The following is a 121896-nucleotide window of genomic DNA, read 5'->3' as shown; positions in this document are numbered from 1 at the left end:
ACAGCATTACTCAACCCTAACATCAGGGGTGCATCTTGGGGCCTGAGGCACCTGAAGTCCATTTACCTGACGGTGAGCTTTTATAAGCTCTTCGGGACAGGTTCTCCCTGTGGTCTCTCTGGGTGTTGGCTCCTTTGCAGAGGAACCAAAGTCCTGCGGTAGTGAAAAGCAGAAACAGCCGTGATGGTGGTTCCTGGCGTTGTTACTGCTGGCTCCAGCTGAGCTGGGAGACATTGCAGAGTTGGGAAAACCAGCAATCATCCGCCACCCTCCTTCTTTTGTTAGTGAGTGTTGCAAACAGCCTGGGGGGTGCTGGGGCAGCTTGGAGGTGTTAACTCCTCGTGTGGGGTGAAGTGGGGACACTGCTTTCCCAAATCCCACCCTAGGTACATCCCCGCTGCTTCACTCTCTTCTCCCCGGGGCTGTAGCCAGACCCATTCCCACCCTGCATTTCCAAGGCACTGATTGCAATGGAAACGATGCTGAGTTCTCTGGTTGCTGGGAGAAGCTGGTCTGAAGGGCACTGGGTCTCCACAGGGTGATGGTGAATAAATACCTTTCCCGTTAGACGGCTCAGCTTCCCTATCGGAAAGTTTGAACAGTGATCTGCCAGGTGCCTCCAGATCTGCTTCGAGATAGGAGCTGGGTGTTGTTATATAGTTACGCTGCATGAAGGTGCCAGTATCCACAGCTAATTACTGCAGGGCAAAGCTAATTAATGCAGAGCAGAGAGAACAAGCCATCCTGGGCTGAGGAGCCCCTGGAAAGGGATAATGAACCCCACACTCAGAGAGTTCGAAGGAACCTGCCTGCGCCTGGGCGTTTCAGACCAGGTACAGACTGTCATGAGGGACAGGACACGGCAGGTAAATTCTGGGGAGAATGGTTGGGTTTTCTTTTTCAATCACTGACTGTGCTCGAACATGAAGGTGCAAACTGCACGACTTGCAAGGCCCTTGCTGCACAGAAAGCTCAAGGGAGACAAGCCGATGTCCCCGCCGTACAGTTAAGAGAAGCACCAAGAAAGGAGAAACACTGCAAATAAGAGAGAACAGTGACTTTATCTCACACTAGGGAAATACTGCGTGTAAACTGGAGTGCAGCCCCACACCTCTCTCTCTGCTTGGGCACTAATCCTGCGCGCTCTTGGAAAGACAGTGTTCAAGTCAGAGGCAAACCCAGGCACATCTCTCTGGAAGCGCCTCCTTCTCCCTGCTGCCGTTTGGGAGCCCCCAGACAACAACTCCTGTTTCAGGCACTCCTGCTGAGGGCCTGGAGGGAGGCTGGTGGCATCCAAAACCTTCGGGTACCTTCGTCTTGCCTCAAAACCCAAAAAGCTGCCTGGTAGTCGCACGTCCCATGGACAAGGGTTACAGAGCCCAGGCGGGAGGCACCAGCACTGGGGTTACCCCAAATCAGGACCCCTTTGCCCGGCTGCACCTCGGGGACTCCAGCCACGCTCAAGCTTTCCTTCTGCAGAGGTGTTTGCTCCCACTTTCCCACCACGGGTTCTCTCCTCAAGACCCTTCAGGGCTGGGCTCCGACCTCCGAGGAGCTCCGGCCGCCGCTCCCCGCATGGCCGGGGGGATGCTTCCCTCTGCCGGCACCGGAGCAGCTCTGCAGCGGGGAGAGCCGACGGGACACGGGCCAGCGGGAGAGGAGGTCCCCCGAGCTCCAGCACGTCAGGCCCTGCAAGTTTTAGATTCCCCCATTTCCACCAGCGAAACAAACAAACAAAAATCGTGGGAATTTCTTCTAAAGGCCACCGAGGTCTGAGTGAACCTCATTTGCCTCCTCCTTGGGGGGCCGTATGTGGGCACTGGTTGTTTTGGTCTCCCAGCAGATGCCTTATTGGCTTGTAAATCTTCGGTGATCACTTCTTCCAGCTACGGGAGATCACTGGATATCCCCAAACCGCCCTGAAGGTCTCTGGAGCAAGTCGCCTTTGGTGGACCAGCTCAGCCGTGCAGGGACCAGCTTGGGACTTGTGCAGCTCCTGGCTCCCACAGCAGAAGCTGGTTGCAGCTGAATTTGGTGCACCCATCACTCTCCAGCAGCTGGATCCCAGTATCTCCCAGCAGGGCCGGCTGCTGAGGACCTACAGCTGCCAGGAGATCCGGGGGGATCTTGTCCCTGTTTTGAGGGCAGGAAAGGACGGCGTGGTGAGGAGGTCGTTGTGGCACAGACAGCCCTAACGACCTGTTTATACAGGATTTGCTCTCAGGAGGCACTGGGCTAGGAACGAAGTAGTTAAAGCAGAGCAAAACGCAAGCAGATAATGTTGTGTTGTATAACAGATAGATAATACGTTATTCCGAGCATCTGTGCTCCAGCTTGTGCGAAAAGCTCCAGACCTGAATTTCAACCCGTGTCAGCGTTTACAGTCCAGCCTCCCAGTTGCCGTCACTTGCACAGTAAATTACCGGCTCCGCGTTAATCTGCCCAAACATAGAAAATCTCGATCAGTTTAAATGCATCTACCAGACATCAAATACCAGACGCAGCTTTAAAATCAATTCGGTGAAATCAGAGCAGGGTTTTGTAGTTTAAAACGAACATAAAGCTCAGCTCCCGAGGGAGGGCAGCCCACGGGAGGGGAGATAAAGCCACCCTGGGGCGGGAGGGGGTGGGGGGGAAGTATTGTTTTCTACAAAGAACAGGAAACGAGCCTCAAAGAGTACATGAAAGAGACCTTAAAACAAATGCAGATCAGCAAGGGAGGACCTCTCCGCTCATCTCCCAGCTGCTCTGCCCAGGGCAGCCTGCTGAAGCTGCTGCTGCAGCCGGCAGGGCGGGGGGGGGGGGGTCCCCTGGGGTGCCTCTTCCCTCCCGGGGAGGGCTCGGTGAAGCCGAAAAGGGCCAGACGAGCCTGGGTTCACCCTGCAAAGGAGGGACGCGGTGGTGGTTGGACTCGGTGGTCTTACAGTTGGACCCGATGGTGTTTGGGGAAAAACTTCTTTGCTCTGCGGGTGGCAGAGCACTGGAACAGGCTGCCCAGGGACCTCGTGGAGTCTCCTACTCTGGAGATATTCTGAACCCGCTTGTTCAACCAGCTCTGGGTGAACCTGCTTCAGCAGGGAGGGTTGGACTAGATGATCTCCAGAGGTCCCCTCCAGCCCCTACCGGTCCGTGATTCTGTGGTATGTTAAAGGTCTTTTCCAATCTAAACGATTCTACGTCCAGCTTGCTGCTTCACCAGTGGGGATGTGAATAACCCAGACAGGGCAGCAGGAGGATCCTCTGGGCCCTGCAGCCAGGCCCGTCACAGCGTGGGCTGCTCCCCCTGCTCCTTTAGTGCCCCCACCACACATCTTGTCCTCCCCAGCATCTGCCCACCTCCGTGCAGCCTCAGTGCTGGGTGTTTCAGGGTGAGATACTTAGGGGCGCACGGAGGAGAGGGGTGACTGGTGCGGTGGCCCGCGGGCTGCTCACTCCAGGGCAGAGCACCAGGAGCTCTCTGGGATGCAGCCGGGCTGGAGAAACTGAGCCACGGTCAGCGAGAGAGCTGGGGAGATGGCAGAGATGCAAAAAAAATGCACCAATGTTAAATGCAGTTTCTCTTCACGGCGGTGTCCCTTATCTGCTCTTGAAAAGAACCCCAGGTTTGGCCCCTTTGGAGCTTAAACCCCTCTGCTGAACATCGTCACTTCATTTTACTACTCCTAATAAAATAAGGTTCATGTTAGAGCCAACTGGCAAAAATTAACTGCAGTGTACCAGAAAGCCATTTCCTCCCATACAAGGCAAGCCAGTGGCCTGCTGCCAGCGGGGACAATGAGGGACTATGAGGCTGGTCCTGCGTGCCCTCGTGTTCCTGTTTACTTGGAGGCTTGGTCGTTGATCAGAGAGATTTCTCTGGATATTTTTTAAGGTAATTTTTAATGAAGTCATCGCCAGCAATGCCCACATCCTCCAGGAATCCTCCTACGCAGGGTCCCTGGGAATGGTGGCACCGTGTCGCAGTGGGGGACCTTCTCGAGCCCTATGCAGCGAGTCCTGCCAGCTCTGCTGCAGCCTTTAAGCATAGCTGGGCCCGACAGCACCGCCCGGGCCAGGCCATGAACCTCACGGGCTGTGGCCACCCTGCTAACCCTCGCCTCGCCCGGCTCCTGATGGCAGGAGTCCCGGCTCACGGCCAGGATTCCTGACCAGGGTGAGCCGTGGGCCTCTGTGGGCTGCCCGTTGGATGAGAGAAGGGAAAAATACCATCGTCACCCTCACAGTAACGAGGGAGTTCCCGCTGTTATCTCGTCCTTCCTTTAGCAGAAAGCCTGACCAACACCCTGGCTTTATCGGCCTCCCCAGCTGCGGCACAGCCGGCGGGCGTAGCCACAGCAGCAGCCGAAAGAGGAGGGCTGGGATGGCGTGGGGATGGGAACGTGGTGCTGGGGATGGGAAAGCAGTGCGTGGGGATGGAAACGTGGTGCTGGGGGTGGGAATGTGGTGCTGGGGATGGGAAAGCAGTGCTTGGGGATGGAAACGTGGTGCTGGGGATGGGAACGTGGTGCTGGGGATGGGAAAGCAGTGCGTGGGGATGGAAACGTGGTGCTGGGGATGGGAACGTGGTGCTGGGGATGGGAAAGCAGTGCGTGGGGATGGAAACGTGGTGCTGGGGATGGGAACGTGGTGCTGGGGATGGGAAAGCAGTGCGTGGGGATGGAAACGTGGTGCTGGGGGTGGGAATGTGGTGCTGGGGATGGGAAAGCAGTGCCTGGGGGTGGGAATGTGGTGCTGGGGATGGAAACGTGGTGCTCGGGGTGGGAATGTGGTCCCTGGGGGTGGCAACGTGGTGCTGGGGATAGAAATGTGGTGCCTGGGGTTGGGAACATGGCGCTTAAGGATGGGAACATGGCACTGGAGAAGGGACTGTGATGCCTGGGGATGGGACTGTGGCACTGGAGGTGGGAACGTGGCGGCTGGGGATGGGAACGTGGCGCTGGGGCCGGGCCCGTGGCACCGGGGCCACCCCCGGAGCGCGGCCTCGCCGGGACTCAGCGCTGCCGCGGGACGGGGCGGGGCGGGGCCGGCAGGGGGCGCTGCCGTGCGGGGGCGCGGCGCGGCGCGGCGCGGCGCTGCGCGCGGCCGGCAGGGGTCGCGGCGCGCGCCGCCTTTGTTGCCGTTGGCGCCTTCCTCTGCCGAGGCGGCGGCGGCGGCGGCGCGCGCGCGGGAGGCGGCGGGAGCGGGGCGGGGCGGCGGGAGCGGCGCGGCGCGGGGAGCTCGGGGCGGCGCGGCGGGCTCGGCTCGGGGCGGCGGGAGGATGGAGATGAAGAAGCGGTTGACGCTGGAGCTGCGCAACAAGAAGCCGGGCGAGGTACCGCGGCCGTAGAGAGCGGGGCGGGGGGACCGGGCCGGCACGTGCTGCGGGAGCGACGGGGGGGGGGAGGGCGGGCAGGCGGCTCGCGGGGTTCCCGCACGGCGGGGAGGGCGGAGGGGGAGTTGGGGGGGCGGTTGCGGGAGTGCGGAGCGCGGCGGCTCGGAGTCCTGTCGTGTCCGGCCCCCCCCCCCCCCCCGGCATGGCGGCGCGCACGTGCGCGGCGGGGCCCGGCCCGGGGCGGTGGCGGCGCGTCCCGACCCGTCCCGTCCCGCAGCGGGGGGCGTTGGGCGTAGCGGGGGGCGGGGGGGGGGAAGGGTGGCGGCCGGGCCTTCCCGGGGCCGAGCTGGTTTCTGCCGCGCGGGAGCCGCCCGAGCAAGGCCGGTGCGGCCCCGCGCAGCCATGGCGGCTCGGCCATGTTAGCGGCCGCCCGGGCCTGCCCCGGCCCGCCTCGCCGGGGCCTGGGCTCCCCGCGGGGCCTGCTCGGGCAGGGGGCGACGGGCCGTGCCGGGGGCTCCCCCTACCCCGCCCTGGGGCTCCGGGGGACCGCGCTGTCAGAGCTCGGCGGCCTCCTCGGCGCCGGGCGAGCACTGGGTGTCCCGGTGGGCAGCGGCGGTGCCAGGCCCGAGCGGGGCCTCCCCCTTCCCCCGGCGGCCCCCGTGGGGAGCTGGGTGCCGGGGTACGGGCACCGAAGAGCGGAGCTGCCGTTCCCCTTCGCCCGGGGAAGGCGTTGAGGCGGCAGCCGAGCCGGTCCCGCCGCCCGGGCCCCGCCGCTGCCGCCTGGCCTCAACTTGTCGCCTCCCGGCCAGGAGGTCCCGCCCGGCGGGGGAAGCGGAGCCGCCCGCTCCCCTCAGCGGGCAGCCGTGGGGCCAGGCCCGGGGCTTCACACCGTCTCGAAGCGTTTTTTGCTTCAGGCCTGCGCTCCCGGAGCCGGCTGGGCTTCGGAAAGGCGGCGGCCCCTTATCTGCGCCAGGCGCTGCCGCCTTGCAGTGAGATAGCTGGTGGCTGTCACCCGGCCTGGGGACACTTCGCCGTGCCCTGGCAGCGTGCGGCCGTGGGCAGCTTAAAATCGAGCGTGAGGAAGACGGCTTGTAAGTGGAGCTTTTGGTGGAGATTAAAGGCTCTTTGTGGATGGCAAAGGGATTTGCAGGACGAGAACGGTTTGAGGAGTGGAAGCGTCCCTCTGAGGCTGCACGCTGTGGGTCTCCTCTGGATTGACACCAGGAATTTGAGCGACTGACCCGCTGCAGAGGCGGGCAGGGTCAGGGCCTGCGTGCCCTGGGACCAGAGCCGGTGTGAGCCAGCGTTGCTGCTGGAAGAAGGCGTCCTGGCTGCTTCGTCCTGCTGCAGTGCTTGTTCTGTGACCCAGGGCAGGGCTGGCTCCGGGTTAAAGCTGGTCTCAACCAGGCTGGTTCATAACCTGGTGACGGTCAGGCTCACCTCTGTGCTCGCACCAGCAAAGCGACAGTGGCGGAGGGCTGGCTTTGGCCACCTTTACACCCACCCTCGGGTCAGTTGAAGGCTTGTCTGGGGTGTTGGGAGCAAAACGAGCTCAGCTACGAAACTCGTTGGCTGAACCTCTTTGCTGCTCAACTCAGAGCCCTGACCAGCGGTGCCTCCTCTGGAGTTTTAAGCGTTAATTCATTCAGAGCTTGTGCTGCGAACAGGGCACGGCAGCCTGCTGCCAGTAAGGCCAAGTGATTTTAAAATGACTCGCTGATAGTTGGTTGCTCTGAGCAAGAGAGGTAAAATGGGAGTGCTGCAAAGGAGGAATTTGGAGAGCATCACGAGCCTTCTGGCCAACGCTGATTTTCTGCGTCTTGCTGTGAAGAATATGTGGGGTAAAAGCAAGTTTTAGAAGTGTCCTGTGAGAGCTGGGCCTTGAGCCCTCACCTGCGCTTTGGGGGAGAGGGGGTGCCAGGTATGTTTACTCTCCAGGCGTTTAGTGCGGAGCAGTTCTGTGCTGGTGCTTCGTGGTCCTCACGCCAGAGAAGGGTTGATTTTTGCACTGAATTACTGGGTAGCGATGGCTTCTGTGTGTGTGGTCTGTGCTGGGCAACATACTAGATGCCGTCAGGGGTCCTGCGCTACGAGCCTGAGGTTGAGCTCATCTGCTTAGAGACCCACCTAGGCAGACATGTCACTTCTGCGTGGAGACTGTCACAGGGAAGCGAGTCCTCTGGAGGGAGGTTTTCCAGCACCCCAGTGGCGTGGGGGAGAAAGTTGAAGGAGACAAAGCCAGATGACCTTGTTTGGCCTCTTGTCAGTGAAGCCTGAAACTCTGAAAGCTTTTTGATGCCTTGTGCGTGAAATGTTTTGCTACGACCTCATGGTCCAGTCCCTTAAATACTTCTTCGTGGTGAAGCTGGGCCTTGGTTGGAGCCACAGGGTGTGGGGTGGTGCAGCGGTCGCACGTTGCATGGCCTGTGCTTAACGGATGGAGTCCTGACCATCGTGAGGGATTCTCACCTTGTGCCCTCGCCGCAGTTATTTGCCTTTGAGATCTTGAGTGTCCCTTAATGCGAGTAAGGAGGACCTTCAGACACACTTGCTGCTTTGAAGTGTCGATCACTGCCTGATGTCAGCTTGACAGAGTCGAGATGAGACCTAGCCCCAGGTATGATGACAGCTGCTGGGTGTCTCTGTTGGCAGGTGAAGGAGCTGGTTCTTGATAACTGCCGTTCGGACGATGGGAAGATCGTTGGTCTCTCCTCAGATTTTGAGAACCTGGAGTTCCTCAGCATGATCAACATCAACTTGCTGTCTGTCTCCAATCTCCCCAAACTCAACAAACTCCGGAAGGTGAGTCAGACCTGTAGTCCCATCTCCAGCAGTCCTTGCTCTGAGACTTCTGTTGTCCCTGGGGTCAGTTATTTTTCCTGTATTGGCCAGAAAAAGGCCGTTTGGTTTGGCTTTTTCCTCTGTAGCCTACAGTCTGAGCCAGTGAGAGAGGTTGTTTTTTAGCATGCCCCAAAATGCTTCTGAGCTTATTATACGTCTCGCATCCTTTCTCTCTTGCTTTTGCTGTGGTGCTACTGTCAGAAGCACAGTTTACCATCATGAATATTTTGGGGTTTAGAGCGTGTACCCCTGTGTCCCGCAGCAGGGAGGTGCGTTACCGCAGGAGAGGCGTTTCAGGTGAAAACTTGAACTGCTGCTCTGTAGCGTGGTCTTAACAAGCAAGGCCTGGAACTTGGGTGCTCCTTGCACTCCAATTGCCAGGGCGATTTTATTCCCCATGTTGGAAGCTGAGACACTTTGTGACCATGTGACGTTCCCTCCTGGCAGCTGGAGCTGAGTGATAACAGGATTTCTGGTGGCCTTGAAGTTCTAGCAGAGAGAACTCCTAACCTGACACACTTGAATCTAAGTGGCAACAAGATCAAAGACATCAATACCCTGGAGCCCTTGGTGAGTGGAAGGCTGTGCTGGAGTCTTAAGGGGTGACGTTTCCTTTGGGGAGCCCGTCTGTGCAGCAGAAGTCCAATGTCTTGGTAACTGTTCCAACAGCACTTCGTGGTTCTGATGGGAACAGATGAGTGGGTCCAGTTTGAGGCTGGGCTAATAGTTAATGGCTCCTCTGTCTGGAAAACCAGCAGCCAGTTGCTAAAAGAAGCGTGAGATTGGGCTGGATGAGTAAAACTGTGGATGCAGTGCTCAGTGTCCATCTGAGAAAGGACCGTTAATGGGTCGGATGCAGTCTGAGGTAGGTGGCACCTGGCGTGTCATGGAGATGAGTTCCTGGGCTGGGACCCCCTCGCCCTGGGTGCTGTCCCAGCGTGTGTTGCAGGGGGTTCCTGTTGCATCTGAGCTGTCCCAGAGAAGGCTCTGGCCTTGTGATCTGGACTCTGTAGCTGAAAGGTCTGATCTAGGGCTCATTAGCTGTTGCTTTTGGTCCCTCCATCCCCTCCAGAAAGAGCCTGAAACTGTTTTACTCCTCCTTTGCTTGGCCCGGTGCATGGTGCGATGGCCTGAGCGGGAGAGCTGCTGTGGCTGTGCCGGAAGGCACACGGGTGCAGTCTGCAGGTCTCCCCGGGTTGTGTTTCTGGGTGTTTTGCCTGATGTTTTGGGCAGGATGAGTCTGGCTCGGTGATTCCCCCTGCTGGGGGAGCTGGCCTTTCTGTGCTTGTTGCCCACCCTGTTCAGAAGGGAGTGAGATTTGCAAATGGTTTCACAGGGATCTGGCTCCGAGGAGAGGAAAGTAGGACAGAGGAGCTGAAAAGAAATAGTCTTTTCCTGCAGTTAGCAAGAGCAACACCTCCTCTCCATCTGAGGAGCACATGGTGCAAATAATGCATGCAAAGACACTTCTGTGCTAGATCTGGGTAGCAAACCAGCTGTCCTCTGGTGGCTGCCTGATCTTCAGACAGTGTCAGCTTGTGTATTGATCTAACAAATTGATCTTTGCAGAAAAAGTTGCCAAACCTCCACAGTCTGGACCTCTTCAACTGTGAGGTGACGATGCTCATCAACTACCGGGAGAGTGTGTTCACCCTTCTGCCCCAGCTCACCTACCTGGACGGATTTGATGCCGATGACCAGGAAGCCCCTGACTCAGACCCTGAAGCAGATGGGGATGGGCTGGAAGATGAGTATGAGAATGGGGAAGGTGAGGATTTTCTCCTCTTGGTTTTCTTGCCGGGGAACAAGCCCTTTTCCCCTTGTGCATAGTCAGGTTGCTAAATAAACGTTGATTATAACTTGCCACTGAAGTAGGGGCTGGCTGGGTAACGCCGCTCCCCCCTTTGGCAGGCTGGGTGAGCAGGCAGACGGGCAGCGAGGTGCCGGCGCTGTGCGCTTCCCGCCCGTTGCTCCCGCAGCACTGGGGCTGGAGGGACGAGTATCTTGCCTGGGATAGCGAGTATTTGGGAACCGTAACACTTACCTCCCTCTGCTTTCAATAGAAGGTGAGGAAGAGGATGATGACGACGAGGAAGATGATTTGGATGAAGAAGTCATTGATGACGAAGAAGATGAAGATGATGATCTGGAAGGTGAAGAGGAGGAGGACGGAGTAGACGATGAGGTGAGGCTTTCTGTCATTGCTCTAAACGTGCAGCACCACGGTGCTGTTTGGTGGCGCGTCTGTCGGCGCGTCTGTCCCTTCATCTGGTGACCCCCGTGACCAGACGTCACCGATGCCCCCGTGGGCGGATCTGAGGAGCGCTGCCGTGCTCTCTGCCTTCTCCCTTACACCTTTTGACTCGTGGTCTGCAGAGTTGGCCAGTTCAGACCTGCTTTATTGCTCACCCTGGTGCTTCCCGTGGCTTCAAGTGATGAAGCCGTACGGCCCCTGTGTGGGGCTGCGAGAAGCTGTTGAGGAACCGGCAGCTTCTGCCTGCTGGGCTTGTGCCTGCCGCCCTGGGGCCGGGGTAGGGCGGGAGCAGGAAGATGTTGCTGTGGAGTTACACCTCGCTCGTGGGGTTGTGGTTCTGGCTACAACGCGTCTTGTTTTGACTCCAGGAGGAAGACGAGGAGGAAGATGGTGAGGATGATGAAGAAGATGAGGCTGATGAGGGTGAGTCGGATCCTAACAAACCAAGTGCTTGCAAAAACTGTCTCAAGAGTCTCACGCGTTTGCTGGTTTTGTGGAGCTTCCCAAGCTCCGGTGCAGCGCTGCTGCTGCTGCTGTCGGCAGCTCTTCCCGGCCAGCAAGTGCGGCGTTTCTGCCTGCGGGCGCTGCTGGAGCTGTTGTTTCTGCCGGGGCTGACTGTTGAACAGTGGTTATAGCCAAAGGGCCGCACCGTCATGACAGGGAAACGGGTGTCAGTACCTCCTGATACCAACCCCGCTGGGTAAGTGCCAAATATTCAAGAGGCAAATGGCCTAGAGAGCCAATTTTAAGGAGCTTGAACTGATAGTCCGTGCAGGAGCAGGGCTTCTGTCACCGAAACGTGGTCGCAGCATGCATGAGGGAGTGGTTTTGGAGACATGTTCCTGTCCTCTTAGCTGTGGAGAGGAGGGTACACGTGAGCTTCTTGACTTGAGTCCAGACTGTTCTGGTTACAACCAACTGTAAACACCTGGATTAATGTTGACAGAATATAGTGGCTCCTGTGACTTCAGATGAGCTTGGTCAGAGGTGACTGAATTCTGCAGACGCTGCGTTTTTGGGGGTGCTCAGCCAAAAAAGCCCATTTTCAAGCAGCTGTTGAAATGTGGGATAACTTGGAGGGCACAGAAAATAGTTAATGCCTTGTGCTAGTCCAGGCTTTTCTGGGTGCCAGGAGAAGCTGGGCAGGGTGGTTCTCCGCTCTGTAATGGTGCCAGTCTAGTCTGTGCTTGTTCACCAGCAGGCTGTGGCTGACGCGGCTTGAAGCCACAGTTCAAATGCTGTTCCGCAAGACTGAGCCCAGCTTCACGCTTCACCTCTTTTTGCAGACCTTCCGCGAGGGGAAAAGAGAAAACGAAATCTAGAGGATGAAGGAGAGGAAGATCCAGAAGACGAAGAGGACGATGAGGATGACTGATCCGAGCGAGCCAATCAGTTTTACAGACTATGACTGTGCTTGTCTTAACCTCCCCGTTGTGTCTATGTGAGACTGTAAATCCCTGTCTCCCACTCCTCCCCCCTTTGTATGGCTGCAGCGTCCACAATATATTTTTTTAAGATGTAGAATACTGTAGGCATTCAGGGGAATCTTCCATACAAGGCTCACTCTCTCACAAGTATCTCATGACCAAAGGCTTTCTCCGTTTCTGTGGTTTGTGCAGCAGTTTGCAAAAAAAAAAAAAAAAAAAAAACAAACCCCAAAAAACACACAAAAAAAAAAAAAAAAGAAAAGAAAAAAATTCCTCCTAGGGTATCTTTCGTGTCTGAAATCAGCCTTGCCACACTGGACCCAGAGCTCCAGCTCGCCACCCTGCCTGCCAGCCGAGGAGGCGTGTTTGCTCTCCGCCCGCCCTCAGACCAACTTTCTGAAGACGCTTGAGCCACCTTGAGCAGTGGGTGCGAATCTGGTTCGTCTAAAATGGACTCCAAGCGAATGATCGCTGAGGTCTCTCTGATCAGAAATAATGGTGATGTGATCTCTGGAGATGCTTGAAGATACTTTAGTGCTGGGGATGCGGGGTGCCTGGGGTCTTGGGGGGGGGGGTGTGGGGTGGGGTGGGCTGCTTGCAAGACCTGGTACCTCTGGCGATGCACCTTGCAGTAGCCCTGCACTTGCTTTCCTATTTTATTTTCTTTTTTTATAAACTGGAATATTTTTCCTGGTGGCCACCTAATAGCTTTCACTTGGATGTCCGAGTAAGTCTAAGTTTTGCGGCCGTGAGCGCCTTTGCGGCGATGAGGCTTCTCGTCGCCCCGTAGCAGCCTCTGCCTTTCGGAAGAGATAGGAAATAGCAGGTGTGGGGATACTGCACTTCTGTCAAACTCCATTTCGCACTGTACAGAACACGTTCAACCAGTATCACTGTGATGCACCTAACTCGGCGTTCCCCGGGAGACCGTGTTAGCCTATATATTCTCAGGGTCCTTCTGCTAGCCAGTACCAGCTCTGGACAGTTGCCTCAGCGCTAGCCTGGTGTATGCATCCTCCTCCTCTTTCCTTTTCAGCGTGAAGAGAAGTGCATTGATCAGAAATCCAGCTCTCCCACTCGTGTTTATGCTCTGCGGGAGCACAGCCGGTGCCGCAGAGCCCCTGTCCCCCCCACCCTGCGGTGGCTGGAAGGAGGAAGGGGGGGGTTCAGCCAGGTGTAGCTCTCTGCTGGAGGGTCTCTGGCCCCCCCTTGCCCACCTTTCCTCTGCCTGGAGGTGTTCAGCCAGCACACCCGTTAGCTTCTGGGGGGAACTGGCCCCCTGGCATCCAAGGGATGGCAACTGCTCGGGGCTGGGTGCCGGAGAGCTGCGCTGGGGTGGGAGTAACTGCTGTTCCTCCTGCTGTTGAGGCTCTCCACGGGTGCAGACGCACTGGCACTTTGTGGCATTCCCGGTGGTTGCTCTGGGCAATCTGTCGGCACCCGGCGCTCGGAGGCGGCAGCAGCGGTTCCTTCGGAGGAGCGGGGTGTGTTGCAGCACATCCGAGTAGCTGTTGCTTTGTTCTGTTCTTGCTGTTGTCTCTTGCATTGTACAGTAGCTGTAACCATTCGGAGAAGAACTAGTCCTGTAAAATGCAAACTGAGTAACTTATAAATGTTAAAGGAATTTTTAAGAGAAATTTCAGAGCAGCAGTTACTTCTAATTTTTCCCTGCATTTTTAGCAGATTGTATGGATTTTATATTAGCCTAGTAACTGTCAGGTTTTGATTGGTCAGACTAGTCCCAGAAATAAGGATCTCCAGCCCTTTTGTATCTTTTGTTACAAAATTTGGATAAAACTTTTAATAAAGACTTCAGTTTTTAAAAATCCATTGCAATGAACATTGTCTTCGCTGCCTCTGCTCTAGGAGCGTCCCAGCTGCAGCCAGCCTGCAGGAACACTGGGTGGAAGTTCTGGGGCAGATTTTCTTGAATCTCTTCTGGCAGCGGTGACCATCCGGTGTCCCAGCATGGCCTGGTTTTGCTCCGAGCCCCAGCTGGGTGGATGCTCTGTAAGTGCTGGTGGGGCTGGTTTGGGCATGTCCGGGCTGCTTGTGGGGTGGGGATGGGGGCAGGGACTGAGTGGGGGCTCTGGGGGCTCTGGGATGGTGCAGACCATCCTGAGCCCTGGCACGAATATGTCTGCAGGACCTGCGTGGGGTAGTGCAGCCCTCGCTGTGCCGCTCTCTCTGCCTTCGGAGGTGGCTGTAGCTGGGCTCACAGAGCCAGGGAGAGGTTGGGGAAGGGTCCCGCTGCTCGGTTTTAGGGTGGGCACCTGCAGCGCCCTGGAGGAGGAAGCTGGGTGTTTGCGGTGTGAACGCAAGGCAGGGAGGAGGAACCCCACTGCAGGCTGGGCTGGGGGGGGTCAGGGCAGCTGCCTGTGCCTGCTGGGGCTGGAGGGGTCCAAGCTGCACCCGATGCCGCAGTGCTCCCCCCCTCGCTGGGGGCCAGAGGGGTCCCCTGGCCTTGCTGGGGCTGCGTGGTCCTGCTCTGGCTCTGTAATGAGTTGCTGCTCCATCAGGTCTCGGCAGCCAGGGGCTTCAGCTCAGGCTGTGCCCCTGCTCAGGGCCTGGGGGGAGGGGGGGGTGTGTGTGTGTCTGTGCTGGACCAGGGGTGGAGGGGCAGCCCCAGGCCCTGCGTGGCCCAGAGCTGGGAGGCAGAGCAGCGCCGCAGCCTCTCCCAGCCCTGCTCCTCGCCGCCAGCTCAGCGGGCTGCCGTGCCCCGGTGCTGCCCATGCAGCCCCCCCTGCCCGCCCTGACCTCTCCCTTGGGTGAGGGGCTCCCCCCCTTGCACATACAGCCTCGCTGACCCCTCCCCACCCAGCTGGGGGGCTGCGGGGGCTGTGTGGAGGCAGCCGGCACTGGAGCTGCAGCTCGGTGTGTCCAGCCCCATCTGTCTGTCCAGCTGGCTCCCGGCTCCCTCTGGTTTCTCTGTCCTCGTCATCCTCATCATCCTCACCCAGGGCAGATGCTGCTTCTGGCCAGTGACTCTCCTGGGACACAGTCTCCAGTGCTGAACTGGGGGAAGGCGCCGTGGCGAGGCCGCCCAGCACAGGGGTGCAGGCAGGAGTGACCCAGGGTGGTCCGCGATGCTGCTCGCCCACGGGCAGGGATTGAGCAGGAGGAAGGCACGTCCACCCCAGCCAGGCTGCCTTGGGACCCCTCTGGAGCCCCTGTCATGGGGCAGAGCTGCAGACACTGGGGCTTGCCTCTGTGCCCCCCTCTGCTTGCGGTACTCACAGCAGGGCTGGGCAGGGGAGGTGGGAGGGTGAAACCCCTGACCCCCACCCCAGGACCTGTGTTCTGGGGTGAACGTGCCTGGGAAATGGGCAGCTCCAGGGGGGAGAGCCAGGGCTGAGCTGGGGTGGTGGTGGGGGAACCGACACCAATTCCCCTGGGGTTTGTGTCCCCTCCCGGGGCTGGCGGCAGCACCCAATCCTGGGGTGCAGAGCAGTGGGGTGCTGGTGCTCCCAGCCCTCGCTCCGGCAGCGGCTGGCGCCCGGCCAGAGGCAGCGTGGGCACCGGCATGCGGCGGCACGCCTTCGCTCAAACCAGTTTGGAGCAAACTTTTCACCTCACTGGGATGGGGCTGGCCCCTGTGGAGGCAAAGTGGGACACGGGGAGCCCCGGGGTGAGAAGATGCAGCCGCCCAGCTCCCATTGGGGGTGCGGGGGTGTGTGTGTGCAGCCCCCAGGGCTGGGGACAGGGCACAGAGGAGCTGTTGGGGTGGAGCAGGGGCCCTGTTCCCATCGGTGCTGTGTGGCCTCCTGGCACCTCTGCCTGTGGTGGGGTTGGGACAGGCACTGAGGCTGGCTGGGTGCTGAGGTCCTGCCCTCGTTTGGGTGCCCAGTCTGGGTACTGGGGTGCAGCTGGCAGAGGCTCCAACACTGCTTCTCAGGAGTCCGTCATGGTTTGGGATGTGTTGACACACAGTCTGCATTTTCCCCCCCCTCCCCCATCTGCCCCCTCCTTTGGGTCGGGGGCATCCTTAGGGGTGGCACTGCTCCCCCATCACCCCTCCCCAGCACCACTGGGACTGACAGAGGCTCTCCTGGCCACCGCTCCTGTACAATTCCCATTTATTATTTCAAGATCTCATTCCAAAGAAGTCCACTATCTCCTGAGCAACCTACCGGGCTCCCCCCAGAGCCCCTGGAGCTGAAGCAACAAAAACTTTAGGGGAGGGAGACGTAGGGTTCCGGGTACTTAGGGTTTCCAAAAACAAAACGGAGGACACAAATTTGAGAGAGAGAAAAAAAAAAACACCTGTCCCTCAGCTACCCCGTGCCGGGGCTGGAGGACGCTCCCGGTACCCAGGAAGGGGTCCCTCTCCCAGTGCAGTGGCACGGGGCTGTGCGGTGCCCCCCTGCCCAGCTGGGGGGGGTGGGAAGGGATGGGGAGGCGCAGGAGCAGTCCCGTGGGAGCCAGGGCCATCAGAGCTGGGAGTACAGGGAGTTCTCCATCTCCGGCGTCAGCTTGGCATGGAAGGAGGTGAGGCCCACGCCGAAATCTGGAGGGAGAGGGAAGAAGGCTGTCAGCACTGCGGCCCAGCCCTTCGCACCCTGGCTCCCGCAGGAGCCGGCTCAGGGGTTAGTGCCTGGCAGCGGCGGGGGGTGTGTGTGTGTGGGGGGGGTGTGTGTGTGTGTGTGTGTGTATGGACACCACCCCCCGGGCATTGCTGGAGGCTGGGGAGCCAGGAGCTGGACCCCCATGCCCACCCCAGCAGCCCATCACCCCCCAGCCAGGCCAGGGGGAGCCGGGTACACATTCATGCGGGACAGGTTGAGCCCACTCCCCATCAGTCGGGGTCCCTCCTGCTGTCCGCCCCCCTCACGTCCGTACCCATCTCTGTGTCCAGGCGCCCGGGCGGCGGGGGGTTCTTGCGGTGGTCCTCGATGTGGAGGGTCATCTCCTCCCGCGAGGCGGTGGAGTAGGGGCACTGCATGCAGGTGTAGCGGCCCCGCGTGTGCTCCCACACGATGCGGCTGTTGGAGGAGTGCCCTGCAAGGACGGGCGAGGAGGGAAGCAGAATGCTCACCCACCGGCCCCCCGCTCCCCCCCGCCACGGCTGGGGTGTGGGGGCTGTGCCCAGGAGCACCCCCCCGCCGGTGGGAGCCATGCGAAGCGGCAGCGCAGGGTACAGGGCAGGCAGCCCTGGGTGCTGGGTGCTGCGGGGCTCAGATCGGTGGGTGCTATTGGGGGGGGGGCAGGAGCCCCCCCCCCCCTCTCCAAGCCCCACATGCACAGAGGTCCCCCTCCCAAGGGAGGAACCCCAAATCTAGGAGCAGGGAGCGAGGCTGTGCCCCCCAGCCCCGACCTCCCTTTGCCTGGCACCTCTCCGCACCCCACGGAGCAAAGCGCAGCGGCTGGGGTGACCTGGGCGGGGTGACAACTCAAGCCCCAGCAGCTGCTGCAGCTCCTTCTCCTGCTGCTTCTGCCCTCGGGTGCTGGAGAAACCAGGCTGGGCTGTTCCCGGGGCTGGAGGGGGGGGGACACGCAGCCAGCGACCCCCCCCACCCCGCCTCCCAGCCTACCTGGGCAGCATCGCCTCTCCGCATGGCTCCCAAAACCGAGGGAGCCTGCCCTCCCCCTTTGCTCTCCGGGGAGCAGCACGGTGCCCCGTGGAGCCTCTCCCATCCCCTGTGGGCCCTCCCCACCACCCACCACCCCCTCCCCAGTGACAGAAAGCAGCCCCCAACCAGTAGGTGCCAAACTAACCTGGAGTCACTCCTGAGCCAAAGCATGGGAGGAGTGGGCTGACACTCACACCTGCGGAGGGAATCGAGGGGCAAGACAAGCATTAGGTCTTCCCCTCCCTGGGGGGGGGACATGTGGGAGGGCAGGCCTGGCCTGGCCCCCCGCCTCGCACCCCCAGCACGCCGGGGAGCAGCAGGGCTGGGAAAATTTGGAGGCTTGTTTTTCGGTGGTTGCTGGTGCGTTCTCCAATTGAGCATCCCTGCAGGTGGGATGGAGGGGGGGGGGGAGGCGCAGAGGTGGGATAGGGCTGGGGGCGGGGGCGGGGGGGGGGGGGCGGGGGCCAGGGTGGCCCCGCATGGGGCCGGGAGGAGGGAAATCCTCGGCTGGCCGACGGTGGGTCCTCCTCCGGGAGCTGCTGGTCAAGGTGGGAGCAGAAGAAGCTTTGCCCGAACGGCCCCGCACGCTCACCTTGGCTTTTCTTCCAGACGGCGTTGGAGACGGGGGGGCCGTGGCCCGGCACGTAGGGCCGGAGGCGATGCTGCGCCGGGGGCTGGGGCAAGCTGTAGGGCGAAGGGTGCACGTAGGACAGGAATGGCCCCGGCACCGAGGAAGGGGGTGGCCCCGAGAACCGAGTCAAGGACGACGGGCCGAAAAGACTGGGCTCCAGCAGCGGGAAGGGGTGGGGGGCCGGCGAGACCAACGGCAGCGCCTCCATCGAGCCGGGCAGCTCGGGGAGGCTGGTGGGGAGCGTGGCGGGGGCCACCGGGGCAGTGTCCGCGCCGGGGAGGATGGCTTCTTTCTCCGGGGGCCGGATAACGCTCGGGAGCTTGGGGAGCCCCTCGGGTGGCTTGGCCGGGGGTTCCTTCTCCAGGGCCGAGGTAGCAGGCAGGATGGGCTTGTCAGCTTTGGGGGGTGGCGCGGGGCTGCTGGCGCTGTCGGAGCAGACGTGTAGGTGCTTGAAGAGGGAGCGGTGCGTCCGGAAGCGCAGCATGCAGTTCTCACACCTGCGGGACCGGGGAGGCACCATCAGCGGGGTTGCTCCCCTCTGCATCGCCACCCGCCACCCCAACCCCGGGGTTTGCCGCTGAGATGCGGAGAGGAGGCGGGGGGGGTGGTGGTGGTGGTGGTTTGCAAAGGTGGGAGCCCGAGTGCTCGGGGCCGTTTGGGAGCTGCTGGGTGCCCCCAGATAGGACAGGCCGTGGGGAGGTGTCTGCAGGGTGGTGGCAAGGTGGCACGGGATGGGGACGGGGACCAGTGGGACTCACTTGAAGTAGCGGTTTGGCTTGTAGTGCACCTTCATGTGGGCCATGAGGTCCTGCATGCTGGGGAACGTCTCTGTGCAGCCCAGCGTGGGGCAATGGAAGGTTTTGCCTGAGCAAAGAAATAGGGCAGAGATTCAGCGACAGCCCAGCTTGCACTGCAACCCCCGGGGCTTGGGGCAGCCCCACCGGTGGGTCTCCAGCACTTCCCATGGTCTTCCCACCCCCATCCAGTGCTGTGCGGCATCTCCCGGAGGTACAGGCACCACCACCAGCGCTGCCTCAGCTTCAAGCTCTGCTTTGCCACCTCCCAGCCAGAAAAAGGGCACCCTAGAGCCATGCAGGGTGTCCTGGGCCTTACCCTCAAGGGACTGCGTGGGTCTGTAGTGGACCTTCAGGTGGTCCATCAGCTCCTGCATGCTGGGGAAGGCCAGTTTGCAGCCGTAGCTCGAGCACTGGTAGTGCTTCCCTGGAACGAGATGGATCCATTGGCCTCGTCCCTGCCCCAGCCGTTGCTGTCACCTCCCTGGGGCAGGGCTGGGGCTCGGCTCACCTGGGACAGGTCTGCGCTTCAGCGGCCGCAGGTCTTGGCCTGGGGTCCCTCCGCTCCCCGCCACTGGCATCGGGCCGCCGGGCAGAGCCGCTTCGCTGCAACCTGCCGGGGGCAGAGACAAGCCTCAGCCCCTGCCTAAACCACCTCCCTCTTTGCCCTCCTTTACAAACAGGGGCTGGGGGAATTGTGGGGGCGTCCCTGGCTTGGAAAGGCCTGGAGAGGCAGGAGCCCTCCAGGGTGGTTAGAGTCAGGAGGGTCTTTGCTCCAGAAAAAGCTGCTGGTGTGAAGGCAAAGCCTGCCGGTGTCTTGAACATGCCACAGGCACACCCTTGCACACCCTCAGGGTGCTCCCCGCCACCCCTCTGGGGTGGGATTTGGCCAAAGGGACCTCCCAGCAACAGGAGTAACAGCTTCTCCCCCACCCCATCCTGCCCTGACTCCCCCCACCAACCCTCCCGTGGCACAAGGGACTCACCTGCCCCCTCTCCGGCGTATTTACCCCCCAGGGAGAAGGTGGGCACAGCCTCGTCCTTCTCCGTCTTCATGGCCTGGCCGGCGGTGGGCACGGGGCGAGGCACACGCCGCCGCCGGCGTCTTCTCCCGGCGATGCTACACCGAGCGCGAGGGCGAGAGGTTAAATGCCGGCATGGAGCGATGGCGACTGCCTCCTCCTGGGTGCCCCGTGGCTGTGGGACTGACACCACCCCCACCCCCGCCTGGGGACCTCCAGGGACAATCTGGCCGGAGATCCCAGCTTCCCAGGGACTTTGCAGCATCTCTGTGGGGCAGACGGGCTGCAAAGGCAGCACTTCACCCCGGGGGGGCTTTCTGTGTGCCCCCGCCATGGGGAGCAGCCACTGGGCTCTGAAGCCAGAGCTGTCACCATCCCTTCTCGCTTCCCTTCCCCGCTAGGAGTGGTCCATAAAGCCCCCAAAAGGTGTCGCCCCCTCCAGCTGCCATCAGGCACAGCCTGCCCCACGCTTCACCAGACTCCTGCTTTGTGGGAAGGTCCAGCCCACAGCACCTATAGTCAAAAATCCCCCCCAAAACCACAGGACTCCCCACCCCACCAGGCGATGCAGCCCTGGCACCGCTGAAGCAGCGATCGCAGGAGCTGCTCCAGCCTCTCTTGCTCCTGGCTGGGCTGGTGGCGGGGGTCTGGCTGGATGCTCCCCCCACCTGCAGCTTCCAAGGGTTTTCCAGCCAAGAGGAGCAGCAGGTCCCAACGCTGATGGGCACATGGGGACGGTTCTTTCACACAAGCTACATCAGATGGTCCCCAAATTTAATCAGCTTGGCCTCACGGAGCCTCGGCATCAGACAGGCAAAAGCCAAATGCTAACTCCCAGCAAAAATCATCCGAAAAGTCCCTCACTTTGGAAGACTTCTCAATAGTCTTTGTCAAAATTAAAAAGAAAATAGTAACAATAATAATTATAACAACAATAATAAAAAATAATCAGCGCTGGGGCTGCAGGGTGGCTGCAACGTGCCCATCTGCAGCCGGTTGGAGGGTTCACGTTTCCCCAGGAGCTCAGTGACTCCCAAAGCAAATGTCCCTGGGGAACCTCCCTGGGGTGCTGGGTGCAAGGAGCTGCACCCATGTCCATCCCAGCCCTCCTGGCCTTCCTGGACCTGCCCGTTGGCATCAGCTCAAGAAGCATTTTCCCAGCTTCTCGCTCCAGCCCGGCTCCCGGCCGGTGGCGCACAGCAGGGCTTAGCCTGGCAAAGTCGGGCTCAGCGGCTGCTCCTGCAGCAACCAGCGGTGCTGGGATGGCCACCCTTGGGGCAATAAATCGGGGGAGGGGGGGAGGAATCCATGTGGGATTATTTCTCCTGCTGCCCCCAGGGTTGTGGCTTTGTTTGGGGGTTCCATTGCTTTTTGTGGGGGTGGTGTTTTCCCAGCTAGCCAGGATGCAACCTGCACCGAGGGCAGGACTGGCTGGAGGGTGGGTCAGCCCTGGAGCGGGGGGCTTTGGGGCAGGGCCAGGGGCAGATTGTGTCCCTGGAGGGGTTGGTTTGCTCGCTCTGCACGAAGAGGCACAGCCACGTCGAAAGTTCATGGCAGCTTTGACGGAGCTTTGTTTTATCAGGACGGGGAAATGCAGGTTTTGTTGGAAAAAAAGGTCTCGGGAATCTTCTCTTGAGGGAGAAAGCATGAAAAGGGTCAAGGCAGGACTACGTCTTCCTGCTCAGCCCCTTGTGCAAGCGTCTGGGCGGCACCACCACGTTTCGGTGGCCTGAAGCAGAGGAGCTTTGGTGCTGCCGGAGCGTTGCCTGGTGGCACGAGTCCTCGAGACCGTAGTGAACCTCCCCTAGGTCCCCACTTCCCTGCTGGAAACCCCTCAACGCCACTGCCCATCCCCAGGGCCTGCTGGCAGTCCCCTGGGGACCGATGGCCTCCAGATGAGGCCGCAAGGGAGGAGGACGCCCGCACTCACTGCACCAAGAGCTCAGCTGGAGCACAGGCCATTTTTTTCAAGAAATCACAAAATTCTGCCTCGGCAGCATCGCAGCCGGGCTGTCAGCTCCCAGCACTCCAGGGTCGAACCCAGCAGCACCTTCGGATGTTACAGCTCATGCTGAAACCTCCCTCCTCTCCCTCTCGGATGCACTGCCTGCTGCTGCTCTCTGTTCCCCAGTTGCAGTCGGTACCCCAGTGACGCGTTTTAAGCTGATTTTTTTCTCTGGAAAAGCAGGGAAAATGCCTCTTGAGCAGATGTTAACGGACAGGTCCGGCGAGGGCAGGCGGGAGGGATGCAGGCACACCTCGTTGCAGCCAGCACGCCTGCACCCGGTTTGCAGCCCCACCAACGTCCCACCTGCTCAACACAGGTGCATTTTTGGCAGCGGACACGACAGCAGCACCGCAGCTCGGCCGAGGCCCCGGTTTTTGGGGAGCCGGTGGCACCTGTGTCATTTTGCTGTCACACAGAATGGCATCCAGCGTTTTTTGTTCCCCAGGACCCTCCGTTCTGCAACCCTGAGCACGATGCTCCGGCCCAGGGGCTGCTGACCTGCCCCCATCCCCACCCCCAGTGACCCGACGTGGTCACCGGAGATGTGACTGCCCCAGCGCCGGTGCAAACCCTGCCCAGGAAACCCCGACCTCGGAGCTACCGTAAATTCAGTGTCGCTTTTCGCAGGGTTTTCCTGCCGCAGGTTCTGTCTCCCTGAAAACCTGCTGGCACCAAACTCCCTCGCTCCAGCCTCTGCGGTGAATGGGGACTCCGGAAAAATCCTTTCAGGGGGCTGTCAGCACCGGGGGTGAGCAGGAGGGTTTGCAGCTAACTGGTCACCCAGAGCAGCCTCTGTGCTGATTCAGTTAATAATTAATACAGCTCATCTCCCTCAAACGAACCAGGGGATTTATACTTATCGCCAAGCACAGCCGACTTTAACAAACCCACCCCGGGAGGATAAATGGGACAAATAATCCTATTTGAGCACCTCTGCGTGGTCTACGGCCAGAGGTTGCAGAGGCTTCCCAAAACGCAGCTCCTCGGCGTAGGAGATGAGAGACAAAGGCTCCGAACAAGGGGCTCATGTGATCGCTCAGCCGGCGAGCGCCGAGCGGCGCGGAGGGAGGAAGCACAGGCTGTGACAGCAGCACGGCTCCTGCCAGCGCGGCGAGCCCCCCGCCCACCCCGGCATGCGCTCCGGCCACCGGCCACGGGGTTAAAATCCACGTCGTAAATTAAAATGCACGTGGCAAATTCTCCCTCAGGCATCACAGGGAGCCCTGCAAGAGCTGGGGAGGGAGGAAGATGCTCTTGGCACCTCTGCCACCCCGGGCTTCGCGATGACCACCGCAACTTGGGTGCCCTAATCCCAACTTGGGCTGGAGCAAAGCTGCTGCTTTGATGTTTTTCCCCACCGCTTTGCTCCGAGGGCAGGCTCCTTGGTTTCCAACTCAGATCTTGCCCGGAGAGCCCTGCGGAGCCCACCTTGCACCCCACCGGTAGCAGCTGCTGCTGGTGGCAGCGTGGGCATCCACGGGGGTGAGCGCTGAGCCTCGCACACAGCCCCTGTGCCACGTCCCCGCGGCGGACGCGGGGGCAGCTCGGCCAAGGCCCTTGAGTGGTTCCATCCCCCCAACTTGCTCCAAGCCATCGGCGACCCGGGTGGCGCGTGAACAGGGAAAAGCCGAGCTGCCATTTCCCCATGTCCTGGTGCCCAACTTTACCTGCTTGCCCGTGGCCAGCTGATCCACCGGGCTACATCAGCTCTGCAGCTGGAAAAAAAAACCCCTCTTTCCTTTCGGGAGCCATCTGGGGAGGAAGGATCTTCCTCCCTGAGCCCGGACAAAGCTGTCCCCTGAGCGAGCAGCCCTGGGCCCCGTCAAGTTCACACTGTGGCCAAGGTGCAGGAGCCCCCTGGCTCCAGCAGCCGCATCCCCAGCCCCTGACAGCAACAAAGCGGCTCCCACGTGTGCGGGAAGATGGAGAGACCGCGGGGAGACCCCGGTGGGCACAGCCCCGGGATGCTCGGGGTGCCAGAGGTGCTCCCGCGGGCCATGCATGCCTGCAAAGACTGGGGGCTACCGGCTCCCGTGGCTAGCTGTCCACTACTGCTACTAGCCCCACAGGTAGTAACCCCCATGGCTAGCAGCCCCCCCATGGGCAGCCCCTCCATGGCTAGAGGTTTCTGTAGCTAGTAGCCCCCATGGGTAATACACCCATGGCTACTAGCTCCTGTAGGGAGTAACACAGCCACGGCTAGCACCCCCCCCGGCGAGTCGCCCCACGGGTAGTGTCCCCCGTAACCTGGAGCCCCCCGTGGGCAGCAGCCCCACGGCTGGTGCCCCCCCCCCCCCCCCGCCCCCCCTCCCGGGGGGGAGCCCGGAGCTTTGCCCGGAGCCCCGTCCCCCCGCAGCCCCCGCTGCACGTCCCCGCTCCCTGCAAAACCCCGGTCCCCGCTCCGGTACCGCCGCTGCCCCGTCGCCCCCGGCGGGGCCGGCGTCTCCCTCCGGTGCCGGTGCCCAACCCCCCCCCCCCCCCCCCCGCCCCTTCTCGGTTCCCCCCCGGCCCCGGTCCCCCCCCCCGGTGCCCCGGTGCTGCCCTCCCCGGTGCCTGCCGGTCCCGGCCCCGCACGTACCGGGGCTGCGGCGGGGCCGGCGCCGCCCGGAGCGCGCATCAGCGGCGGCGCGGCCGCGGGGCCATTTTCTGCGCGGAGCTGTCGCGAGAGCGGGGGGAGGAGGAGGAGGAGGAGGAGGAGGAGGGGGAGGGGGAGGAGGAGGAGGGGGAGGGGGAGGAGGGGGACGGGGAGGGGGGGTGGTAGGAGCGGTGCGGAAGGGGGAGCGGGGGCCGCGGGGGGGGGGGGCGGCCCGGTCCTGTCCCGCCCCGGCCCGGTGCCCCGGGGTTGTTTTTCCCGGGTGTTTTCGGAGCTTCGCCCCCCGGCCCCGCTGCCGGCAGCGGGAGCGCTTCGCACCCCAGCGCCTGCGGGCGGCTGGAGCATCCCGGGGGCCCTTGGAACATCCTGGGGGGTCTTCAGAAGATCCTGGGGATCCTTGGAGCGTCACGGGGTCCTCGGAGCGTCTCAGGGTCCTCGGAGCATCCTGGGGATCCTTGGAGCATCCCGGGGGCCTTGGAGTGTCCCGGGGTCCTCGGAGCATCCTGGGGGCTCTTGGAGCATCCTGGGGTCCTCGGAGCATCCTGGGGACCCTTGGAGTGTCCTGGGGTCCTCAGAGCATCCCAGGAGTGTTAGAGCATCCCAGGAGCCTTGGAGCATCCCGAGGTCCTTGGAGCACCCTAAGCCTCTTGGGAAGCCCTGGACCCCTTAGAGGATCCCAGGGCACCCCAAGCCTTTTGGAGCTCCGCAAACCCCTCAGAGCACCCTGGAGCCTCTGGGCACCCCAAGTTCCGTGGAGCACTCTGGGAACACCCCAAGCCCATCAGATTACACAGGGCCCCTAAGAGCAGCCCAAGTCCCTTGGAGCCTCCCAGGACCCTCGGAGCAACCAGAGACCCCCAGAGACCCCCAAGCCCCTCAGAGCCCCTGGAGCCCCTCTGAGCACCCAGAGCCCTCCAGAGCACCCCAGTGAGTGCCCGAGCTGGCCCAGCTCCCACCTGCTGGCAGGGCTGAGTGGGAACATCCCACTTGCACAGCACCCACTACTGGGGTGCTGCCCCCCCCCCGTCTCCCCCCCAGCTTGCAGCCCCAGAGAAGGGCTGGAAGGCGCAGAAAACAGTTTCCTAAATCCCCAGAGTTTCCAAAGCTATTTTTTTTTTCATTAAAATAAAAACAAAGGCTCTGCCTGATTCCCCCCAACTCTGCAGTGCAAGGACCCCTAAAAACCTGTGATTGACAAGAAAAATCACCCCGAGGACCACACGGGTTGTAAAAACCCATAACGGGGAAGCCCAACCACCGCTGGCAGCGTGGGGCTGCGCAGGACGTTGCATCCCAGCGGCCTCCTGCCCTGTGCCCTCCCCACCCTGGAGGAAACAGGGTCCCCATAGCCCCTCTCTACCCCCCGTCTCTGGGGCAGGGGGGTCTGCCTGCTGGGGTGGTGGTGGGGGCAGCCCCGGTGGGGGCTGCAGGAGGGAGGAAGAGGAGGGCTGGGACGTGAGGCTGAGGCAGGGTGACGCGGGAGCGGGCTGTCGTCACTTCCTCCGGCCGCCCAGCGCAGGGCCTGGCGGGGGGAGCGGGGGGCAGGCAGAGAAAAGCCCCGACATGTCGGCGCCGTTCATCCCTCTCCCTGCTGCAAACCTCCTGGAACAACGCCGGGTCGGACTCAGCCCCCACCCAAGACCCCCCGTGCCAGGCCCAGATGTCCCCCTGTCCTTGGGGGGGGGGGGGGGTCAGGGCAGAGAGGGTCCCCCGAATCCCGGCGCTGGTGCAGCTGAGGTTGGCGGTTTCCACTCCATGCCTCGACCCTGGCCCCCTGTGGATGAGACATACACCCCCCCTGCAAACCAGGGGGGACCCCAGCAGCCTTCTGACCCCCCTCAGAAAACGCTGCTGCAGCTCGGTTGGGCTTCGGCTGGGTTCCTCACGGCTCTTCCGATGAGAAATCCGGGAACGCCGATGGTGCCCTGGTCCTGCTTTGCCTCAATGCTGCCCCGGCAGCTCCTGGTCGGCCGTGCCCAGCGGTCCAGAGTTGCGCCGGGCTGTGGAGATGCCTGTGCTGGGTTCCTGGGGGCGTTGGTTTCTTTATTCAGCATCTTCTGGGGGGTTCAATGTGGGGGGGATGGGGCTGCCTCCGACGTGTGTCTACCCACGTCCCCGTGTGGGGACGTGTGGGTGCAAGGTTATCATGGGGCCAGCGGGAGCCCCAGGCTGGCACCAGGGTGAAATACAAATTCTGGGCTCAATTTTTAAATCAGAGTCAGATTTGCTGAGTCTGATTATTTACCATAGTTATTAAAAATAATCCTATTTATACCCCAGAATCGCTGGAGCGGTTCCACTCCCAGGGTACGAACCAGCAGCAAAGAGCCAGTCCTTGCTGCAGGGAGGCCACAATCTAAAGCAGCTGCAGGATTCAGTGGTTGGCACCGGCACAGCCCAGGAGCCAGCACAGGCCAGGGGGGCTCGGGAGGAAGCGCTCGCTCGATGCCAGCGTCGGTGGAGAACCACTGCGGAGCTGCCACCGGCCCCTTCGGCACAGCCTGGGCGGAGGTGGGCTGGGAGGATGGCGACCCCCTCCTTGCCTCCAGCCACGCGGCCGCTGCGCCTGGCTCAGATCTTCTGCACGTAGTTCCCAGGGAAAAGCCCTTCCTTGCCATGCAGCCGGCCTTTCCACCAGCCGGAGATATCTGGGAAGGTGTGGGGGGAAAAGAGCCAGGTCAGGCTTGGTGCTGCCACCGGGGCACAGTAGGGAGAAGATGGACAGGACAGGAGCCTGGCGGTACCTTCCAGCAGGATGTCAATGATGTCTCCCACGTTGAAGCTGAGCTCGTCCACGTCCTGCCCTATGTACTGGTAGAGCGCCTGGCAGCGTGGCACGGCCACCTTGGGCTGTGGCTTGGGGCGCCGGGCTGGGGGTGGCCGCTGGCTCAGGCTTCGTCGGCGCTGCATGCTGTGGGGAAGGGGAGCAATGATGTTCACCCCGGGGAGGGCAGGAGGGTGTGGGATGCGCTGCACGCTTCTTCCCGTCCTTCTCTCCCCCACCAGCGGGATGATATGTGCCTGCAGCTCAGGTGGGTTCTCCCAGTGCAGGAGCTGGGAGAACTGGGGTGTGTGAGAGCCTGGAAGATGCTGTCCTGCCAGCAAAACCAGATTGCCTGGATGTGGTTGGGCTGCTGCTCGGTCAGGCAGCCAAGCTGCTCAGAGGGGAAAGAGCAGCTGTGGGAGGGGAGGATGGGGCAGGGAGGGGGACACGGGCACGGGTCAGGACCTACCCGGCCACCCCCTGGTCAGGCACGTTGAGGAAATCCATGTTCTGCTCGGACGGGGGCCGCGTCTTCGGCTGGCGGCCGGTGTTTCGGGGGGGAAGCGCTGCAGCCGGTGGCCCCCGCACCTGCTTCTGGGGCTCCATGTAGGTGTCCCGCTGAGCCCGGCCGTCACCGCGTGGGAACTGGGGTGCCCCATTCCTGCAGGCGCCTGGAAAACACCACCCCGGGATGGTGCGTCACAGGGGGCCCACGCTCAGCCTGCACACACCCCTCCAGGAGTGCAGGGCTGGCTGGATCCAGGTTGGGGTCCCCCCCTTCCTGGCACCCCCCCTGCCCTTGGCACTGCCCTACTCACCTCTGGGTACCGGTGGGGCGTCTCGGGAGGGCACCGGACATCTGCTGCCACCTCTGCTCTGCGTCACCCCCTTCCTCGTGGGCTCTGGGGGGGGACATGAGCCCCCCGTTAGGTGACAGTCCTCAGAGCTGCTGGGGAGGGGGCTGCCCCCACGGTTTGTACCCTGCTGCCCTTATCCCTGAAACGCCCCGTGCTGCCCCATCACCCGAGCAGAAGCGGGTCCCTCCTAGGTGAAACACAAACCCCGCAGGGCCGGGGCACACGCCGGCTCACCCCTGTGTCTCCTGTGACACCAGCGGTCCTGTGCCACACCCCCTCCCCATCCCCTGTCCCCCCCTGCCCGGGGCACCCTGGCACTCACTGGCGTTCCTGGGGAGCCCATCCCCAATGCTGACCATAAGGGTTTTGCCTCCGGATTTGAGGGTGGCCATGTCGCCCTGTCCTCTGACGAAGGTGACGTTGCGGGTGCCGCCACCGCCCCAGCCCTCCTTCTTCACCCGAAACTGTAGTCTAGTGGAGAGAGAGGCCATGAGGCCACAGTGACAGGACCCTGTCCTGCTTTGTCACCTCTCCCAGACCTTCATCCTTACGTGTCCTTGAAGGAGAGGCACAGCTTGGTGCGGGTGAGCTCCTCGTAGCGTTTGCACAACAGGCTGATCAGCTCCGTCTTGAAGATGGACTCCAAGAAATTGTCGGCATCGTTCTCATGCAGGATAAAGAAATCATCCTGCCTGGTGCTGGGGGAGCAACCCCGGTGCCAGGGTGTCAGCTGGGGACACGGCTGGTGCCGGTCAGTGCTGGGGGTGAGCTGGGAGCCCCGCTGGGCCTGGGTCCACCCCAAGCAAACCTCCCCAGCCTCTAAAGCCCCATCCGCAAAGCACTCTGCGGGGAGCCTCCTCCCCACGGCCCCATGCCCTGCTGCCTCCGTGGGCGAGGGGCTGGGGCCTGGCTGGGGGGCACCGGAGCACGGAGAGGCTGGTGGAGCTGGTGGGTGAAGCCTGACCGCCCCGTGCGGTGCCCATCCCAAGGGACACACCTCAGCGAGACGCCGCTCACCGCCTGGAGCTCCACCTTCTTCTTGAGCACCTCCTTGATCTGCCCCTTCTCAGGACCTTTCTTCACCTTCTCCCGCCCGATCAGGTAGAAGTATTTGGGGGTGAGGATGAAGTCCCGCTTGATGGGCTGGGAAAGGGCACAAGCAGGGTGGGAGGGGGTGTTTGCAGGGGGGCCCAAGCCTCTCACACACACCCCACCCAAGGGCAGCCACCATGAGCCACAGCTTGGCCTGTCCCAAGGTCCACCTACCTTGAACCTCCGGTCGTACTTAGTGATGGAGTCGGCGAAGTCTATCCGCTCCCGCTTGGCCAGGAACTGGCGCAGCTCCGGCCGCTCCTCCATGCCCAGGTAATCACCCACGAAATTCCTGTTGATGCTGTTCCTCCTCCGCTCTTTGAAGTTGTAGAGGATGTTGGAGGCTGCGAGGGACCCCGAAGCGATGCCGGTTGGGGAGGGCTCTCTGCTGGCGGCTCAGCCATCGGCCCCTGCCCAGTTGCCCGGCCAGTGCCTGCCCTCCCAAACCGGCTGTGGGAGCTGTGGGAGCTGTGGGAGCTGTCACACAGATTGTGGCAGCAAGAAGTGGGGCTTGTTTCATGCCACGCGGGGAATCCAAGGTGCTGCAGCTTGGTGGGCTTCAAGACCCATTAATTGCCTTCAAAAAAAACCTTGTGCTGTGAGAGGGTGGGAGGGACTCAGCTGCTTTCTGGGTTTCCTCCCCTTGATTTTTCACTGCACGCTTGGGAGGCTAAAAAAACACTTCTAATGGGGTCAGGCGGTGACCACTGGCCTTTCCCACCCCTCTGCAAATGCTGACTCCCAGCTTCTCCTCTCCATCCTTTGCAGGCCGTGAAATGCAGAACGAGAAGCTCGAGGATCTGGTTTCTGTCCTACGACCCCTCCCAGGCCTGGAAACAGGAGCAAGAAATCCGTGCCCTCCTTTAAGATGTAGGAAAAAACCCCGGGCATCTCACGGTCCGGTCCCTTGTCACGGCCCTCATTAGTGCCACAATTAGGAGCCAGGCTGCTGCTCTGGCGGCTGGACTGTCCCCACAAAGGGCCCCCTAAAAGGGGTGCTGCTGTCCCCGTCCTTGCCCGGCCTTACCCTCCTCTCGCATCTGCTCATACTTTCGGATGGCAACGTGCCGGCGCCAGGCCTTCTGGATCACCCGGGCGAAGCCGTCAAATTTCCTTTCCCGCATCTCTTCAAGGAGGAAGAGCTGGGAGGGACACGGGGTGCTGAGCACGGCCGGCCAGGGACCACCAAGCCCCAGCTGCACGGCTTCTCCTGCACACCAGCCCCCCAAACCCTCCCCAGCGTTGCCCAAAGCGCTGCTCAGCTGCCTGCAGCGGCCCCCAGGGATGCAAGGCTGCGGGGCGAAGGACAGAGCAGGGCCACCTACCGACTCGGGGTTCTTGACAAACACCTTGCTCCGACCCATCTGGTACTGGTCTGGGTCCATGTTGACGGAGCGCAGCAAGTGCTGCACCCCTTGCCGCTCGTCGCCGCGCCAGGACGGCCACGTCTCGGGGGTGAGGATGGCGTAGCTGTGGGGAGAGGGGATGTGAGTCACGGCTGGGCTGCGGGGACCCGCCATCCCCCGTCCCAGCGGTCGCTCACCGTTGCAGGAATTTGTGGAAGAGGCGGCGGTAGGCGAAACCTGCCCGGCGCACCCGGATGTTCTCCTTCAGCCCCAGGTACTCGACTTGGTGCTTCACCCTGTGGAACCGGGAGGGACACGCTCGGTGTGGGATGGCAGGTCGGTGGGAGACCTGGTTGGGCCCTTCAGCCGCTGCTTTGCACGGGGATGCCCACGGCTGTGCGTGTGTGAGAGCTTCTTGGGGCTCAGATGGAGCCTCTGGCTGATGCATGTGTCCCTGCACACTCCTCAGCACTCGCCTCGTGCCCCCCCAGGTCTGTGGGCAGCACAGAAGAACCAGCCCATGGGTGCAGTTTTTGGAGGAAAGTCTGTCCTGGCCACATCTCCACGGCCAGGTCCCTTTCCCTGGACTCTGCGAGCTCCCTGATACATCGCGAGATGCCTGTGTTACCTGCTCTCCTCCCAATCCCGAGGTTTCTTGGTCTCGTTGGGCTTGATGCAGCGGATGTAGTGTGGCGTGCACTTCATTAGCGTGTTCACCAGGTCGTTAGCCTGTTTCTGTTGCAAGGATCAACCTCTGTAGCATTAAAGGTGTTGATGGGAGCCCATCACCCTGCCACTGCTCCGGAGGCAGCTACTGTCCTGCAGCCTCTGGGATGTACCTTGATTTTGGAGCCTGCGGTAGTCGGTCGTCCCTTTTTGTCAGAATCAAGCTTTTCTGGGAAAAGCATCCGGATGAAACCGCTGAAAGGCAGGTGACGGTCCCCAGGTGAGAGCTGCCGGGCTCCCCAAGCTCAGCCCGTGCTGAGCTGGAACCAGCTCCAGCTCTGCTTTCTGCTGCTGGGAAATCCTGCGCTGCCTCTGAGCCCATTCCCCCCTCACCACCCCCAGGCCAAGCAGGATCGGTGGGGGTGGGTGAGCACCCCTCTGCCCAGCCCTGCAGCCCCTGGGGGATGCCGGCGGTGCCCGTGGGGCGATGCAGGATGCTGCGCACCCCAAGCTGTGGCTCTAGCAGAGGCAGGCCCAGCAAAGCTTTACGGTGTGGGTGTTGAGGCTGCTGCCCTTTTGCCCCAGCCCTTTTGGGGTGGCCCCCGGGACCGCAGCGCTGCCAGGACTCACTATTCGCTGCTCTGCATGAGCTCGATCAAGTCGGTGAAGAGCACGTCCCGGTTGCGCTCGCAAAAGCCGTTCACGTCGTAGGAGACCTGGGGGACGGGAGGGGAGCTCAGCCCCGGGCGGCTGCGGCTGGGCCCGCGGGGTGCGGGGTGCGGGGTGCCCTACCTTGCCTGCGTAGTGGTGGATGACGAAGCCTGAGCTCCAGCTGTTGAAGTGCTCGTGGGTGCCCACGGCCGCCTGCAGCTTCTGCAGCAGGGTCTGGTCCGCCCCCTCGCCGGTGGCGTGCATGGTGGCACAGACGTCGTCCAGGACGCTCATGATCCCGGGGGGGTTCTGGGTGAGGGAGAGGGAAGCCATGGGTGTCCAGAGGCTCCAGGCAGGGTCCAATCCTGCACCTGGCTGTGCTCAAGTGCCCCGCGCTGGTCAAAGCTGCTTCATGTTGAACCGCAGCTTAGGTTAAGGATGCAGAGCTGCTGCTCTCCCAGAGATGCTCCCTGGCAGGACCGGCTTCTGCCACCCGTCCTCGGCAGCACCCAGCCCATCCGGCACCCCCTTCCCCAGGCACCTCAGCTTCCCGAAAGAGCCTCCCTTGGAGGAAGGGACCCCACTCACCAGCTTGTTCTCTATCAGGTCGCACACCACCTTGTTGTTGAAGTACTGGATCTGGGTCCACTTGATCCCCTCCTGCACGTATTCCTCCTGGGGAAGCGCAGGGAGAGCTGCGTGGGCCCCTGACCCGTGGGATACGCTTCAGCGCCCCTGCTCCAGCCCTGGTGTTGGGACTGGGTGGCGGCAGGGGTGCAGGAATCAGGGTGCTGGGGCAGCCCCCCCGGACCTGCTCTGCCTTCAGGGTCAGCTCTATGAAGATCTGCTGCAGCTTCTCATTCACAAAGTTAATGCAGAATTGCTCAAAGCCGTTTTTCTGCAAAAGATGGAAGAGAAGATGGGGCTGAGTCGGCTTCTACTCCTCTCACCGCATTGTGGGGACCCCAAACAGCAGTGCCTGTGGGTGCTGCTCCAGGGGCCCCTTTTGGGGGCGTCAACTGCTAACAGCCCCCTGCTCCAGCCACTCTCCTTGCTGTGGGAGCAGGGAAGGACATTCCCCAGCCGGACTCCTACAGCAAAGCAGCACATACCTGGAATATTTCGAAGCCGTAGATGTCCAGCACCCCAATGCTGTACTCCTCGTACGGCTTCTGCATAGCCCGGTTGATAGACTGCAGGGAGAGACGGGATGAGCCACCTTCATCGGGGGCGTAGGGCGGCGGGGCCGGCTGCAGGCCAGAGCGGAGGCTGAGCTTGGCCCAGCCCGCTGGGGCCACACACCTCCACGAGAAAGTCGAAGACGCGGGCGTAGAGCCCCTTGGCCAGGGCGTCCCGGGTGTAGGCCGCCTGCTCCACGTTGAGGGTGACGGTGATGGACTCGGAGCGGCCGCCCCACTTGCTGTCCATTTTCCTGCTGGTGACCTTCTCGTTGAGGCGGTCCTGGTCGATCCCCAGCAGGTAGGCAGGGAAGGCCAGGGCTGGGCAGAGTTGGGGGGGGTGTCGTCAGGGCTGCCTGCTCCCCGTAGGCCCCCGGCACGCTGCCTGCAGCCGCTGCTGGAACCCCCAGCCTCGTCCAAGTGCAAAGGACAGCCGCGGTGCAGCGGCCGGGGGAGGTGGGACATGGTCCTCCCTCTGCTAAATCACAGTAAGCCACTCCTGGCATCCATCCTCTTGCTAATTAAGCTCTGGCTGTGCCATTTGCTCGCTGCCTCAGTTTCCCCATGTCTAATGTGGGGAAGATGCAGACACTGCCTCTCTCCTCTGCCAGGGGATTTGTGCTATGCAGAGTTTGCAATTCCTTGCCAGGGGTCTCTGTGAGCGCCCTCACTTGCCCCCGTGGAGCAGGGGGATTTGGCTACTCACAGTCAGCGTTTTCCACCCGAGCGTAGTTGCCTTCCTCCCGAAAGCTGATGTTTCCCAGGTGGAGGATCCCCGCCACGATCTGCAGCACCAGCTGCTGGTCCTCGCCCCGGATGCCGATGACCTGCATGGCGTTCTGGGGGCACGGGGAGCCCGTCAGCCCCTGCCTGGCGGCAGCCGGCTTTGGGGACTCCCCCTCCCGGGGACTCACCATGGTCTCATGGAAGTCGCTGCGGTCGTCCGTGCCCTCCACCTGGTACGTGTCCGACTGGTTCAGGTAGTAGTAATAATCCGGGCTCATGATGCCCAGGTTCTGCCGCTGCTCTTGGGACGCCCCTTCGATGAGCTGGGGGAGAAACGGGAGCTGCAGTTACCCGTCCCCTGGCCCCCAAGGCAGCCCGGCCGGCTCCGTGCCCCCCGTACCTGATAGTAGATGTGGAAATTCCTCTCGCACTCGTTCTGGCTCACCACTCGTGACTTCTCCAGCAGAAAGTTGGAGATCTTCCCCCCGTCAGGTTCACCGCCCCGGCTGAACTGGATCTCGAAGTACTTCCCCTGCCCCAGCACAGCTCCCGCTCAGAGCCGTGCCCTGCCAGCGGGACTCCTCAATCCCCCTGGCTTCTCTCCCTCTTCTCCCACCACGCCAGGAGCATCGCTGGGACAGATCCCAGCCAAGGTGCCAACCCTCTGCACCGGCCTTGATGACTTACAAAGCGGCTGGAGTTGTTGTTCCGGACGGTTTTGGCATTTCCGAAGGCTTCCAGCAGCGGGTTGGACTGCAGGATGATGTCCTTCACGTGCTGGGGGCAGAGGAGGGAGAGGGCTGAGCAGGGGGGCTGCACGCCTGCGCCCCACTGCAGCAGCCCTGCCTTGGGGCTGGGGACAGACCTGGGGCTTTGTGTCCCCAACCCTGGAGCCAGGGCTGCTCCATGTGCCACCATCAGATGGGGGGAGTGGGGGGCCGGGGTGGTGGGGAGCAGCTGGGAGGTGACATGATGCATGGCGGTGTGGGAAGGGGGGGGTCAGTCATACCTGCACTTTCTCGCCACCCCCGGAGACTTTGGAGATGTAGCCCATGATGTATTTCGCTGCCACCGTTTTCCCGGCCCCGCTTTCTCCGCTGCGCAAATGTCAAAGCAGAGGAGACGTGAGACAGCCCCACCAGAGTCACCCATCCTGGGGTGTTTCGGGGCGGGATGCTGGAGCAGGGCTGGGGGATGGATGATGGTGGGTGATGGGGTCTGTGGTGTCCCTCCTGCCATGTACTCTGAGCACGTGGCAGCGCTAACACCGGGGACAGGGCTGTCGGGGGGCTCGGAGATATAAGTGGGGCCGAAGCAAGGCTGGGTGAGGAGCGACTCCAGGAGATGTTGGATTTCTTGTAGCTGGGTTTTGGAGCGGAGAAGGGAGACTTGGGAGCCTCGAAGGGAAGTCTCTGGCCTTGCCCCACATCGTGACCATTTCCCTTGCAACACTCAGCCGGAAAGGTGCATTGCACAAGGCTCGGTGCCTGCCTGGGACAACCCGGTCGCAGCCCTCCTGGTGCTCGTGGCCCAGAATGCCAGGGTCCCTCCGGGCACCCCCACACGCTTGGGTCCCCCAGGACCCACCACTGGGCTTCATCTGCCTCTTGCTGCTGCTCGGCTGCTGCCAGGGTGCCCCCAGGGTGTGGGGAGAAGGGGTGATGGGGGCAGCCGGCCCTGGAGCGGTGGCATGGGGTCCCTGGCTGCACCCCACAGACCCCCTACCTGATGATGACGCACTGGTTCTCCCCGTCGATCAGCATGTTGCGGTACATGTTGTCGGTCAGGGCGTAGATATGGGGGGGATTTTCATACTGAGCCTAAACGGGGAGACAAGGACAGCAGCGCTGAGCACGGAGCAGCCGTCAGCTCCCCGCGCTGAGCCCTCTCCCCACATCCCCTTAACTCTGCCCGTGCACTGCACAAGGCAGTAACACGCACAGGGATGGGGAATTAGGCTCTTGCCACCAACATGAGCTGATCAGCAGCATGTCAGATGGTTTTTCGACTCTTCCCTCCTCCTTGGGAAGCTCGTGGCAGCAGAGCCAGTCACTCGGGCTGGATTTTGCCACGTTTGGGTTGCTTTGGTGTGTATCCATGAGCTGAATTTCCCAGGAACGTGCATTTGCTCCCGAGTCTCATTACTGTCTCTCCATCAATGTGTTTGGGAGCGCTGACCCGTGCAGCACCCAAAGGGCTGGGGAGGACGGGGATGCTCATGGGACACCCCCGCCGTGTTTTGCACCAAATTAAACCCGCTGAACCCTTGGCCGACCCCGCCAGCTGGCGCGCAGCAGCCTCACCGCCCCCTGGTACAGCTCGATCTCCCGGTCGCTGAAGTACGGCATCTGCTTGAAGGGGTTGACGGAGATGAGCACCGGCCCGATGTAGGTCTGAGTGGCACGTTAAGGTCTGTAAGTCCTGTCCCACGTCCCCCCTTCCTGCCCGGGGGGCAGCATCAGTGAGAGCAATGGCAGGAGGGTGGCTGTGGGGGGTGTCCCTGCCTCATCCTGGAAGCTACACCAGGGATATCATGAGGGATTTCAGCTCGGGTGCTGCCTTGGTGCTCTCCTGGCCACAGAGCCCCAGTGTGATGGGTGCAGGGTGCAGCAGGAGCATCCCCTCAGCTCCCTGGCTTCTGGCTGAGGATCAGCTCCAAAAGCAGCATTTCCAGCACCCCGCAGCCTCCTGGAAATCACCCTTTGCTCAGCTGCTCATGCTCCATCTGCGACTTTTGCAGCAGGAGACCGTCTCCATTTTACAACCAGGGAAACTGAGGCACAGAGAGGAGAGAAACTTCCAGCTCCTCCCTTTCTCCAGCCACCCTGCCTCCCTCGGCCCCTGCCTGCAGCATCCCCCAGTCACCCAGCTGTGGGCAGTGGAATGGGAAAGCAGGGAATTGCGCCTGAAAATGATGCAGCAGCAGGAGGGGGATGAGCCTCCAGCTCCCCAGTGCTGGGGAGATCAAGGCTGGGGATGGAGCAGTGCCAGCGGGGTTACCCTGAGCCCTCGATGTCCCATTTTTGGCCCACCTGACAGCGGGGTGGGGCAAAAGCAGCCGAAGGTCAGGAAGACAGGGGCTTTTCTGGGAAATGCAGAAGCTCGGGGCGTTGAGTCACGGCTAGACGGGGGCCCTGCGCGCAGCAGCACCAAAAAAAAAAGGAAGAAAGAGGCTGCACGGGGGTTTTTTTTTCCTCCCCCCCCCCCAAAAAACGCCAATCCAACCCCAAACCCAACCCCTACAGGCATTTAAAGCCCCAGGGCTGCCAAAAGAGCGGGGAGGATGGCTGCGTCACCGCCAGCCCGGGGCAGAGCATCGCCTTGTAAGGACAGAGCCACCTCTTCAGGGAAACCGCAGCCGCTCGCAGTTGCATGAGCAAGTGGCTCAGCCCCGCTGCCAGCCGAGCCCCCGCCGGGCCCTGCTCTGCACAATTTTGTCTTCTTCCCCACCAGAGCCGGCCACCCACCGGGGCTGGGGTGCTGGTGAAGCGTGTGTGATGGTGCTGGGGCGCTGAGCAGGTGTGGGGTGAGCAAGGCGAGGGCTCAGCACCTCGAGTCACGGGTGTGAGGGCAGCTCCCCAGGCGCACCACGGAGCCCGAGAGCCTCCGAGCCTCCTGCATGGTGCTCAGCAGGGTCAACGCTGCAATGGGAGCGACTGCAAAAGCCTCCGGGCTGGGGGACGGCCCAGCGGGGGCAACACTGGGCAGGGTGGGAGCTTTGCACCTTGCGCTGGCTTGGTGGTGTCCCAACGCTGGTGGAGAGTGAGGGGTGGCACCTCCTCCCTGTGTCTGCAGGGATGCTCCTGCTCCATCCAGCGTTTGCTTGGGTTTGCTGTGGGTGCAGAGCAGCCAGGGCACACTGTGGGCACCGGGGGAGTTGGGTGACAGCAACAAGGGCCGATGGCCACCACTGGCCTCTTGGCACAGGCTGGTGGGTGGCCAGTGTGCAGGAACAGTGGGAGACAGCAGATGAGGGGCTTCGCTCAGTGCTCTTTGTGGCTGCAAAGGAAGGACCAAATCCCAGAGCAGAAGATGGGGGTCATGGTTGCAGTGTCTCTGCCAAGCGCAACTCAGCTTGGGAATGGTGGCATTCTCCCAGCCGATCCCAATCTTGTCCCACCACCGTGTGGGGACAGGACGCTCTTCAAGCCTTGGCACAGCCCGGGTTTAGCCCATGCCTTGGCAAAGCCTTGCAGCACAGCCTTGTCCCTCCCTGACCCTGTCCCGCTCCCCTGGGAAGGATACGAAGATGTAATCGTCCATGAAACGCTTCTTGAGGTTCTCCACAATGGCCTCCTCGGAGATCTTGGAGAGCAGGACCATGTCGTCCACGCCGCTCTGCTTGACATTGTGGCTCTGCCAGTGGAAGCGCTCCTTGCTGCCCTGCGGGGAGAGGGCCACAGCGACTGCCCCGGGGCCACCACCGATGGGAGCGGGGCTCTGGGCCTGGATCTGGCCCCGGCTCCCCCTGAGCTGCTGGTAGCTGTGACTGGCCTCTGCCCCAGCTGTGGCTCCAAAACAGGCACCTTCAGGTCGTGCAAAGGGGGGTTTTGGCCACGCTGGGAACTTGCAAAGCTCAAAATCCCAGCGCTGCTGCACCTGGGCTGCCCCATCCCTCTGGCTGGATCCTGCCTCACCGCAGGGCTGGCACCCCAGAGAGGAGCAGAAGGGGCACCAACGGCCTGCGGGCATGTTTGTAACATCACCACGAAGGACTAAGGAAGCAATTGCTCCACTGGCTCTGCTTATGAGTCAAAGGGGCAGCAAAAATAACCCAGGGGAAGAGCAAAAATTGTGGCTGGTGGGGGCATCCCCGGCACTGCACATCCTCTGCGCCCCCGCATCCTCTTTGCACCGGGGCAGCGGTGTGACTGTGCCCCCATCACCCTTTCCTCCCTGCCCAGGGAGATGCCAACACCTGCTTTCCAGCCGCCCCCCTAACTCCTTTGGGTCTGTCCTCTGGGGGCTGTGGGGCAGCAGGAAAACTGGGGGCTGTGATTTAAGCCCTTGCGGGGGCTAAACACAGCCCTGGGCTGGGAGGGGAGGGGAAGGTTTCACTGTGCAAATAGAAAACCACCCACAGGCCCCTCGTTCTCGCTGCTGCAGAGGAAATCTGCTGAACACGGCTGCGGTGCCCGTGTGGCCCCCGGTGTGCTGCCCGGGAGGGGACACCCCATCTGGACCTGCCTGCAGCTCCTCTGTGCCCGTCCCGCAGCCCCCGCCGTTCCGCTTTCACCCCAGCACTCCCAGCACCGATTTCACTTCTCCTCCCTCCATCGCCCCCAGCCTCTTTCTATTTCCCTTTTCTTCTCTTCCCCTTTTGCTTCATTTTCCTGCTGGTCTTCAAGATTTCAGGCCTTTGCACCTTCCCGTCGGCCCCTGATTTTCGCCAGCTGCCCGCAGCCCCCCTGCACCCACCCTCGGGTGCTCGGCACAACCCGGCACCACCGCGATGGAGGACAGAGGGACCATCATGGAGCGCAGAGGAGCTCGGCAGCATCGTGCTGCTCCCCTCAGCCGCCTCCCTCCCCGCTGGGCTTTGCAACCCAAAATACCACGCCTGCCCCTGCAAACCCCAGGTGCAACTCAAGCCCCCGTAGTGGAGGGGCTTTTGGCTCTGTTGTCACACCACCTTCCCTTGGGGTGCATGAGCCTGGGTCAGCTAAGGGGGTCCAGGGGAAATTGGGGATGTTCATGCAGCCTGAAGCTGTGTGGGGAGCTTCTCTTTTTCCTCCTCTTTGTTGCTTATGGGTCTTTTTCTTGCCTTCCCCTCCTCTTCCTCCTCTCCATCCTAATAAGCCCCTAGAAATGCGACTCGGAAAAACACAAGCAGGCTCAGTCATCCATTGCAGGTCACCGTGCTGCCACCCAGGGAGCTGTCGGTGACCCCAGGAGCTGCCCAGCTTCACTCCAACCTCGCCAAAACCTTGTGCTCCTGGTGGAGAGGAGCAGGTTGCGAGCAGCCTGCGGGGAGCCCCACAGCTCGGAACCGCCGTCCCCTGTCTCCATCGCCCTGAGCCCTCCGGCGCAGGCACCCTGGGCTCGCACGGCTGGTTATGGCACCAAATTAAGGCAAATATGAGCATTTCCTGTATTGCAAGCTCGGCGCTTTTGGTCTGACACATGGAGTTTCTCCTTCAGTCAAACAACTGCTCAGAGGCGAGCGCGTGCCTTCACGGCACCTCCTCTTCCCCCGGGCACAGGTTAGGCGCTTTCCTGGCTCGGCCAGGGCACCTGACGCAGCACAGCTGCAGGGAAAACACCAGCTCACTTTAAATGAAGGTTTTGTCCCAGATCACTGCGAGGCCGTGGGTGATTCTGCCCCGTTTCTGGGAGCACCAAGTCTGCCTGGCTTTCCTCAGCACGTCCCGAGAGGCGGCACAGGGGGTTCACGGGGCCAGGGCCCACTAAGCTGGGTAAAAGTGTTGTGGAGAGGATGGAGAGGAAAGATGCTGCCGCAAAACTGCCCAAGCTCAGCGCCCAGAGAGCCCTCGTGGGTCAGGAGCTGCAGGCAGCATCCCTGCGGGGAGCGGGGGCACAAACTGAATTTGCTTTCAGAGGTTTGGGGCAGCGGTTCCTCAGTCCCCTCCTCTGTCCCAGGCCAAAGCGAGGGATGAGCCAGGGAGCAGCGGCTCAACAGCTGCCGCCACGAGGGTCCTCACAGAAGGGGAGTGGCGGGCAGCCTGGGCCAAACGCCCCTGTGAGGCCACTTCATCCTCAACCTGAGCGGGGAGCAGCTTTCGGCTTTGCACAAGGGACTTTGCTCTGACGGTGGGCCCCATGCACGATGGATGCATGTGTGGGGAGCCCCAACAGGACCCCCCAGGAGCGCCCCAGCCGAGGGCTGCGCGATGGGGACTGTCACCCTCGCAGCCACCGCCTGTGTTCGGGGCTGCGGATGCACCCGGTGCTCGTGATAGGATCGCTGAGGCAGGGAGGGGAGCGGCCCTGCGGCAGCAATTGCAAAACATCATCTGTTTTTCTTCAAAGCTCAAGTCTGAGCCACCGAAAAACAACCCTGCAAGCCCCAAGAGGGGAGCAGACACAGCCCAAGGTGGCACCTTTTGTCTCGAGATATAGCCCAGATGCAGCCAACACCTTAAAACCACAGGAAGCCTTAAGGAGAGCGGTGTGGGGTGTCACATCGCTGTCACAACCCTGCCGGGTCCCAGGCACAGTCAGGTTTTGGGGTCGGGGCGTTTCCCCCAGTATTTTGGGGCTGGCAGGGTCGGGTCATGGCTGTGCAACCCCACCGTCCTTCACAAAGCCACAAAACGTCTTCAGGCTTTGGGTGGTGGTGGGGACAGTGTTTGCAGCTTGTGGGGTGACAGCATCTGAGAGGCCTCTCAGAGGTGGCAACCGCAACTGTGGGTGGGAGAAAGCTCTCTTTCAGCCTGGCCACTGTCCCCTTCCTGACTGGGTGGAAATGTCTGGGGATAGCATCACTCCGAGACACGGAGGGAGCAGAGCCATGGGCTGAAGGATGTGGTTGCAGCCACATTGTGCAGACCTAAGGGTCTGACTGAGCATCTCCCTAATTTTGAGAGCTTTCGTCTTCCTCTTCTGCCTCCAGATCAAATTCCAGCTCTGGCCACTGCCCTTTCAGCAGCCCCGTGTCCTGTTCCCTCTACGTGACAGGGTTCAAGGTCCCACCCTGGGCACCGACTCAAGCTCAAGCTTCCTGGGTTGAGCTGGCCTGGGGGGTCCAGCTGCCCCCGGCAGCCCCTGCCACCCCACTGAACTCTGCCCACACCACGCTCTGCCCACAACCTGCCGGCACCGCGAGCGCTGAAACCAGAAGCGCTGGTGGGAAGTTGGGCCAAGAGGAACCCAAGGGTTCTCCTGTGGGTACCACACCGGCAGCAGCAAAATCAAAGCCACTTTTTGTCAGCCCAGCCTCACTGCCTGATGCCCTCCATCCTGCTCGGGTCAGCGCTCTCAGGAGCACTGACCTTGCGCCCAGCACCCAGCTCCCATCCCTGGCTGCTCCCCACCACTGTGCCTTGCACCGCTGCTTCACCCAGCCCCAGCTCTGCTCCCGTGCCCAAACCTGGGCAGCACCATCCCCTCTCCAGTGGGGACAGTGGGCAGGCTCCTGGCACCTCCCAGAAAGCAGCAAGGGACCACGATGGGTGCAAGAGCGGACAGGGCTGAGAGAGCCCTGAGGAGGTAGGAAGAGAGGGTGATGTCCCCAGGGTGCCCGAAGGAGATGGGGTGGGGGGAGCCCAGCGAGGGCCCCGCTTGCACTCACCATGGTGTCCCTGCGTCTTGCCCCTGGGGACGGGGCACTCGGGGCTCCTGTCACCGAGGGCCCAGGGCCATCCCGAAGCACTTTGCTTTTGTGTTCCTGCTGCAACTAGAAATTGCAACTTGATTTTTTTTTTTTTCTCATTTTCCTCCTCCCACTTCCTCATTTCTTACCGGTTTGCAGGGGGTGGGGAGGACGAGGGTGGATCTTTGCTGCCGGGGGTGTGGGGGTGGCTTGGGGTGGCCCTGCCCAGGGTGACCCCATCTCTGCTGCGAGAAGGATGCTGCTGGTGCTGGGGACCTGGGGAAGCAGGTGGATGCTGGGTAGAGTCTGGCAGGGATGCTCAGAACCGCCACAAAACCTTCCCCCCCCCCCCGAGGTGACAGTTTGATGTGCCCCCCTCCAGGGTAACCAGCTGGTGCTGGAGGATGCTCTGCTTTAAGGTGGTTTTAGGAGCAAGATGCTTTTGGTTGCTGTGGGTTCTTCTTCAGGTCTGTTGAAGAAAAAAAGGCCACACTCGAGGAAACATGTTGGCCAAAACCAGGGTGAAACCATTGTCACTGGAGCCGTGCAGGGGACAGCCACTGTGGTGTCCCCACTGTGACTGCAGAGCCGGTACTCCCGCAAACCCTGTGCACACACGGACCCGGCGTTGTGCCACAACCCTGGTGTGCGAGCGCATCTCTGCAAGCCCCGGCTCATTGCGACAGCACCGCGACCCGACCCCGGCGTTGAAGGGAGCCCGTCACGCCGAGCGGTTCCTGCCCTACCTGAGACGCTGCCGGCGTGGGGCCAGCTCCTTGGCGGGGGACAGGTACGCCGCGGACAGGGAGCCAAGGCCTCGGTGCAGCCGGCCTGCACGTGTTTCCCATCCATCCATCCATCGATCTCCGTCCGTCGGTCAATCGCCCTTGAAGCATGGTGGAGCTTCAAGCGCTGCTTGGGCTCTTCCTCCCCATCCTGCTCTGCCCTGCTGCCCCCCAGGGGTTCGCAGGGCGTCTCCCTGCCCTTTCCTGGGTGCAGGCAGCACGGCAGCGCAGGGAGGCTGTGAAGACCATCCTTGGCGAACACACAGCCCGTGCTGGGCACGCCTCTCACCTCAGCAGAAGATGAGGATCAAAGCTTTCCTGAGATGTCTCCTCCTCAAATAAACCTGTTCTAACCTTGGCCTCGTGACACTTTCTGGGCAGCACTGGGGCGAATTGCTGGAACAAGAGGTGGCAGCACTTTGTCGAGGCCCAGACACAAGACCAGGTCAGGGTCCTTCGCTTCCAAAACCGCCTCTCTCTCCTGAACACCAGCGCAGTCACTCGCAGCCAGGTTAGAATCGCAGAGTCATAGACTCTTGGAATGGTTTGGGTGGGAAGGGACCATTCAAGACCACCCAGTCCAACCCCCCTGCAGCGAGCAGGGACATCTTCAGCTGGATCAGGTTGCTCAGAGCCCCGTCCAGCCTGACCTTGAATGTTCCCAGGGATGGGGCATCGACCACCTCTCTGGGCAGCCTGTGCCAGGGTTTCAACACCCTCATCGTAACAAATTTCTTCCTTATATCCAGTCTGAATCTCCCCTCTTTTAGTTTAAAACTGTTACCCCTTGTCCTCTGGCTACAGGCCCTGCTGGAGAGTCTGTCCTCTGGTTCTCCAGAGCCACGAGACATGGCACAAACCTGCGTGTCAATCCCCACAGGAACCAGCCCAAGGGATGCAGGGAAGCGTCAGTGGTGTTTCAGACACATAGTTCTTCAAATAAACCCTCCCTAAAATCCCAAACCAGCATTACCAGTACGGGGCCTGTGTGCCCCTGGGGTGCACACTCAGCCCACAAGGGATCTGCCAAGGGGAAGCCTGTTCCTATGTGCCATGCAGCAGCTCTGGGTGAATGTCCACCTCTCTGACCTCCTCTGGTCACTCGGGCTGCAGGGAAAACCCTCCCCTGCTGCCCACAGCCCTCCTTCAGCACGAGCACAAGGAGCATCGTGGTGTGGGGCTGCCCAGAGCTCGGGCTTGCTGCTCGAGAAACAAGACTGGGACCAGAAGCTGCGCCCGGGATCGTAGCTACTCCTTTATTATAAATCATGCCGTTACGTCGCTCCTCCTCAGAGTTAGTATGTTAAACATTTTTCATTATATATATATCTATATAAAAATGTGAAAACACCCCCTCCCCTCACCAAAATGTCAGAACGGAGCATGGCACCAGGAAGGAAGACAAATGAAGGCCCGCTCGACAGCCAGACGGGATTTGCTGAGCACCAGAGAAGCTGCGATCGGCTGATGAGCGGGTAAAAATACAGATGGTAGAGTAACACGTGAGGGCTGGCGGGGCAGAGAGGTTTGCTCTGGGGGAAGAGGGCTGTCCGCCTCCCTGCACCGCACGGGTGACCCCCAAGGGGAACAGAACACGGCTTTGGTCACGATTTCTTATCTCTGTGATGCAGAAAGGCCTGAAAACAATAATAATCACAATAATGATAACAAAAAGCACGTTTTGTAGATTTGAAAGTCAGGCCTCCTCCACAGGCTGTGGTGGCCCATGGAGAAGACACGTGTTGGGCCAGATTTGGCCAGGAGGTGACCTGGAGGCATTTCAAGCCTGTTCTTTTCTCATCACTGGAGGTCTCCTGGGGGCAGAGGAGCGGGTGGCACTGGGACCAGCACACTGAGGCCACAGCGGCACACGGCAAGGCTGCCTTTGGAGGCAAAGCACCTTTTGGAGGCAAAGCACCTTCTGGAGGCAAAGCACCTTTGGAAGTAAAGCACCTTTGGAGGCCAAGCAGCCATGGAGGCCGCGGCGTTCGCTGGGGAAGGCCCTGCTAGGACCAGGCAGTTGGTCCCGAGTCACAGCTCAGCAATGGGGACAATGAGACCGAGACAGTGCTCGTCCTGCGTCCTCCTTCGCTTTGCTTCCTGCAGCCCAACGTGTCCTTGATGCCCGTTAAGTGACTGCAACCCCGAGCACACCTCGGCCCTCACCTCAGCTCGTGCTTTGAGGTGTTTCTGGAATAAAAAAACCTGTCATACCAGTGACTTTAAGGGAAAACAGGGGGACACCCCAATTAAAGTAGGTTGTTAAGAGAGTTTGAACAACCCCCTCTCCCAGTTAAACCAGTGTGACTGCTCTGCTCACTGAGTGACCTGCTCTCTGTCCCCTGCTGCATGTCCCAAGGTGACAGGATGCAAACCAAGAAAACAACAATCCTGCTCCAACCCCACTCCCCACAGCAGCTCATCTTCATCCATCGCCCAGAAGCCACAAGCCACGCTTGTCACCCGCGGCACCTGAAACCTCCTCCCTGTCTCCCCTGGGATCCCCGAGGGAAAGGCAGCCGCCCCCGTGCACTCAGCCTCCCCGGGGAGGCCCCACTGCGGACCACGATGCCCCGCGATGCCCCGGGGACACGGGCACAGGACGAGGCCGGGAGCGGGACGAGCGGTGCCGCTTCGGTGGCTGTCGGCGCCTGCAGGACCTGGGTCCGCTACTAATAAATAACAACGTCAGAATTTCAAGTAATGTCCCTGCTGCCACGCTCTGCCCAGCTTCTCCCTCTCCCACCGCTCATCGACTGGCTCCTGTCACACTGGGCCGTGGTGGTGTCTGCAGTGGCTGGCAGTGGTTTAACTGGGAACCTGCCGTTGTGAAGCTCGGGGGCAAAGGGTGCATGTCTTTGGGGGACGGGTTTGGGTGACGCCGGCTCCCACTGGAAGCACGACCAGTGTCTGTGTTGGACCCAGGGGAGATTCCCGGGGCGGAGAGGAAGGGCACGGCTCGGCGGCCCTCCGGCGTAGCTTCTGCCTTCCAGTTTTCCCACGGGGGTCACGCTGTGTCCCTAGTGCCCCTGGCATGTTTTACAGCACATCTGTCGGAAGTAGGTCCGGCTGCAGAACTTGAACTTCAGGACGAGCGGGCAGTAGGCCACCTTGTTGACATCCTTGCACTCTGGATGGGCGAGAGAGGGAAGCGGGGTTACAGCTGCCCTGGGGGTGAGCAGCCCCCGGGACACACACACACACACACACACACACACATTTCTAACCAGCGCTATGCAAGCTCCTTTTGCACCCCTGTCCTGGGTTACAGTGTAAAATGTGCCAAAAGAAAAAAATATATTCTATTACCATCTTCAGGAGCTGTTGAGACCAGGTGGGGCGGTGCTCCCTGCCTCCCCCCCCCTCTGGACTATCTCCTGTTACTGGGCACAACAATGCCTTATCGCCTGACCCATCGATAACTCGCTCCTGGGCTATCTCCTGTTCATGGCCCATCAAGGAACTGCCTCACGACTCCCCATCCCAGTGTGAGATGCTCCGCCCGGGGAGGGGGGGGGGGGGGAAGGAGCCAAGCAGTCCATGCCAAATAAAAACGGAGATTTTGAACACCCTAGCAGCCTTTCTTCCACTGGATTCCCAGAGGAGCTTTTCCCCCCACTGGAGTTCCAGAGGACAAGAGCTACCTGCCGACCACTGGACCTTCGGAGGAAGACCAGACTCTTTTACCTGATTGCTGCTTCCACAGAACTACACCCATCACTTCAGGAGGACTGCAGCCAGCATCTTATCGGACTGCTACTGCCACCCTAACAGGGTGTCAGGTTGTATTCCTGACTCTGTCAGTGTAAACCAGTGGGTTGTTTGTTTTTCCCTGCCTTGTGTTATATATATATATATATATATTAGTAAAGAACTGTTATTCCTATTCCCCATATCTTTGCCTGAAGGCCCGTTAATTTCAGAATTATAATAGTTTGGAGGGAAGGGGGTTGCACTCTCCATTTCAAGGGAGGCTCCTGCCTTCCTCCACAGACACCTGTCTTTTCAAACCAAGACAGATTTTGGCGCCCAACGTGGGGCACGAGGGCATCGAGAGATAAAGGAATAACGGTTTTTGTGCATTGGATATAGATTCCTTGTTAAGTGGCATCATGTGGGCTAGTTTATCCCGGTTCGTGTGGCATGTGGTGGTGGCTGTATTTCTCCCATTTGCAGGCCCTTATCTAAACATGGGTCCTATAACTAAGGCTACCGTGACTGTTATCCAGTTTGTTTTATGGATTAATAAGGTGAGGAATTCATGGCTTATTAACTTCCTCTGGAAGGCGGGCACATGGATTCGGAGCTATCAAACACTAAATGTATGCTTTTGGGGTTACTTTAATAATGGTACCTACTGTGAGGAAATGACACCGGGAGAAACTTTCTCCCAACCCCTAACCCAGCTCTTTGGGTCTACTCCACCAGTTTTCGAAGGATTCAGAGCTTTCCTAAGTGCTAATGATATCATACAGTGGCTGGTGTTGCTGATAATCCTGTTTTATTCAGTATTCAGAGATCAGGGGAGATTGGCTTGGATAACTACCCTGACTAGGAATGCTGCTCCAGAATCTGACCCTGCCTCACAGCTCACATCAGAAATGAACCACTCGGATTGGGTGAAGGAGATACGTGAGATGGGCCAGATGCTGAAGGAGTGCATTCTCTCAGCTGCTGGGAATCCCTCCTCCTGCCTTGAAGAGGGAGAGTCTAATGGTGCAGCAGTAGAACCCACAGACGTTACAACCGTCCAGGTTCCAGCTGAAACGCAAGGGCAGTCAGAGCCAGCAGCAGTCGCCCCTGTGGAAACGAGGAAATCTAAGATGAAATCAGACCACTCAGTTAAGAAAGGAGGGCCCTCAGAACGTGCAGGCGAGCCAGTGGTTGAGATAATCACAGAGTCCCTGACGTACGACAGTCTCCGTAATCTGCACAAAGACATCGTACGGCGGGGGCGTGAGGCTTTTACAACCTGGTTACTTCGGGTCTGGGATCTTATGGGTACGGGTGTGCAACTGGATGGCAGTGAGGCAAGGAATTTGGGACCCTTGACTCAGGACTCAGGTGTCAATCTGGTATTTGTAAGGGAGCCAGGGACCCTTTCCCTCTGGGAGCGGCTTTTAATGAGTGTGAGAGAGAGGTTTGTCCACAGAGAGAGAATGCAGGAGCACCATCATAGAATGCGCTGGAAGACCCTTGAGGAAGGGATCCAGCAGCTGAGAGAAGTGGCAGTATTGGAGGTACTCTTTGGGAGGGATGGACAGCATGGTAATGACCCTGACAAAGTCAGGTGCACAGGGCAAATGTTGTGGAATCTGGCAAATCTAGGGCCATCCGAATACTCCACCTTCATTGCAATGATTAATGCAGATAACGACCGAGAGACAGTGGGTTCTGTCACGAGCAAGCTTAGAAATTTTGAAAGCATGATCAATGGCCCAATGCAGGCTAACGTTTCTGCTGTGATTAAGAGCCTACAAGAGGAGATGAGGGAAATAAAGCAGGAGGTGAGGAGGAGCAGTTCCCATTTGGCACCGGTACAAGTCACAGGCCCCAAAGTCGGAGCCCAACGTCCCCCAGCTAGAGGGAGAGGGTACACCCCACGAGCTGAGCTATGGTACTTCCTGCGCGACCATGGGGAAGACATGGGAAGGTGGGATGGGAAACCCACTTCTGTCCTGGCAGCACGGGTGCGTCAACTCAAGGAGGGAAACACTAACCGGGGGAGTAACACTAAAGTGAAGGTAGCCTCAACCTCCCAGGACCGAGCTGCCAGATATTACAGAAGGGAGGATGATCTGACAGATCCCCTTGAAGGAACCTCTAGTATGTATGTCCAGGAAGGGAATGGTAGCCAATGCTCTGTGGGGCTGGCTGGAAAGGTGGAATAAGGCCAACTGGCAGCGTAGGGGAAAACCAATTTGGGCTGCTGATGAGTGGAAAGATATTGCCACTCGGGTAAAGAAGCTACCTGTGAGGGTCCGTCATGTAGATGCTCATGTCCCCAGGAGTCGGGCTAATGAAGAACATCGTAACAATGAACAGGTAGATCAGGCTGCAAAAATAGAGGTGTCCCAGATAGACTTAGATTGGCAACATAAAGGAGAGTTGTTCTTAGCTCGATGGGCCCATGATGCCTCAGGCCATCAAGGCAGAGAGGCCACTTATAAATGGGCACGGGACCGAGGGGTGGATCTAACCATGAACAATATCTCCCAGGTTATCCAAGACTGTGAGACCTGCGTTGCGATCAAGCAGGCCAAGCGGGTAAAGCCTCTGTGGTACGGTGGACGATGGTCAAAGTACAGGTATGGGGAAGCCTGGCAAATTGACTACATCACTCTTCCCCAAACCCGTCAAGGCAAGCGCTACGTGCTGACCATGGTGGAAGCAACCACTGGGTGGCTGGAGACCTACCCTGTGCCTCATGCTACTGCCCGGAACACCATCTTGGGCCTGGAAAAGCAAGTTCTTTGGAGACATGGCACCCCTGAGAGAATCGAGTCAGACAACGGGACACATTTCAAGAACAGCCTCATAAGCACTTGGGCCAGAGAACATGGAATCGAATGGATATATCATATCCCTTATCATGCACCAGCTGCCGGGAAAGTTGAACGGTGCAATGGGCTACTTAAGACTACCCTAAAAGCACTTGGAGGGGGGACTTTCAAAAATTGGGAACTGAACTTAGCAAAGGCCACCTGGATGGTCAATACCCGAGGGTCCATCAATCGAGCTGGTCCCGCCCAGTCTGGACCCTTGCACACAGTGGACGGAGATAAAGTCCCTGTGGTACACACGAGAGGTATGTTAGGAAAGACTGTTTGGATTAATCCCACATCAGGCAAAGGCACACCCCTCCGTGGGGTTGTTTTTGCTCAAGGACCTGGTTACACTTGGTGGGTAATGCAGAAAAACGGGGAAACCCGTTGTGTACCACAAGGAGACCTAATTTTAAGTGAGAACTCTGTGTAAGGTTTCATTGTGTATATATGTATATATGTATCTGTAAGGGGGCATTGGGTTGGGTATGGTGCAGATGGTAATAGAATAAGGGGTGGATTATGTCCTGGGTTACAGTGTAAAATGTGCCAAAAGAAAAAAATATATTCTATTACCATCTTCAGGAGCTGTTGAGACCAGGTGGGGCGGTGCTCCCTGCCTCCCCCCCCTCTGGACTATCTCCTGTTACTGGGCACAACAATGCCTTATCGCCTGACCCATCGGTAACTCGCTCCTGGGCTATCTCCTGTTAATGGCCCATCAAGGAACTGCCTCACGACTCCCCATCCCAGTGTGAGATGCTCCGCCCGGGGAGGGGGGGGGGGGGGAAGGAGCCAAGCAGTCCATGCCAAATAAAAACGGAGATTTTGAACACCCTAGCAGCCTTTCTTCCACTGGATTCCCAGAGGAGCTTTTCCCCCCACTGGAGTTCCAGAGGACAAGAGCTACCTGCCGACCACTGGACCTTCGGAGGAAGACCAGACTCTTTTACCTGATTGCTGCTTCCACAGAACTACACCCATCACTTCAGGAGGACTGCAGCCAGCATCTTATCGGACTGCTACTGCCACCCTAACAGGGTGTCAGGTTGTATTCCTGACTCTGTCAGTGTAAACCAGTGGGTTGTTTGTTTTTCCCTGCCTTGTGTTATATATATATATATATATTAGTAAAGAACTGTTATTCCTATTCCCCATATCTTTGCCTGAAGGCCCGTTAATTTCAGAATTATAATAGTTTGGAGGGAAGGGGGTTGCACTCTCCATTTCAAGGGAGGCTCCTGCCTTCCTCCACAGACACCTGTCTTTTCAAACCAAGACAACCCCAGTGCCCAGCTCCTGGGGGCTTTTTGCCAGGAAGCAGCAAGATGCAGCCGTGCTGAAGAAGCTACCGAGAACCTCACTACTGAAAGTCGCTCTTTGCCAAGGTGCAGTTACTTCATTTATCAGGGTCATGGCATGCCAGTTCGACCTGGGACCAGAGGGGACAGCATCAGGTCTCCTCATGAGAGCCTTCCTCCACAGCACAGCACCTAGAGCCCAGCTCGGGCTGTGCTGGCTCCTGTGTCCCCGTACCACGCAGTCCCCGAGGCTGGCAGTGCTCCGCGTTTCCCTCCCCAATCCCCCCGTCTCACCTTCAGGGTTGTCCGTAGGTCCCGATTCGCACTTGGTCTCGCACTGCTGCATGCCGGGCGGCTGCAGGGTCTCCACGCAGTCGCTGGACGGCTGCCCGGTGTGAGCCAGGCACTGGACGGATCTTCTTTGCTGGCCAAGGCCGCACTGCGCGGAGCACTGCCGGGAAACAGCAGAGCACCGAGCTGCGGCGGCCGCCACGGCTTTAGTAACGCAAGGGGAGAGGGCACGGCCGGGTCCCAGGAGGCGCGAAGGGTGCTGGATGCAGTCAACCCTTCCCTCACCAGAAGCTGCAGGGACCTCACCGGCACGGCTAAGCGCTGTGGCCTCCCCTTCCCGAAAAGCTTGGTTTGAATCTCCCGGACTCAGAGAGGGTCTCTCCATCCAGCCCTAAATCACTGGCCTTTCCCAGGCCTCCTGCACCCTGATGTCACCTTGCAGCTCGAGGGTGTTAGGGGAAGGGAGGACTGTCAGCGTCACCCCGCTGCAGGCACTGGGCTGGGCTGTGGCACGTGGACCAGCAGCAGCCCTGCTTGCAGCCGACCCAGCCCACCTCTGCAGCCCGTCACTCCCACCGCCCTGCTGCCCCCCAGATACCCGTGGGGGGCCCTCCAACGACTTCTGTGGGGCCCTGCTAGGCCTGAGAGATTCCCTGGGTCAGCTGCGTGCTTGGGCCACCATCAGAATGGCCTCCTGAGCCAAGTTGGGGCAAAGAACACTGCCACGGAGTCCTGCTGCCCCCCAGATAGCTGTGGTGGCCACATCAGGTTCTGCTGGTAGGAACTAGGAACGTGCACTAGGATTGGAGGGGCTGGGGAGGCAGAGTCTTCTCCTTCAATAACCTCGTGGGAAGGATTGTCCCTACCTCTCCCCACTCGCCTGTCACCCAGCGCGGCGGTGGGCAACGCCGCAGGTTGCACCTCATGCTGGTCGGGGGCTTGGAGCCTTCGTAGCACTGGGAGGTGGGCAGAGTCGTGCTGTGGTCGCCGCTTTTGCAGAGGACAATGCGGTGGCGGAACCCTGGCCCACAGCTCGGGGTGCACTGCAAGGAGAGGACACACATGGTCAGGAGGTATGGCACAGAGCAGGGAGAAGGCAGCACGGGCTCTCCCCACCAGTGCTCCCCCTTTGCCTGTCTCCTGAGCTACAAGACCATTTCCCACGTTGTGCTCTCCATGGCCAGCAGCCCTCACCGATGCTCTGGCCTAGTGATTGACACTGTCCTCCCAAGGACCGGTGCCATCAGAGAGGTGAGGGCCAATGTCAAGCACTTACCTCAGACCAGTCCAGGGCAACCCACTCTGGAGGGCACGTCTGGTTATTGCAAGGCTCAAGCATCTTTGGCCGTGGATGGGTGCAAGAAGCATCATCCAAGGTCTTCTCCTCGGTGGCAGAGATCTTGCGCTTGCAGAAGACGCTGCGTGTGCGGACGCCTTCGTTGCAACTTCGGCTGCATTCAGACCAGTTCCCAATCACCCAGCTGGAGACAGGTGAAACAGCAAAGCTTGCGAGGGGCACAGTGGTCCATGCTCATCCCCGTACTCCTGTACACAGCCCTATTCCTACTCTGGCCCAGCCTCCCAGGCAGCTCTGGTTGAACCAAAGAGCTCCTCCACATCTCCCCTTCCCCCTCGAGAGAAGGGCAAGGACCAGCCAGGGAGGGGCTGCGATGACTTCTGAGGGACTGTGCGAGTATCTGCTCTGCACCAAAGGGCCAGATGGGGAGGGCTCCTTTCTGCAAGGAGCACAGCAGCACAGGGAGGAGGTCAGGCTGCAGAGACCATCCTTGGCCGACACACCACGTGGTCAGCACGCCTCTCACCGAGCAAGGCACGGTGTAGCCTCGTGCACAGAGCTAGAGAAGAAAAAAGGAGAAAGGAGAAAACTGTCCCCCATCCCCAGGAGAGCTGCTCCAGCGCAAGCAGAATCACCCCTGGGTACTGTGGCAGCGGACTCTGACTTGGGAATGGCAGAGAAGGGGGAATTTCACCCTCTTCCACACTGGCTTTTCCACCCATGCTCCCTCGATCTGCTCCAAGCTATGGTACTCACGCCGGGGGGCACGGTTCGATATTGCACGGCCTCTGCCGCTCTGGCATTTTGGTTTCAGGGCTACAGAAATGGTTGAGGACAGTTGAGCCATCGGAAAGTTTCTTGCATACCACAGATTGGATCTGGCTGCCTGCCAAAAAAAAAAAGAGAGGCAAGGGGGAAAGAGAGGAGGACCCTGAGGCTGGGACTGAGCCAGGCTGCAGGTACGAGCCCCACAGCTCTGCTCCCGCATGGGCAATGTGACCAGGCAGCCACTTGTCACTGCACCTCGTCAAGCCTGAACCTACTCCTCTATTCATAACCAAGGTCTCCTTTGCCTCTAACATCTCCAGAACAAATGGATGGGGTGAATGCTCACAAGCCAGGGCAGGACCTGGCAGAGTCTGGAGGCTCAAAGCGTTCCTGAGATGTCTCCTCCTTAAATAAACCTGTTGTAACCCTGGCCTTGTGACACTTTCTGGGCAGCACTGGAGGAAATCGCTGGAACAAGAGGTGGCGGCACTTTGTCGAGGCCCAGCACACAAGGGCCCTTAGCTTTAAACAGGGAACATCCTTAAGCCTTGCTTTAGAAACTGCCTCTCTCCTTCTGAATACCAGCTCAGTCACTCGCAGCCAGGTTCTCCCAAGCCACGAGACGTGGCGCAAACTCTTGTGTTGATCTCCACAGGAACCAGCCCAAGGGATTCAGGGAAGCATCAGCAGTGTTTCAGTTCCCAGCCATGTAGATCTGAAGGCCAGAGGGGCTGTTGTGATCACCTAACCTGCCCTGCATCGCACAAGTAAATGAATTTCAAGCGTATCATGCCACCTCCCGTCACCTCTCCCACCCACACCTGAGGTCCGGCCAAAGAGCAGCATCGAGGTTGGTTGCCCTGACACTGCTCACAAGATCATGCTGACTGACACCACATGCAGCTGAGTGCAGGGTGGGAAGATGCAGAAACCTGAGAGCTCCTTTAGAGCAAAGCAGATGCCAACATCCGTCTCCTGCCTCATGTGGCCCAGACACAGTGTGGGGCAGCCACAGGAGTGCAGACATGTCCCCCCCCTCCAGCTGACACAGGGTCAAACCTCACCCCCTGCACACAGCACGGAGCATTTCGTCCATGGGGTATAGTGCCAGGAATACTGGTTCGAGGCATCCCTGCCGATGGGTGCGTTGAACTTGTACCGGATCCCCTGCAGCTCTGTCCGCACAAGGACCTGGGAAGAAAGGCACCACCGAGGCATCAGTGCCACCGAAGTCCAGCACAGTCATAACCATCCAGATGGCATCCCACGACCTCAGTGCGCTCTCTAAAATCCAGGGCAGCTGGAATCTCCCCTTCTTCCCTTTCTAGTCCCTTCCAGCATTGACATGGCAGCCACCAGTGAAGACAGTGCTGCAGCCATGAAGGTGACACGATCAGAGAACAAGCTCCCATGCACTTTGGAACCAAGATCGAATGGTTCCAAAGCCTGGCAGATTAGGAAAGGGGACGTGAGCATTTAGCCCAATTTACCTCTGATCTCTGCGCCCCTTTACCCCAGTCAGAGGCGGATTAGCTCCAATTCCCATGCAGTCACAGCGAGGTCTCTTTAGCCCAGACAGGCCCATACCAGGTGGGGTATGAGGGAACCATGTTACCAACCATGACAAAGAGGGTGATGTTGGTGGGTCCCAAAGCCTCCAGGGACTCGGGCTCCTCTGGGGATCTCCTGTAGTGAAACGTGGTGCCTGCGATGTCAAAGCGCCGTGGGGGGTCGATGGAGAGCTTCCCGTTGATGTAATACTCGCCGCTCTGCCCTCTCAGCGCTGCGAGGACAGGGAAGAAGGGTTAGCAGGAAGGCTGAACCCGTCTGTATGCCGGTTCCACCAGGCACTTCTCGTCTGCCAGGCTCAGAGCACTGCTACAACGGAGGGTAAATGTCACCAGCCTCATTTCACAAGGAGGGAATAGATGGGGCAAACAAAGTAGGTGCCTGGCTCAGGGTCACACAGAAAGTCACTAGCAGAGGTGGGACTAATGTACCCATCGTCTTGTCTCAGCCTGCCCACCACCTCACCATGGGATGATGCTGCGGGGAGCTCAGCCAGCCGCCCGGGGTGCTGGTGGGGACAGCTGGCAGTGTGAAGAAGCTGTGGCCACGAAGCCAGGCTCAAATCCAGCTGTGCAAACTGGGGCTCGGCTGCTGGGGCTACTGGAAGAGGCTGGTCCCCAGGAGCCTGGCTGTGGTTGCCCAAGCGAGTCGCTAGAGGGGGATCAGCTCGCTCACTCCTTCCCACTCGCATTCCCACGCTCTCCCCCCTTGCTCTCTGCCACCAGCACCGCGCTGGCACCCAGCTCTGCCGCACCACTGCCCTCGCTGCTGGCAACGACCCCATCGCCATGATGCTCTGGTGGTGGGCACCAAGCTTTGTACTGATGAGGATGGAGGATGCTCCCTCTGCTCCCGCTGGGGTGCAGGGACAGATCCTGGAGCGGTGGCAGCAGTCGACAGTGATACGAGCCTGGGCTGTGCCTCCAGTGCACAGAAATCCAGTCTGGCTGGACACGAGGAGTCCCCAGTACACAGGGGCTGGTCAGGGAAGGATGTCGGCATCTCCAAACCCGGCAAAGGGAGCTGGCCTGGAGGGATGCTGCCAGGAGAGCCCTGCTGCGACCTCCCAACAGTGCCGGCATCCAGACAGGCTCCTGCTCCTGGAAAGCCGCTGTGGAGGCACCTGGCAGCGAGCCAGCAGTGAGTACCCCTGCCCACCCCTCCGTGGTCACTGTCCATCATTTGGAGGACAGAAAGAGAAGACAAGGGGAAAGAAAAAAGCCTGTTGTAAAAACGAGCCAGAGTCTGGCTGGAAAATTAAGCCCAAGGAAAATGTGAGTAGGTCTATTTTTAATCCCCAGCCCAACATGCTGGCGGAGGGGGGAATGCCAAGGAGCCACAGGCAGCGCCAGGAATGGCAGGGTGTGGGGTTTGCTCAGGGTTACGCTGCTGAACAGTGAGCGCAGGACGGAGGCAGAGCTGCAGCCAGACAGGGGCTGCGCGGGCCACACTGATAGGGCCCACGCTGGCTGGGGACACGCTGCCCTGCCAGCAGGCCCTGCTGCCTTCCTCTGTCCCTGACCCCAAAGCTGGGATCCCCAACCCCATCCTCTGCTGGAGTGGGAGGTTCTCTTTGAGGGGCCTTTTTCACACCCTGTTAACCGTAGGGAAATGGCAGACCACGGGGTGTCTGGCTGGGATTTCAGCATCCCCCAGCCCCGTCTCACCTAGGTAGTTGATGGACAGGTTCAGCTCCCGGATGTCGATGTGGACGGAGCCCTTGGGAATCTGGATCACCTCCTCGTAACCTGTGAGACAACCCAGGACCGGTGAGCGGTGATGCTCAGCCTCCGAGCCTGGAGCCAACCCTGCCCTGGGCTGGATGGGAGTGTGTGCCACCCTGTTACCCCCGGATTAAACACTGACCGAGATGCTGGCAGTGCAGGGGTGTTTGTTCAGCCACCCACTGCCGTTAAACAGAAGCAGCACCACGGCCCACCAGGACAGGGCCTTGCTTGCTTTGCAGTGCGGGCTCTCATGCTGGAACCAGCTGTGCTGGGGAGGTGCTGTGGAGCTGGGATCTCCACGGGCATCTCCACGGCCTGGCCTGAGGGCAGCACGAGCTGGGGAGGAGGGAATGAGCTTGGCATTCTGTGTCAGGGACTTGGGTGCTGGGGCACAGCTCGACGGTGGCTGGAGCACAGCTTGGTCAGTGAACAGGAGTGATTTGCTCCCTGCTTGCAGCCTGGTCCTCCCCTTTGGGGTGTTTCTCTGGGATATGTCCCTGCCTGGCCTGCGTGGCCCCAGCAGCAGGTGAAATCAAGGAGGGACTTGAGGGTGGGTGACGCCAGCCGCGCTGGCCAGGCCGCTTGCTCCCTACCTCCCTCCGGCAGGGACTGGTTGAAGACGCCCTCAACGGTCTCACAGGAGCTGCCGTCTCCCCCACACACGCGACACTTATCCTCCTTTGAGTCAGAGCCCAGGACACGGTCGCAGCCCACATGCTGGAGGAAGGAGCAGCAGGGAATTAGCCGTCCTGGTGGGGCCTTGTCCTCCCCACACCTGACCTGCAGCATCCCAGGGACCCCATCCCTGGGCTCCACCTTACTCCCCTCCATGGCACCATACAGCAGGCAGTGCTCAGCACCACCACCTCTGCCCAGCCCCATCTTCCTTCCACCCCTCTCCAAGGACAGCCCTGGGGGGTCTCTCTCCAAGGCTGGGCAGGGGGGGCAGGCAGAAACCCTGTGACTGTGGGATAAGGCAGAGGTTGGGGTGCCTGCACTGAGCCTTGGAGCTGCAGCAGCCCAAGGAGAGCCGTGTCCCTGCAGCACCAGCATCGCAGTAGTGAGCCCATGTGAAGCCTCCAGCTCCGCCCCACTGCTACAGTACCTGGGCTAGCACGTGGGTCACCAGCACGGCTGTGGCTACCTATGGTGCAATCCTCCTTTCGTTCCACAGTATATTCAGCCCCACAGAGACACAAAGATCCCAGAAACACAGGAAGGGAGACAGACAGAGACAGAGAGGGAGCCTGTCTGCCTGCCTGCTGGGGGACATTTACCACTCCCACAGCGCTTTCTTATAATTAAGCTTTTATAGCCCTCCAGATCCCATTTCAAGGGAAATATCAAGTGCCTGGGGCTACGTGGGCTGTAAATGCGAGACGCAGCGCTAACGCAGGCCAACGTGGCACCCGCTGCACGGAGAGTGGACGGGCACAAGCCCAGAGGTGGATGTGCTCCTGCTCCCGCAGGTGAACCGGGTGCCCGGGCAGAGGGATGCCCACGTCTGTGCAGGCAGGTGGAGGGCAGCGCTCGCCTGCCCGGGGGTCTGCCCTTGCCTCCCCATCCCCAGCCTGCCACAGGCCCCGGCAGCACCTTGCACTCCCCGTTGACGCAGATGTCATTGGAGTCCTGCCGGCAGGGTGTCCCGTCCACCACAGCTGCAGCTCGTTCCGTGTAGAAGTTGAAACCCTCGGCCAGGCAGTTGAGGGAACAGGCTTTCACACCCCCTGGGAAAGAAGCAGAGGTTCAAATGATGCCAGCGAGGAGAGAGAGGAAAGATGTGGAGAGACAGACCTGGATAACGGCTGCCTTACCCTTGGCCTCCCCACGCCTCCCTGCCTGGCCCACTGCACAGCTGCAGGTGCCCAGGAGGATGTCCTTGCCAAGCGGAGGGACCCACAGAGGGACCCAAGCACCCTCCTTATTGATCAGCACCGAGTCAAGACCCTTGAACCGGACACTCACACATGGTGAGACACTGTCGCTTCTGCACAGCCTGGGAAACAGAGGCTGTATGTGACAGGGAAGGAAAAAACCCAACTTGTTCTTATCTGGTGTTGGTCACTCCTCCACTTTACAAGGGCTGTCAACAGCCTTGTGCCCATTTTAGAGACAGGAAAACAGAGGCAGCTGTTCTTAAGTGACTGGTCCAAGGTTTTTGAGCTATTAGACCAGAGAAACCAAGTTTTTCAGCTCCTAGATCAGTTATTAGGCCACAGCAACCATTTCTTTCTTTTCAAGGCTGGTGGATACTGAGTCCTTCACAGCAAAGATGATGAGAGCAGCATGAGGATGAAGCGGAAGGATGCTCAAGTTATAGCTAAAATATCTGCTTCCCAACACCCCTTGCCAAAGCACTGACTAAGGATCAGAGGCTGGATATCTGGATATTGGCTTACGGTGCCTGGGAGCAGGACGTGGGACCAGTTATGGAAGGAGACACCCGAGGAGAGCAGTTTCCTGCCTCCTGACATTGGATTTTATCAAATGCTGGTGCAGATCGTGGCATTTGCTGCCTTTACTGAGCATCTCAAGGAGACCCAACAGCCTGCATGACCCTGGCAGAGAGATGCATGCCTGAGCTGTGGCAGTTCACTCCTGCAAGCACTGGCAACCATGGTGAGCCCTGGGTCAGAGCTGGGAAGCCCCTAGGTCAGGAGCAACCGAAACCTGCAAAACTTGCAACTCAACACAGCACATCAAATGGGCAGATGGAGGGGAGGGGTGGCCCAGCTGTGCCTGGGGGCACCCGGACGCAGTTGGGGGGAAGAAAGAGCAAAGCTGGGAGAGGGAAGAACAAGAGGAAACACTAGAGAGGAATTCAGCAGCTTGGAGGCATGCTGTCGAGCAGGATGCCTGGGCAAGCCCCTAGAGAACTCGCTCCATCAACCCTCCTTCTGGAGAGCCAACCCCCTCCACAGCATCCCAAGCTCTCCCTCGCCTGGAGAGGGAGCTCCAGGGCCACCTGGAGAGGGGGACAGCACAGACACGACCCCCAAAACTCCCTGCCATCTAACCAGGGCATGCTTGGACCCCAGATCTGTCCAGCCAGATCTCAGGTGCAAAATATCACCAGCAAGGTAAGAAAACAGAAGTCATCAGGGACCTGTGCTGGCTGCGGGATCTCCCAGCTTGGAGAGCCCATGCCACCGAGTCCCACTGGCAACCGCCCACCCCGCGCACGCAACTGTCCCACCAGCCCGGGAGAAAGGCTTGTGCTGGCCCTTCCTGAGATGTGTCTGTGGTTTAGCCAGTGCTTGCTGGCTCGGGAGCATCTCTCCTGCCAGTGGCCTCACTCCTGGCAGCGCAGTGCTGCGCTCCGATGGCTGCATGGGACCCTTTGTCCCGTGCATCTCTCTAAGGCCGCATTCTCTCCTGCCATCACTGGGGTGCAGGTCAGACTATGCAATGAAGCGGAGCTGAGAAAGCCACAAACTTGGGCTTTTGTTTCAGGGCTCCTTTTAATCTTTAATATAGCTATTAGAATAGAATAGAGTATTTTCAGTTGGCTACGAGGTGCCTCAGAGGATGTTTTGTTCCTCGTGCCTGCTCTGTCCCATAGGGGAATTAAAGCATATTACAATTTATGATGAGCAATCTCCTGTTTTCTGCAAGCCCCTGTTCCTCCCCATCCCTCTCCCAGCCCTGTGAGCCGCTCCACTCTCCCTTGGCTCTTGCATCCGCCAAGAGCAAAATGAATAACTAAGCGAATAAAGCAAAATAAACAAACAATTAAAGCCGCATTCCACAAGGTATCTGCTGACTGTTGAGCTCCGAAAGGCTGAGCTCAGCGCTTCTTGCTGGGGCTGTGTCTTGCAATCCTGGGGTCTGGGCTCCAGGACCGTTATAAATCACCGCCAGGAAAACACGCTGTACTGGCCCCACGCAAAACCTGACCTCTACTTGCCAGTGACCCGGCGGCTGGCGTCAGGCTTTCAGCGGGTGGCTCCTTCACTTCCCAAACTCCCTGTGGGATCAGTATCCTTCCCTATCCAAGCCAGTGGGGTACTCCTTGTCTTCAGGGTGGGGGTGCTCTGTGTCCAGGACATTTCCTTGAACTGACATGGGGCCAGTGTCTAACGGGCAAAGGCACGAGCACCCTTGCACCACTGCACCTTTTGGCAATGGGGTGGCTCAAGGGTGCAGCGTCGAAGGCAGCAGCTGAGCTGAGCAGGGGAAGAGGCTCAGCAGAGGGCCAGGGTGGTGAATGACTCCCAAAGCAGCGGCACGTGCCCAAAAGCAACCTGAAGAGCAGATCCGCTACCAGCTGGAGGGCAGAATGCCCAGGGATGAGGCTGCCAACAAGGATGGATCCCGGGGGTACTGCTTGTGCCAGTGGGGAGAGACACCCACCACCCCAGAGCTCTCTGGGCACCACTGGAAGAGCCCAGGAGGGAGTGATGGAGATGATGGCCAGCCCTCATTGCCTCCCTGAGAGCAAATCACCCGCAGCAAGGGGAAGGCAAGAGGGGGCTTCCCCAGGGGTCTAACTTACAACATGGAGAGGGTGGAGGTGCAAGGGACGCTCCCTGCCTCCCCCCATAGATGTACCTCTGACACCCAAACAACACCAAGTATCACAAAATCCTGCAGGGAAGTGAAGATGCAAACACTCGTGCTGCTGAAGTCAGTCAAAGAATCAAAGAGGGGTTTGGGTTGGAAGGGACTTTCAAAGACCATCTAGTCCAACCCCCCTTGCCATGGGCAGGGACATTTCCACTAGGTCAGGTTGCTCAGAGCCCCATCCAACCTGGCCTTGAACACTTCCCAGGATGAGGCATCCACACCTTCTCTGGGCAACCTGTTCCAGTGTCTCACCACCTTCATCATACACGTTTCTTCCTTATGTCCACCCTAAACCCATCCTCTTTCCATTTAAGACTGTTGCTCCTTGTCCTGTCACTACAGGCCTTGGTAAAAAGTCTCTCCATCTTTTTTATAAGCCCCTTTATGTATTGAATGGCTGCAATCAGGTCTCCCCAGTCCTGACAAAGCACCCAGACTTGGGCAAATGTTCAACTGGCCAACTGTCCCCTGGACTCACACCACTGGACCATGCCTGGGGAAGAGAGAGGTCTGAGTGAGGGCAGATCCAGCCTGTGGGGCTCTCTTCCACCTTGGCATCCATTGGGGTCTTTGTGTGACTTACTGCTTTTCAATTTTATTACATTTTTATTGATCCATCCCCTGCAGCCTCAGCACATCTGCTCCAGCTGCAGGAGCCCCGCTGGGAGGTGTGCTTATTTACACAGCTGCAAAGGATTTCCCCAGTCAAGTTCATTAACTACATGAAGGAGACGCGCTGTTCTTTCTCATTATTAAGAGATTTCTGCCACAGAGGCCTCCTCCCGCCCCCTCTCCTTGCTAGACACTTCTGCAGGACGCAGGAGGACCAACCCTGGGAAGAGGGGAGCGCTGCTCTTTGGAGGATCCAGTGACTTGCATCCCTTCTGCCTGTGCAGGAGCTGGAAGCTTTACCTGCCAGCGCAGGGAGGGCTGCCCTGTTTTCTACCCGTTGGGTACCAGACACTAACAACTCCCTTCCCTTGTCTGTCTTCCTCTTTGCTCCCTCATCATTTAAGGAAACAGACTTAAGGGAAAAAGCTGAACAGCTCTGATGCTGCTGAAATTGTTTCTGGCAGAGCAATGAAGGTCAAGAGCAATTGCACAGGGGTAAGCGACCCAGGATGGGGGGCACGGCAGGACGGTGGTGGGGCAGCACCGGGGGCAGCTGTCTGGCGGGATGCATGTCGATCCGCAGTTTGTGATGGGAGGCAGCACGCTCCAGGAACAGAGAGCGGGCAGCCCGAGGGACCTGGGCTAGTGGAGATGGTGACTAACTGCCCACCAGACGACTTGGGCCACAAGACCTGTCCCTGAAGAGGGTGAGGAAGAGCAAAGCCCTGCGCGGCCTTGCTCCAGTGTTGCCTGAGCCAAGGGATGCTCAGCCCAGCCCAGCCCCAGCACTCACCTCCACGGTACGTCTTCCAGGTGTAGTACTTCCCTCGGAAGGGGACGTTATCGAATTCGGCACACTGCAGCTCTCGGAAGTCCTGGGAGCCCGGCGGGCAGTCCTGCAGCCACACAGCCAGCGATCAGCACGTTGGCGGGAGCAGCCTGCCTTATCTGCTAGGAGGGCAGGAGCTGCTACAAGGCTCCCAGCTGCGACTAACGCCAGCCCTTCGAGGTGATGGACGCCAGCCCTGACAACTAGACACTGCTAGATAGGGCAGGAGCACCCTTCCTGCAAAGCTAGACACTGTTTGAAGATGAACAGCACGAGCCTTTGGGCCCCAGCTGGTCTGTCTGCAGATGCAACGCTTGCTCTTGCGAGCAGTCCTTTAAAAGCTGGGTGCAAAGCCCGGGCGAAGCAATGGGGAGCCACTTGTGTGCCTCACTGCCAGCCTGTGGATGTTAAAGCTATTTCCCAGGTCCAAAGCTTCCCTGAGCTTCCCTGCAGCACAGTTATTTCTCTGCTGCCCTTGAGGTTTAAACCCTCAGCCCTGGGAAGCAGAGGGCTACACCGCCTTTTGTAAACCGCTCTCACCTGACCAGGCCTGCCCTTGCAGCGCGCGAGAGGCAACCGCTGTCATGTCAGTGCTGGAAGCCTCTGATCTCTCCTCCTTTGCCTCGTTATCTTTTCAGGCCCCTTCTTGACGCCGAAGCCCTGCGGGTACGTACCACCCACCCGCCCTCCGAGCCAGCTCGCAGCCGGTGCAGGCGTGCAGCGTCCTGCTCGGCGTTCCCCATGGCGGCATCGCTGCCGGCACAGCGCGCCTCGCTCCCGCCCAGCCGCCTCCTCCCGTGGGAGAGGGCTCCTCGCCGCCTGCTTGCTGCGACCCAGTGCTGTCTGCCCCACCAGCAAAGCCCTGCCGGCCCACCGCTGCTCCCCTCCCCCAGCCCGGCAGTACTCACGTCGGTGTTGCAGGACCGGTACCGCTTCCGCTCTCCCAGGCAGTACTTTCCCCCGATCGTGGGCCTGCCAAACCAGGAACGAGATGGGAGAAGCAGCTTAGGGCAGCGACCCATGTTTGCAGCAGGCAGCTGCCCCAAGTTTGCGGGAGCACCACGGCTTTTCCCAACCCTGCTCCGCTGCAAGGACGGATCCTGCCTGGAGGGGCTATTGCAGAAGTGCAGCCCCCCAGCAGGCCTCACACGCTCAGCTGCAAGCGCACAGCGGAGTTGCACAAATGGCTTTGGGTCTGTGGCTGCAGACCCAACACCAAAGCAAGAGCATCAAGCTGCTGTGAAAACAGGACGTGAGATTTGCGTCCAGGAGCCAAGACCCTCCCGGGAACCGAGCGCAAAGCTGCGCAGGCACCTGGCTGCTGCCTCCCCCAGCGACCCGAACAGCGGTGCCGTAGCAGCCAAGATGAGGCAGGGCCACGCCAGCACAGCCACGCACACGCACACCTACCGCGGGCTGTCACAATGGCGGATGGATGACGATACGCCTCCGCCACACGACCTGCTGCACTCTCCCCAGGACGACCAGGCTCCCCAGGCACCATCCACGCCCTCCGGTCGGGTGCCGAAAGGCACACACTCCCTCTTGTAGCACCACTGCGGAAAGACAGAGCTTTAGACACCCTGAGCGCACGGTCTCCTCCTCCCAGAGGGCTCCCCAGCCTCCATCGGACACGGCAGCCAGTTGAGGGCTGGGATCTGGTTTGATTCTGTGAAATCTGAACTCGGAGCTGCGCTGGGCTCGGAGCCAAGCTCTCCACTGCAGAGGGCACCTGCCTCTCCCCGGGCATCTTCTCCTCCGAGTCACACTGTCAGCATTTGCTCACACTGTGTACTCTGGGTTTGCAGGGTGCTGGGACCAGTGCCCCCACTCCCAACCCCCAGCACACCATCCTGCGTGGCAGGCAGCAATGGGCAGGTGGGTCACATCCCCACTTCTCTTCCGATGGGGTCAATCAGAGTGACACAATTGGTGAACAGGGACACCTAAAAGCACAAACCTCACTGCCTATAAAAGTGCTCGGCAGGGAGTCCCAGGTGGGACTTGGACTGAAGCTGCTGCTGCTGCTGGGCAGCAGGGCCAGGATCCCTGGGGGGTACGGACACCTTCACCACCAGCTGCATCCTCCCAGGATGGAGTGAGTTTTGTATGTGTACTGGGAGCTCAAATTGTGGTTAATGTGTTAAAATGACCCAATCTGCAAAGGGTCCGGGTTAAAATAAAGTTTTGGTTGTAATAATGTTGTCGTGTCGTTGTTCTGCCGAGGATCCTTAAAGAATCTGTCTGCTCCCGCCCTATTGGGTGACAGATGCTCACAGAAACTTGCCTATGAAATATTTCCCTTGGACCTGGAAAGCGTCCTGCACCCCCTGGAGTCAACAGTGATGCAAGGAGCGGGACATTGCCAGACCCGCTGCCGTTCTCCGGGCATGGTGCCGGACACCATGCCTCGGGGGCTGAGATAATCCCAGGAAGGAAGAAACCGCTGTGCGCTCCTTCCAGGGGCTGATAACCCACCCTGGAGCTGCTGGCACGGCCTCTCCCAGCTCCTTCTGAGCCAGGCTCTCCACGGGCAGCACAGCCGGCAGGGAAAACCGAACCATGGCCTCCCAGGACACTCAGCTCACGAACCTCCTTGCACACCAGTGCCTTTCCAAAGGTGCGAGCCCATGCAGAGGAGAGGCTCTGAAGGAACCACCTTTCTGGTGTCCCTGCTGTTGCTCCAGACTGGAGGTACTGGGGCTGCCGCTTGCGCAGGCAGGGCCCAGGAGGCTGACCAGCCCCTGCAAACCTTTCCACGCACTCAGGGCTCTTGACAGCACCAGTGATGGGCTCTGCTCTTGCACACTGGCTGCGGGGAGCAGACCCTGGCTTGCTCTCCTGCGGCAAGCACGGACACGTGCCGGCTGCGAGACCAGACATGAGCTGGGAGCATGTGGGGAGGGAGGGTGCATAGTGGCAGGCATCCTCACAGGGTGCGCGGACCACAACCTGTGTAACAAGTGCTTGATTAATGGGAATTAAAAAAGAGAAAACAAAACCAAAACAGGCAGGGAAGGAGCCAGCAGGACAGTGAACCTGCTGCCTGAGCAGCTGGGCTGCTGGGGGCATCCCTGATGCAGCAGAAACTACCACCAGATCCAGACCTGAAGTCACCCACTGTGGGTCTTGGGGTAAGACAGGTGAAGCCGTAATAACCACAGGGGATCAGTTAGGGGGAAAAAAAAAAAAAAAAGAGAAAAAAAGGAGAATTTAGGAGGAGGAAACAACAGAGGTCTGGGACATGGGCACAGCCACCATCCAAAAGAGCTTGGCTCAGTTTTCCCCCCACCCTGCTTCCCAGTTGGGTGGCTCAGAAACTCACCGTATCTCTCCTTTAATCTTGCATACCTTAAATGCCTTCTAAGCCCTGATCCTTCTCTCTGCTCTCCTCAGCTACAAAGGCAGAAGCCAGGGCAGACCTGAGAGCTGCTCCAGCCAAGGGCTGAGGGCTCACCCAGCTGGTGAGCACAGAGGCCACCAGCCAGGAGCTCCAGCTGGTGAAGGTGTAGAAACTTAACACAACGGTGCATCTTCTTTCATCGAAGGGTATCAGACCACTTCTGAAGCGTGAATTAATACAAAAGGATAAACAGAAGCACAGGGAGGTAACTGGGGGTTCAAACCGAGTCAGAATCTTCACTGGGAATAGCTCCCACGAGTGCTGGGGGCTTACTTTATCTTAGGATTTTTGAAGAACCCTGGTTGAAAAACAACTAGTAGGTGGGGGGAAATAAAAGAGATATTTAAAAGTGGGAAAAGCTGGTAAAACAAGATGACTAGTAGAAGAAAATTGCCATTGTATATGGTGAATCTCTCCAGCAGCATGGATGTTCAGCCCCAGGAGCTGTCTACTCCTTTTTGATCTAATTTCCACCAGAACTAAGATGACTGTTTGCAAAAAATAATGTGTTTGTCAAAACCATCCTCCTTCCTGCACATCAGCTTCTCCAGCTTCTTAAGGATTTGAAATTATTCTTGAATTTCTTGGGAATTATTCTTCCTCTCATGGAAAAACACATGTCCATTTAATGGAGAATGTCTCAGCCCTGATTCTCCACTGTCCCAATTATTATTCACTTTGCAAAGGCACTTTAACAGCGCTACATACTCGCTTTATATTGGCACAAATGGGCGTAGGAGGTGCAGAGAATGAAGCAATATGAACAATCAAGCCAAAATTCACTTTCAAAATATATGGTCACGAAAAATCCTACCCTCCTCTCTCAGCTGAGTCTGAAAAACTAAGGTTTCATCATATCCAGCCTTGCGAGGCAGTTTTTCACCAGCTCCTCTGAAAGCATGTTACAAATCCATTGTCCCTCCTGGGGAAACTGGAGCAAACCCCATTTTTCTCAGGACAGCCAGGAGACCTCAGCAGACCAGAGAACAAGATGTTCATCTAAAGCATACGGCATTGCTTGAGGTCACCTTACCGTGCCTCCTAGGCAAGACCAAGAAGCTCGTTGGAGCTGGGACTCCATATTCTGCATTTCCATGATCTATACTTTGGGGTGATTACAGGCCCCTGGGCTCCCTGGCACATTCCAGCCTCCCTCTCTGCCAGCGGGGAGGGTGGGGGTGGCTCCAGGCTCTGGGAGGCAGAGGAGGACAGGCTGGTGGGTGCTCTTAAATCAACTCTGCGCTTACCAACACAAACAATAATCCTGGTTATCGCTGGAAGAGGGATTCAACCGCTCACTGTCAACTCACTACGGTGCCCCGGGCTTCCTTACCCCCTTTTCAATGGTGTTGGTTTGGCATATGGTCCCCTCAGCAGCAGGGATGCTGTTGGTTATGCAGCGGTTGCTTTTACTCAGACACCATAACTCACTGCAGACTTCCTGGAAAGAGAGAGATTTTGGGGGGCAGAGAGGGGGAGGGTGGAAGAAAAAGACAAAGAAACAAAGCCAAGATTAGGATTTGCTTGTGTTAGGGGCTGTGAGGCTGGGGCAGCAGCACGCCGGTGCGCTTGAGAAGCACCAGCTGGGCTGGGACAAAGGGATAAGAGTGTTTTCAGTGTGGTGGGGGGAAAATGAGATCAAATCTTGCGAGGTGTTGCCAGCTGCAGCCACCCCAAGGCCACTGACAGCTCATCTCCTTCTCTGAACTAAGCGTAAGCACTTCTCCTAGGGTTGGGGTTCTCTGGATTTGGAGGTTCCACTGCGCTCAGGTGCCAGAGGTGCCTCCCCAGCCTGCCCATGCAGCCAAACCTGGTCTTTGTGCCACAGAGGACACATCTCCTTGGCCATCCTGGTGAGGCCTGAGCTAAGTCCACTGTGCTCCACCTGACCCCTCTCCCCAGGGTTGAGGGATGTCCTCTTTTTTGGGTCCGTGCAGTGAAGGCCAAGCACAAGGGCCCATTCTGAGCACCCGCCATGAGCATCCCTGCACCACATGGGTCCAGATTTGCCATGCGGATCCGGACCTGCCTCTGCGGGAAGCTGGGACTTCCCGAGAGCATCAACACGGCACATGTGCCATCTCCTGCTACAGGAATGTGCTGCAGGTCACAGTGTGACTACCTGGGGTACTGGTGATCTCCAGCCAGCCTCACAGTCCTAAAGGGGAAGACTCCTCTGGAAGATTTAGAGCCATTTGCAGAATAATCAAAATAATGCCAGATACGGAGCCAGCCCTTAAGCAGCTCCAGAAGTGGACACTTTGCTCTCTGTCTCTGCCAGGTGCAGTTGGGTTCACTGAATGATACTGGGCTGAGGACTCCAGACCTCTTTCCAGGAGGTTTCCTGAGCTGCAGATCCTAAGCTTCAGCCCACTGTGACCTCTCAGAGCGACAGCAAACAAAAACCTCCTGTTAGCTGCTCCAGAACCCACTGAAAAGTTAGGTTCACAGTAGGGACTCTGTGAAGTTGTCAGTGCTGCTAAATCAGAAAGTCCAGGCCCTTTGAACCTGCTCTGCCACTAAATCAACCAGGTTGGCTTCAACGCCTGCAAATCGCCAAGCCACACCTAAAACTGAGAGCCGAATTTCCTGCCAGGTCATCGTCTTGCTCCTATTCCTACTGAAACAAGCCTACGGAAAACCTGCTGCTTTTCAGAGAGGGAAAACCTGCTGCTTTTCAGAGAGCAGCTCGCCACGGCTTAGGTTGTCCTTCAAAGTATTAAACAGGGTCACGTTGTCAATGAAGGAAACTGTCCGAGATGAGAGAGCAGAGCCCCAGCAGCCATGACCGCTGCTAATGTGCTCCCAGCACACACCAGTGCCACTATCAGTGCACGCCGATGCCGCAGCACTGGCTGAAGGACCTGGCGTGCTCTGCGCTGCATTCTCCGGTGCCAGCACAGTGACCGCCTGGCCTCCCCCCTGCCCCTACGGCAGCGTGACCTACAAGACATCTCCCACGGGCCGCCTGCCTCCAGTCAGGTAGCAGGAGCCTGTTCATCACGCTTCCAGGCTTGGTTCAGCCTTCCAGCAAGGCATTCTTCCGCCCACCAAGGGCCGTGCTCGAAACAGTAACCGGTACCCCGCAGGACAAACTGACTCAACGACTGGGAACCCTCCGTGCTGGTATCAAGAGAGTTGAAAAGATGAGCTGGGGATTTCTCTGCTTCATTCCTCTTCCCGAGGCTGCGACAGCAGAGTGGCACAGGGTGAGCCGGCAATGGAAAATACTGCGGAGTCTGCGCTAAGGACCTCATCTCTGAGACACAAAGGGAGCTTGGTTCCCAACTCCTGTGTCAAAGGCCAGCTGCAGCAGCTGGCTTCAACCACTGAAAGGAGAAAGCCTCTCCCAGCTTCAAAAGGGATCTACCCCTCCATACTGCTCTTGTAGAGCCAGCAAGACTATTGGGCAGTAGGAGCTCCTGCAGAGCCTCTTCTCTTTGTCACCAAGGGAGAGGGCGTCCCAGCTTCAACCAGTGGCATCTGTTCACTGTGTCCTCATTGTACCTATTAATCCTCCGCTCTGTGCTGGCATGGAGGAGGGGACGCTGCTGTGTTTGCACCATCACCCTGGAGTTTGTTTATACGGGGCACAGGATGGGTGGACTTACACGTTTACTGAGATTTATCTGCACACACTTGAGCCCTTACACCCCTTGGGTTTCTCCCAAACAGCACGCAAGACAGGCTGGGCTAGAAGGGTCATCACAAGGACATCTTGTGCTTTTGTGATCCTTGTATATATACAGGAAGCGTCTGCCCGAGTTAAAAATTAGTGGGAAACAAGCATGTAAACGTGGAAAGTTTCCATTCCACTGCCTCTGGCTCAGCTGAGGAGGGGCACAGCCTGCAGTCCACAGCACCTGACATCAGATAACACGAGCACATTATTCAGACCCAAACTTCTGTTGCTGCTGCTCTGGGCACCTCACGAGACTGCATCTGCCCCATGTCTAGGGGGCTCTGGGCCCCTGGGCCATGTTGAAAGACAGCACTGGACCAGGGAGAGCCAAACTTTGCCCTTTGTTCACCAAGATGAGCTGCCGAGACCCCAGGAGGTAGGTTAGTGTTTAACCGTGCTAAATAGATGAACACTCAGAGTGATAAACTAGTTCATGTCGGGTCACTTCAACGGCAGCACTGGGCTTGTATTCACATGGTTGCAAGAGAAACTAAACCCTGATCTGATAATGTTTCCTCCTTCACAGCTTTCCAGGGCTTGGACTGGGGTGGGTACACAGACACGTGACAACACAGCTGCCCGTGCATCTCACTGCTGGCTCTGGTTTTTCTAGAGAAAAGTGGATGCGTTAAGGAGTTCAATTAGCCCTTCAGCACAGACGCTTCCCTCTCGCCACCATGCTCAGAGAGCTGGCAGTGTCCAGTACGTTAAGAACAGCAAAATGTCAGGCTGAGCTCCAGGAAGACTGTTTTCTCCTGAAACAACCTTTCCTTTCAGTGGTTTCCTGGATTCAAAGATCAGGGGACAGCAGCGTGATGGCAGGGGTGGCTGAGGTGGGCAGCTGTCCCTCAGACACATCGACCCACCTCTCCTGGAAGAAAGACGTTCTGCTCCTAAGTCTGTGCGAGCAGCTTAATGATTTCTAGTAAGGATTATGAAAAATATGTCTGTGTACAAAGCCCCGCTGAGAGGGGAGGCTGAATGAGGAGACTGCAGCTTGGCTTTCAGCTACAACCCCTGGGGACCAGTAGCAGCCAAGGTATCAGGCAGAGGCAAGAGATCTCTTCCCATGGGACTAAACTGACTGAAACTGAGCTGGGATCGACCTTTGTGGATGGGAAACAACCTCCTCTGTCCTCTCACAGGAAAGCAAATCAAAAAGCTCACAGGGAACATGCCAGTGCCCCTTGTTGGAAGCAGGACAGCAAAGCGACGTGGGCAGCGGAGGAATGGCCCCATGGCCCTTTGCCCTTGTAGCCCCCGTCCTCCACCCCCTGGGAACCGATAGTAAAGCAGGAAGGCTCTCTACCCCGTATTTACACTGGCGAGATTTAACTCCGTACTGGAAACGGCACTGCTCATCTGCATCGTAGGCCTGTCCTGGAGCCACCGTTGGGTAGATAAAGTCTTGCTTGGGAGGAGCGTTGTTCAGGCATAATCCCATCCCAGAGCTGGAAACAAGAGATGAGGATCAGAGCTCAGAAAGGCTTGTAGGAGAGCATCATGGTGGAAGACCAGCAGCAGGCACTGCCGGCTCTGCAGGGGACTGAGCTTGGCTGCTTGTGGGGATAACTCTACCAGCCTCCTCTGGGCAAAACCACGGCTGAGAAAGTGCCCTGAAGTCTTCCTATCTGTGCTCTCAGGGCTGGGAAGCCCATGCTGGTTCCTAGGTAACTCTGGAAGTTTTAATCTGAGGGTTTCGCAGGCTATCGCCAGCCCCTGGCTGCCCCAAGGGGTTCTGGGGCCTGCAGACAGCACGTGGCAGCGTGCAGGCAGGCGTGTGCCCAGGACCCTCACGTGGGTGGCGGGCAGGCAAGAGAGGGGCTGCCCTGGCTGCCCTCCCACCCCAGGGCTGCAGAGCCCCAGCCGAGAGCAACCGGAGGAGTGTGGAGAGCCCCCGCTCTCCGGGCCCGGCCTTTTGCACGCCAGAGCTTTGTAGGAGCGTCCAAATTTTGCAAAACCCCATGCCTTTCCCTCCCCCTTCCCTGCTGCTCTCTGAGCTCTCCCTAAATCAAGGCCCCTGTCACCACTCCCCCGGCCCTGAATCCCAGGGTCTTGCACGCACCACGGCTCCATCCCCGGTGGAGGCTCTCGGGGCCGTGCTCAGGCGGGGGCGGCCGGCACGAACCGGGGAGAGGGCCGGCATGAACTCGCCGTCCTCCGCCAGCCCCGCCGAGACCTCGGGGTTACCTGAGGACAAGGCAGCCTCGGCCACAGCGCCTTCCCAGCACCGTCCATGCAACGTGCCTCGCTGTGGTGCACGTCCGGGGGTCAAGAGCAAGGGGGACAGGTTTTGCTGTGGCCAAACGTGAGTTGCCAGATGTGGGATTTGGTGATGAGCCACAGGGTTTGGCCAGGCTTTGCGAGACAGCGGGGCAGGCGGCAGCTGCTCGGGGAGCCCTGTCTTTGCTGCTCCTCTCGCAGCGTCACAACAGCAGTGTCACCAGTAGAGGTCTGGTATTCAGCCTCCCTGGGGGCTTCCCTCCACAGTGACCCCACACACTTGCTTCTTCCAATCGTGACTCAAGTCCTACCCAGTCCTTCTATTAGGTAGTGCCTGTATCCTACCAAAAACCTCACCAAAATGGACCCTGACTTTGTGACAGAAACCTCGGGGACTGCCTGAACCCTGGACGAGAAGCTCCTTCAGGCTGCAGAGGCATGACTCAGGCAAGGTGACAACGTTAAAATTCGGGGACTTAGGAGCGAAATCCCTTCTCCTGCCTGAATCCTAAAGATGCTTTAGGAAAAAAAACAACCCCCTTTCTCCTACGTTGTTGGAGAAACTGCCTACACCACACAGATGCAGTCCTGTCTCCAGATCCCCCTTCCTCACTGTACCAACCCTTCCCTGGAATTCCTGACTGAACTTTAGAAACATCCAAATGCCTCCAGAAGATATTGGGGTTTTTGTGAAGTTTCTGGAAGTGGGGAGCCTAAATAAAGGTCTCTCAGCTGCAAGGTAAATAGGGTTAGTATCTCCAGCAGGCAAGCAAACCACGGAAAGTCTAAAGGAAGGAAGGAAAGCACGTGCCTCTTGGGATAGGATGAGGTGCTGGGAGACAAGACAGAAGGTGCATGGGCTGTGTGCTTTGGGGGCTTTTCTTTGGCTTTACCCACTCCTCACAAGTGACTGTGGGAGGTTGGAGGTGTGTACTGGTTGCGAGGTAGAAGGAAGGGCAGGGTGAGGTGGATTCCTTACTCCAGAAAGCTGGTGATGTAATCCCTGCTGCACGTGGACCACACAAACGGGTTGGTCTTCATGGTGATGTGAGCAGCCATGAGCTTGGCCGTTTCTTGCCCACGGGAGCCACAGCTGTTGCCAACCCCATCATGATTCATGCCAAACCTACAAAGCATCACCAAGACAAGAGAGATGATCAGGTGGTGCATTTTTTGACACACCTGGATCACCTGTAGGAAGGATTTTTCAGCTCCTGTTGCCAGGGACAAACCAACAGTGACCCCTCCCTGTGACGGCCACTCCCAGGGACTCTTCTGGCACAGTACTCACGTGTGGCCAATCTCATGGGCAATGGTGAAGGCTGTGGCCAGGCCAATGTCCTCATTGATGCTGCAGCTTCGTTCTCGTTCGCACATCCCGCCGACGGGGGCCAGGCCTAGGGAAGCCAAATACAGCTGTCACACAGGGTCTGCACAAAGCATCTGCAGGGGACACGGGTGGTATTTGTGGACTAAGTGCGGTGCCTCACGCTCACTAACACCAAGCATAGCCTGCTGTCAATAACAAGCTTCTTCCCATCAGCTGCAGTGGGCTTTGGGATGGACCCATGGCTCTTACGGGCTGTGGGTACATGGTCACTCAGCACTGTCAACTAAATTAACAGTGATAGGCTCAGAAATGCTAAGAATGGGTCAAAATCCTCTGAATTTCATATCCAAATGAACGCAGACTGTGTACAGAGGGGGAGCAGTCCTTGACACAACACTGGCACTGCTGGTGGGGGAACCTGAGATCAGCTGCATCAGCACTTGGGCACCCGAACTTGGCCAGGGCAGCCTGGACACCCAAATAAGCCAGGATCCAATCTGACCATCCGTGCCTGGTGCTGCCTGACACCCACCATGATCAGGAATCCAGCCTGACTCCATCTGGAGGGCTGGATCATGCAGAAATACCCCTTGAATCACGGCAGCAGATTCCCCCAACCCTCTGCCCATACACTGTCCCACCACCACAGGCTGCACCGGGCCAGGGAAGGAATAAATCCTGTTAAAGGAACAAATAGAGCTGTCACGGCACCTCCAGCCTCAACCTCCCTCCTAGGTACCTCGTCTGCAGCCGCATCAGGTCAGAGATCCACAAACTTTTCCTTTTTAACTGCAGTGATTCAGAGCAGTAATCCCTCCCTGACTGCTCAGTCTAGACCAGGGCAAGACAAATTAGGAGCTAGAGCCAGAGAGAGCTGCAGGGTCTGTCTGCGTCTAGCGGTTTAAATAAAGAACTCCCTTTATAGTCATCACAAAAAAGTCTTATTTCTCTCTGCTAAGCCAGGAATACTCCACTAGGCTATGGACCAGCCCTAGATGCGAGTGGTTCTTAATCATCAGGCTGGACCTGACCCAGGGATATAACGGAGAAGCGTTCCAGAGCCCATCCATCCTCTGGGTTGCTGCTTTTAGTGTTTACAGAAGTAAGGAGGTTACACAGTCGAATGGGCTGGAAACCACTGGCCTGTTCCTGGCTCCACTGCTGGTGCTCGTGGTAGCGTTGGGCTAGCGCTTCCCCTCAGCCTGCTCACTAGAGAAGGGGGATGGCACCGCCCGGCCTCGCCACGCTCCCGAGGATGCGTGGGCTGGTGAGAAGTGCTGTTGTAGGGGCAGCCAAATCCTACCTACCGAGGGTGCCGCACGGTTTGTTCTTGTAGATGCAAATGTCGTATCTGCAAAGAAGAGAAGGCAGCATTAAGGACACTCACAATTTCGGTGGCTCCAAAATAGCGCATCTCCATTTTACTGGGGCGTTCACATCCAAACCACTTCAGAACAGCCCGTGCAATGCTTCTGGAATTTAAAGTACCGACTATAACAGGTGAGATGCCTCTGATCTGTATTGTACAACACTCACTTTTCCCCAGGCGGAGATTCACTGTGGATTTTTAACGATAGCTCCTGGCCCTGAACTGTGGGGCACTGCTGAGCGGGGTCAGAGGTTTGGTTTTGATGAAATGTGCTAAATCAGCAGGGACAATGCTATTGCAGCCTTGAAGTACTTTGGGTTTGGGTGGGTGCTCCAGCTCTGCTCACTACCACCCAGTGCCCCCCACGGGAGCTGGCCATGTCTCTCCTATGAGGTACTGGGCTCAGGGATCTGCCCCAGCAGCACAGGGTGGAAGAGGACAGGGCCAGCCTCCTGTCTGTAAACTCAGGTCCCTTGTAGGAAATTGTATCAATCAAGTATGCAATTCTGAATTTTTTTTTTTTTAAAAAAAAAGGAAAACATCTCAGTTTGAAAACATGTTCCATTTCAAAACCCATGGTGGTTTCATTAAAATGCTAAAGTGATTTTTTATATATTTTTTTTTTTTCAGTTTAGTTCTTTACTGAGAATTTTCCAAACAAATTCAATATGGGTTGATTCAAGATGACTCTTCCCTCTGTTCCTGGCCTCGATTTCCAGCCATTGCATCAAGGAATGGACTGTTTGCACATCGTTAGCGGCATACAAGGAAAAGCTAAACGAGGACAGCAGAGCAAAATCTCCTCCAAACTTGACATGCAGCACCCTTGCAACGGGACACAGCAGCAGCTCCAACAGAGACCAGTTTGGGCCGGAGAGTAAATATTATCATTTAATTGCGGAGACAAACCGCATGCCCTCCCTGCCTCTGTTCAAATACCTTCTCCAGAAGCTGAGGCTCCCCAGACATTTGGGTCTTTGCACAACCCAAGCAGAAAGGGGCAAGGCTGACACTAAAATCCACATAAGACAGGCAGGCGGAGGGATCAGCGGCAACTGGGCTTGGAGCACCGAGGATGCTGCCCACGGCGTGGGTTTGGGGGGCACCTGCATGGTGAGCAGGACCGTCCGACACCTCTCGCCCTGGCAGCCCCGCAGGGAGGAGAGTGGGGAGGAAGCAAGCTGACAGCACACGATGGGTTAAGCGTAACACGCTCCTGGTGATGGCTCCTGTCCCTTTGGCCCCTGGTGCTCTCTGGAAGTGTCAAAACCTCTCACCCCCGGCAGGAAACTGATGGAGTGAAAAACATTTGGTGCTTTGTTTTGAGCGAATACCATTAAAGCCTTCGAATACCGTTAAAGCCTTCAGAGGCTTTGGTTTGACACATCCCTGCAAGACAAAAAAGCCCGCAGCTCAGCAAGATGTTATCGGGAGACAGGGAATTTATTAGACACGGGGCCGGATGCGCTGGTGCTGTCCAAGCCTGGCGCGGCCGGCCCGGCCCGGCGAGTCGCTTTGGGTTAGCTCAAACATCTGGTGGGAGGCCGAAGGACGCAGAGCCGGCGTTTGCGTCCCACACATGTGGCGGGAGGGAAGGAAAAGCAGACACCGCAGCCCCAGGAGGGTGAAAAGCTGGGGCCGAGGGGCCTTCGCTCACTCCGCGCCTGGTGCTTGCAAGTTCTCAGCTCACAAGCTCCCCAGGACGGACGCACCAGGCTGCACCCGGCTGCTGCCACCACTGGGAACGGGAGCAGGAGAGCGGCACATGGTGCCAGTGAAACCAGCTCCCGCTTGGAGGCTCCCCTCTCCAGCGCTTTCATTTTATGACTTTCTTCCACTCCACAAGAGGAGGGGAAAAAAGGCACAAACAAATCTTGGGTTTGCCTTTGGCTTCTCCGCAGGCTGCTGCCCCTCTGCCCAAGCAGGGTTTATGTGGGCACTGGAAAGTCAGTGTCCCGGCTGCAGCTGGCAGCACCGCTGAGAGCTGGTTCTCAGCACCCTTCGTCCCCTCCATCCTTCCAGCTCTCCCTTCGGTATCCTGTGTCCTCCCAGCTGCCCCTCTGCTCCTTCCACGCTCCTTGTTGTTCTCTCTGTATCTTCTTTCCTTCTGACCACCCGCCCATCCTTCCAGCTGTCCCTCCCATACCCTCTGCTGCTCCAGGCTCAAGCACCCATCGATTCTGATGGGGATTATTTTTCCTGCATGTGAAGGTTCAGAGCCCTTCACCCAGCTCTGGAGGCTAATTCAGCATCCAGGTTAAGCTGCTGACCCAGACTGTTGTTACAGCAGTGCAGACACAGGCAGGGCAGGACTGCTCTTGTCCTAAGGGAGCTGGGATGAAGTCACTACTTTAAGGGTATCCACCAGCTACCAAGGAGAGAGTTCAGCCCTACATGTAGGGACCTAAAATGAGGTGAGCCAAATCCTGTACTGGCTGGAGGCACCCTGTCACTGCCACGATGCTCAGGTCCCACTGGTAACCTCTTCTCCATCTTTCACTGGGGCAGATGGGGTAGGATGCCCAATGCTCCACGACGCCAGGGCGGGTTCCCATACATGCCCAACACCACTCCTTGAGAGCACAACAAAGACTGAGGAAGACACTGAGGGGCAGTAATTATCTGAACTGCAATAATCTTCATCGCTGCAAGAGAACTGGCAAGTGGCCAGCCTGAGGGACCAGCTTGCAGGGGAGTGCATGGGAAGGCAGCCTTGGATGAACCACTTGGACAGAGAGAGAGGACAGCTGCACAGAGGACACCCCCCGTTGAGGACAGTCCTGCCAGGGCCAGGCTCAGCCTTACCTGGTGATCAGCACTGCGGTGTCGTGGTTGGCTATGCCGTTCTCGGGGATAGCGTTCCCATTGCCATTCCTGTTCACAATGGATTTCTGCCACTTGCAGAAGCTGTCCAGGGATTTTCCAGCATGGTGGTTAATCTCCAGTGTGGGCTGGAATGGAAGCAATACGACAGTGTGTTCCCAGGAAAGCTCTGACATGAAGGCACTGCCTATTCCCATGCCAGCAGAGCACTGACACAAGTCCAGAGGCCCCCACCTTTTCATGGGGTCCATGGAAAAGCAAGACTTTAGGAGGATTGAAGCTACTTAAACCTCTCTAAAGACGCCTTGTCATAGAAACAGTCCCCAGAGTCCCAGAGGCCTCCTCAGCCCATAGCCTGAACCCAGTCCCCAGCTGCCATTGAGAGGCTGTGGTGCACCCAGCAGCCTGCACCGAGGGGACCTCCCGGGGGGGACATCCAGGGGAATGCACAGACCTGCAAGGGAAGCGCAGATGCCTGATGGAAGCTGCTCAGCAAAGCCCACCTTACCTGATCCTCGGTGAGGAGAATCAGCCGGGTCACCAGGATATTGACAATATTGCCCAGACTCGAGTCCTGGAAAAGTTTGGCAACCTGACCTCCAAGAAACAAGAAAAGACGAGTCTTAAAAATGAGCTCGCTGGCTGGGTGACGGTGCCATCGGCGGGGGAGCTGGTGTGTGCTGGGCACCCAACAGAGGGAAACAGGGCTGCTTCGTCAGCGCGGGCTGCAGGGTCTGACCATGATCTTTTTAGAAAGCAGAAATGGGTGCGGGAATTCACGTTACCACCTGCAGTGCAGAGCCTCCTAAGCCATGTTCAGACCTGGGTGTCTCCTTCTGAGGAGATCTGAACATCACCCACAGCACCTGCTCTTTGCCTGGAGCTCAGGTGGGGAAGCCTCATGGTGCTGGCATTATGCAGCCACAGGGATGAAGCTTTGCTGACGGCCCATTGGCAGGGAAAAACACAGCATCTCTCAGAAATCTGCCGCCACACGATGGGTGTTTTACAACAGATGAAACAGTTAGAAATGGTATTGTTTTAAAATCTGGCATCTGCTTTAGAAATGCAAACAGAGCAAGCCATGAAAAGAGATCCTGCAGAGGACCAGACAAAGAACCATCACAGAGGGGCTTTCAGCGGTTTGATGGATAACTTCCAAGCCTATCTCACCTCACAGGAGGATGCAGCATGGCCAATTCAGGCTGTTAATGCATCTAGCCTGGTATCCTGCCGCCAGCAATGACCCAAATCTGATGCTGCAGAGGAAGCTCCTCTGCAGTAACCCAGAGACACGGGCAGCGCGGTATGGAAGAACGAGGGTATTTCTCCCTGCCCCTTACGCCGATCAGCCCCCAAGCGTGAGAGCTCACTGTCCTTATGCTTTCCCATGTGTTTCTCAGCTTGGCTGGCCCTATTTGCAATGCTAATTTGAGATGAGAGATGCTGTTCAAAGAAAGGGCTTTGTTCTCCCAGTCCAGATCTGGCCTCTAGCATGATCAGACAGGCCAGGGTTTACCTCTCCTACAGTGCCTCCCCTATACAACAGAGAGTCCCTGCAGGCTCCAGAGTATCACTGCTCACCAGCAGCAGCAGCACTTCAGGAGTTTTGACCCAAATGTCTTGCTCTGGGGATGGAAAGAAGCCACGGCCATCCTGGAACAGATCTGATTTCCCCACTGCATTCCCATCCCGCCTGCCTTGAAGAAAAAGCACATGGCACTTTCTGCCAAACCCAGACATTTGGGGTAAAGAACAGGATTTATTCCTGCTCGCTCTCTGCTGCTGGGTGTGTGAGCCCCTGGGGTCCCCCAGGGTTCATGATGTGGTTATAACACTTACAATATTCATGATGGCCAGGATGTACTGCTCGATGTCCCGCCGCCCGTGGTACCCCACCATCATTTTGTCAGCCACCACCAGGGTCTCCACGTAGCGCTCTGTGCTGACGGATCTCTTCAGGGGCAGCTGGCCTCGCTGGCTGTGGTTGCCTGATGGCTTCAGAGGGGAGGGCTTCAGCGTTCGCAGCCACCAGTGCCTCCCTTTCCAGGGCTTCTCATCTGAGGAGGGAAACAGATTTTTCTGTTGCCCTCCAGCAGCACTGCAGCAGCACTCAGAGGTGAAGGGTGCACAGTATGAGCTTGGTTTCAGGGAAGGAAAGGCCATTGCGAGGCTCTTTATGCACCACACGCAAACCCAGCAAGTGCCCCCACTGCCATCGGCCCGATCTGCTGAGCTCTTCCCACTGCAGCCCAGGGCTGTCCTCGTGCTCCTGCCGGCCCCACGGGCATCCTGCCTGCCCTCCTGGCCCCCTCCTGTCCCGGTGCTGCAGGCAGAGGTGCGCGCCCGTCCTGCTGCGGCAGCTCCATGCACTTCACTGCCTCCGTGCTGCAAGGCCCTGCCCTCGCCTCTGTCGCAGGGAAGAGCAGGGTGGATTTAGAAACTACACAGACATAATCTGAAAATAAAGCCATTGCAGATCATTTCCCCTTTCCTTTTCCTGCCAGGACCTGAATTTAGGACTTGGCTTTTCCTCCACAGAAATGGCTGCAGCCTCCAAAGCAGCAGCAGGTTTGTAAGACTTTGCTCCAGGCTTCAAGTGCTACTGACCCGGCCCTAGAGAAGTCCTCAGCAGGGCCACCAGCTCCACATGCACAGTCTGGAGACCACCACAGAGCAGGAGAGCTGGCTGGGAGATTACAACCACCCTCCTGCCCCGTCAGAAGAGCTGGCTGAATCCCCCTGCTCTACTCTGATGCTGGATCATCAAACATCCAGCAAGACTGGGAAGGTGGGCAGATCACAGGCAGCCCCAGAGCCTACCAGCTCGGGCCCCTCCTGCTGATCAGAGGGAGCTCATGGGGGTGCTCGGGGTCCAGCTGTGCTGGGCAGGTCAGGACAGGTCCAGCCTGAGGGACGAGGGGACGGGGAGGCTTTGCTGGGGCCAGTTGCGCTGTGGTTGTTCTGAACTGTACTTGGCCTGTGGCTCCCACTGCACGGTCTTTGCTTTCCAAGAAGCAATTAGGAACAGGCTAACTTTTGTCTGGAAGCCAGGGAATGTGGCAAAAAGTCAGCAGAAGGGGAGTCTGCTGGCGCTTCGTCCAACGTGACTTTGGGAGCTGGGACAGGAGGAGCTGGGCCAGGGAAGCACAGGTTGTCTCCAGGGATGCTGGCAGTCTGGGGACACTCAGAGCAGGCTGGCAGTGCCTCAGTGTCTCCAGAGGCTCCATCCTTTCCAGCAGTGACTCGTCACCATTGGGGCACTGGATGAACATCCTGAAGCGACACACAAACCTGCCAGAAGCAACAGCTCTGCTTCTGCATTCACAAACTCCAATCCATAAAATGCGAGCTGGCCCCTCTGCAGGGATGGCATCTCCTCTCATGCCAGAAGCCAGGGGAAGGCCTCTGTAAACTGAGGGAGCAGCATCCTGTGTGCATGCAACATTTTGGGTAGATGGAGAAACTTTGCACGTTCACAGGGGCCAGGGATTTCAGCCAGGTTCTGGGACACAGACTGACTCCTAGCAAGGACGAGAAGGGCACAGACATGTGGGGAGAGGCCAGGACAGACCTGTGCGAGTCTTTTAGGAGTTCAAAGGCCTTTAAGTGTAGAAACAGCGTAGATGTGCAATTGCCATTCTCTATAAACTTCTTCCAGACCCCATTGTGCCTAACCAGATCCCACATCCCACCCTACAAGGCATCTTTCCACCTCGTCTCTAATAGCAGCAGAGGTATCTCCACGTGGACACAATCTTCAGTAACTAAAATCCAAAGTCTCTGCTGAATATGCGTAAGCTACGATTTCTCAATACCTTGTAAATTGGCCAAATCTGGGAGGATTTTTCTTAAGAACAATAAAAGGCAGTTTTTTCTTTTCTATTCCATGCTCTATTTACAAATTTAAAAGCTCTGCTGCAAAGAAGAAAGAGCTTTCCAAAGACCAGGCCACCAGAAATCCTTAACATGGGTAAAAGTGAATACAGAAAACCTTGAATGCAGGAGGTAAATTTGGTTCTTTGCCATATAGGGCAGTGTGGACCTTCAAAGCCTGGTCTACCAAGACTTTCCCAGCCTGTACTGGGATGGATTGAAGATGTGTTGGTGGGTATAGATACCTAGCACGCCACAGGCTGCATCCATGTGCGGGTACTGGAGAGACGATCGCTTGTACACGACGTGAGGGCTGCCCTTGCCCTCACTCCCTGTGCTGACATTGGCTCCCGGGCTCAGCGGTTCAATGAAATATTCCTCCTCATCTGCGACGATCACCCCATGCTGCAGAAGGAAAGAGACAGAAGGCAATAAAAGAGGTAAAGAGAGAACAGGGTGACATACGGGTGGCTTCTTCTAGTGAGCTTTCTGGTGATTAACCACTGAGTTTCTGGGGACTGACAAATACTTTTGAGAATGTGAAGGAATCCTTAATTTACGTGCAAACACTGAAGTATATGACCCTACAGACCAGAGAAAACCAAGCCAGATGGTTGTGGATGCCTTGGCACATCTGTGTTCACTAAAGTCATCTGGAAATCACAGTCTTTCCTTGCAAAATTATGGATAAGTTGTTTCCTATTCCACCCACTCTGTCTAATTGAGAGCTGTCTGTGGGATCCTAAATACCATACCTTCAAACAGCAGCACAACTCAGCAGTGAGATCTACCTCCTATACTTTCCAACCTCACTGAAGAACCTTTGAAAGCAGCTCAGGACCGTTACGACCAGCTGGGAAACTCAGGCACAGAGCTGCAGAGAAGTGTAGATGCTCAGAGGCTTTTGAGAAACACACTGAACCTTTAAAATCTGAAGTCTGATTAGCAGTGAGACATCACTGCCCCTTTTACACCTCTGACTGGTCACCTCAGTCAGATGATTTTGTTTCTGCTCCCTAACTTGTTTTTTGTTGTTTGCCCTTATTTTATTCTTTGAATGAATCTCAGCTGTGAGCCCAGACTTTGCCCTCTACCAGTGGACCCACTCATGTGGTCCCACTGCCCAGGCAGTGATGACTGGGCAGGAACAGACCCCAGCACGATGAGCAGCCAAACTCACCAGGTGCTTGCAAGATCTCTCCTCTGCAGCTGCTCCTATCCTCACAGCAAGCTTTCCCTCTACCTAAAAGGTCTGAGCAACCTAAAAAGTTTCTGGCAGCCCAACACGATACAAGTAGAAGTTCCATCGATGTAACAGCTCCTGGCACTGAATCTCACCTAACTCCAAAAATCACGGGTGTGCTGTCAGCTGAACTGTACCAGCACCAACCACGGCACAGAAACACGCCTGACATTGCTCAAGCAGGACAAGAAGTATCCCAAAAGTCTAAGACCCACGTTACCTGCCTGTCTTCCCACTTGCTGTGTGCCAGCATAGCTCTGGGTGCAGAGACACCCCCATGCTGCCATCTGCTCTGCACTGGTGCTGTCCTTTGGATGTCACAGCGCTGTACCAGCTCCCCTTTATGCAGAGGGACAGGAGTTCTGCTCTGCCACGATGGGGAGTGGGGAAGCAGGTCTCTCAAACATCTTGAGGGCCTTGAAGGCACCATCATTCCTGCTGATTGTTCACGGGGGAACAGCCTCTCTGGGGTGGACACTGCCTCCGTAACAGGTCTCTCCCCCTCTCCCTCCCTGCCATGAAAGCTGAATCGGGGCAGTGTGTGCACGGCGAAGTCCCCATATCCAGAGTGCTGGGGGATTTCCTTCTGCACCAGGCTCTGTTGCTCTTGGCTCAGCTCCACCTTTTCAAACACAAGCGAGGTACTGTGAGGTTAGCCTGGCGAGGGCTCCGGCGGAAAGCCGAGTGTCGGCCTGCGAAGCCAGCTGGCTGCCGGCTTTGTGGGACAGGGAGAAGGAGGTCACCACCGGCTTGGGGCAGAGCAGCAGGAGGGGAGAGCATGTCCTGCCCAAAACCCATGTACCACTAGAAAAGGGCTGTTCTTACTTAAAAACCTGGAGCCTCTGCAGAGCGCGAGAGGCAGGAGGCTCCACCGCCCGCCTGGCATCCTTCAGCAATGAAGCTCAGCCACCACAGGAGGCTGAAAACTGCCCCATCGCTGACCCCAAAGACCAAGCTCTGAGGTCCGGGCGCTGGACGTGACACAAGCCTGTTGAAAGAGGGCGGCGAGAAGCCCTTAGAGAGATCCCTGTGGTTTGTGGGGGAGCTAAACTGGATATCCTGTCTATGATTCACCCAGGTCATCTGCAGAGCAAGGATGGTTTATGCTATTAGCTTATAACCACACTCAAGAAAAGCACAGACACATATTGCAATTCAGCTCTTCCACCTCCTCATACATACACACGAGAGCCCTATGTCAACCTCAGCAGCAGGGCCATCTGCCTTGCTCCAAGCATTTAACGTTCATGCTGACTTCAGGAGGGCTTTTTGGGTGAAAGCACAATTTCAGCACAGAGACACAGGGTTGAAAACCTGGCCTTTAAACTGTCCTTTGATGAGCTCTGATACAAGAGGTAAGAGAACAGCATTTCTCTCCTAAAGTTGTTTTCTCCTCGCTGTGACTTTTTTGATGGCAGGACATGGGCCCTTGGGGTCTTGTGCAGCCAGTGGGGTGAAACACGGCTTTGCTTAAGGCAGGGATTTCAGCTCCTGGCAAGGCTGAGGCAAAGCTGCCCAGGCTGCTCCCTGCAGGCTCCAGCTGCTTCGTGCTTGGCTGTGCTGGCAGCTCCCGGCTCTGCATATTTTGGAAAACAGACCATTTTGCCCTTTGCTTCCGACAACTTCAGCCTGGGTGACGTTGCCCGTGCTCAGCCCGAAGATGCATGGGGTGAGCCACGCTGCCTGCCTGTCCTCAGGCTGGGGTGACGCTGCGGGTGGCCGGGAAGACGAGTTGATGGGAGCGTGCCCAGCTCTTGGCAGTCCAAAGCTGGGGTGCCATAAGGTGCGAGTTACGCCGTGAGTTTTTGAAAGCAAAGCGGTTTACACCTTGCAGACACAGAAATTGCTTAGGGCTGCGGGAGTTTGAGAAGGATGGCTTGGAGCTTGTTACCCATTTTCACAGCTTTGTGTTGGACTCTTCTGTGGTTGCAGTCATCCCTTTCCCTCTTCCTCATGCTCAGCTCACCCTGTAATCAGCACCTCGGCCCTGCTTGCGCCCTTTCAACAACACAACATACGACGGCCTTTGCATCATCAGTGAGTCAGGTCTGCGCAAACGTGGGTCGCTGTGTGCAGTCCCCCCTTAGCACGTGTCTGAACCTTGAGACAGCAACTGGAGACCCTCTTCTGTCCCCACCTGTCCTCTCCAAAGCAGACTGACGCCTGCCTGGAGGGGAGCGTGCTGCAGGTGAGGGACAGCACGAGTGCACCAGCTGTTACTGAACAACCAGAGCTTTGCAACAGGTCTTCTCTGGTGGCAAGTACAGCTCCCACTCTACCAGGTAAGTAGTAGAGCCCTCTTGTCCAAATTCCTGACCCTGTCATTCTCACTAACCCAGAAGACCCCCTCCCTGCTCCTTGCTGATGTCCGTAGCTCTCGAAGGCAGAAGGACATAGTTCAGGAAAGGAGAGGTTGTTGGATGACCCTCCGCCCCTCTTTGTGCCTGGCTGCATTTTCCTCCAGACAGCTCCTGGTATCTCTCCAGAGCTAAACACACCCTGAGGGCTAAACTATCCCAGTGTAAGTGCTGCCAGGCCATTGCTTGCCCTGGACTTGCTGCCCTCTGAAGTGGGAAGGTAGGCTAATGCCAGATCCCTTCTGAGCCAGCAGCATCCAGCTCACAGTTCAGTCCTTTTGTGAACTCCAGTAAATTGTCTAGGACTTCAGCAGAGTTCCCATATCTAAACAAAGGGCTAATGAGGGAACCAAGAGTTTAAGCAGCTCTGATTTTTGGCTGTGAGATAGAAACATTAGACTCTATGATATAATGAATCAGATTCTCATTTCTGTTAATAAACCACAGCACTGTTCTGGCAGTTTATTAACAATAAATCAAACGTGAATTCATCCTGATTTGGAAGCTCTTCCACACTGCCAGAATACTGCTAAGAGGTGGGGCTGTAGCACAAATATGAATCTGGCCTACAGAGTCTTTCTACATGTTACCCCTCCAGAGGAGCCATCATCCTTGGGATTCGCTAACAGGGTATGTTTGCTCCATCCCTCCATCTGGCAGGTCATGAAATGTGCTTTGTGAGCCAGAAATATCAGAAAATCACAGAAAAATAACGATGGAAGTCCTTAGTCTATTCCCAATGCTGGAAAAGCTAATGAATCATACCTGGAGTATTTCTGAAAGGCATTTGTCTGGCCTCTTCTTAAGGATCTCCAACGATGTAGGGGCCACATACTGTCCAAGCAATCTAGTTCAGAGCTCAGCTGTCCTCACCACTAGTGTCTACCATTAAGCTTTCCTGCTGATATTTAAGGCCCTGATGTCTAGTCCTAGCTGTTAGGACACGCAAAATCAATCATTCCCACCCTCTTTGCAGCAGCCTTGCTGTTTTTGAGGAATGCCATCTTGTCCTCTCTTCATGTTCACTCTTCACACTGAAAAACTGATTATTTGGTTTTCCTCCTAGAAGTCATATCTTTAACTCCTAAATTTGGACAGAACTGACTGGGAAGCCCAGGAATGTATCAGCAACTGTAAGGATCTGAATATACTTTTGACATTCCCAGTTGTGCTGTGAAATTCCTGCCCTCTGCACTTCTTCCTTACTAGCACATGCAAAACATTTTTTGCTGTTGCTGTTGGAAGTGGAGGGGCAAGTTCTGAGAGCCAGAATGATGGTCTAGAGCCTGGATTGTCCCATTCCGCTTAAAAATCAATGGAAAAATGCCCATTGACTTTGGTAAAAACTGGACTACAAGTGAAACACTGATCAGGAACCCCTACAGATAGAATGAAGGGATGTGGCTGCCTTCACCCTCAGCTGACTTTGGATGCCAGTGTGCAACATTCTAGCTTGACACCAACCCCATGGACCCACCTGCTGGGACCCAAACGGGGTTGCACTTCTATAGCAAAGATAAAGAAACCGTAATCATCTCTATGAGCAGCTCTAGTTGTTAGTATTGCCCTTGGCTGGGCAAAATACAGAGACTCACCAGTCCATTGCAGTTGCTGATGGCGACCTTTGAGTTCAGGTACTGATCCTGCAAGTGGCCTGCATAGTGGCAGTCTTCGTGGAAATCATGTTGCCAGTCCACGCCATCTCGTTTCCAGTATTCGACAGTGAAGTGCTCAGCCAGCAGGTTGGAGTGCAGTGTCAGGTTGAGGAGGAACTGGGTTCGGTGGGCAGAGACTTTGTAGAAAACCTGCTGCTCAGATGGCTCGTAGGGCAAGGACCCCAGACTGCGCCGAGGACGTTGCTTCATCTGGCTTCTCACATCAAAGGTGAGGAAGTCCCCGTTCCGGTCCACTTGGATGGGGAATGCAATTTCATAGTGATCGAGGCTGGAGAGGAACTCCTCTGAGGAGAGAAAGCAAACACAGGAGGAATGACATTCTGCAAAGAGAGTCAGAGGCAAACACCCAGCGACTCCAGTGCAGAGCTGGCTGCGCCTGGGCACAACCGAGCCGCAGGCAGCACAAGGCGGAGGGACAGGGTCCTGGCACAGAGGCTCTGCTCTGTCCAGGCTGCAGGATCCCTGGGGTATTCCCAAAGGCCTTCAGCCTACAGAGCCCTGGGGTCTCAGTTGGCCTTGTGCCTATGGAGCGCAATCTTCTTCCTCTGCAGGTGACAAACAGACTGGTCCAAGGGGCCATTCAGGACACCCAAGTTCCAGCTCCGGACCTGGACTATCCCCCATCTCTCCACCTCCACTGGGCTCCAGGTTGTGCAGAGTCACACCCTGTGATTTGGAGGGTTATTTTAACCTGGATTCTTTCAGTAACAAAGCTAGCAATAAGGTCTCTTCAAAACGAGCCAGAAAGACTTGGGGCAACAACGTCTCAGGAGAAGACAGTCTTGCTAAGTAACCGTGGGGTTCTTCAGAACATCTACAGCTGCCACAGGGACCTGCTAACTCTGCTGTGGTAACTCGTATCGTAACAGCACATACCAGCCTCCCCGATCACAGCTGCATTAGTGCACTAGGCACTGGGCGTCCTCCTAAAAGGCACAAAGACAATGTCCTTGCAACGCCAATCTTGCAATCAAAATAAGAAAGAGGGTAACCAGAATTGCCCAGCTGTGCTGAAAAGGTAGCAAGAAAAGAAGTCAGACATCCTGATTCCCCAGCCAGGTTTCTATCTATGACACCATCCTGCCTGCCCAGCTCACCAGCTTGGTGCTCCTTATCGTCTCAGCCTGGCTTAGCACCTCCTCTTGGGGCACTTGAATTTTTGAGCCTGTCTCATACCACTTAGGAAATGTGCTCTGACAAGGTCACTGACCAAAACGTCTGCCTGCACTCACACGGTAATGCAACACTTTTGGCTGTCAAAGGAATTGGCACTCTGCAACCTCGACAGAAATTTCTCATTTTCCCAGCAAAATGTCACAGCGACTGCCAGATCGGATCTAACCAGAGATCTAGCTGTCTGTGACAGCCCTCAGTACCAGAGGCTTCAGCAGAAAATGTAAAAAAGTCATGCACTGGGCAGGATAGCTCTCCCCATCACAGTGTGTTCTTCTGAGCCCCTCATGGATGGAGGTTTTCTTATGGAGTAAGAGAGGATTTGCCCTCTTTTCACTCCGGAAGATTCTTACTGTGCTTTCTGCGTCCTATTTGTAGTTGTTTCCTAAGCAAACAGGAGAGGCCAGGCTGCTCCAGGGTGGCTGCATTTCGCCTGGCTCCACAGCACCCATCTTCAAAGCCTTCAGAGCCATCATAAATTTGGACTCCAAATTACACTCTTACCACATAGCAGCACTGGAAAGTTTCCTTTTCCTCTAGTGTGCTTTCCAGTGTGGGAGCCTGACAGAATGGTTTCTTTGGCCACCGGCAATGGGACAGTCCTTCCCACCAGCTGGGTTTAGGGGTTAGCTCCCATCCTTCCAAACCATAAGCACTTCTGGCACCTCTCCCTTGCCTCTACAAGCCAGAAATAATTATTAGTTTTTTAACTTCCTGTGCTCCAGCTTCTCCTGCATCACACCACCTCGTGTGTGATGCGGCCGGGCAAACAAGAGTGACTGTTTGCACTTAAGCAATTACCTCAGGCTTGGAAAAATTTGCTATCGGAAGTGTCTTGTTTTTCTTTTTCCCTCTCTGCAGTCCACGTGGGCTTGCAAAATAGTGAGTTGGAAGAAGGTTTGTGCTCGCGGTGGCTAGAAAGGATCTGGGACCCTGGGCCACAGTCTCTGGTCCTGACCTGAAAGGTATGTCCAGGAGGAAAAGAAGTGTCCAGAGCCTGGGGGTGAGGTTGTGTGTGAGAACCTGCTTTTGCTCTAGTGCTGGTCACCGTGCATCCTCTCAGGGATGTCACTCTGGAAACTGAGGCACAGGAAGAAAGATCTAAGCCCTACATCAATCACACGAATGTTTTAGGAAGTGATGCTTTAGAGTGGGGATGCCACAAATGGAAAAAATAAGGAAGTCAAGACTTTCAACACAAGGAAGAAGCCAGTGTCCTCACGTAGTGTTACAGCGGGCTCCTTCCTCTCCTCTAAAAATGTAAAAGATTAGATTAGGCTCTAAGAGATGAGGATCTCTCTTACTCCCTAACCCTGTGTATTCCACCCAACATCACCCTAATTCCTTCATTTGCTCGTCCCTGCCTTGGTCATGTTCCCCACGTTACAGACCACACTAGGAGGTCCCAACAGCAAGAGCGGCGCTGTTTTCAGGAAAGTCATCATGTGTCCTCTGACCTCTCAGCCACTTCACGCTGTATTAATAGATCTTGGCCTGAAACCTGCAGCACTGCACCCACCGTATCAGAAGGGTTTGCACTGGTGATAAGCAGCTTGGTGTTCCCAGAGGGCTGTCAAACTGCTTCGGAAGAGATGCTATAAAAAGACTTTCTCCAAGAAAACCTGTCTGTGGCTGTGCGGGATACTGGGCACCCTGAAGGACCATAAACCTCCCAGAAGAGGGCAAGGGAGAAAGCTGGGAAGCAGGAGGGATGGGGTGTGGGGAGAGGTACCTCGCTGCCCCATTTTTGGTGGAAAGGGAGCACACATGTGCGGGGGCAGGGATGGCAGAGGAGGGGAAAGGGCACACAGGAGACAGAGGCATAAGCTGAACAAAAAGAAGAGAGGGAAGGTGAAGGTGGAGGAGAGAGGATTTTGTTCCCTCCATTGCCTCTCTCATTACTGAGCTGCCTAAAGGATGAAAAGGAAGCGGATGTTTGCTCTGGTCTTGCTGCCAGAGCAAAGAGTAGCCCCAGCTGCAGCCCAGACATGATTCCTAAGGGATGGCTGTGGAAAACGCCATGGGATCCCATGGCTTCAGGCTGCCTTGGCATTGTGTCAGTCTTACTACGTCCTCCAAGGGTCCATTGGTTTACACGTGAGCAGGGAGCAGTGAGATTAGCCTCACCTAATGTTCTATAAAACAGGGAATGTCTCATCTGTCACTACAGTCAAACTAAAGGACTAACAGAAAATTACCTTTTGATTAAAAACCATTCAGCAATGGTGAGCATGGGCTGAATCCCGGGTCAATTGTTTCAGCTGCTGCTCCCCGCACTGTTAAAAAATGCAGCCTGAGTGTACACGTTACATCTGAATCTCGTTACATCTCTGCTGGTTTGAAGAGGCCTTCAACGCTGGGCTCCTACTTCCCACAAAGATAATAACAGCTTATGACTATGATACCTTAATCTTTTTCCTGCATAAAACAAACACGCCGATCTGGAGTTGCGCACATGGGGGGCACGTGAATCCTGCTCCACTGCTAACTGGAGCAAGTCCCTCAGTCAAAATCAGTGGCTTGTTGAAAATACTGCTCTTTATTCCCCATGCCTCCAACTGCTAAGAGGAGATAACAGCATTTCACCCTCTTGAAAGGGTGTTGTGAGGATTACATACTTACTATCTCAGCAGTGTGGTGACGAGAAGTGTTGAGTAACATCAATAGCCTGACGCCAACCGTTCCAGATGCCGGGAGCCTAAAAAAGCGCTCTGACAGCAAGCGGGCCTGTGGGGCAGCCTGACCCTTGGGACTGGACAGGGACTGGGGAGGGGACAGGCTGCAAGCCCAGCTTGGTGCTCCCATGGCACCACGCTCCCAGCAACATCACGGGCTGAGACTCATCCCCCAGACCTGCTAAGGGGAAGCCAGCATCTAGGGGAGCCCAAACGCATTAACAGTAATTTCAGTGAGCCCTCGGGTTTAGACCAAGGTGTATTAGCAAATGGTGCGGAGACTCGTGAGCGAGGGAGGATTTGAGCCGCTGTGAGTCAGGACGGAGGCGATCTGGCAGCAACGTCCTCGTCAGAGCATCGCTGCGGTGCTGCAGATGGAAGGAGGTGTGAACTGATGGATGCGGGAGGCCCAGAACAGTCACCCCAGGCATTGCCAGAGGCTGTGTTTGTTTCAGATTCCAGAAAATCTGCCTGTAGAACCTTGCACGTTGCACAGCGCCTGCACCATGCAGCTCTGTGTCTGACTGCCTCTCGTTTCACCCAGCGCAAGCTGCAGCACGGCAGCGCCCCACGTTTAGCAACGAGGCGGTGCTCGAGCCCAGGACGGCTCACGGCCTTTGTTCCTCTTTCCAGTTCTGCTTCACAACACAACCCACGGCCATCGTAACTACAGCCCGATGGCATCGCACTGCTCAACAGTCCGGGTACATCTCCGACTTTGGCCCTGCTGCAATTCATCGGGGCTCACGTGGTATTTCAGGATTACGGCTGCATAAGTACACTGCCGAGGTTTTAACACCTTGCACAGATAAATGTCTAACTTCAGAGCTCTTTCTTCTTACCTCTGGGGCCTGATGGGATTGTTCATATTTTCTCTTAAGAAATGGTCACAAAAGCACATCAGTATTAAGCAATTTAACTACCCTGCGTTACCTGCCCAGGCTGTATTTGTACTCTAGGCTGGGTACAAGGCAGCCCACCTCGCTGTCCAGTCCCTTCACTCCTAACCTGGAATAAAATAATGCACAAAGGCACAAATCTACGTACAAGAGACCCACATTCTGCTTTCATTGCAGTCACTTGCATGTGTGGCCCTGTATTTTAACACAAGGCCATTAGAAACACCCAGACATACAAGACAGGTACAAAGTGCTCACGCCTCAGCAGGTTTGAGCATCTACTAACGCTTAGCACTTACAGAAACGTGTATATAAACTAAAACTGCTCCTCCAGCAGCACACGCCTGTCCAGGCCCAGCTGTGCAGAGTATTTGTGTGCTCCAGCAGAGACCTCCATCCCTGCACGCGCAGAGGACTGCTCGCAAGTGCACCGGCTGGCTGCACATGCACAACCCTCCTCGTAACAAAGCCTCTATTCATCCCGGGATGCGCTGCTCCACCAGGATGGAAGGGGAGCTTCCTCTCTCGCTACCACATCTCCTTCGCTTTCTAAGCCTGTACGTGGCTCTCATCTTGGACAGACCCTACTGCTCTGAATTCTGCAAAAAGTCAAGGAGCGTAACATCCGAGAGCCAAACACATCCTTTCCTCAGAGGTCAACGGAAAACACCTGCAAATTCAGCAGGAGGAGCTCTGCTGCAGCACAGTGAGCAGAGTTCGAGGTGTCTCCACCTATTCCTCAAAACAACATTACCCTAATACCACCCCTGGGGCCAGCATTTGGGTTTCTGCCAGCAGAGGCGGGTGGATCCAGCTCCCCTCCCCACGGCGATCCCTACCTTGTGACTGGAACGTGTAACCGGGAAAGTTGCACACAGCTGCAGTGAAGATGACAGTCCATGTGAGAAGCCTCCAAGCTATTGCCATGGTTAGCGATGCTTGTCTCAGTGCAGGGAGAATTGTGCCAGCTGAAAGGGCGCTGTCCCAACATGTCTCTCCCTCAGCCACTGCTTATGTAGAGACAGGAGTCCTCGGTCCCTCCGCAGGCATCCTCGGCCGCTCCGTGCTCTCCCCAAAGCAGTGAGGCCGACCGTGGTTTTGCAGTGTGCTGTGTCTGGGCCAGCGCAGCGGAGTCAGCATGGGCTAGTTCGAACTGCAGGCTCTGGGTGGCATCGCCCCTGCAAAGGAGAGGTTGGGGATGAGCGAACCGGAGATGGGCAGAGAGGAAACAAAGGACGAAGGACAGGAGGGAGAAAACAGTGCGCAGGGTGAACGAGGAAAGCCTGATCTTAGAGAAGGGAAGAGTGAGATGGAAAGAAAGAAAACGGGGAGAAAAGGAGGGGAAGCGAATGCCAACGCAGTTAGCCACACCAGTTCGCAGCACTGGAAAGCCACGTTATCCTGCTACGGGGACACTGCACACCCGGGTGCTCTCCCAGGGGCAAATTCTGCTCCCAGCGCAGCCCCTGCGCTGCTCCGCCAGCGGCACTGAAGGGCTGGTATAGCCCTTCTACCTGAGGAAAGGAGCTCAGAATAAATGGGAACCTTTTGTCCCGCGGCAACACCCACAAGGAAGTGCAGACCAAAGAGTGACCTGGTCTCAGTTACTGATCTCTTAAAGGAGAGCATGAAAGAAAAGCATTAGCAGGGAGGTAGTGAGCAGCAACTTCGAAATCCTTTCTACTCCAGTTTCCCCGGCTTTAAAATACACTTTAATGACTGTCACTGCACTGACAGAAGAGCACTTGCTCTCCGAGTGTATTGGCTAAACCTAAAAAAGCGATTTAAAACAAAGGGCCCATTCTGTGAACTCACCCTTACTCCCAGCTCTATCCACAAATGGATCGTGAGATTCCAATTGTATTTGTTATTTAAAATGATTTGCTAATTGCTTCAGTGAAAGATTTTTGGCTTGCAGATAATTTCCACTCAGTCTGAGGCAATTATACAGAACTCACATAGTGCTGGAGAGTTGCATAAAGCCTGTGGTTTTTGTTTCTATCCAGCGATTAGATGACGTATGCAATGAATATGGCACATACCTAACTACCGCCTGGAGAATCCGGAATATCTGAATGGTGATGCTCGGCTCAAGAGCAGCCCTGCTGCAAAATGCAAATGTTCCTGCAAAGGCGACAGATAAACACACACTGAAGTCTGGCTTCAGTCGGGTGATGCGGCTACAACTTGCACGGCAGGGAAGGAAGGATGGTGCTCTTTGCAAAGGTGTAAATAGCTGTGGCGTGTGTGTGGTCCTCATCCCAGTAAGGAAACACTCGAGATAACGTCATTAACCCTTAGAGAATCGTAGAATCATTAGGTTCTCTGCTCTTCTGTGTTTTAAATAGCAAAGACTAACTACCGGCTGGAGCGCAGGGCAGGAGAGCCCAGCTCCTCCTCGGGTCTGCCATGCTCCCTTTCACCTTGTGTCCTCAGGGGAGCCTGCCCTTTACTTCTACTTCTGTTTTCCCATCTTTAGTATGCAGCTAATGTTATTCGTGCGGTGGAGGTTTGGAATAACACCTATCACAGGCCAGAGACTACAAAGGTGAGGTACAGGAAGAAATCGGAGATGATTCCTGCCTTAATAATTAACCTAAATAAGTTAATGATTTTTCCCTACTAGAGAGAAATGTTGGGAGGATTAATTATGCATCTTTAAAGCACAATTTGGAGTTCCATATTTTAAATGTTCAGATTTCTAACCATTTATTTACAGTTAAAAATGGCCAAAGACCATCAGTGAGGCTTCGGACTGGACTCTGCAATCACATCTGGTGCTACTGGCCAGGTTGGTTTCTATAAACCCTGGACACAACACCCTCGATGGCAACCTCGGAAGACTGCGCACACGATCAGCAACCATGAGAATAAACTGCCTGATGGGAGGAAAAACTGTCTAAATCTCATCTTGGGCTGCTCTGCTCACCCGTGACAGGCAAAGGGAAGCAGGCAGCAGAGGCAAGAGCATTGGGTAGGAATTCTTCTGCCCTCTTCCACCACAACACGAGGATGCTGAGACCAGCACCGTGGGTCCACGAGGACGTGTCCACTTGGTGACAGCATCCTCTGTAGTGTCACCCCCCCCAGCTGTGGTGCAGAAAGGGCAGAGCCAGGGCCACAGAAACACAGAGCCAAGTGCCATGGATGCTGCAAGCTGCTCTGTGCCTGCTCCCCGCAGGGCTGCGGGAAGTGAACTGGAAAAGGGAGAAGGCGAAACGAAAGCCGGGTGTGCTGCAGCCCTCTCCTAACTCAGCATTTTTCAGCATCTATTAAAGCTCAAGATTCCAGCTTTTAAATCCTGTCACAGCTCCAAGGTCTGAGGACAGCAAGCCGCTCAGCTGAAGTATATTTTCTCCTGGGCTTCATACTACTAATTTTTCTTGTTTTCCAGCTGTTGAACCCGCTTCCTCAAGGCTGTCGTTATTTCCTGTCCTTCCTCCTCCTCTCCACAAGCCTGAGCTGCAGCAGTCGTCACTGGTGCCCTCGTCTCTGCCCTTCCCCTTCAGTCCCGGCTCCTCGGTATCCTCCGGGAACTGGGGCTAGGAAGGAGCTACAGGTGCCAAGGGCCCCTCAGCCCCGACCCTGGGGTAAGGAGGCACGTTTGGAGCAGCACAAGTCAGGAATCACAGCTGCAAAATTCCTGTAAGCCAGGCTGGGGGAAGGGCCCGGCTTCAATTCCTCCCCGCACACACCAAGGAAAACATGGCCCCTTCCCAGCGGTGCTTCGCTTCCGAGACCCCGACGAGCCCGTGCCCTGCAAGAGAAGGACCCGTAACAAGGAGAGAGCTGGAGGAGCGCGGGCTCTGCGGCTGCTTCCATACGTACAAAGTTTTCCATCACCTCACTTTTCAGATTTTGCTTTCTGAGCAGCAGGGATCAGCAGGCTCGGAAAAGCCCGAGGAGCCCAGACCCACACGGGGGGCAGCGGGACGCTGGGGTCTCGTGGGCTGGGATGGAGGGGCTGCGGGGAGGCCCGGGGCATGGGGTGACCTCTCCGGTCTCGTGCCTCCCTCGCTTGGGCTGGTTCCGATTTGCTCCTTCCCGAGGAATTCGTTGTCCTTGGCAGGCGCCCCGCAAGCGGCTGACGCTCCCCGCTCCCCGCGCCAAGGTGGCTTTCGCCGCGTGAACCCGTGGGCCGGGCCGCCCGCGCGAGGAGGCGGCGGCGGGGACGAGGGGAGCGGGGGCCAACGCTGCCGGAACCGGTGGTGGCTTTGAGGTCACCTCTTCCCACACCAAAAACACGCGAGAAGGGCAGGGCTGGGGAGGGGGTTTAAAATTCAAGCTGGAATAAAGCAAAAAGAGACGAGAAAAAAGAAAAACAGATGACAACTGTTACTAATTTCAACATCGGGGCTGCAGACAGAATTCCCTGAAAGCCCGGCTTTTTGGCCTGGGAGGCAGCTTTATGGGAAGGTAATAGGAAGCAGATGGGCTCTGCTCGACGCCAAGAGGAAGGTTCAAGGTGCCTCCTAGTGCAGAGAAGAGGAATTTAACTGCTTTTAAAGATGCAGGGCCCGGCAGCTTCCAGGTTTCTCATCCAACTTTTGCAAATTATGAGCTCAGGTGTCCTTTTCCCTTTTTTGAGAGAGAAATAAATACAAACACAGATTCCTGCTTCCAGCTTTCCCCAGTGGGAGGAAATACTTGCAGTGCACCCCTCCAGCCCCTGGCCCTTCCACCGACACCTTCCTGACATGCAGCGCCTGGGAGCAGCGAGAGCAGCTTCACCCCGAACAGCGTTTCTGGGCTGTGCCATTAACAACAGCGTTAATGAATGAATGAAAGCCACCAGCCTTCACGGTGACTACTTGTTTCTTCTGTAAAATGGGGTACCAGCACTTCCTAACCACGCCAGGGTTATCACGATGCCACATCCCACAGCTTGGCCAGCTTTGGCACCAGCTGCCTCCTGACCCTGCCAACAGGCTGAGCAGCACTTCAGACCCCGCAGGAGGGCAGCTACGAGGCTGTCGTGTCCATCCCCTGCAAACACAGCACCGCAGACATTTCTGCTCCTCCACCCACTCCAACTCGAAATTGTCCTACCAGTTCAAAAGTTATCACTGGGGGGGGGAAGAGCTGCAAACCCACAGCTTGCTCCACAGGCCTTATTTTCTTTGGAAAGCAAGCTAAATACGGTGGGGACTGCAGGGTGCTGGGATGTGTGGCTCATGGGCCATGCCAGTGCCACAGAGAGGCACTTGGCAGCAGCATCACCAGATTTCTCAGGTTTGCCCACCACCCACACAGACCCTTTGCTCTGCACCGTGGGTTCTCACCTACCGCCTGTTATCACAGCTGCCCACCACAGCCACACAACAGACCTCACGGTGCCTGCAGCTCACGGATGCCGATCCTAAAGTCACCCTGTTTTCTGAAAAAACAGCCCCCTTCTCACCTGCTGTTGCTGCTTCATGGAGGCCCACGAGTTTTGCCTGCAAACTCTCAGCTGAAGTCTACTTCCCAAATAGTGCCACAAGGCAGAAGGATAACTCCTCCGTGTGGTCTCCAGGGACTGTCCCAGTTTCAGCCCATGCTGCTCTGCTCAGGGGACACTCAGAAAACCACCATTTGACTGTCGCTGCCTGACCTGCAGAGCTGAGCACTGTTGGGGTCAGAGCAAGGGGACACCCAGACCACCAGCCCCATCTCCACCTCCCTGCAACAGTGAGCTCACAAGAGGACTCACAAAAAGCATGAGGGCTGAGGAAATTGTTTAATTGGGGACTGGAACGCCTTAAAAGCAAAAACCCTGGTGAGCTCTGCCCGGCAGCAGCCAAAGCTAGCCCTGCCCAGGTCTCCAGAGACAACTCAATGGCACCTTTGTGTGGTCGGCCTCGCAGAGAGCTGCACATGTCGGTGGCCACCTCTGGTGCCAAGGTCTCCAGCACACATCCAAAGGCAGCCAGCAGAAAGCCGCCCCCGGTGACCTAGGCCAGCCTTTTCGGCACAATAAAACACACAGTCAGATGGTTCTGGCCACAAATAAAGACCCCACATACCATACCCAGAGTCTTCAAGGAAAATTAGTTGTTTTCTCACATTTTCAATCAAGCCTATCAAACATCAACGTCCATGCAGCGGATCTGCATGCCTAATTTAGGAGGCTTCTTGGTCCAGATCAGAGGAGCCAGCAATGTTGGCCAGTCACTACCGTAACAAGAAATCAGAGCTCAGCCCTTACAGCGAGGCACAGACAGCCTGTTTGCAATTCACGGCCAAAGGGGACATCTCCTTCCTCTCCCACCGCTGCACCCAGCTGCTCTCCATACCACCAGCTCTCCCATCTCCCCCAGTGCCTCCGGCCTCTCCTCGCCATCTGCAGCATAAGGAGGGGAAGGGAAGGGCAGCAGGGACGAGGAAAGCCACCGACAACCTCCTGCCTCCTTTCCTTGAAAGCGGTCCCAAATCACTGCTCACCATTTCTACGTCCCTCCTTCTCACCACCTCGACTCTGCGCGCCCCAGGGTACGGCAGTAAGGCAGGCCGCTCCCTTCGGGCGCTGGGTTCCCAAGGCAGCTCTGCGCGTGCTGCCGGCCGGGGCGGGGGGCGTTTCATGCGTGCGCAGTCACCACCCCGGATCCCGGCAGGTTCCTGCACGTTCCCGAGGACAGAGTAAACAGCACTGCTCCCCCCTCCACGCTGCACCTCCTGTGGCAGGGGGCGAGAGGCCGGGCGGGCAGTGAGCACGCAGGTGGATGCAAAAAGCTTCCCGAGACCCCTCCCCAGGCTTTCAGCAAGAGGCCATCCTGATATTCCTGACAAAATACTTGGCTGGACTGCTAAGTTGAAAACATGCTGAGTTGCAGATGGCAGAAGTCTTTCTGCAGTCATCCTGCCAGCACGACAGGATTTCCACTGGGAAGTCATTTCTCAGCTCTAGAGTAGCATTATGGGTTAAAACCAGAAAAATCAGCATTAAGTAATCAGCAGCTCACTGCTAGGCGCATCGGCTGCAGAATGTGAAAAACGGGTTAAAGCCACAGGTCTGCAGAACTGAAAACAAGAGCTTGAACCTTAATCTGCTTTGCTGCTCCAAGCCTGGCCTCTCTGGGGGCACGGCAAGCAAAGAATTAGAAACATGTATTTATCACTGTTCACCAGAAAACAGCAGCCTCCAGCCATGGGATCATTACTGCTGACGCTGCTCTACAGCAACCCTTTAGGATCCCCTCGCCATCCCTCTGGTTGCTCCTGTTATCAAACCCATGCTGGAGTAAGGACAAGGGCTTTTGCCTTTCCCCTTCTGGCTGGCATCCCCTGGGCTGAGGGGACCTACGACACTCGCTGCAGCCCACCTTGTTTGTAGGGGCTGCTTCATCTCACCCGAAGAGCAGTTCTTTGCAGACACCCATCCCAGCGCCTGCGGGGTCAAATTTAGAGTTTGCCCAGAGGAAAGATGCTGCTTTCGCACTGTTAAAATAAGATCCAACCCCATCCAAAAGGTGCTCACCAGCAACATGGGAAATCCACACTGATGCTGCCAGTCAGAACCCGAGAGGAGAGGGGTCTAGGCTGGGTCTCTGTCCCCCTGCCTGAGAGGTACCAGCCTGGGTGAGCAGGGGAACACCCTTGCTGCCGTTGGACCACCAGCTCCCTCTTAGAGGCTCACTGCTGCGCTCCACGCTGGGCCCTGCTGTGCTCTAGCCGGGCACACCCTCTATCCCTTTGTACAAGCAAGCTTCACAGGGGTTTGGGCTCACTCCAGTACTGTGTGGGAGTATTTTTTTTTTTTAAAACACGAGAATTGTTTTACAGTCAAGTCTATTCAGTGCAATCTTAGTGAGGAAAGGACTGAATTACCTCCTTGCTCCTCTCCAAAATCCAGCGGGATCTTTAATTTCACCAGCAAAGGGGTAAAAGAAACCCATGACAAAGCAAGAGCGTACGAGTGGAGAGCTGGGAGCACCGACCTCTCTCTGACACAGGCTGCTTTGCTTTCTGGAAATACTATCTCTCTGTTACATAAGGATTTGGCCCTATCTGGAAAGCTGGGGTCGTTGCATTTCTCCAAGTGTGGCAAAACGCTCGGAGGTCCTCAACAGGAAAGCACGAGAGAAGCGCCAGCTCCTATCGTCCTCAAGGAGGGGTATTCAGCCCGGGGCAGTGCGAGCCCCGGGGCCCAGCCCCAATCTAGCTGCTAGACCAGTCAACTTCAGCCAGATGTAAGGTGGCTATCGAGCAACCCAATGCTCCCAGCCTTGGACTTCTTTTGCTTTAAGGAGATGACTCTACCAAGCAGGTCCACTTTCAGACAGGACTTATGCAATAGTTTGGAGCCACTCCATGTGACCCAGACTTGCTGGCCCTCTGCCACCACTCTCCTTGCTGGCTTCAGCCATGCACAAAACAGCAGAATTAAAAAGACAACCGAGCAGTCACTAGAAGAAAGGGCATCTCGCCTACCATACAGTGCCCCTGCCAACTACACACATGCACCATGCATGTAAGTACGCACATGTCATCCACATGCATGGAGACCATGACTGCAGCTGTTTGTGTGCGGCAGTGCACAAGGATACACACCATCTGTACGAGGACACTACCTGCAGACACGTCTGTGTTCGGTACCCACACGCCCCTCTGCATGCCATCATGCGCTGCCCACATCCCTGGATATGCCACGCACAAATGCTGCTTTTATATCTATCTGGCACCTCCATGTCCACGTGACTGCCTCCTACCTTCATAAAACTACCCCTTCTCTCTGTGGGGTTCAGCGCAGCCAGGAGAGAATCCAAATCTCCTTTTGTTGCTCCACACGAGCAGCTCCGTCCCTGTGCTCCTACTTTTCCCCCTGCACCAGCATGGAGCAAGCAACACAGCTCTGCTTTGCTCAGGATGCCAGGAAACTGCCCCAGGCTCTCAGAAAGGCCAGGAGCACTCACACCTCTGAGCAGACGGGGAAGCAGACGCAGCCACTGCAACAGCCCAGCGCAGCCATCTGCATCCCGGCAGAGCTGGCTCCCGCAGCAGCCCTTCAGCAGTCCTGGTGCTTACACAACACAAGGCACCGAGCCCTGGGGTTGCATAAAGACAAACACCCTCCTGTGCCAACACTGAGCTCCACTCACCTGCATAACCACCACCGGTTCTCTCCAGGAGGGATATGGTCTGAGAAAGGGACATACTGTTTGTCCCTGCTCAGGCAGTAGCACCTTTTATACGGCTATACCTTACAAAGACCTGTCACAGCTCGCACACCAAGCGTGCCACCCTAAATCTGACTCCTTCCTCAACGTGGCCTTAGGGCAGGGCCATACCCCACACAGCTGTAGTGCTGTACCTGCACTGGGACCCTCAGAATAAGATGTGTCTGGTCATCAGACTGAAAGTGCTGTGCCAGAGGGCAGAGCCCCCCTACAGCCCCTCTCATTGCCTACCACACCATGTGCACGCATGGTACAGCTAGAGAAACAAGAAAGCCCCACTGAGCTTTCCCAGAAGAGCATCTAGGGTGACTCCTGTTACCCAGAAGGGCTGTGAGAAGCACCACGGGACCTGCAGCGAGCACAGAGATCAGCAGCCCCTTCTAAACCACTACCATGGCACAGTAGTGTCTGGCGCTGCAGCCAGCAATAGCACAGTCCTGGGACAGGGGAAGGGATCCACAGCACTGCCCATCTCCAGCACCCATTGCTGATTTGTTCCTGCCAGACTGAATCAAAGAATAACTGAGGTTGGAAGGGACTCAAGGGGCTCGCTAGTCCCACCACACTCTCAGAAGAGGGTTAACTTTGACATTAGATCGCGTTTGGATCACAAACCCCAGGCTGTCTCAGGGGGTCACATACAGAAGTGGCTTGGAGGAAATGCAGAGAGCAGTTAGAGCAGGACCCCAAAGCAGCAAAGTCAGTTTGGACCACGCTGTCCTTCCAGGAAATCAGGAACTTGTCCTTTCAGAGAAGCGGCTGCATCAGGGTGACACAGAGAAAGGGAGGGGAGCCCTGGCTGGCCAGAAAGGTCGCCCATCTGATCTCTGCCTGCCTTGCTGCCTGCTTGGTGTGCGCTTCCAGCGCCTCAGGACCGAGACTCCCCCTCTGCGGAGGTGCAGGCAGCACCCAACCTCCCAGGGCACCGAGAGCACAAACCCAAAGCCTAGTTCCCACCACCGTTCCCGCAGCCTCCCCAAGCGTCCATGCAAGCAGGTGAGTGCTCTGGCTTCATTTCACAGCAGGGCAAACCACCGCAAGCGAAGGAACGATTTGGCGACAGCCACGCAGGCAGTTTGTGCAAGAGCATGGGGGCCCCTCTTCTTGCAAGGCAGAGTGACCATGACAGCGAGCACCCACAGACCCCAAGACATGTCACCACGGAGGAACGTGCCAGAGGAGCTCTGCAGCAGGATGAAGTCTTGCAGACCGTATCGGGCTATGGACTCCCTCCAGCCCTTACAGATCTGCAGATCGTTTCCAGGCTCTGGCTCTCCCTTAAGCGAGCTCCGTGAGATCTGCTGTGCAGAGAGTTTATGGGCCCTTTTTCCCTCCCTGCAGGTTCTCTGTTTAGGGAAACATATGGCCCAGATGGTTTGGATTTGATGGGGTATGGCAGGGTGCAACAGAAAATATGCCGACTCACAAGCATGTGCTGCTTCTTAACGAGGAAGCTGCAGCCCAAAGGCCACCAAGTACATTTCTCTGTGCTCGGCTGTGGAGGAGTTACCTTTGTTAATGGCCAGGGAATGAAGAGCCACTAACCCCGACAGGACTGAGCTCATCGTTCGCATTGTGGTTTTGGCCAAAGCTACTTTGGGGTGAAGCTTTGGTCCTGTTGAGGTCAGTAGCACAACTCGCACAGCAGGAGGCCAGGATTTCACTCACGAGTTCAGCTCAGCTGTAACCAACATTTATGAATGTTTGAATTCAGAAGGATTTGCAAAACTGCACAGGAATATAATAATTCTAACTCATTTTCCCTTTATAATTAAGCTACAATGGAAGAGTAGGAAACACAATAGCAATAACAGTGGGTTGGGATGATAAACAGAAGTGTAGAGACACTGACTAGGCAGACACGGCATACCCCAAGTATTTTTTTCCCAGCATGGGAGAATGCAGAGGCTAAGAGAGCAGCAGCAATGGAGCAGCCGGACAGAGACCCTGCACCCAACACATCCCACTGACATTGCTCCACTGAGGTCAGACGGAGCTAAAATACGTTGGCAGACTTTCTCAGTGCAGACTCTCCCAATTCTTGAACTGGCTGCAGACTTAATTGAAGGCACTCACAGTAACCAACTTGCTTTGATGGTGTCCCTTTAAAACCTCCTTCAGTGTTGAAAAAAGGCTGTCTCCAGGCTAGTGGTTTTCCATGTTTCTCACTCCTCAGTCACTGCATGAGATCCGACCTGCTTACAGATTCCCAGGAAATGTTTGTAACCACTCGCTCTGCAAACATTTCCTATGGTGGTGGGGTCAAGCAAAGATCTTTTTGACTTGCGTATCTTTAGCACATCTGAGCTGACATCATCCAAATCACTACTGAATTGTTTCTGAAAACGTGAAATATTTGGTCCAAATTCTGTTTGTTTTAAGTTAATTTGTGTTAACTTGCGATCTAGGCAGGACAGGACGTGACAAACACATCCTGCGGTGTTTCTGGCTTAGAATGAACTAATTGCTGGAAACTTGGCAAGAAAAGTGGTTTTTGGAGTTGGGGGTTTCAGATAAGCTTTAGATAAGTGCTTGAACAGAATCATCCCCTGGGTGGGCCTGATGCAACCTGCGCTGAAAAACCCTCCATGGAACCGCTCCTCTGGGCAGCTGAGCCCATGCTGTCCCTGGACCAGGACTCCATGAGACGATAAGCACCCTCACTGCTCCCGGAACAGTCTCTGGGTGGCCTTGAGCCATCAGTGATAACAGAGCCTCTCGTTACAGGTTTGCATGTTGGTACTTAAACGGCCTCTCGCATGACTAGCAGACACTGCTGACGTTGAGCAGGCAATACCTTCCCTTAGGGCTACGCTTCACCCCATCGACCGCTCACTCAGTCGCAGCTTATCGGGGTCTTCCTCTGCCAAATGAAACAGCTCAGCCCCCAAGTCTTATCTGGGAAAAGCATGATTTACAGGAGATGACAGGACCTTTCCCATTCCACCCAACAAGCAGCTGCTTGGGGAATGCAACTGGAGACACACCAAGGAGCGCTGGAGGTTTTAGGGATCTAAGGAGGAGAAGGAAAGGAGAGGGTGCTGCCGTGGGGCGAAGCAGGAACAACGGGAAGCTGAGGATGGAGCAACCGGAGCACTCGGCACGTTCCATATATGGAGAAACTTCGTGACACTGGAACAACCTCCCAAGAACTGGAGGAAGCCTCACTGACGGAGGCATTTCAGACTAGTCCGGGCAAGGCTGTGGCGAGCAGAGCAGAGGGAACACCCCTGCACCGGCTGGGGAATTACCTGGGCACCCGACAAAGCATTTCCCCTTCTACCATCCGCAGCGCAGGGGAGACCAGAAATGAACAAAGACTTCAAAAATCTTCCTGCTATCACCCGTCATGCACTAGATCGCACACTGTCACCACGTGAGCTCTGCTAACAAGAATATTAATGAACAGAATAAGAAACAGATCTCTGGTGTGGCTGAGCTATCTCCAGCCAATATGGGTACTGGCATGGACTGAAACAGGAAGATAAACACCCCCCGAGGTTTATAGCCCGGCGTACGCTTGACCAGAAAAGTCCCCAAAAATGAGCCGCTGTGTGAAATTTTAAATTTTGCCGCACAGCCACGGCTGGCGCCGAAGCAGGGTACCTGCCCCGGAGCGCAGCTCCACGCTTCCCTCTTGGTTGATTCTTCCCCTCTGGAAGATATTTGCCAAGGTTATTTTATAAACTCCTTTCTATTTATAGCACAGCTCCTTCAGCTCTAATGAGATAATCTTCTGGCATTTCACCATCACTAATATTTACTTTGATGTTTAAAATAACACGTTCTGAGGGATTGATCTTTTTAAAAAAACCTTTAAAACATAATCAAAGCAAAGAAACATATGACTAGGGCAACGGGGCCAAATGCCTGGTGATGCACACAAAGCTAATGACATTGCAACTTTTTTCAGAGTAGACAGTTTATAATCCTCCGACCACATCGTACAGGAGGGAAAAGGCATTGGCAGCTCCTGAAGATGGGAGAGACGGCGAAGGAGGGAGAGGGAGCACAATATGTGTTTATTCTCCAGAGTGAAGACCAGCAAGGAACATATAATTCTGCAACAGGGATTATAGCTGTTGCTTTCTGTAATTGTGAGTTTCACCCACAGCAGCTCTGCATAGAGAATTATATTTTAGAGCAGCAAACATGCAATCAGATGGTTTAATGCAATAAAAAAAGTGGAGTGGTGTGGGGATAGGGGGAGGCGAGGGAGACAGCGCGCGAGTGCAGATGCCTGACTCCTGCTGTCTGCAGACACTTTGAAACACAACCCTGCATTTTTATGGAAACTCTGAATGTTGGAGAAGGGTGAACATGGTTTTCATTCTCATAAATGTTTTTCCAGCGTGCAATGCTCTTCGGGCTCATTCCTTCTCCAGGGAGACGGTTCTGATTTCAAAGAACATTCACGTTCCCTCCACCCCAGACCACCCCACTCCAACCTCAAAGAGTCTTCTCTGGAAAAATTATTTTAAAGAGTGTTTTACCTTTTCTAGTGTTTTCCCTTCTTTCTTCTTTTTCCCCTTTTAATTCCTTGAGCTTCCTTTTTTTTTTTTTCTTTTTTCCCAGCAGCAGCCAAAAGCTTTCTCTCCCCCTCAGTCCTGCGCGTGTCAGAAAGTTTCCAGGCTGAGGGTTTATGTCGCCTTCTTCAATAACCTTCTTCTGTCAGACCCAGGCAGCGCTGGAGCTAGAGGCTTCGCTAAAAAGTCTCCTTTCAGGAAGTGAGCAGTAATAAGAGAGCAGCTCGGAGGCAGCATGTATAGGGGCTGCTCAAAAAAAAAAAAAAAAAAAAAAAGAAAGAAAAAAAGAAAAAAGAAAAAAAACTTTGCTCAGGAATTTTGCCAGGATTATCCAAAAAAAAAAAAAAAAAATCCCCAAACCCACAAGGCTGTAAAAGTCCCGCCCTAACTGCTGACATCAATGCAGAAGGCAGGTCTTGCCTGCAACAGTATAAAACTAATCAGCTAAGCCTTTCTGCAAAGGAGCAGGCAGCGATCTTCTGTGGGCAGCCCCGGCTGGTCACCGAGCCCCAGAGGCGATGCAGGCGGCTCGCTGCCTGATAAAACATCCCAATAAAAGCGATAAAGCAAAGAGGTCATGCTGATGGTGGCAGGCGGCAGACAAAACAGATAAAGCAAGCCAGGATTTCTGGTTCCCCCCCCCCAACAACGAACTACACTGCCATCCTTCATTTTAACCATAGCTTTCAGAATGCTTTCAAAAAGCCAGGGCACATCTGATGAAAACGGCCTCCACAAAGGCTGCTGTGCTCGACAGTCATGTTAGGTATTGGCTTTAAATTTAAAAAAGCCCTTAAGAATTTGGTAATGTTTTAAGAACTCCCTTCCCTCCCGAGTTACATCATTTTCGCCCTGCTGGCTCTTGTGATGCCATAATTCCTCTTGTTCTGCTGCCACCGTGGAGTATCCCACAGAGGACAACACATTTCTAAAGTAAAGAATAAACACTGCAAATAATAAAATACTGCTTGTTTAAAAACAAAGCCCTCTCAGGACACATAAAACAATAAGCAACAATAAAGGGCAGGAGCTCATTTCCTTTTTCCTTCTGAAGTCGCCTTTGAGATTAGAAAGCTGGGTATGTAAGCCCTAGTAAAGAGAATTACCTGGCAATTCTGCAAATATTATAAAAAAGGGCCCTTCCAAATTGCCATGAGCTGCCCTGCTTTTCTCTGGATGCAGAGAGAGGCGCTGGGGAAGGACACAGGGAGAGGACGGCAGCACCAGGCAGTGAACCTCTAGCCTGAGCCCATCGGTGGGGACAGAGGGACCCCAAAACCATCCTCATGGAGCTTTCTAGTATAGGAGGATTTGAATTAAGAGTAAGGGGGTGAAAAGTTGCCAGTAAGCTAAGTCTTAGACCAAGCTCTCTGAACATAAAACCCTTCTGCCAAGGAACAGATTGCAAGGGGGTGCTCTGGGAGGGGGCTAAAGGGTTTGTGGCCCTGTGAAGCGTGGCGTGGATGCCAAATCAGCAGGAGAGCCAGCCCCTCCAGACTGCGTGTCCTGCCGTGGCTCTTCTAGGTATGTACATTGCCAAATCCACAGGATCCAGCCCTGGGGCAGGCCTAAGCAGCCACAGCTCTTGGCGATGGTCCTGGGTGCCACCCAGGCTGACCCACACTAGTCTGTAACCATCTGACCGTAAGATGGGAATGGAGAAAGAAAAAGCCACAAGGCCTGGCCAGCCCTACCTCCTAATCAGATGTGGGCCGTGGCATGCCTAAGAAAAGGGATTAAGAAAAAAGCAAGAAGCTGTGGCACTTTTTGCGGTATATGCTCCTACCTCCTCCGCTATCAGTAAACTAAGTGCAGGGCTGAACCTAAGCCAGAAGCTGTATTTTTGCATTTAACAACCATAATTCATTTTCCTCCATGAATTTGTGTAAGCCCTTATCGAAGACCCCTCAGCTCCACTCCTCAGATGGAACAGCAGTGTGACCTGAGCAGTTGATGCCCCAGAGGGACTTCCTGAGCCTCCACTGGTCTCTTAAGTATTTGGTATTGCCTGGTAGGCATGCTCATCCTAATAGCCCTGAGAAGACAATGGAAAACATCCTTTGCTTCCAGGAGATGCCTGACGGTGGGAGTTCACAGCCCCCAGCTCCACTCCCGGTGGTGCCCCAGCCCCCAGGGCATCCCAAGGCAAGCGCAAGGGCCACTGCAAGCCAAGGGCCACTCTTCCTTGCAGGCGCTCAGACTGGAAAGGCCTGGCTCCCAGTTTGAAAACTGAGTTCAAAGGGACTGCAATTGCTGGGCTGGATTTTTGGCCAGTTCCCTGGCTGGGTGGAAAGAGCGGTTTCCTTCCTCCCCAAGCCGTGCTAGCCATTGTCTGAGCCCCCAAAGCACATACATAAAAGAGCAACTAAACAAAGTATTTGGGGTTTAATTGAATGGTGCTACTTGTGGCCAGGGAAAAACTAATTGCTCAAAGCGTGGCCTGGTGCCATAGCAGGGGCTTTCTGTCTGCTGAAGCTTGTCTCCAAACACACTCAGCGCGTAATGAAGAGGGACTGCGGCGCAGACGCCCATCTTCCCTGCCCAGCTCGGTGCTGCCTGTCCCTCTCCCCTACCAGGGAAACATGCTTCTCCCTGATGTGCAGTGTCTCCAGCCCCTCCTGGATGGTAAACAGAACCTTAGAGACTCCTGATATACAAGGACACACAATCTGCCCAGCCCTGTAGCCAAAACCAGCACTGCTCTGAGGGCCCTCTCATACTTGTACCAGGTCAGCTCAGAAACTAGGTCATACTCCAGTCTCAGCCTGTCTCTGAAGAGGTGGTGGAGCCACCTCAGAGCTGCACACAACTTCCCAAGCCAAGGCCTCCATCACCTGCACAAGAGCCTAGAAAACAGGGAAAGGTAAAGGGACCAGATACTCACAGAAAAGAGGCAGCGAGTATTGGACTCTGCCTGCAAAAAGGGTTTCACAGGCAGCCGACAGCCACTACAATTAATCTCCAACACTGAACGGCGACAGCCAGTTTCTTCCTCTTTCTAGGGTGAGGATGCATTTCTAGGAGACACTCGAAATCCTCTCCCTCCAGCTCCTCACTCACCCCCAGGATGGAGAGGAGCCCTGTGCTCAGCACAGCACCAGGATCCAGTCCCCAAGCTCAGCAGCCCGGTGACACTGCACCCTCCTGTGGCTACACGTGGCAGAGGCTGCACGCTCGGATCCTGCGAGGTCCAAGCTCAGCACCAGGCTGGTAGAAACCCTGCACCAAACCCTGGGGAGGCACAAAGAGCAACATTCCCAGGCAAACTTGGTGCCATCGCTTCTCGGTGGTGCTGGCTGGTGCCCAAATGCATCCAGCACGCCCAGCTGCAGCACCAGCTTGCATGACGCTGAGACCAGTGCTCATTTTAAGGCTTGTAAGGCTGCAAACTCTGTCCTGGTTGCCATTAAAACACATAAGGAATGATGCTGATGCGGTAATTTTGTATAACCATTTTGTACATAAAATAAAAAAATTGCTCTCTTGCTATGTCTAAACTGCAGGGCCTGGGCAAAGTTCCCAGCTCTGGCTCTACATCACAGCCTGGCCCCAAGTCCATGTTGGGACTAGCTACTTGGCCACAGACTAACCCTTTTTATGGTTGTACAGCACCTAACACAACAAGGCTCCATTCAGTCTTTTAGCTACTGCTGTAATAAACAAACTACTCTGCTTTGTTTGTAGCCCAAATACTGCAGGTTGAGAACCTGCAAGTGAAACCAGCTCTAAAGAAATGTTTTTGTTTTTCCACTAGAGACATGCAAACTAATTGCCCAACAGTAAAACTCAGTTTACTTAATCCCAGGGGTTAGATAAAATTGGGTTGGTGTCTCCCAAACCAGCCTGAAGGAGCCACCCACCACTAGCTTTGAAAGCACAGCTGTCAAAAAGCTATTATCAAGATCTTTGTACATCGCCTAAACTTTGTGGGGATTTTGGGCAAGAGACAAACGTGCAGGCGAGCCTTGCTGAGGGCTCAGGACTGACAGCTCTCAGCTCGCACCGCAAGGCTGGATGTGTTGGGATGCTCCACTTTCACCGTTGTAAACTGCCTCAGTGACTCATCCCTTCTATCTCAGGATCTCACCTCGTCCTTGGATAAACCTTTAATACGGATTTCTGAGTAAACATCACGTACAGCTCCATGTCAAAATGTAAACAAAGGGCTCCTCAAGGGCGATTTGGCAATGAAATGCCATACAGTTGAGTAATGCTCAAGGATAGCTTGCGTTTCCCATATCTAACCTTATTACCGCATGCTTTTAATCCCATTAGTCTTGGGACATCAGCAAGCTCAACCTGCCACAATCAGGGCCCTAGTCCCAACTTCTACAGTACGGAGTCTTCTGCCTGCAACAGAGAGACACTTTGGGATTCTCCTCCCATCTCATTGGGGCACCTCTTTGCCTTCAGCAGAAAGAAGTCACAGCGCTGTAGCCTTTCTCCTCAGCCAGGAGCTGACCCTGAACACTGAGCCTTTACCCATCTCTTCCAAGCTAATGAGCTGTCAGGTGGCAATGAGCTACCATGGCTGGTGATGAAACATGGAAACTTCTCCCTTCTGGAAAGGGAGACGTGCCCCTGAGGAGCAGCTGAAAACCCTGCCAAAAATAAGCACCATTTGGTGGGACTGGTGTTGAATGGTTCCCAGCCCAGCTGTGTTATGGGCATTTTGGCACCACGAAGAGCTAATCAGAAATTGGGGCAGGAAAAACAAGCTAGGAGAGGCTTCTTGGGTTACTGAGCCTAGTTCTCGACCATCACAAACTACAATTCCAAAGCAGCCCTACACAGAAGGCCTTTCTCAGTAGTCTCTGGCCTGGATGTAGAAAATCCAAAGAAACAAAGCTCTCCTTACCCCCTTGTGTCTTCCAAGGGACAGACCCTGGCATGGCAGAGATACTGATGCAAAAAGGCTCAATTCCCCATCAACATCTTCATGGTTCAATGGGCAAGAGACCTTTGCTCTCCAGGCAACGTCTTCCCTCAAGACTTTATTTAAATCACGACAGCTCTTCACCACCTTCCTCCGATTTGTTTCTTTCATAGAAGACCCATGCCCTGGCACCGAGGAGGTCTCAGAGCTCTTTCACTCTTCAGAGCTACACAGCTTTTGTTTTCTCTGCTTTCCTTTCCTGTGTAACAAGGAAATAGGTCACATTTCAAAGAAAGAGCAAACGGAGGTTAGCGAATGCCAGACAGCTTAGTGGATGCTGTGGCCTTTTCCCCTCTCGTCTTCCAAAATCGACACATTTCTCACTCGCCGAAGAACTTCTTCCCCTCTTCTTTCCTTTCTTTCTTCAAAATTGCTGTAGCGAAGCCCCAGCAAGACATCCTGCCCATCTGCAAACCAGGTAAGAGGCACTTTCTCTGCTGTCGGTGTCTTCGGTAGCTGTTACGTGACATGGCTGCTTTGTTCCTTGTCTTGTACCTTTCTGCACACCCCGGTGGCATCGGGGGTTTAGTGATGGGAGGGAAGATCCCGTGAAACATTGGTGTTAATAGGCCCAGATTAATTCATCATGCAACCACTCGAGCTTTTCTAGCGATTACTCTATTGGTTCAGGAAAAAACCTGGTGTAAGTTAAGGGCCATCATATTCTTTTTGAGGTGGGGGGAATTTAAATAGGGCAGAAGATGCTGAAATGATGGCTTATAGTCCAATATTCAGAGCCAGACATTCCCTTCCCTTTACCTCTGGGCATGACATCAAAACTTGTCTCCTCTGGAAGCTGCTATTTAAAACTGCCCGTGAGCCTCAGTGGCAATGTGGGGAGACTTAGGATACCTGGCTCCTGCTGAATAACGCTCAAAATACTTGAGAAGGACTTCAGAGATTTCCTACTAACAAATACAACAGCAAGTATACTCAAAAACAGGCCTCCTGCAAACTCACATTTACTTCCTTTAATTTCTTTGTTATCTTGTCTGTTACTGCTCTGCACTTTTCTGTGAAAACAGGTGCAGTTCCAAGTCCCATCAATTCACGCACAGTCCATGGTGTTATGGAATAAACTAGAACAAAGGAAAGTTGAGATTAAACCTCAGAAAACATTTCCTAACAGGCAGATCTATTAGACTGTGGAATAAACAGCGCAGGGACACAAGGGAAACCCATCACATGGGCAGAACTGGAGAGGGGACTGGAGAAGGGATCAGGCAGAAGGCTCCTTCACTGGCAGGGGGATGAACAAGTGATCTATAAGGTTATGCTTTCTGCTAGATTTACGATTTTTGCATTTTCAACCTTTCACCACCCGTTTTCCTCCTGAGAAGAGAATGGCCCCAAGTCTCTGAAGAGCTTGTTGATGCTCCTGGGAATAAGATTTCCTTAAGAAACATGGATGCAGTATTTAGAATCCACACATATATGCATGTGGGTGTTTAATGACACTAAATTTTAATTCCCATTAAGACCCTAACCAGAAAGAGGTTTTCTGGAGAACTCTCAGACAGGAGGGCTATGCCGCAGTCTCTGTACTGCCCTGTAAGGCAACCGGCTTCACAGAGAGTAGAAAACCTTTGAAGCACCAGGCTGTGTACATGATCTAAGCCCACTCAACCAGCTACGTAAAACTTGGCTTGAGCAGCCAAAGTCTGAGAGGGCCAACGCGGTCAGAAAGTGTAACAGACGTGTCAGTTAAGCCGAGCTTTGACTCACACAAACCCCAAGCAGGTGAGACCAGCAGCACAAAAGCAGAGACCCCAATGGCAAAGGACGCCTCTGAGATGGTTTTTTTCCTTTCACCTCTAACAATTGTGTGGGTCTGAGTTAAGTAACATGACCGGGAACAGAAAGATGCATGAAGCTGCTGTTAGTAGGGCAGGTACTGACAAAGGGCAACACAGAAAATTAATCTGGAGCGTTGGAAATACACAGGAGTACAGATAGCTGTTATCAAGTAACTTAAAGCACTGCCCCCCTCCTTTGTTTAGCATTTGCTTTCCCAGGAATCTCTGACGGTAGCATTAGATGGGCTGTATCAAACAGACTAGGTTAGGAATTAAAGCATAATACTTGTTTAGTCAATTCCTCACTGGTGCAGGAATATGCATTTTTAAACAGAGTTTTGGTCACTGAATGTGCTTACTTAGTCTGGTAATAACCCCAGAAGTGCCAGGAAAGGCCCTGCTGGGTATGGAATTGAATGGGCACAACCAGGGCCGGGCTGGAGAGATCCCAGAACGTAAGAGAGCTAACAGGGGCCATGGAGAAGATGGGCACCTTTCCATAAACTCCACACAGAGCCAGCAAACGAAGTTATAGCCACTGTAAGGGAGGTAGTAAGGATAAAGCATGAAGCAAGGTCTTAGACAACTCTACTTCCCTAAATCCTAAATTGGAACAAAAAGCCTTTGACATTATTATTTAAAGTTAACAAAAAGCCCTGTGCAGATCTAGCCCATTACTTCTCTATGCCTCAGCTTTATGCCTGGAAAATAGAGATAGCAAAATGCCTGTTAGTGGAGCATTTCAACGCTCAGAACAGACCTTTTCACATAGGAAATGACTGATTGTGAATGCAAACTTCCACTATCACTTGCATGTCACACGCTTTGCCCAAACGCATGCTGGTCACAGGAAAACATATACTTACCCTTCAGAGCCAATAAACTCTTGCAAGAAGGGAAGAGCTGGTGGAGTCCAAGTCTTTAGCCTCCCCTGCCTCCAGTTTTATTCATTTTCCTCTTCAGGAATTTCCTACGACCACCCTGTAATCCTGCACAGTCTGAAGTTTATGTTTAACCCTCATAACATACACCAGTAATGGAACAGTCTCCCTCTGCTTTGAAATAGTGTTCAAAGAAATCCTGAACAGCAGCAACGAGGCAAAGTTTGCGCTCCTACTCTGATTAAGACCTATCAAGCCTGTCACTAAACATCAGGACAGTATTTTACACCTCTGGTTTTGGAAGCTCATCTGGATCTTGCAGAATTCCCCTCCTTGTTGCAGCTTAAGAGTTCAAGCTCAGATTCATCTTTTGTCTTTTAAAACTCCAAACGGAGCAACTGATGCTCGATAAACTTTGCTGTTAAGTTGCAGATGACTTGTTAGGCTCCGAGCTGGTTTTCTACTTTATTTGCCTAGTTTGTAACCTTAAAGCCAGGAGCGGCCAGGTCTGTCAGTGCAGTGCCCTTGGCTCCAGTCGGACACAGCATAGCCCACCACTGCTCCGGCCCTTTTCTACAGAGCTGGGAAGGTATCTCCTGGGATGTTAAACATGCCCTTGGCAACACAAGGACCATCTCCCACACCTCTGTGGCTACTTTAGTGAAGTAGTAAGTGCCGAAGAGCAAGCCTGGGAATGTAAAATTCGTCACCTAACAGAGCATTTTCAGAAGACCCTGGCGAAGCATGACCTCAGACTGCTTCTGACTTGAAAGGAGCAGGGTTGCTAATTGCCATTGTCTCCCAGTTCATACCAGGGCAGCTTAGCCAAAGACCTAGTTTCTTAAGTCACAGCAGACCGAAGCCTCTTAAGCCAGCCTGCATAACAGCCTTTGGCTTCAAACAGGATCAGGGTGCCTGATTTTCTGCAATTTTGCTGACCAATGCCTGCCTCTGCAGTATGTTCACTGCGCAGAGATATCTGAGCTGGCTTAGGGACTGGGAACATCTATCTGGCTGCAGTCACCCAGTGCAATACTAATGCATTATCTTTGAGGGCAATAGGTGTTAAAAGCGGCCACAGCTACTAAACGCTGCATGAGCCGAGCAGCCCATTCACCCAGGACCTTCTGTAGATTCACAGGGATCCTTTGCAGCAACCCATTACTTGGACACTGCTCCTAAGCGTGCAAAAAACCACCCTCACAGGACCGAAGCTGTTAGCAACTGCATAGCTGATCTGGACCTAAAGAGATGGCAGGAGGGTTTATAAACATCTCAGCTGATGGCAGAATTACTTTAGCAGGGACAGATGCACACGGTATGAATGCTATAGAAGTTGAAACTTTAGGCAAGACATGTCAATTGTACCTTGGGACATATACATGGCTCTTTTTATTCTGAATGATCCTGAAGTACATCAGCAATCAATCATCTCATCTCCTGGGTGCCCCTGAAGGGACAAGACAACACACAATCATTTCAGCAAGTTAAGAGCTCCAACAGATTTAGGGGTCTGGCACAATCATTGGGGTAAGAGGCTTCAGATAACGCTGTATTTTTCTGAAAATTCCATGGGATTTAAAAACAGAACAAGAAACTCCTGTTCTGAGCCTCCTTGGCCATAATAAAGCATGCGTAAAAATGACAAACTGATGACTTTTCCAAGGCCCATCCTAGATCATCTGGAGATGCAATGTGCTTCCCATGAGATGCAGCATAATGTGAAAGCAAGCACGTTACTCGTGACACCTCCAGACATTACTGTGGCATGAGCTCTTTTGCCTTCCTCAACTTCTTCATCTGCAGGACAGGGATTGTCAATGTCATCCCTCAGCTACCTCGAAATATAGAAGAACTGAAAGCTGGCACATGGGTGCAGAGCACATTCACCATCAGCAGATTTTCAATGACCAACGATCTCCTCACCCTGGACAAAACCTGGGGTAAAGCCTTTGAAGGGACAGGAAACAATCCCAGCTCTTAGGTGAATCACTCACTACCTGCCAGGTTTTCCAGCTAGGAGCGCTGAAGCACAGCAAAGTTACAAGCAGAAGAGCAATTTTAAAGCCTTCCTGGACACATACTGAGAAAATCCTCTGTTGCAAGAATTAAAAGCCCGAAGCAGAACATTGAGCCTTCCAGTTCATCCTCCAGGGGTGTTGGTGGGGCTGCTCAAATCTCCACTACTGCTGCAGTGGAATCCAGTCGATGGGATGTGCTGGATTCTGCCTGGGGCTGCTGGAAGGGTCCCAGGTCAAGGCAGCACTGGGATGAGCTGCGAAACTGCAAAGCAGAAACAACTGAGCAGCAAAACAACCGAGCTGCCGTTTCTGGGGTTATGTTATCCACTAACTGGATAACATCAGAGAACATAGTATCAAACCTTATTTTATGAGGATTAGATCAAAAAAAGTCACTCTCCCCAAGCACTTAAGAGTTGTTGCTGCCTTTCAACAATTAACTGGACAGAAAAGCAGATAACAGAGGCAAAGCTGGAAGAGACACCAGACCCATCATCATTGACTTGAATCCTGAGCTTGAATTCAGAGAAAGTCCTTCTGCATCCAAGATGCCCAACAGAACCGCATTTTGCCCAGGTTATCTCTCATTTTGGCCAAAAAGAACAGGAGACTGAAGCCAGCTGAGTATTTTAAGCCCTTAAAGTCTCTAGAAAAAAAAAAACAAACCACAACTTATTTGTGCTTCTGAACAGCTTCTAAATAATCCCTCAGCAGAAGCCTATTAAGTAACAAAGTTATGACAGGTTGGCCCAGTGAAGAACAAATCATTCCGTTTTTTCCTTGCCCATCTGCTATCCTGCTCCTACCTGCCTCTTTCCCATCTCATTAGAAAACTCCCAGTGTGTGGCTCTGGAGCAGATCACACTAGAATCTAAAAGTTGTTGAGATCTGCAGGGCAGGTGGCAAGTTAGCAAGATTATTTTTTTTTTTTTAGTGAAAATCATGACCCTTTTCCCGTCAGATGTTTGTGCAGATCCTGAAGATTACTTGTGAAGACATACACATATGGGTTGCTTCTCATTTCTTATCTGAGGAGATTATAATCTTTCATGTGCAGAGCTAAGGCAGAGGTAGGGGCACCCAGCATAAACATTATATATTAAGTTAATACAGCCCTAGGGAGAAGTGTGAGACTATGCACATTTCTACAAACCAGTGGAAGAAGCATCTTCCCCAAATCCTACAGCAGATGTTCAAGGTCCCGTAGCCATTGTCACATCAAGTGATAAAGGACAGAGGGGTACAGCGAGGGTCCTGCCAGAGTCAAACTGTGCAGATGGGTACTCCACAGACTCCAGTGCTGAGGCTGAGCTGGGAAAGGAGCCAGCAAATACTGCCCTGAGGAACATAATTTTGATGCAGGAACAGACAATAGTTAGAGAAAAGCCCCGCAGCCACAGCGAAATGTGGCAATAGGTGCCAGAGGCACAGGCAAAATTTTCAGGGGTGTTGAGTGCTGCCTGCGTCTCTCGGAAACGGTGTTACACGGGCAGGGTTAAACAGCACTGGGCACTTCTGGGAACTCAGCTGGGCCCACGCAGGGCAGGACATGCCCTGCACAGCTGCCAGTGCCCTGGCTTCCCTGGGACCTGGAAGGATTTCCACTCGGTTTCTGCTGAGAGCGCTGAAGAAAAGCCTATTTGCAACTAATTGTTGCTGCCGAGACACACCCGCTATGAAGCGGCTGCGAGAGCAACAACAATTCTGCCAGCAGTGCCCAAACAACTGCCAGGCGGGAACATCCAGCCTGTCCCACCACGGCTGGATGCAATCCAGCAGCCTAGAGGGCTTTGCAACACAAAGCCCCATTCCTTGGGCCACAATGTTCTCCTTGGAGAATTTGTTTTGATGGGTTATTAGCATCCCCCACATCCAGCTGACAAGGGGAGGTTGCAGGAGGGTGAAGCAGAAGCTCAGTGACCAGGTTTTCTGTAAAACAATGTTAACCCTCTGCTGCTCGTTTTAGTGCCTTGCATCCAAGAGGGAAAAGAGGAGGGGTGCTTGCAACAGGGTGTTCAGCTGCAAGGTTGGTTCAAAGTTAAGTTTGGGCTGGTGGAAAAGTTAAGGGAGATGGTGCATTTTGCCCATGTAAGAACAGCCAGAGCACAGAGAGACATTCATTAATGCAGCCTCCCATTGACAGCATAGAAAGGACAAAAGCTAAGAACTTACCAGACCATGGAGAACGAGCTGTTTTTTCACCTTAGTCATCATGTAGCTGATCACAGAGCTACATTATAAAAATGAGCTGGAGAATATTTACTGCTGTGCATGCAACCTAGCCTGCAAGCAAGTAGAGGACTTCATTCTCATTTCAGACACTGATGTCCAACAAAAGATGACCAAAAATGTCAACAGTGGAAGCAAAATGCTTCTGCATTCGGTGTTTTTCAGTTTTCCAAGGAACATTGACACGACTGGAAATTACATTGGCCAGAGAAAGAAACTGAAAATGTTATTTTCCCTAATGGAACTCAGAATTGCAGAAATTAGATATGGGAAAGTCCTATTAGCTCACCCCCATTTCTTCCTGCATGTAGAAGATTGTTCCCTATAGTACATTTTCTGCTCCGGTGTTAAGTGACTAGCAACGTGACTTCCACTATTTCCCCTGTTCCATATCCTGATGAATCTTGTTAGGAAATGTTTCTTGATAACTACACTTACTTTCCACTGATTAATATCTTCTCCCTTATCCCCAGATCATCTTATCAGCACAGCCAAAACACCTTTTCCTCTCTGAAAGAGGATCATGCTCTTTAGATACTTCTATCCTGCTCTCAAATTTTCCCTCATCACTCTTGGTCAATAACTAATGAGTGCTCTCCATCCTTAAGAACTGTACTTATTAATCAGCCCAGTCAGGCCCTTCATTGCTTTCCTCCCTCTCTCCTGAATTTGCAATGTTTCCAACACTTCTAGTATCAAATCACCTACTGCAGTAAGTAATCTCAATAGCACCAAGGTGCTGGGATCATGCTCGCCACTGGTACCGAACCACATGGGTGGCATTTATTTTATTTTTTTTTAAACTAAAGGAACTGTTTTGGTCTGTTCCAGGTAAACAAAACTCATCTTTGTACATCTGAAGCAATGAGTGCACCCAGTGCTCTGCCAGCCTCTACCCCACCTGGCAGCAGCTTTCACCTGCTCTGCTCACAGTAATATTCTGTTCATAAAAGCCAGAAGCTGCGGCTGCAGCACCAGTGGCGAACATCAGATGCCCAACTCATTGATTTTATCATGTTTGGATCTGCTGCTAGCCCCCTTTGCCTGGGCTTTCAAAGTGAGATTGAGAAACCCTGTGACTCACGACCATTAGAGTCCACGGCACTTACTGCAAGCACAGAGAAGTTGCTTTGGTGTCTCAGCCAACCTCTGAGTTGGGATATTTACACTCTGCACACCTAAACCCCCTCTAGCAGTGCTAGAGAAGGTTGTCTCCCTGTTTCAGGCACCCTGTGCCAGCACTGCAGAACATAAAAGCTGCCGTGTCACATATTGGGGGTAGCTGCATTGGAAAATGAGGAGGAACCATCTCTGATGTCTGCTTCAGAGCCACTGCAGCAGTGCTGGCTCTGTACGGGTGAGATGTAACATGCCCCCACATGCCCCCAAGCAGAACCCCCTATCCAGTAGCTGTGTACAGTTTTGGGGCAGCTCGGGGCATACGGAAGCCTTTGTCTAGGCCAAAGCTCAGGTGACCAACATATTCCACTGAGGCAGCACCAGTACAACCTAGCTCAGTACTGCTTTGAATGACAACTGCCTGCTTCTCCGTCCTCCTCCTCTGCAAGAGGGAATTGCAGATCTCTGGGAATAGCTTCAGAGGAGGACTGTAAACCAGAATAAACTTATCAAGTGCCACATCTGCATAGAGATTTTGTCCAGAGTGAGCATACCTTAAAAACACATCTTGTGTAGTAGACAGAGGAGAATGAGACACAGTAACTGTTTCCTCTCAAGGCTAAATTCAGGCAGAATGATTAAAAGCCTGAAACTCGACCAGCTCAGCACTAGCCTACAGCTCAGACGCAATGTGTTTTCACTGAATCAGGTTTTAACTGAAGCATTTAAGAGGAACTGAAGGTTGACCAGCAGGTGGGTGAGCCCTCAGTGTTACCTCCAGACAGCTTGTGTGTGTGTCGTTCCCCCTCCCCAGCAGGTCTGATAAGCCAGCACCCTACCAAGTACAGTACAAAAAGTCAGTGCCCCATCAGGAAGGCATCATAGCTCAGAGGCTGCAGAGCCCTGTACACCAGAAGTCAAGGAACAAGATTCTGGAGCTCTACACCTGACCTGATTGCAGCTGCACACATAACAGTCCTGCTCTCCTAGATTTGCCTCTGTCTCTTGCTCCCCGCATCTTTTATTCTTCCTGGGCTTTTCAGAACAAAGACTTCACGCTCCTATGCAGTGCAGATGGTGGCTCTAGGCATTGCAAAAAAATCAATGCTGATAAACTTCAAGCTCAGCTATTACATTTATTTTTAAACGACAAAGGCAAAGCATATATGCAGATGTTTATGTAACAAACACCGTCATTTTGTGGTTGGAAATAGAGTTGTCAGCCACTTCACCACCTGGAGCAGAGAGGGGGGTGGAGGTGAGAAGGGCACATGGTTCAGAGCAACATTCAACCTGCTCAGCAGGTTTCAGTCCTTCCAGAGAAGGTACCCGCTCAGCACCATCAGAAGGACCCAAGCCAGTGCAGGACACAATAGACTTATTTCCAGTAAGATGCATCCCAGCCAGTGCTCTCGCACCGACACAGCTGAAAGCCCTCGCACCGATGCATCTCAAAGCCCTCGGCATCACCTTCACCGCAACCTGCTGAGGGCTGCGCTACTTGTAGCGGTGCCAAGGAGTGGACTAAAGCCACAGGCTCAGCATCAATCCCTCATGTAAAGATTTCATTCAATCTGTCCACAGTTTGCCACTCCCCAAATGCTCTGTACTGGCAGGAGTCAATCTCTGGGCCCATGATGTGTGCAGAGTTGTTATTTCTGTAAAAGCCCTTCACAAAGTGATACAGGGAGGCCAGGTAGAAGCAAGCAAAAAAAGCAGAGCCTTTCTCCAACTTATGCATGAGTTACTGCAGTTTTCTGTCATTGGCTCCACGAGACCATCTGCTAGACCCACAACCCAGAGGATCCTGCTGAAGTACCGACTTCTCTCCGGTTAATCATCAACACCAGCTCCACCTTGGTGGCAGCAACAAGGTCTGTGCTCACTCATCCCCAGGACAAACATCTTGACATCATTTGTTTAGACACAATGACCCATAGCTGAGTTATCAGACCGCAGGAGCACTCAGGGATACCGGGCAGGAAACTGCCTGTACTGTGTTCAACTACGTACGTTAGACCCTAATTAAAAGCTGTTCAGGATCAATGGGTCTGGAGCCAGGAGTGTTTTCAGCAGCTCTACAAAGGATCAGCAGGGTGTTTTCACAGCCTTCCAAACTAAATCCACACACCACAGATGAGCACAAGCTGCCTTAGGACAACACAGTGACTTTGCTTTACCCCATCACACAGCAGTGTCACCCTGCTCATGGACCACAGCACCCCACCTCTTCCAGAGCTACCCCGAGAGGGAAGCTGCTCACCAGGGGCATTTGGCTTGTGAATAGCTACTCCTACAAACCAGTAGCAAGGGCAGGCCCAAGGGCCGCTGTGTGTGGCACCAAACCTCAGGTTTCTGCTCCTGCGCTTACCCAGCCACTGAATCCTACAGCAGAGCTCTCCTCTTCTGTGCAGGACACAAGGGTCAAGCTACTTGTGCCTGTCTACATCACTGATGTTCCTGAAATGTTAATGTCAGCTTGAGTTTAAACAAAGAACCATATTCAGTTAAATGTGCCCCTTATTGCAGCATTTTAGGAAAAATACAGTTCCTTACATTCTGATTTATCAGGGTCTGCCAGGCTCCTACCTAGGATAAACACTTGCTCAGGGATCTTTTCACAGAAGATAAGCGCTAGATAAAGAACCAATACCCCTTTCTTTAGGGAAAGAGTCAAGTATTTAGCCAAAACCCCTATACTTGTGGCAGAACAAGTCACCTCTGTGACCAGTGATCACCCAGTGCAAAGTAGACCACTTGCATTGCTCTGGGCTGCACTCCTTGGGTGCTGAGGAGCACCAAGCTCTACGTGCTTGGTTGTGTCTTTCCATCCACACCCCTCAAGCAGAGCACAACCAGACAACAGGGTTTTAGTAAGAGAGGTGCACTCTGCTAGAAAGAACATGTGATACACCACAGGCATGACCACACGTAAATAGGGAACACGTAAATAGGTTTGTGCATACAAGAATTCACCCGTGTTAATCCAGAAGTAGTAACACACCACCTGCATGTTTCAGTACTTCCCACTGCAATATTCCCACTGCGCTTTGGCTCAGGGGACTGCACTCTGCCTGCTCGACTTCCTTGCTATGGCACTGCAGAAATACCTGCCTCAGTCTCCTGTGGGGAGCACCAAGCCCTGCCTCATGCTACCCCTGAGGCAACGGCATTGCAGGCTCGCAAGCATCAGTGAAGAACTCAGAGGAAGAGGCATAACACCAGAAAACTGCTTTCTGGGAGCAAGGCAGTCCCAGCCGTTAAAACATCTTGAACAAAAAAGGCAGATAGTCACACCCACTAGGCCCCCATGCAGGTGGCCTTCTCCCTCCCCAGCCCCCTCCCCATCTCCTGCTCTCAAAGCTAGAGGAGCAAATTGCTTCCGCTCATTAGCATTTGACAAATAACCACAGAAGGAAAACAAGTCCCCAGCAGGATATGAATGAGCTCAGGCCTTTATTGCCATCTGACTGCACCAAACAAGCATGTCATCAATTTTCCATGCTCTATTGCACCATTTCTCCCTTTTGGAGAATGATGAGCACCCTCGTCTGCTCAGGCAGGTTCAGAGTGGCCAAGTTGAAACAGAGCAGCAAGAAGGAATGATCTGAGAGCTGCAAGACAGGAGCAGAGGTGCCACATGGCAACTTCTGAGCCTCTGGGCAGAGATACATGCATCAGGCTGGCTCTGCGGGAAGGGCTCAGCAGCATGTTCATGTGCTGACTCCTCACACACTTAACTGCAAGCAAGAGCACTGGCTCGTGGGAATAAATGTTTTAACAGAGTGAAGGGACCCAAGGCTAATTCAGTTCCTGGGTGGAAGGAGGCACAGGAAACCAGTCGCCTATTAGCTCTGCCACTGGGTCAGCACTGGCTGCTTCTAGTATATGTGTACCCTAAGTCCAAGGCCACAAGCATTTGAGCAGCACCATCCCCTGTATTTATTTCTGATCTCCAGTAATACTGTGATGAGGTGACACTGGGACTCTGACCCAGGATTTAGTAGGGAAGAGAGGGGTACGGATCTCCAGAGTACTAGCTTTTCTCAAAGCCTGTGTCTGGTACACTCTTGTCGCTGTTAGGAGCCTTCACACCCAGTGCATCACAGCACCCCCAGGTCCCTCCATGGGCCTTGCAAGTGTTGCTGTGGTGTTCAACACTTCTCCTTCCAAAAAGGATTGCGGACTGTCCCTGGGGCCAAATGGCTCCC

The 121896-nt window shown here is 55.8% G+C and overlaps 4 protein-coding genes across 5 annotated transcripts; 1 reads left to right on the top strand and 3 right to left on the bottom strand.

Annotated features, from left to right (window-relative positions):
- The first annotated feature begins 5230 nt into the window (after nt 1-5230).
- On the top strand, nt 5231-11930 carry LOC104341687 (acidic leucine-rich nuclear phosphoprotein 32 family member B). 2 transcript variants are annotated; one of them, XM_086477469.1, is made up of 7 exons: nt 5231-5311; nt 7964-8113; nt 8600-8722; nt 9722-9920; nt 10219-10337; nt 10775-10829; nt 11693-11930. In XM_086477469.1, exons 1-7 carry the CDS (start codon nt 5258-5260, stop codon nt 11779-11781), a joined length of 789 nt encoding a protein of 262 aa, XP_086333595.1. In that variant the 5' UTR covers nt 5231-5257; the 3' UTR covers nt 11782-11930. The 2 variants fall into 2 exon arrangements, with proteins under 2 accessions (XP_086333595.1, XP_086333594.1); XM_086477468.1 differs by having other exon boundaries at nt 10216-10337.
- A 4333-nt stretch (nt 11931-16263) lies between these two features.
- ZNF414 (zinc finger protein 414) lies at nt 16264-19884 on the bottom strand. The gene is made up of 8 exons (XM_086477664.1): nt 19815-19884; nt 19340-19441; nt 19148-19255; nt 18793-18898; nt 17996-18531; nt 17549-17599; nt 16673-16831; nt 16264-16340 (listed from the first exon to the last, which is right to left on the bottom strand). Exons 1-8 carry the CDS (start codon nt 19882-19884, stop codon nt 16264-16266), a joined length of 1209 nt encoding a protein of 402 aa, XP_086333790.1.
- Nucleotides 19885-26989: 7105 nt separating this feature from the next.
- On the bottom strand, nt 26990-39203 carry MYO1F (myosin IF). The gene is made up of 28 exons (XM_086477743.1): nt 39150-39203; nt 37977-38114; nt 36035-36124; nt 35457-35551; nt 34741-34828; nt 34419-34508; nt 34132-34263; nt 33920-34054; nt 33712-33844; nt 33130-33326; nt 32940-33020; nt 32639-32725; nt 32416-32502; nt 31969-32136; nt 31807-31892; nt 31350-31431; nt 31139-31245; nt 30708-30806; nt 30490-30634; nt 30192-30306; nt 29339-29508; nt 29070-29215; nt 28624-28770; nt 28395-28543; nt 28034-28117; nt 27685-27886; nt 27196-27362; nt 26990-27099 (listed from the first exon to the last, which is right to left on the bottom strand). Exons 1-28 carry the CDS (start codon nt 39201-39203, stop codon nt 27023-27025), a joined length of 3351 nt encoding a protein of 1116 aa, XP_086333869.1. The 3' UTR covers nt 26990-27022.
- Nucleotides 39204-45808: 6605 nt separating this feature from the next.
- On the bottom strand, nt 45809-91949 carry ADAMTS10 (ADAM metallopeptidase with thrombospondin type 1 motif 10). Its single transcript, XM_009954370.2, has 24 exons — nt 91862-91949; nt 86195-86559; nt 81245-81404; nt 78966-79183; nt 77632-77715; nt 77106-77251; nt 74239-74282; nt 72893-72998; nt 72581-72727; nt 70688-70829; nt 67030-67137; nt 63704-63849; nt 63202-63265; nt 62258-62360; nt 57880-58013; nt 56880-57003; nt 56227-56307; nt 54610-54773; nt 54055-54181; nt 52979-53108; nt 52202-52406; nt 51792-51968; nt 50929-51085; nt 45809-45918 (listed from the first exon to the last, which is right to left on the bottom strand). Exons 1-24 carry the CDS (start codon nt 91947-91949, stop codon nt 45809-45811), a joined length of 3330 nt encoding a protein of 1109 aa, XP_009952672.1.
- Nucleotides 91950-121896: the final 29947 nt, after the last annotated feature.

This window comes from Leptosomus discolor, chromosome 24 (genome assembly GCF_034619465.1).
Source record: "Leptosomus discolor isolate bLepDis1 chromosome 24, bLepDis1.hap2, whole genome shotgun sequence".
NCBI classification, from domain to species: domain Eukaryota; kingdom Metazoa; phylum Chordata; class Aves; order Leptosomiformes; family Leptosomidae; genus Leptosomus; species Leptosomus discolor.
This window is presented reverse-complemented; position numbering and strand designations above follow the sequence as displayed.

Coding starts and splice junctions, on each gene's coding strand:
- LOC104341687 (XM_086477468.1), top strand. CDS start 5,258: ATGGAGATGAAGAAGCGGTTGACGCTGGAGCTGCGCAACAAGAAGCCG. Junction 5,312..7,963: donor GCAACAAGAAGCCGGGCGAG/GTACCGCGGCCG, acceptor CTCTGTTGGCAG/GTGAAGGAGCTGGTTCTTGA. Junction 10,830..11,692: donor AGAAGATGAGGCTGATGAGG/GTGAGTCGGATC, acceptor CTCTTTTTGCAG/ACCTTCCGCGAGGGGAAAAG.
- ZNF414 (XM_086477664.1), bottom strand. CDS start 19,884: ATGAAGACGGAGAAGGACGAGGCTGTGCCCACCTTCTCCCTGGGGGGT. Junction 18,899..19,147: donor ACCCACGCAGTCCCTTGAGG/GTAAGGCCCAGG, acceptor TTCTTTGCTCAG/GCAAAACCTTCCATTGCCCC. Junction 17,600..17,995: donor CGTCTGGAAGAAAAGCCAAG/GTGAGCGTGCGG, acceptor TTCCCTCCGCAG/GTGTGAGTGTCAGCCCACTC.
- MYO1F (XM_086477743.1), bottom strand. CDS start 39,203: ATGGTCCCTCTGTCCTCCATCGCGGTGGTGCCGGGTTGTGCCGAGCAC. Junction 31,432..31,806: donor CTCATGCAGAGCAGCGAATA/GTGAGTCCTGGC, acceptor CCTGCCTTTCAG/CGGTTTCATCCGGATGCTTT. Junction 29,216..29,338: donor AGTACGACCGGAGGTTCAAG/GTAGGTGGACCT, acceptor GCCCTTTCCCAG/CCCATCAAGCGGGACTTCAT.
- ADAMTS10 (XM_009954370.2), bottom strand. CDS start 91,949: ATGGCAATAGCTTGGAGGCTTCTCACATGGACTGTCATCTTCACTGCA. Junction 77,252..77,631: donor TTCTCCTCACCGAGGATCAG/GTAAGGTGGGCT, acceptor CTTCCATTCCAG/CCCACACTGGAGATTAACCA. Junction 51,086..51,791: donor TGACAGGCGAGTGGGGAGAG/GTAGGGACAATC, acceptor GTTTCCCGGCAG/TGCTCCGCGCAGTGCGGCCT.